The 144,179-nt window shown below is 42.1% G+C and overlaps 2 protein-coding genes and 3 pseudogenes across 6 annotated transcripts; 4 read left to right on the top strand and 1 right to left on the bottom strand.

Annotated features, from left to right (window-relative positions):
• The first annotated feature begins 31,632 nt into the window (after positions 1 to 31,632).
• Positions 31,633 to 54,444, top strand: LOC143643683 (signal-regulatory protein beta-1-like). 2 transcript variants are annotated; one of them, XM_077112271.1, is made up of 6 exons: positions 31,633 to 31,765; positions 37,010 to 37,381; positions 42,405 to 42,719; positions 43,285 to 43,614; positions 50,369 to 50,477; positions 52,640 to 54,444. In XM_077112271.1, the coding sequence occupies exons 1-5, from the start codon at positions 31,690 to 31,692 to the stop codon at positions 50,473 to 50,475; spliced, it is 1,200 nt and encodes a 399-aa protein (XP_076968386.1). In that variant the 5' UTR covers positions 31,633 to 31,689; the 3' UTR covers positions 50,476 to 50,477; positions 52,640 to 54,444. The 2 variants fall into 2 exon arrangements, with proteins under 2 accessions (XP_076968386.1, XP_076968384.1); XM_077112269.1 differs by having other exon boundaries at positions 51,145 to 54,444.
• Positions 54,445 to 56,065: 1,621 nt separating this feature from the next.
• On the top strand, positions 56,066 to 103,798 carry LOC143643700 (signal-regulatory protein beta-1-like). Of its 4 annotated transcripts, XM_077112278.1 has the most exons (5): positions 56,068 to 57,218; positions 74,623 to 74,772; positions 89,466 to 89,816; positions 102,763 to 103,077; positions 103,306 to 103,798. In XM_077112278.1, exons 3-5 carry the CDS (start codon positions 89,504 to 89,506, stop codon positions 103,605 to 103,607), a joined length of 930 nt encoding a protein of 309 aa, XP_076968393.1. In that variant the 5' UTR covers positions 56,068 to 57,218; positions 74,623 to 74,772; positions 89,466 to 89,503; the 3' UTR covers positions 103,608 to 103,798. The 4 variants fall into 4 exon arrangements, with proteins under 4 accessions (XP_076968395.1, XP_076968400.1, XP_076968393.1 ...); XM_077112280.1 differs by lacking the exon at positions 74,623 to 74,772 and having other exon boundaries at positions 56,066 to 57,218; positions 89,727 to 89,816; XM_077112274.1 differs by lacking the exon at positions 74,623 to 74,772 and having other exon boundaries at positions 56,070 to 57,218.
• Positions 91,233 to 93,248, top strand: LOC143678191 (oligosaccharyltransferase complex subunit OSTC pseudogene; annotated as a pseudogene).
• On the bottom strand, positions 99,583 to 100,302 carry LOC143683807 (rRNA-processing protein FCF1 homolog pseudogene; annotated as a pseudogene).
• A 23,731-nt stretch (positions 103,799 to 127,529) lies between the features above and the next one.
• Positions 127,530 to 134,636, top strand: LOC143680301 (tyrosine-protein phosphatase non-receptor type substrate 1-like; annotated as a pseudogene).
• The last annotated feature ends 9,543 nt before the right edge of the window (positions 134,637 to 144,179 follow it).

The following is a 144,179-nucleotide window of genomic DNA, read 5'->3' as shown; positions in this document are numbered from 1 at the left end:
TGGGGCAACATTAGTTTCTATAGCTTTTCACCCAAAGGCCCTGTGACACAGATGGGGGAGCTGGAATTCCACTATACTGTATCACATCGGAGAGGGCCTCAAAGCACAGAGTCTGGAGGCAGACAGGCTGGCTTCCATCCTGGCTGCACCACTTTACAAGGTGTGTGGTCATCAGCAAGCCACTTAACCTCTTAGGGCCTCAGTCTCCTTGTAAAATGGAAATAAAAGTAAGACCTACCCTGACAGGTTCCTTGTGAGTATTAGATGAATTATTCCTTATAAAGCACCTAGAACAGTGCTAGCAGCTGTTTTATATTGTTATCTGGCCCCAATCTTCCATGACAAACATCTTTGTTCTATTAATTTATTTGCTTTTTAAAACTTTAAATATTTATCTTCATTCAATAAATAATGAACATTCACTCTGTGCCAGATACTGTCCTAGGTGCTAGGGATACAGCAGTGAATAAAAGGAAGCATCTGTCCTCATGGGCGTTGTATTTTAATAATTCTCAAAATTATATTTCATGATATGAAATATGAAATATGAAATATTTCAAACATGCAGAAATGGATACACCAGACGCCCATGCGCCACCACTCAAATTGAACAGATACTCGCATTTAGCCATATTCACCTTACACTGATGTAGGCAAGAGAAAATGATTTCTTTCAAAATAAAGGTACGTGATGAGAAAGTGAGATGCTTTGCAGCTGGTTCCAGGAAAGAGAAAAGAGGGGGCGGACGGGGGCTAATCTCCGCAGCTCTTTCTCTCTGTTCCCCTGTCTAGCAACTTCCACCCCCAGGGTTCAGCACTTCTGTGGCCCACGGCCAGGTGCATCAGTGAGGGGCCTCAACTGCCCCGCGGACCTCTTCTACCCCTCGTCCCCGGGCCTCACCTGGATGGAGAAGGGGCGCACCATGCAGACTGCGGAGTCCCCCAGGTCAGGGGAACCCCAGATGGGACGTACTCTCTGGCGCACAGGTGGCAGGTTGAGGCCAGGCTGGACAGGAGTGTCTGCCTGCAGGCTGTTTCAGGATGAGCAGCCCCTGTTCTGCGCCCATGTCACCCTTTGGGCTCAGGTGTCCAGGCAGTGGAACGATGGGTGCAGCACCAGACCTCCGGGTGGCAGGTCCAGTGAGGACCAGGCAGGCCAAAACAGAGCACCTACCTGGGGTGAAGACAGGTGAAGGTGAAGGTGAAGGAAGAGAGTGCTGGTGACAGAACTCTCACCCCATCAGCCCTAAACTCCAACCCTCCTCCTCTGCTGCACCGCCAAGGAGCAGGCGTAGGACCTCCCTCCCCTCTTCCATGCACTCTTCCGGTTGGAAGTTCTCCGCCTTCACACTTGACTGCAGGAAACTTTGGACATAACACTGCTTGACATCAAAATCCCATTTAGTCGAGAATGGATGGGTTGGGGTTTCTGAAACTCAACTTTAAAGAGAGGTCAGAAAGCTTGACTTGCTTAACTGGGCAAGGGGATGGATGCAGGTCCTCAGACAGCAACCTCAGGACTCATGAGCTGCCACTCAGCTGACTCTTCTCCTCCTTTTTTCATCTTCTCTCTCTTCTCCTTCTTTCTCCTCTTTTTTCAACTCTCCCCCCTTCTCCTTCTTTTCCCCTCCCCCTCCTCTTTCTTCCCCTCCCCCCGCTTCCCCCCACTCTTCCCCTCCCCTTCCTTCCACTGCCCGCTCCTCCCCTCCCTTACCCTCCCCTCCCTCCCCTCTCCATTCTCTTCTCTCTCTACTTCTTGGTGGCCTCAGATGCCTTTGTCCACCAGGGGGAGCTGCCCACTGGCAGTTCAGACCCAGAGGAGCTCTTGATTTGTTTTGGTGTTTTGGAGAATGAATGACTCCTGGGTATAGGGGCGGGGGCGGGGAGCAGGCCCCAGTGAGCTAGGGATGAGGCACAGCATGGAACGGACAGCTGTCCAGACCACCTCAGCGGGGAAGGGCCATTCCTAAAGGTGTAATTGTCTGCACGCACGCATTATAGCACAAGCCACTGCCAGCAAAGGGGTGGGGATGCTGGGCTGGCAAAAACCCCACATCTTCCCAACAGGCGCTTCTACCCTGCATTTCACTTCTTCCTAGAAAATTGGCCATGCCTGCCTGCATTAAGACTTCCCAGGGGGAATGAGCCCACGCACATGAAATGTCCCCGTGTCCTCTTTGTATTCTCCAGTAGAGGTAAAAATGTTGGCCCAGCGGGATAACAGAGGTCTGGCTGAATACATCCATACTGGTCCTTTCTGAGCAGAAGCAAGATGCATTATTTCTTTATTGACTCACTCTGAGTTTTCTCCCTCTGTTATTTTCCTCCATCTGCATGCAGCGCACGGAGGCCTTTTGGCTAATACTAACCTCCTGAGAACATCACACCTTGAAAGCTTGTGTGTGCAGGGAGAAGGACAGACTTGCCTCTCCGCAGTCAGGCCCCTTCTATTTGGTGTCAACACACCTTTGCAACTCCATTCCCTGATCTGGCCCACGAAACCCTTCACTGTCTCCTCAGAAAGCTGAGTACAGAATATTATCATATGACCCTGCAATCCCGCTACCAGGTATATACCCAGAAGAATTGACAGCAGGGACTTGAACGAGTATTTTCACACCAGTGTTCACAGCAGCATCATCACAATTGCCAAAGGATGGAAGCAACCCAAGTGTCCCTTAACTGATGAATGGATAAACAAAACGTGGCATATATGCACAATGGAATATTATTCAGCCATAAAAAGGAATGAAGTTCTGGTGTATATGACAACATGAGGACATTATGTTGAGTGAAATAAGCCAGACACAAAAGGACAAATATTGTATGATCTCACTGATGAGCTAATTAGAATAAGAAAGCACATGAATTACAATCTAGAATAGAGTTTGCCAGGCATAGACCGGGATTAGAGAATGGAGAGTTGAGGCTTAATTTCTACAGAATTTCTATTTAGGTTTCTTGCAAATATTTGGGAATGGATGGTGGTGACGATAGTACATTGTTGTGAGTGTAACCAGCAGCACTGAGTTATATAGGTGAAAGTGGTTAAAACGAAAACTTTAGATTATATATGTTACCAAAATAAAAATTAAAAGATAGAACACAGGACTGTACAACAGTGAGCCTTATTGTAGACAATGGATAATAGTTAATAGTACCAGTGTAAGAATGTTCCTTAATGAATTAAAACAAATATATGACACTAATACAAGATATTAATAATAGGGTGGTATACAGGGAAATATATACCTAATGTAAGCTATGGAGCTAGTTAACCATATTATTTTAATAACCCTTCATCAATTGTATAAAAGTTAAAAAGTAACTTCTATTAAAAAAAGTACAATTATACACTGAGTAGATTGAAATATTAGTGGTCGATGAGAGGGAGGAGTAAGGGGTATGCTATGTATGAATTTTCTTCTTTTTTCTTTTTCATTTCTTTTGCTGGAGTGATGCAAATGTTCAAGAAAATGATCATGGTGATGAATACACAACTATGCGATGATATTGTGATCCATCGATTATACACCCTGAATGGAATGTCTATATGTCAAGAATGTTTGGATGTTAAGTTTTTACAATAAAAATATTAAAATTAAAAAAACAAAAAAAAGTACAACGATAAAACAAAAAAGTGCTATTATCGGTTATAACAAATGCTCCACACCAATTTAAGGTGTTGGTGGTGAGGTGGTGTCTGGGAATCCTGTATTTTATGTATGATTCTTCTGCGAACCCACAACTTCTCTAATGAAAAAAAAAATTTAAACCCTTCACCATCACCCCCACCCATTGTACATCCCCCCTCTGTGCCTCTGTTTGGCTTTAGCTGGCACCTACACAACACTTCCTGTGTCCTAGGCGTCATCTCAGGCCTTATCTGACCCTGTGACAGCTGGAAAGGAATGGAGGTGCCCAGGTACCAGTGGTGATTACTATGTGCCAGATATTCAACGCCAGTTGCTTCATTTAATTTTCCTGACTTTGAGAATTAAGATTCACCCCATTTCACAGATGAGGAAACCAAGGCTTAGAGAGTCCAGTTGCTCAGGCTCACCCAGCGCATAGTGGAAGGGTTTGGTGACCTAAAACCTACGCTTAGCTTTTCCTCTGGGCCCCCTGCTTTCACACGACCTGGCCAGTGAGCAGGAACGTGTTCTTCCCTTTTCAGGGACTGCTCATGGAGGGCAGGACTGGGTGATGGTCAGGGGCGCCGACCTGGGGGCCAGAGTGCCTGGCTGAGAACCCCGACTCGGCCACTGACCAGCTGTGGGCCTGGGACTCGTGATCTAGCCTGCTTCGGCCTCAGTGTTCTCAGCTGTGAAATGGAGACAGTAATAGCTCCAGTTCTCCTCAGGTGGCTGTGAGGACTCAGCGATGGAGGGAAGAGACTGAGAGCAGACTAAGCACAACACGGGTGTTTGCAGGGAGGTGTCGGTGGGAGTCTGCCATACAGACTGCCCTGGTTCCCTGGCCTCTGATGCCAGCTCAGGGTCTAACTTCTGTCGGAAGAACTTAGCCTTTAGGCCCTTTGGAAGTGGAAGCTTCGGGGCTTCGCAACAGCAGAACAGAGGGCAGGCATCCTCTCATGGGAGGCCTCTCTCTCCTCCACCTTGCGAGCCCCCCCCTTCAGCGATCTGAGCGGGGCACAAATATCCGAGTGATGCACACAGCCTCTGGATTCCCCATACATCAGGGTACAGTGACCTAGTTTAAAAGTGACCACAAGCTCCCAGAGCCCCCAGACCAGTGTCCACCTTTTCGGAGATGTCTGTAATGTGCGCAGCTGTGTGTCTGTGCCTCTGCTGGACAACAATCTGCTCTCTCTTGTTCTCTGTTGTCACTGGTATTAAAAGAAAACCACTGGCCTAGACTAGTTCCTGTGTGGTAAGGACGCTTTTCTCGCTGGGCTGGGTTAGTGCAAACTTGGGCTCGAGAACGGTGGACTTCTCTGACCCTCAGTTTCCTTATCTAAGAAATGACACATTCCTCATGTGCTTGTTACGAAGATTTCATGAAATAATGCCTGTTATAATCCTTGACACACTGCCTTACTCATGCTAACCAATCAAAAATGGCAATTATTGTTATTACTATTATTAATTATTATTATTATTATTTGCATCAACTTTCAGAACTCACTTTCCTCATCTGTAAAGTGGACATGAAATATTTACCTTCAGATATTTAATTTTAAAAAATCTCTTTAATAAATGAAAGTATTTAATTTTATTATTATTAATTTAAAGGGTTCGGAGAACTAAATTTTAGAGACCGTGATGTCTATAGATCATTACATATACCCAAGGATAGGCCTAATTTTTCTTCTGATTTTCCTGGGCTGGACCAATGCGGAGCTGTGAATTCAATAAGGACATAAAATATCATACCTACAAGGAATATTAGCGATCATCTCATTATTGATGATAAAATCCAGAAAAGGCAAGCAAGCATGTGGTCCAAGGATGCACAGCAGTTTAAAATTAATTCCTCAGATGTGGATTATACTTTAAAGTTTACACAATATCATCCTCTTCATTTTCTCTGGCACAAAATATTAGGGAAGGGCTGTGCTGGTCTCCTGCAAGCAAACACATCATGTTAAGTGGAGAAGAATACATTAATGTCTTGGATAAGCCCAGCACTTCACAGTCAGTAAAGCAGCTTCCTGTGAATTGACCCATCTGTGGGTGATGGAAGGAAACCGAGGTGGAGAGGAGAGCTTGTGAAGTTCGTGAGTGAGAGGCTTTGGCCGGAATTCAGGCTTTCGACTCTGCCACGTGCCGGCTGTGGGACCTCCTGCAAGTTACTTAATTTCTTTCAGCCTCAGTATCTTTTGCTCTCAAATAGGAAAATGCTAATTCAGGGGGTCTTCCTTATCTAAGTATTGATTGTGCAATTCCCCAGAGTTAGGGCAGTTGTGCAGAGAAGCAAAAGTCATTGGCAACACAAATGAACCGATTACTCGACCACCGCTTGGAACCCCTCCTGCTCTAAAAGAGGGGCTGGGATGACCTGCGTGGCATCTCACAGTCTTGGAGAGAGGCGGTAGACGTTGCGGGGGGCGGGGGTGGGTTGAGGTGGCGCGCGGGGCTCCAGCTAGGACCGCTGCGCTGCGATCGGGCGCGGGGGGGGGCGGTGGGGGAGCCACCAGTAGGCCGGGTGTGCCCTGATTGAAGTGTGGGAAACACCAGACGATGCTGTGCAAATAGAATCCAAATCTGTTGCAAAGCGAAATCACAAAATTCTTGCAACAGTTGTAGGATTTCAACATGTTGATGCAAATGATGTTGGGGAACTGCTGAGATTATGGCAAAGCCTTGGAGAAGCTAAAAAAGGGGGAAGAAGAGGAAAAAAACGTCCATAATGATAATGATACTTCAAAAAAAGGATGCTTGGAATAAAAGAGGCTTCTGTGAAAATTGATAGTCTCAAATTCAAATACTTTTCAAAAATAACCCTACGTTGATTGTGCTGTGGACATGAGTCTTAAAACAAAAGATTGCTTGGTATTATAGTATGAGTTTTGGGGAAAAAATTATGCCAACTTCTTTACACTCCCAACATTTCACTCCTTCATGTTCCTTCTAAGAATTAGTGCATAGCTTGGCTATATCTATAATCAATTTAAATGATAAGTAAAATAAAATTAGTTTTATAGTTTAATTTTTTTCAAGATGAAGTGTCAACCCATTCTTTTTGGACAAGTTTTATAGAAATTGGGGCCTGATTTTGCCCCAGATACCTTTTAATTGGATTTTTTTTTCTGATATCAACTAAGTAGCTTTCTGTGTTTACCTCATTTGGCTTTATGAACATTAGATGAGATAGCACATGTACAGTACTGCAAACACTACCATTCAATGCATGGAAAGAGTTATTATCAGCTGTGCCTAAGCCTCTGTCCTTCTGACACTGCCCCTGGACACTGAACAGCCAGGAGAACTCACTGTGGCTGAAGTGAACTCACCTGAGCCTTTCCATCCCTTTTTTAAGTCCTTGCCTCCTCCTCCTGGCAATTGGGGACCAACCCAATTGCCAGGTCTTCACTGTCCCTTCTCAGGCTCTTGTTCTTTGTTTAGTGTGAATTCCTGCCTGGGCATTGATAGGGAAAGAGTGAGGGTAGGTGGTGAGCTTCTGGGGAGAACGACTTGTCTTGGCTGTCAACAGCATCACTGATACAATTTTATAGGTCTGTGTGGGTTGGAAATGGCGAAAAGATATTTTGGCATCAGATGCCCTGAGTTCCTTCAAATTGCCCTACACAGACCCTCTCTTTCCTAGATCAGGAGCTGAAATCCATCTTAACTAGACTTACAAGAGCTGATCTGACCTTAGCGAATTTTACTATTTAAAAATCCTGGACATAGGCGCGACTTCTAGAGGCGTCCCCCGCGCGCAGCGAACTGGGCGCCCTAGCCCGAGGCGCAGGAGACTCCCGACCACGACCAGCATGCTGGGCCTTTCCCTCGCCCGTCCGGGCGGCCCCGGCCCCAGCACCGACCGCGCCCCCGCGCGCCCCCGCGCCGGTACCTTCCTCTTGATGCCTTAGTCTGGACATTTTCATGGCCTTAGAACTGTAAACTAATAAATCCCCATTGAAAAAACAACAACCCATTTCTGGTATTTTGCATTCCAGCAGCTTTAGCAAACTGAAAAATGTGTGCACCTTCTATAGGTAATAACATGTTTTACAGTAATGGAGAGGCAATAGTGAAAATACCTAAAAGGCTCATGCAATCACATAACTAATTCACTATAAGTCATCACTCTAGGAGATGGGGTTGAATAAGATACTAAGCCTACACTCAAGAGAATTTGCTTGAGAGACAGAGGCAAACATGTAATATGGTCAAACTTTTATAACAAGTACTTTAATAGTCAGATATAGAAGAAGCCATGGGAGCATGCTTGAAAGTTTTGTTACCCAACATTAATATCAGTCAGGAATTTCTTGTAGGAAGAGTATGGTAATTACAGAAGGTGACTTGTTCTAGACAGAGGATAAGGAAGTGAAGGAAAGAGGCAATAAGGAAGCACATCACAGCATAGCATTTGTCATCAGTTTGCAGTTTCTAGTGCATAAAACATGAAGTTAGTAGATAATGAAGTTGGATTTTTAATTCAATTTTATTGATATGTTCATGTGCTATATAATCATCCAAAGTATGCAATCAGAGGTCCCATCATATACTTGTGTACTTATCAACATAATCAATTTCAGAACATGTTCATTACTTGAAAGAAAATAAAAATAAAAAAAAAACACTCAAAACAAAAAAAATAAAAATAAAAATCCTGGACATAGAAGGGGTTTGCACAAGTTCTTGCTGTTGGTCATGGGACCAGATATCTGGATCTCCCAACCCTTGGTTTGGTATGAGAATTGAACTATACTCTTTTTTAAATAGGAATTCTACTGAAATATTTAATTTCTGTTATTACAAAATTCCCCATATTTCCCTCATTATAAATACGTTTGCCTACACAGCTGAAAATCTAGTTGAAAAAAATTCTAGAAGTCATTAGATCATCATTTCAGAAGACTGGAGTCATAAATGCTGATATCTTTGTATTTCGGGTGTCAGAATAACATAGTGGGCAAACAGGCTGTCTCTGGCATTGTTCCAGTTTTACCATTTGTGACCTTGAGCAAATTAACTTGACCTTTTCAAATCCAAGTTTCTTCCTATATAAAATTTTAGTCTCTTGGAATCATAGACCTAGAGTCTCTGCATCTTCAAATTGTAGAATTATCAAATCATAGAATGTGTCAACTGATTCGTGAGTTCTTAAATGGATATAAACTTTCACTTCTCTTGGGTAAATATTTAGGAGTGGAATTGATGGATCATATTATAAATAAACATTTAAGAAAGTGCCAAATTGACTTTAATTTGTCCATTTTTTTCTTAGTTCATGCTTTTTGTATCTTGTTTAAGAAAAATTTGTCTATCCTAAATCTGCAAAGATCTTCCTTCTTCTGTATTTTCTTCTAGCAATTTTTTTTTTTTTTTTTTGCATGGGCAGGCACCAGGAATCGAACCTGGATCTCTGGCATGGCAGGTGAGAACTCTGCCACTGAGCCACCATTGCCTGCCCTCTTCTAGTAGTTTTATAGCTTTTCCTTTTATTTAGGTCTGTGATCCATTTTGAGGTATTTTTATTATGATATTAGGTATAGTTCAATGTTCATTTATTTTTTATGGGTATCCTTTTTTTTTTTTCAGCACATTTTTTTTTTGGCAAAGACATTTTTTACCCCATTGAATCAACCTGGTAATCAAATGAAAATATATGCATGGGTCTATTCTTAGGCTCTCATATGTGTCTTATTGATCTATATGTTTCTCTATAGGTTAAAACCACGCTGTTTTCAAATCACATACTCCGACTTGTTTTTTTATAAATGGTTCGTCTATTCTAGGTCCGTTGCATATTCAGTAACATTTTACAACCCACTTGTCAATTTCCACATAGGGATTTAGATTGGGATTGCATTGATACTTTGACAATATGATTCATCTAACCCAAAATCATAGCATATTTCTTCCTTAATTTAGGTCTTTAGTTTCTCTCAGCAATATTTTATAGCGTTTAGTGTTTAAGCCTTGCTCATCTTTTGTTAGAATTATTATTGTTATTATTATTTTGCATGGGCAGGCATCAGAAATCGAGCCCGGGTCTGCCTGCTGAGCCACCGTGGCCCACCCAGAATTATTTTTAAGTAGGTCTTCTTTTTAGATGCTATTAAAATATTTTTAAAATTTAAAATTTCTTTTTCATTCCTTATATATAGAAATTTGATTTTGATTTGATGTTTTTCAAATGAAATACATTTGATTGTGCTATACTGATCTTACATACTGCAAAACTGAAAAAATTATGTTTTATTTCTAGTAACTGTTTTGTAGATTCTTTGGAATTCTCAATGTAGATAGTCATACTGTCTGTGAGCATAGAGACAGTTTAATTTCATACTTTCTAATCTTGCTTTTATTTTTTTTTTGTTATCCTACTGCAGTGGCTACAGCCTTCTGTATGATTGTGAATAGGAGTTATGAGTGCAGATATCCTTGTGCCTTATTATAGACCATCAGGGAAAAGCACTCAGTCTTCACTGTTAAGTATTATGTTAACTGTGGGTCTTTTTCTAAGATGTTATTATGTAATGAACTAGTAAAGAAGTTCATACCTTAGTATTTTACAAACTTGTGTATTAATATTAGGATAACTGCAGTTCATTATGATTGATTTCCTTTGTAATTATGTGTTTTAAACTTTTTAAAGTTTTCGTTTTGAAATAATTACAGATTCACAGGTAGTTTCAAAATAGTACAGAGAGGTCCTGTGTATAGCTTCACTCAATTTCCCCCAATCTCAAGTAAGTACGTCTACTATCAAAACCAAGAAATTGACATTGGTACAGCGTGTGTATGCACATCTATGTCACTTCCTCACACACGTGTGCTTGTGCAACCACCATCATAAGCAGGGTACAGAAAAACTCCGTCACGATCTCTCTTGCTACCTGTTTCAGTTTGCTAAAGCTGCCAGAATGCAATATACCAGAAGTGGGTTGGCTTTTACAATAGGGATTTATGAGCTTACAAGCGTACATTTCGAAAGCCATGAAAATGTCCAACTTTAGGTATCAAGAGGATAATACCCTCTCTGAAGAAGAGCTGCGGGCATCTGGGACATCCCTGTCACATGGGAAGGCACATGGCCGGCATCTGCTGGTCCCTCCCTTCCAGGTTCAGTGGCTTCTTCTCTACCTACTCCAGGGGCTTTTTCTCAGTGTGCTTCTCTTGGTTTCATCTCTCTGCGGCTGTTATATCTTTTAGCCTCTTGTAGAGGACTCCAGTAAAAGGATTAAGGCCCACCTTGAATGGGGCGGTCACATTTCAATTGAAATAACCTAACCAAAAGGTCTCACCTACAACAGGGCTGCACCCACAGGAAATGGATGAAAAGAACTTGGCCTTTTCTGGGGCTTCAAACCACCTCACTTACTCCTTTATAATGATGCCCTACCACCACCATGCCAAACCTCTGGCATGTGCTAGTCTGTTCTCCATCTCTATAATTCTGTCATTTTGAAAATGCAGTGTGAATCAAATCATACAGTACATGATATTTTAAGGTTGACCTTTTCACTCAACATGGTACCTTTGAGCTCCTTACAAGTTTTGCACATGTAAATAATTCATTCCTTTTTATTGCTGAGTAATATTTCATGTTATGTCTCTACCCCAGTCTAACTGTTCACTTAAATAGGACATTTTGTTTATTTCCAGTGTTTTGCGATTACCAAGAAAACTGCTATAAACAGTTGTGCACATGTTTTTGTATGGCATAAGTTTTCATTTCTCTGGGATAAATGCCTGTTAGTGTGGTCATTGGGTCAAATGATAAGTATATGTTTGATGGGGTATTTTGTTTATTTTTTTGAGAAACTGACAAACTATTTTCTGTAGTGGCTGTACCATTTTACAACTTCACCAGCAATGTATAAGAGCTCCAGTTACTCCACATCCTGGGCAGCATTTAATATCACTAGTATTTTTTTTATATAATAACTGTTCTAACAGGTATGCAGTAATATGCAGTTTTAATTTACATTTCACTAATGGCTAGTGATAAACATCTTTTCACATGCTTATTTGACATTTGTGTATCCTCCTTCATGAATTGTCTCTTTAAGTTTATTATTTTAGGGATTTCTTTTTACTATTAATTGGGAGTTTTTAATATATTCTAAATAGAAGTCCTTTGTCAGGTACGTGGTTTGCAAATATTTTCTCTCGGTCCATAGTTTGTCTTTTCATCCCTTAATTTGATCTTCTGGAGAGCAAGAGTTTTGATTTTGGTCAAGTACTATTTATGATCCACTTTGAGTTAATTTTTGCATAAGGTTAAGGTTCTTTTTTTGTTTGTTTGTTTATAGATATCCAATCGTTTGAACAGTTTTTGTTGAAAAGCCTTCCTACTTTGAGGAATTAATCCTTCCTCCACTAACTTGCTTTGTACCTTTGGAAAAAAAGCAATTGGTTTTACTTACGTGCAGCAATTTCTGAGTTCTCTCTTCTGTATATTTATCTATGTGTCTATCCTCTGCCAATACTATATAGTTTTGATTGCTGCATCTAGATAACTCTTAAAATTGGATATAGTGAGTCCTCCTATCTTATTCTTTTTTTTCAAAATTGTCTTTTTGCTATTCTAGTTCTCTCTCTCTCTCTCTTTTTTGTTCTGGCCATATAAACTTCAGAATAATCTTATATATATCTACAAAAATATGTCTAGGATTTGTATAGGAATCGTATTAAACCTAGATATCAATTTAGGTAGAACTGGCATCTTTTCTATGTTGAGTCATCCAACACATTAACACAAAATGCCTCTCCATTTATTTGGATCTTCTTTGATTTCTTTCATCAGTGTTTTGCAGCTTTAAACATACGAGTCCTCAGCCATATTTTGTCAAATTTATGCAAGTATTTCACTTTTTTATTTATTTTGTCTGAAAAAGTCTTTATTTCTCTTTCATTTTGAATTTCTATTCTACAGTATAGAATTGAGGGTTCATATATTTTTTCCTTTCAGTATCTTAGTTACTCCATTGTGTTCCGACTTGCACAATTTCTAATGAAAATTCTGCTATAATTCTCATCTTTCTCACTGTTTCGTAATGTGTCTTATGTCCCTCTGTCTTTAAGATTTTATCTTTGTTTTTGGATTTCAGAAATTCGCACATGACGGCTGGGTGTGTGGGTGCGGGTGTGTGCGCACGCGCGTATCCCGCTTGGTATTTCTGTGACCTTTGTGGGGTTTGGTGTCTTTATTTAATTTTATATTATTCTTGGCCATTGTTTCTACCAATTTTTCTTCTTTCCAATTTTCTCTCTCTTCCCCATCTGACATTGTATGTATTTAAGACCCTCTGATACTGTCCCATAGCTCTGAGATTTTTCAAACCGTTTTCTCTTTGTGCTTCAGTTTCTGTAATTCTTATTGATCTATTTTCAAGTTCATGATTGTTCCCATGGCTTTCTTGAGACTTTTGATGATTTCATCAAAGACATTATCTCTGTGACCGAGTTTTTCTTTTGTTTTCACTTGATGCTTTCTTTTATTTTCCACCTCTCTGCTGACATTCCCACCTTTCAATGCATACTGTCCACCTTTTACATTAGCACCTTTATCATATTAATTATAGTTATTTAAAACTTTCTAGTAATTCTAACATCTGAGTATGACTCTATTGATTGCTCTGTAGCTTGACAGTGTGTTGTTTTTCTTGCTTGTCTTGTAATTTTTGATAGAAAGCTGAACATACTGTGTAGGAGACTGGAGACTAATTTAAATAGTATGTATAGTTGGAAATGACACACCTCTTCTTTCGCAAGGCAAAGCTTGTCAAATGAATCAATGAATTATGAAATGAACTGTGCTTGGATATTGTTAATATTATATTTTCCCTCAATGCACCCAAGCTTCAAATCCCTCCAACGTTCCCTTGTGTGTAGGATGAATTGGTTTGCAGGGATTCTTCTTATTGTCTGTTTTGCCCTCTACTTAAGGTCTTGCCTTTGCATTTTTGCATTAGAGGGGGCCTCTCGGTGTGCTTTTGCCCCTCCCCGAGTAGTAGACCATTGGTTCCTTATTACTCATGCTTGTTAAGCCTGGTAGGGGTGGGGAGGGACACGAGGCTGTTTTCTGTCAGACTTGTGTGGTCTCAGTCTTAGAAAGGTATTGCAATCCTCAGTCTCAAGGGTGGGGTCTTCTCACTGATAAGTTCCTTCCTCTGGAAGTGAGGTATCTCTAGTGGTTTAGGCTCAGAACAGTTTCCTACCCCTTCGCCGATGGTATGAGTTTTTCTTCTGTCCCTTTCCTCCAGCTGTGATGGCTGTGCCCTTAGGACAAGCAGGTATGCAGGCCTTCTCAGCTGCTTAAAGCATTTGTTCCATATGGAAAATATGGATCTGGGTGGGGCCTTGCCTCTTTCTCTACAGTGGCTGTTGCTCACCTCCCTCAGCCCTGCACAATGAGGGAAGTTGTGCCCAGTGTCTTGTTAACCCATCTTTCTGATAATCAGATGAGGCTGTAGAGAAGAACCTGCAAGCAACTGTGAATTCCTGGGTTTGTGGATCTTAGGAATTCTAAAGTCTCATGTCAGCTTATATTGTTTAGCAATTTGGTAAGAATTTCAGTTGCCCTGCAACCTCATCTCTCTGATGGGCTCAAGAAAAGTTTTGGTTTTGTAGAGTACATGGCTTTTATTTTTTGTTGGCAGAGTGGAGGTGCTGCTCTTTCTGGCTTTCTCCATTCTAAGCAGAAGTGAAATTTTCTTGGATCTATTTTGGAGATGGAGCTCATAGGATTTGTTGATGTGTACAGGGAGAGAGAGTGAAATCATGAATATCTATGATATTTTTGGCCTGAGAGTTACTGGAATAAGTTGCCATCAAGTGAGTTCCGAAGGGCTGCACATGGAGCACATTTGCATGGGGAGAAAATGAGTTTATTTTTCAACATGTTGAGTTTGAGTTGACTTTTCAATACTTAAATAGAGATATTGAGTAGGCAGTTAGACACAAATCTGGAGTATGAGGGAAAGGCTCGGTCTTGAGATATAAATTTGGAGGCATTAGCATACTGAGTGATTGTTGATTAAGTGAGTTGTAACCGCCTAGAAGCTGTCATCCCTCCCAATTGGGGTTTTCCACCCCAACCTGGCACCTGTTGGGCCCTAACCACTCCCTTTTAACTTCAAGATCTTATTTTTTCCCTTGACCAAATAAACTAACTCAAACTGATTCTAACAGCATGTGAAGTTAAGTAAAATTTTGGCCTGGATTCAACTCAGCTCATCATAATAGCAAATTATCTGCCTCTGGGAAGGATTTAGACACCATTTTAAAAATATGTGATGTATATGAAGCATGTTTTAGCATGATTAGAAGCAAAACATGTGCAAGATAACCACTCCCTCATCCAGCCCTTTAGGCACATCACCTCTTCACCCACCAGAAAACCCTGTATGGTGCTGCTATGCTTGTGACTTAGGAAGAGAGATCTGAGACAAGTTCTCTGGTCTCCCATAAGGCTTGCCTTTGCTGAATAAACTCTTTCTCTTATCAAAAGCCTCCATGTCACTCCATTGACAGTGCATATCAGGGAATGCTTTGGTTTGCTAAAGCTGCTGGAAAACAATATACTAGAAATGAATTGGTTTTTATGAAGAGATTTATTAGATTACAAATTTACAGTCCTAAGGCCATGCATATGTCTAAATTAAGGCAACAACAAGATGACTCTTGGACTCTGAAGAAAGGACACCAGCATTTGGATAATCTCTGTCAACTGGGAAGGCACGTTACTGGCATCTGCGGGTCCTTGCTCCTGATTCATTGCTGACAACTTCTGATTCCAGTATCTTTCTCTCTCTAAGCGTCTGTGGGTCCTTTCTTAGTTTCTCCTTGGCAAACTCTGGCTTTCATCTCTTAGCTTAGCATCTCCTGAAGTGCTTTCTGTCTGCCTCTCCAAGCATCTGTGTGTTCTCCAAAACATCCCTCTCTGAAAAGACTCCAGTAAGTGGATTAAGACCCACCTTGAAATAGCTGGAGTCACATCTCCATGGAAACAACCTAATCTAAAGGTCCCACCCAACAATAAGGTCTGCCCCCACAAGATTGGATTAAAGGAACATGGCTTTTCTGGGATACATAACAGTTTGAAACCCGCACAGGAAATGTTATGTCATTTCCAAGCCATAACAGAGTAAAGAAAAAAAGTAGAGGACAAAAGTATTAGCTTAGCATTCTTCAATAGTAATAGGTTAGTGTGTTAGTTAGCTATTGCCTTGTAACAAACAAAGCCTCAGTTGCATGCAACATTAAAAAATTTTGCTCCATCATGCATCTTATCAGTTGGCTAGAATTCTACTGATCTAGCTGGGACTGGTTTGGTTTATCTCTAAGTTGCTTATAGATTCATGTTTATTTCATGCACCTCTAGTTCTCCTTGTATCATTGGCTTATGTTATATCCTCAATCTCTATTTGTGTTACATTCATCAGCATTCCTTTAACCAAAGCTGGTCATGCAGTTGAGCCCAGTAAAAATGAGACAGGGAGGTATACTTTCCTATGGAGTGATAGAGAGGGAGTAAATGCTTGCCAAAAAATAGGCTAGCTTAGTACAGTCTGTCCTCTTGTTCAGAAATGATCACAAATCACTCATGAAAAACATAAGCATTGAATTTGACAAGCTCATTAGGTACAATTTCTGCCTTGGAGATTATCACAGGAGATAGTTTTGCTAAATGCCTTGCCACTATATTCACAGCTTGCTGATTTTCTAGCTCAAATAGTAATTTATTTGCTGCCTATAACCTAGGTCCCAAAGCCACTGCCATATATTTTAGCTGTTTGTTTTGACAGTAACCCACTCCAAGGTACCAATTACTGTATTAGTGAGTTCTTGCTGCATAACAAACAATGACAAAAATTCCAATGGTTTACAATAATATGCATATATTTCTTGCTCACACATGCAGGTTGGTTAGGGTTTGATTGATTAGTCTGAGATCAGCTAGCTCTAGTTTTAAGCTGGGTCCAGGTCTGCTCCATATGTTCCTGTGTGTGTCCAGAATATATTCTTCTCATGGTGAAAGGCAGGAGCGCAGGAGGCCAAGCTCACACGTGCAAGCACATTTCAAAGCCTTGCTTGTGTCATGTCTGTTAACACTTCATTGACCAAAGAAAGACTCATGGCTGAGCTCAAATGTGACTCAGGGAGTGCTTTCAAACCTGAAATAGTTTACAGGTCTGCCCTAGATTTCAGTTCCCTCTTGCTTGGGACATTACATCCAGCTGGGGATGAGTAATTTTGCCAGAGCTACCCTAGTCTATCCTGAGCATGTGTGCATCAATTGTGCTTGAGCACAGCCTTCCAGAGCACTAGGGAAATGTGGAATCATAAGAACTCCCACATTAGCTGCCTCATTTCCTGATCTCTCTAATAAATGTCTGGCCTGTCTGCTTTTGTTCTACCTTCTCCAGCCAGGATCAAGACCTCAGGCTAGCTGCGGTCTGTTTGCCACTGAGATCACCATTGTTTCGTATCTCTACACCCCATACCCTTCTGATTAGAGTGGTGTTAAGTAGGGTCTGTGATAGCATTCTCAGTCTGAATGTTTAATCAAATTCAAGAAAACCTCTTGGGGCATTGAAAATTGCAACTCACTAAAAGATTCAAAAGCTGAATGCTTTGATGGATTAAATACTTCCAAGTGATATTGAAGCAAAATGTAGAGGGCTCATTTACATGAATATTTTAAATATTGTTGTTAGACATTTAGATTAATTTACATAATAGTCTTTCAAAGGCTCAAATATTTCTAAACTTTGATTGGTAATGGGAAACGCCAAGAGAAAGCACAGGAAACTTCTGCTTCTTGAAAGATGGAGTAAATGTATTTTACACTGTTCCTTTCACTCAGGACCACTAAAATCCCTGGTCATTATACGTAAAAAATAAAAAAAAACATAAGACTTTGAAAAGATGGAGAGAGAAAGACCTCCTAAAAAGGTCTCCCTACCATGCTCCCCTCCCCTTTCCAAATGACCCCCCTCCAAGCCACATCCTTATTTAACTAAACCCATTTTCTCTACCAGAAGGAGAGAGGAGGGCATTTCTTTGATTGTGGGCAAAGATTTACAAGAAACTCAGGGCCACACATTGGAATCTGTATCTAGGTTCAGCTTTGCCATTTTAGTTTATTTCTAGATGGACTTTTTGCAGGTGTCAGCCAGAGGCCAGGTTTGGTTTCACCTCCCAGAAAGACCCAGACTTCAAGACCCCTCCTTCTAAATATTAAACTTCCCCATCTGTTCTAGTTTGCTAGCTGCCGGAATGCAACACACCAGAGATGGATTGGCTTTTAATAAAAGGGGATTTATTTTGTTAGTTCTTCAGAGGAAAGGCAGCTAACTTTCAACTGAGGTTCTTTCGTACGTGGAAGGCACAGGATGGTCTCTGCTGGTCTTCTCTCCAGGCCCCTGGGTTCCAACAACTTTCCCCGGGGTGACTTCTTTCTGCATCTCCAAAGTCCGGGGCTGAGCTGCGAGTGCTGAGATGAGGAATGCCGAGCTGCTTAGCAGTACTACGTTGTGCTCTCTCATTTAAGCATCAGCCAATTAAGTCAAACGTCACTCATTGCAGCAGACACATCTCCCAGCTGACTGCAGATGTAATTAGCAACAAATGAGGTTCACGTACCATTGGCCTATGTCTGCAGCAACAAAACTAGGTATGCCCACCTGGCCAATTTGACAACCGAATCTAACCAACACACCATCCAAGCAACTTTTGATATTCTCACAAGCTGCAGGGACAACCAGTTCAATAGGCTGAGCCCTCAATCTTAGGTTTGCCTCTATGAAACTTATTCCTGAACGCATAGGCTAAGCTTACTTAAAATTAGCCTATAAGTCACCCCCAGAGAACCTCTTTGTTGCTCAGATGTGGCTTTCTCTCCAAGCCAACTCAGCAAGTGAACTCACTGCCCTTCCTGCTACATGGGTCATGACCCAGGGGTGTAAATCTCCCTGGCAATGCTGGACAGGACTCCTGGGATGAGCCAGGACCCAGCATCAAGGCACTGAGAAAGCCTTCTTGACCAAAAGGGGGAAGAGAGAAATGAGACATAATTAAATTTCAGTGGCTGAGAGATTTGAACAGAATTGAAAGGTTATCCTGGAGATTCTTCTCTTGCATTATATAGATATCCCTTTTTAGTTTATGGTGTATTGGAGTAGGTGGAGGGAAGTACCTGAAACTGTTGAGCTGTGTTCCAGTAGCCTTGATTCTTGAAGACAATTATAAACTATATAGCTTTTAAAGTGTGACCATGTGATTGTGAAAACCTTGTATACGATGCTCCTTTTGTCCAGGGTATGGACAGATGAGTAAAAAAATAAGGATGAAATAAATAATAGGGGAAGACAAAGGGTAAAAAAATTGAGTAGTTGGAAATACTAGTGGTCAATGAGAGGGAGGGTAAGGGGTATAGGATGTATGTTTTTTTTTTCTTTTTTTATTTCTTTTTTCTGGAGTAATGAAAATGTTTTTAAAATGATGATGGTGATTAATACACAACTATGTGATGCTATTGTGAGCCATTGATTGTATACTTTGGATGGACTATATGTGTGCGAAGATATAGCAATACTCTTTTTTTTTTTAAGAAAAAGAACTTCCTTCTGCTTTCTGTTGGGAGTGATAGGGTAAGGCCTCAAACTTCCCCAGGCTTTGGATTTCCGAAGCCCCAGACTCAGTCTTCAGCCATGTCCCCTCTTTCTTGAGGAATCTCGAATGAGGGAGGGCTAGGGGACCCCTGTGATGGGATTAGAGGCTCTGGGACAGAGAGCAGGCCTTGGGACAGTGGACCTCTAATACTGTACAAGGCGCTTTGGACCTGGGAATTCCAAACATTGACAACAGCCACTTTTCAGTTGTGCAAACATTATCTGATTCCTCTTTCACCATTGAGGGCTGTTGCAGTCTCAACGCTCTTCCCTCCCATACCTGTGCCCCTCTTCTGACATGCCTGAAGACCAGGCTTCTCCTCTCCCTGCAGAACAGAGTCTAGAGTTTCCCAATGACAGATATTAGGACAGAGCAGGTGCTGTTTATCCCTGTCTCCCAACCACCGGGTCTGCACCTGCCCCTGCCCCTGCCACAGAGACTGACAGTTGAGTGCAGCCTGCTCTACACAGGTACATTTCCTGTATACTTATCTAGGGGGCTCTCCCTCTTCCCCCACCATCCCAACCTCATCTGTACCTACAGATTTCCACTTAGGAGCATTTTCTCCCCTCCCATCTCGGTGTGACATAAGATTTGGAGCACATCTTTCTGAGGGTCTGTGGAGGAACATATTGGAATGCTCCTTCCCCTGTTCATAATAATTCCCCCAACAACTGCACTACACCCCCCTCCATGTTCTCATAATGACCCTGTCATTACAGGGTGACATGGTCAGGTTCATGTGTCAACTTGGCCAAGTGGTGGTACCTGTTTGTCTGGTTGGGCAAATGCTGACCTGTCTGTTGCAATGAGGACATTTCATAGAATTAGATCATGATCACGTCAGCTGCATCCACAGCTGATTCCATTTGTAATCAGCCAAAGGGGAGTGTCTTCTGCAATGAGTGATGATTAATCTAATCACCGGAAGCCTTTTAAGGAGGATATAGAAGAGACAGGCTCTTCCTGTTTCGGCTGGTGAGCCTCTCCTGTGGAGTTTCTCCAGACCCTCCATTGGAATCGTCAGCTTCACAGCCTACCCTGCAAATTTTGGACTCTGCATTCCTGCAGTCATGTGAGACACTTTTATAAATTTTATATTTGCAAATGTTCCTTGTTGATTCTGTTTCTCCAGAGAACCCTAACTAATACACAGGGCATGGGACCCTCTCTTTCCCCAGACACTGGCCAATGCATTCACACTGCATCATAAATCCTCTAGAGCACAGGATCTGTCCTTTAAAGCTGTTACCAAAACACCATCTAATAATAATAATATCTAACTCATTGGACAGCCAGCTATGTGCAAAACAATTTGCGTATTAATCCATTTTATGCTCATTACAATCATATGAGGTTGGTATGATTATTATCTCCATTTTACAGTCGAGGGCACTCAAGAAACAGAGAAGTTAAGCAAATTCTCTTAAGTCACACAGCTAGAAACTAGTAAAGGTGGAATTCAAACCTATATATCTCATTCCTAAACTTCAAGTTTAATTTTTACTCTTCTCTGTCACTGCCCCGTTCTAGTTTGATAGCTGCTGGATTGCAATATACCAGCAATGGAATGGCTTTTAAAAGGGAGAATTTAAGAAGTTGCTGTGTCCCAATTAAACCAAGTCTATAGAAATGTCCAACCTAAGGCATCCAGGGAAAGATACCTTGGTTCAAGAAGGCCAATGAAGTTCAGGGTCTCTCTCTCAAGTGAGAAGGCACATGGTGAACACAGTCAGGGTTTTTCTCTCATCTGGAAGGGCACATGGTGAACACAGCATCATCTGCTAGCTTTCCCTCCTGGCTTCCTTTCATGAAGCTTCCCGAGAGCCGTTTTCCTTCTTCATCTCCAAAGGTCACTGGCCGGTGGACTCTCTGCTTCTGATGGCTATGTCTTTCTGCTCTCTCAGAATCCCCCACATTCTCCAAAATGTTCCCACTTTTATAGGATTCCCGTAAACTAATCAAGACTCACCTGAATGGGTGGAGACATGTTGTCTCCTAATCCAGTTTAACAACCATCTTGACTGAGTCACATTTCCAAGGAGATGATCTAATTACAGTTTCAAACATACGGTATTGAATAGGGATTAGAAGAAACGGCTGCCTTTACAAAATGGGATTAGGATTAAAACATGGTTTTTCTAGGGTACATACATCCTTTCAAACCAGCACATCCTTTCAAACCAGTTAGATTCAGGTGTCAACTTGGCCAGGTGAAGGTGCCTAGATCTATTGCTGTGGACATGGGCCAATGGTACTGAACCTCATCTGTTGCTGATTACATCTGCAGTTGGCTAGGAGGCGTGCCTGCTGCAATGAATGATGTTTGATTTAATTGACTGGTGCTTAAATGAGAGAGTGCAATGTAGCACAGCCCAAGCAGCTCAGCATACCTCATCTCAGCACCCACAGTTCAGCCCAGGCCTTTGGAGATGCAGAAAGGAATCACTCCGGGGAAAGTTGTTGGAACCCAGGGGCCTGGAGAGAAGGCCAGCAGAGACCATCCTGTGCCTTCCCACGTAAGAAAGAACCTCAGTGGAAAATTAGCTGCCTTTCCTCTGAAGAACAAACAAAATAAATCGCCTTTTATTAAAAGCCAATCTTTCTCTGGTGTGTGCATTCCGGCAACCAGCAAACTAGAACAGCCCCCAATTCCATCCTCCTCCCAAGCCGTTCTCCAGGTACCAGCATCTTCTGTCACTAGTTAGGGGAAGAACGGCGTGGGGGAAGGAATTGTTTTTAGCTCATGTTTGCCTGGATCCTCGGGTTCCTGGTTCCCCCAAACATGCAATCTGTCTCTATTCTGCATCACATCAACCTAAATATGAAACTCAATTCCACATATGATGTCCACAAAACTTTTCCACTCAGATCAGCATCTCTGGGTTTAGCACATCTTTGTCAGGGTACTGGAGTTCACAGGGAGGTATCTGGCTGCTCGAAGCACAGATCCTGCCATCTTCCTCACTCCTCTCTCCCTGCCGTCCATCCTTCACCTCCTCCCACTCCATCTTTAGAATTCTCCCCATCGCCCACTATGAAATCAGCAGTTCAACCTTCCAATCTCTTATTCCAAAATTTCAGGTCTAAATCCACCAAATTGGTCTGTTTAAAAAAAAAAGTGGGGGGAGTCTGACCCCCCATTTTCAACAAAATCTGCCTTCTCAGGAGGTGCTCTGATCATAAGCACCAAGAACAAATATTTTATTTTCGTATTACCCTCGCTCTGCCTGGGCCCCACCAATCCCTTCCCTGATGGTGAAGAGTCGCGAAAACCATGGGAATGATCTGTACTACTGCACACCCCTACTTCTAGAGTTTGGGGCCCCCTTCTGTGTCTCTGTTCCCACCCCCTACTCCACTCCCATCTGATGTGAAGGTGAATGAGGTCTTGGAGACACTGCTCACCACCCCCATATCCAACACACACACACACACACACACACACACACACACACAGACACACATATCATGACTCCAGGTTTACTCTACCTACCGCCTGACTTTTTCTGACCCTTGCAGCTAAGTCTTTGTTTCCCACTGACTGGGATGTACTGTCAGCATTGGTGAAGGTGGCCTTGAAACACCTTCATCTCCTCAACTGGGGACCATGAAGCACATTAGGCTTTGTCCATTTTGCTCCCCCAAGTCCCAGGTGGCCTGGGTCTGGTTGGAACCATGCATCTCCTGGCCCCTGCCTCGTATGTACTGTACTGTGATTGTGCCAGGAAAAGGGCACTGGGTGGCCCCCCAATCCTTTGTGAGGCCAGACCCCACAGTGAGAAACAGTTTGAGTGTATCTGGTCTTTTTTGCCCCCAGACCCTGGGGTCCTTTGGGGTTAATCTTAGGCTGGTGGGAGGGGTCTTATTTAGACAGTCTCTTCTCCCAGTTCTTGCTGGTGGGGCCCTCCCTGGAGAGCTGTCACTCCTGCTGTAAACTCCAATTCCCTTACTTCTGAAGTGAGATCTCCTGCTGCTGAGGGCAGCCCTTCTTCTCGCCCAGCTTCGAAGGATCTGTATTCAACACAGTGAGATGCCTGGATCTCGCTCGGAGGCTTGCTTGGGCTCCACCCTTTTCACCCACCCTCACCCCCAATAGCAGGAGCATGGGCTGTCCCTGCCCCTTCTCCACTCTTTCGTCTCCTGGGATCTGGGCACCCAGCAGCATTAGGCAGTTCTGTGACCAACCCACTTTCTAAGGAGAGGTGCTCACCAGCCCCCAACTCAGCAGAAGTGGGGGTGGGGAGCAAGGAGGGGTTGGAGGAATGGCAGTGTGTGCTTTCCTGGAAATCAAGAACGATCCCCTTGAGAGTCTCCTCCAGAAAAGCCCCTTAATATCCGCATGGGGAATGGGTGTGGAGGGTGTGTCTTCTTTTCCTTGGATACTACACTCCTCATGGGCCAAATGTCCCTTTCTCATTATATTAACTGAGCAGTGAGTGATGGGAAAGCTGGGCCTTGGAACTGAACCCTCTTGGTCAGCCTGCTGGGGAAGAGGCCACCTCCAACAACTTGGAGCTCTCTGAATTCAATGCACATTTGACTTTAGTTTTGGTCCCCACTTCAATGATATGACAATGGGAAAAACTGCATTCAGCATACTTTATTAATCATATATTAAAATTTAACAAAAAAAATGAAATAGTAAGTACTGTTTTGTAATTGGCTTTTATTTTGGGAAAGCGATGTGTTATCACCTGTGGTCTAGGAATCTGAACCTGTGATGATCATTTGTAATGGTTAGACAACCTTCCATTGTGTGGATGGCCTCAATTTATTAAAGTAATATACTATTGTTGAACATTTATCTTGTTTCTAAGATTCTTTTCCTTTCCTATCAACACTAACTCTTCCCTATTGTGAGTGTTCTCAGACCTAAGTCCCTGCTCACTTGTCCCATAATTTCCTTAACACAAACCCATACAAATGAATTCCTAGGTCAAGGGGTATAATAACTATAAGACTTTTGACATATGTCACCAAACTGATTTTTTATATAGTTAGTACCAGCCACCACCCTTACCAGTACAGTGTAAGAGTACCTTTTCCTCACGTGTTAATTCTTCTCTTGATTGCAGGGAATAGAAGCTGACCATGGCAAAGTTAATCAGAATGAGAGCTTACAAACAGGAAATCGAGCAGCTCACATACACACTGCAAAGCTGGGGAACCCGGCTTGAATCTGAGTAGCCTGGGAGAAAGTCCATAATCGTGCCCTAGAAAATGGTTCTGCTAAGGAAGTTGCTCCTGCTCCTGCTGCCAAAGTGAGACAGATCTCACTGTCATTTGCTTATTGAGTTCTACTGCCCCCTTCAGACTGACCTGCGTACATCTGACTGAAAGGTACTGAATCACATGCTCAGGCCCTACCTTTAAGGGAGGCTTGGAAAGTAGGTATGACACTTTTGGCTCATACTGTGATAACTAGTGTTTCCTCTTTATAAGGATCATAAAATTGGGAATTTGCCAAACATAGAACAGGATTTATATAATAAGGGCACAAAACAAATATGTACAAATCACTTTGTATTATGGCAATTTAGGAGAAAATTAGACCAAATTTTTTTCCTTTCCATAATTCTATTTCTTCTTTTAGAACATGCTTGTTGAATTCCTTTTAAGGACTCAACCTTTCTGATTTCTACACCTGATCTCCCATAGGGCAATCACACTGTGGTTTGGGTACTATAGGGGTTACTGAATGAGTTAATGGGATCCCAGCTTGACCCAGGATTCAGGGCCCTCCTTTATACTTGGATTGGGAAAGAGACATGGGAGACAACTCTGTTTCTTTCAGGGCATCTGGTGTTGAGGAGTTCCTATTGCATTAGCCTGAAAACTCAGTCTGCAGCAGGTGGAGAGACAGCTAGAGGCGTACTAGGTTCAGTTTGACCCTAGCAGAAGTTCTCATGATTCCAGAGAGATTGGGAGTGGCTGACAATTGAGCTACAATTTCAGTTTATCCTCTGACTTCGTCCCACACTTCTCCCGCTACTTCTCTGCTTGAGCAATCCATGCTGGAGATACCCTAACGTTTAACAACACCAACTATTTTATTTGCATCAGTGACATTTCTCCCGTTGCCAAAACCCACTGTGGTGTGAGGTTTGGGAAACACTTCAGAAAATGTAAAACCAATGGAGTATCCAGATGTCTGTGAGTGGTGAGCATAGCTTGTGCCTCTTCAGACCCTTGGTTTCTGTTATATATTAATAATTTTATATTCATTCTTTGAACAACTATTATATGCCAGGAATGGTACCAGTTGCTGTAATACATTCTCTTGTGTTATCCTAAACAAAACTCTACAAGTGGAGTATTTTATAGATGAGAAAATGAAATCTCAGGGAAAGAAATAAAAAGAAAGAAACCTCTCTGGTCAAGGTTGCAAAGTCATTGACTGTTAAAAGTTGGATACTACCCAATATCTTTTGCCTCCAAATCCTTATTCTTTTTGAAAGTTTTAAACTGATTCTGACACTTAGATTCTCAATAATGCTGAAACTGGAGATTGAGCTAAATGAGAATAATGGACTACTTATCCAAATATCTACTCCTACTGGCATTTTACATTATTGCACGTAATCTTAATAATAGACCTTTGGCACTAGAATTCTTAACTTCATTGTACAGACCCTCAGAGTTCCTGGATGCATATTTGGACTAGATTTACCAAGAAATTTCAGGAATTGCTTCTTTGGTTCTTTGATCCATGAAGTAAGAGTTCTTTTGCTAGGAAAAAATCAAATATAATGCCCTGGGTCTACCTACCTCTTAGCAAAATAGTAAACCAAAAGCAATATTGCATTCCTAGGGAATTTCAAAGATTTATGCCATTTTCAAAAACTTGAAAGATGCAGATTTAGTGACTGCTATCAAGTCCATGTTTAACTTACTTATTTGACTTGTGTGGAAGACAAATATAACTTTAAGAGTGATGATGAATTTCTGTAATTTTAACCCAATGGTAATGCCTATTGCAGCTGCTGATATACTTGTGATCACCTTACCAGAGAAATTCAGTATATCCTCTGGCATCCAGAACTGTAGAGTAACAAATGCTGTTTTTCTTTAAGACAATTAGCAAAGACTACCCAAAGCAGTTTGCTTTCACTTGTCAGGGACAGCAGTACACCTACAACGTTTTACCTCAGGACTACACCAATACTTTCCATCATTATCTAGTCAGCAAGGGCATATTTTATTTTGTTATCACGTAAGGCATCATTCTGGTCTACTGCATTAATGATTGGGCTTGCTGGATAGAAAGAGGAAGTATTTTCAATTTCTGGTAAGACACATACAAGCCAGAGGGAAACAGACAAATTCCACGAAAATTCAGAAGCCTGCCATCCCTGGGAAGATTCTAGGATTCCAGATGTTTTAGGGAAGATTAAATATTACCTCAAGAAAGTAAGAAAAGATAGTGTATCTACAACAAGAAAAACAAAATACTTTTTTTTTTTTTTTAACACATTTGAATTCTGGAGTGAGCATTTGTTGCATTTGAGTGTGAAGTTTCAACTTTTAGTTCCTGCGTACCAAATAGCAATACCATTTATAATTTGGATCTAGAGAAAGGTAAATCCCTAAAAGAAGTCTAGGTATAAATATACTAGAAATGTCTGCAGTAAATAAGAATGCCTTTGGCAAGCCCAGATAGGACAAATACATTACAGTCAACTAGAGTTTTAAGTCAAAGACATATAATAAAGACATACCCTCTTCTGCAGTCTATTATGAAAGTATGCTTTGGGCTCAAATTTGGAAAAATCATTTTAAACTGGAACATGTTTTCAAGATTTATCCATGTTGTAGCTTACACCAGCATTCCATATCTCTTTATTGCCAAGTAGTATCCATTTCATGGATACCACATTTTGTTTATCCATTCCCAAGTTGATGAACATTTATATTCTTCCCAATTTTTGTCTAATGTGAATAACACTACTATGAACATTTTCATACAAATCTTTATGTAGAAATAAGTTTTCACTTATCTTGATTAAATAGCCAGGAGTGGGATGACCAAGTTGTAAGGTAAATTTATGTTTAACTTTTTAAGAAACTGCCAAACAATTTTCAAAGAGTCTGCACCAATTTACATTCTCAGCAACATTGTCTGAGGGTTCTCATTTTTCCATTCCCTTGCTAACACTTACTGTCAGTGTTTTATTAATAGCCATTCTCATGAGTTAGAAGTGGCATCTCATAGTAGTAATTTTCACTTGCATTTCCCTAATGACTAACGGCATTGGGCATCATTTCATGTGCTTATTGGACATTTATATATCCTCTTCAGTGACATATATATTCAAAATCATTTCTTAAAAATTAATTCACACACTATAAATTCACCTTCTTAAAGTGTATAACGCAGTGGTTTCTATCAAACATAAAATTGCGTAACCACCACTACTGTCTAATGCCAGAATATTTCCATCACCCTCCCCCACACAAAAATAAATCTCATACACGTTATCATTCACTGTGCTGGTGTGAAGCTGTTATGTGCCCCATAAAAGGCCAAGTTCTCTTCATCGAACCCTGTGAGGGCAGACCTATTGTTGGGTGGGACCTTATGATTAGGTTGTTTCCATGGAGATGTGATCCAGCCTATTCAAGGGGGGGGGGGGGCCTTAATCCCCTTGCTGGAGTTCTCTATGAGAGGCTAAAGAGCAAATGAAACTCAGAGAGCTCAGAGAAGCTAAGAGATGGAGAAAATGCCCCAGGAGAAGCAAGAAAGGTCCACAGGAGCTAAGAGAGCCGTATCGAAATCAGAACCAGGAGAGAAGGACCAGCAGATGTGGCCATGTGCCTTCCCATGTGACAGAGGGACCCTGGATGCCAGAAGACTTTCCTTAGAGAGTGTATCTTCCTCTCAATGACTTAATTTGTACATTTTCACTGCCTCAGAACTGTACATTTGTAACCTAATAAAACCCTATTGAAAAAGCCACCCATTTCTGGTATACCGCATTCCGGCAGCTTTAGCAAACCGAAACACTCACTTACTCTCCCCTATTCCTGACCCTGGCAACAAATAACCAACATTCATCTATTCTGGACATTTCATATAGATGGAATCATGCAATATGTGTCCTTTGCATCTCACCTTTTCCACTTTGTATAATGTTTTCAAGGTTCATCCATGTTGTAGCTAAATCAGTACTTCATTCTTTTTCATAACTGAATGATATTCTAGTATATGGATATATCACGTTTTGCTTAATGAATCATCATTTTATGGTCATTTGGTTTGTTTCCATTTTTGGCTATTATTAAGAACGTTGCTATGAACATTTGTATATAAGTATTTTTGTGTGTAGATATATGTTTTCAATTCTCTTGTGCTACCTAAGGATGGAATTGCTGCGTTATATGGCAATTTTATATTTAACTTTTTGAGGAACCTCAAACTATTTTCCAAAGTGGCTGTACTATTTTACATTCTTTAAAAAATGTATGAGTGTTGGGCAGGCCACAATGGTTCAGCAGGCAGAGTTCTCGCCTGCCATGCGGGAGACCTGGGTTCGATTACCAGTGCCAGCCCATGTTAAAAGAAAAAAAAAGTTTGAGTGTTTCAATTTCTCCATATCTTTGCCAATACATGTCATTGTCTCTTTTGATTATAGCCATCCTAGTGAGTGTGACATGGGTTTGGCTTTTGTTTGCCCTTCCTAAATGATATATGATGCTGAATATCTCATCATGTACTTATGGGTCATTTGTACATCATCTTTGGGGGAATGTCTATTCAAATCCTTGGTATATTTTTTAATTTGTGTAGTTATTTTTTAATTATTGAATTGGAAGAATTATTTATACATTCTGGATATTAGACCCTTATCATTTATATGACTTGCAAATATCTTCTCGCATTTTGTGAGTTGTCTTTTTTGCTTTTTTGATAGCATCTTTTGAAGAATCAAAGTTTTTAATTTTGATGAAGCCCAATTTATTTTTTCTTTAGTTGTTTGGGCTTTGGTGAAATATCTAAAAAACAATTGCCTGGCCAAAGGTCAAAAGAAAACAGCTTCATTTATAATAGCATCAAAAAGAATATACTATAATTCTTATGATTAGATTTAACAAAATAAGTGCAAAATTAGTGCTGAAAATACAAAACAATGTTGAAAAAAATTAAAGAATTCCTATGGAAAGCCTTTCATGTTCATGAATTAGTAAACCTAATAATGCTAACATGGCAACACTCCCCAAATTCAGCTATGGATTAAACATTATTCGTGTCAAAACCTCAGCAGCTTTCGTTATAGTTACTGGCAAACTGATGGAAATACAAGGTGACAGGACAAGCCAAGACAATCTTTAAAAAGTGCAAAATTGGAGGACTCGCACTTCCTGATGAAAGCTGTGTGGTACTGGCATAAAGATAGACATTTAAAACAATGGTATTGAATTGAGAGTCCAGAAATAAATCCAGGTATTTATGGTCAACTGGTTCTTGGCATGTGTGCCAAATAATCAATGGAGTAAAGAATCATGATTTCAATACCAGTTGTTCTGGCACTGTTTGTTGAAAAGATGATTATTTACAAGAATCAAAGGCACAACATTAGGGATACGTCGGTGACCTCTTCCTGTACACAAAGAATATAACCACAGTTTACTGATTATAAGTGATTATGAGTCTAGCATTCTGTATGAATTATTTTATGGTATCCCTGCAAGACCTCTATAAAGTGCATGCTATAACCTCCATTTGCAGATAATCAAACTGAAGCTCAGAGAAGTCAAGCGGTTTGCTGAAATTTGCTCAGTTCAGAATTGTAGAGGGAATAAAACATGTGTATTGCTGGTTCTGATAGCCACAGGAATCTAGAAATCAGGAATTCTCTAAGAACAAAACCCAGACAGAAAGTACTAAGACCAGGCAGAAGAGTGGTGATGGGGAACTTTCAGGAACAGCTGGGTCGGGATTCCAGTCTCTGTGTGGTTCCAAACCAGACATGGATGCTGCGTCTTCCTCTTCCACCTTCTGCCCCACCAGGGCCTGGATAGCCACATGCAGGGCTGCACAGTAAAGCATGCACACTTCACTGACGCCACAGCTAGAAGTTAACGCCTCGATGTATCCCATCAAACTGACACTGAAAAGTGTAAATCATGAGATAATCAAGAACTTCAGGTACAGTTGCTGTCACCTCCTTGGATTACAACGGGCAGATTTCAGAAAATCCCAGAGGGAACAACTGATCTTGGGGAGATGAAGGGAGTTCAGGGATACCATTTAGGTTGGGTCTAAGAGGTCCAGGTCGCCTAGAAAAAATCACCAGTGAGCAACTGACACCATGCAGTAGGGATTCATTCAAAATAAATTTTTGATTATCTTCTATTCATTTGGTACCAGGAAAACAATGATTACCTCTTGGGTTTCAGGCATGCTACATTCATGACCTCCTTTAATCTCCACTAAAATTTACTGCAAGGCTAGACATGTTATCCCCAATTTAAAGATGGCAAAACTGAGCCTAAGAAGGTCCGGTGAGTTGCACAACCCCTTAGCATGCCCTCCAGGTCTGGGCAGCCGACCTTCCTCTTTTCCCAGGTACCATCTGCACAAGTGGTGGAAATTGTTGTTTTGGAAAAGTGTTGAAATTGATGTCACTCCCCTTCCCCATAAATCTGACCCCATTTTTCCCTTTCTCCATATCCATGTCCCTTTCATGTCCTATAATTCCCACTTCACCCTACCGAGCAGATAAATGTTCAGCAAAATCAACTTCCTCTTCTGGAAAGAGTCAGGAAATTCTTATTGCTGGGTACACTGATATGCAAATTTTGAGGTCCACACAAAACTGAACATTTGGGCTAAGTTTTACCAGCTATAGAGATAAAGGATCGGAATTTGGAGTTATTTCAAGAGCAGATATGGTTTCACTCCAAGGTTGACTGGGTCCTGAAAAACGCTCCTCCTTCCTCCAGCTGAGGAGCTCTGGGTTGAGGCTGGCACAGAGCAAGGTCTCAAGCCGGCCACATCCTAACATTCTTCTTAGCCTGGGGCTCCCAAATGGGGACTCACAAGGAAGACCCCAAGATGGGGTGAGGGGCCATGTGGGGAGACCAGAGGCCTCGCGGCAGGGAGAGAACATCATTTCTGCGGAGCCTCTCTGAAAATTTAAATAGAGGAACTCCTCACCTTTAGCAACTTTGTCTTATTTCTATTTCACAATCCAGAAGCAGGAACTATATAGATCTAGAAATAGATTGCTATCTCATTCTCTTTCTTCCCATCACAGCCACTTCCTCTTCTACCGTGGGAGGTGGGGTTTCCCTTTTCTCTGGGGAGCAGAGTCCCAGCCCTCCCCAGCAAAGGCATTTGGACACAGCACATTCCGCAGCCTCCATGATGCCCATTTGTGCCTCCCGGCCTCACCTTCCTTGGCCTTCGCTGCTGCTGACTCTGCTGCTGGTACTCACAGGTGAGCCTTGTCTTAGGATAAATGCCCCCTCCCTGCCCCTCGGCCTTCCCCAGCTCCTGGACTTCCAGGGACTCTGTCCTGATGTGCCATCTAGGGCTGCCATGGAAGACTGAGGCTTGGGCATATCCGACAGCATAAACTCAGGGACATGAGCTTTTTCTCTCTGGATCCATGCCCTGCAACTGGTTGCCAGAGGCAGCCCATCACATCAGGTGATGCTTCATGCTACAGCCACCCCCATAATAATAATTTACACTTTAATAATAATTTTAGTTGACAGAAATGGTTTTCAGAGAGCTCATTATTTAAACCCTTGCGACTGCTGAGGCCCAGAGAGGTGAAGCAACCTGCCCATGACCACACAGGGAGAGCTCATGGAAAACCCCAAGGTGGTCTGATCTGAGCCTAGTGTTCCCTGATCACCACCCTCAGGATGCGATCCCTGGAATTGCGCCTGCTCCAGCTGGGCAGAGATACAGCGCTTCCTGGGGGCCACAGCCACGCCCCTGGCAAACTGTGGCTTGGCCTACCCTGCTGCTTCTCTCTGCTTCTCCCTCCGTTGTGATTGCGAGTCTCACCGCCTGTCATCCGCAGCCTCTTCCACTCTAAGAAGTTCTGCATTTCTTTGCTTCCAGGGTTTCACAGCCTCCCTGGTCTCTTAGACTTTCATGTGGAGATTTTATTCTCCCTATTATACAAGTCAGGTAGGTTTGGGGGCCATTCTCGCAGCAGCCTGGGAGAGCCCCTGCTCACAGCACTCCCCCGAGCCCAAGTCTTTTCTTGCTGCTATGGAACCAACCTCCCCATCTAGGGCTGGAACGACCCCTCCTAGCTCCCCAGCCCTGGTCCTACTGGGTTGCTGCAGGGGACTGAGCTTTTAAATTATTACCATTACACAAACACTGCACCAGACAGCATCAATGAGAGTTCTCCACGGAGCCTGCCGTAAGGCAGGTACAGTTCACGCCAATTGGGGGTATTAACTCATCTAATCCTCACTATATCCCTATGTGACAGCTGCTACCATTATCTCCAATATATAATGGGGAAACTGAGGCTGGCAGCATCACCTACCAATATCACCTACCTGAGTGATGAGTCGGGTTTCAAATCCAGACCAACAAGCCCTAGAACTCATTCTTTTAGTTACTTGGCTTCTCAGCAAAAGCTCATGCAGAAATACTAGGAAAATGAAAGGAAGGAAAGGGATGAAAAATCATCACCCATCACTTCAGCCAGAGATAACCAGAGCTAAAATTCTGCTGTATGTCCTCTAAAACTTTTATTTATGGTGTGTTTGATGCTTTCTAAGTACTAACTTTTTTTGTGGAGGTTTTAACAGGTATTTTAATTTTATTTGACACTCAACCTTGGTTACTAGCATGCCAGTTATGGATGTTCTCAGCACACCAGAACCTGCCCTGTAACAGGATATGCCCCTTAGGAAGCATGTGTACTAGCTAGGGTTCTCTAGAGAAGCAGAATCAACAGGAAATATCTGTTAATATAAAATTTATAAAAATGTCTCACACAACCATGGAGATGTAAGAGTCCAAGGTCTGTAGGGCAGGCTGTGAGCTGGCAGCTCCAATGAAGGTCCTCAATGAACTCTTAGGGGAGGCTGGCTAGCTGAAGCTGGAAGAGTGATTGTCTCTTCTGAATCCTCCTCAAAAGCCTTCTGGTGATTAGATTAAGCATCACTCATTGCAGAAGACACTCCCCTTACCTCATTGCAAATGCAATCAGCTGTGGATGCAGACAACATGGTCATGATTTAAGTCCATGAAATGTCCTCACAGCAACAGACAGGCCAGCAATTACCCGATCAGACAACCGGGCACCACTACCTGGCCAAATTGACACACGAACCTGATCATCACAGTGTGTTTGATTACAAATAGTGCTAGGTGGCTGGGTTTTACCTGCACATACTCTGCAAAGAGGAACCACAAATTCTCCATCTATTAGCTGAAAAATAGAAGCCACACCCACAATCAGGATTTACTTGTGGCACTTCAACAGAATGTTCCTCTGATTTATATTCCTGCCAACCAGAATCCATGCCTATTTCTTGGAAAACTTCAAGTAAGAGTTTTTGTATTTCTCTCTGTGTCTCCAGAAACTCTCTGATCACAGAGGCAGTGAAACAGAACTGGTAAGTCTTCCACCTGCAGTTAAATGATTGGCACAAAAGTGACTCAGGTCCTTTCAACTCATAACTTCCTGGTCAAACACAGTCACGTGACCCTAACGACCACCCATAATTCTTTCAGAGCACGTTTCTGAAGTCTGCTATTTCTTTGCTTATTTGCTCCCATAATTCTCTCTATTCAGAGGCAGGTTTCTCAACGCTATACGCTTTGGGGCCCTGCCTTTTTATCTTTTTCCTGGAGTCACTCTGACTGATCAAAAGGCTCTACTGAGGACCATAATCTTATCTGGGTCTTGCTCAGAAACACTTTCTCCACCTCAGGCTCTAACAGTTGGTAGAAGGACCTTGTCCTTGACTGGGATCCTGGCCTTGGAGCTGTGTTCTAATTGGTCTTACTAGTCTCCTCCCTGACCAGGGACTGACCTCATGCTTGCCCTCTCCTCAAACATCCCTTCCCTGGAAGCACGCAGAGCTTTACTGCTCTCATCGGAGTGCAGCCTACCCCGAGCACATCCAGTTTTGGGAAACAGCATGTACCAAAATGCTTTCCCTGCACTTGCACACAAGCCCCTGGAACTTAGCCACCTTCATTCCTCAACCTTATGTCATTTTTAAAGTGGCTGCCATCAGAGTGGGCAGATTCCAGTGGACTTCTTTTCATCTTGCTCTTCCCCCTTGAGGTATCTGCTGCTCTCTGTAAGTTCATCCAACAAATGCCTTTGGACTGATCACGCTGGCATTTAGGATCTCTTTCTTCTGAATTGCAACCCTGTGGAAGGGTGGATTGAGGCAGTTCCAGCTGTGTTTTTCCCTATTTCTTCTTCTGGGGGCAAACCCCACTGCTGGTTCAGCAGGACACAAAGATGTGAGTCAATGGCCAGCTCTGTTTCGTCTAATAATGGCTGGGGGGATAAGTAACAATTGCCTCTCTAACCTGAAATTCTGGATTTCTCAGTTTCATTTTATTCCTGCTTGCAAATCAGCCAGTTCTTTTCTGATTTTTTTGTGTTTTTTTTATAGTAACTTGTCAAATGCAGACTATAGTAACCAAAAACATAAACTAAAATTGTGTTTTCTAACATTTTCCTCTAGAGTTACAAGTACAGTAGATACATTTTCTGCCTAACATGTTATGAAAGGTGAGATTTTTACCAACCGTTTCATCTGCGCATAACTTAAATTGCCCTCCTTCCAGATTTCAGTAAATTTCCTTGCCACTCAGCCTGTAAGACAAAGACATGCTTCGAAGAGATGTGTGGTAGACAAGACAATGGTTCCCAAAGAGGTCCACATCCTAATCTCAGGAACCTGTGATTATGTTACCTTATGTGGAAAAGAGACATTGCAGATGAGATTAAATTAAATAACTTCATATGGGGAGATTATTCTGGATTATTAGGTTGGCCCTTACATATTAATAAGAGTCTTTATAAGAGAGAGACAAGAGGTAAAGAAGGAGATGTGAAAGCAAAAACAAGAGGTCATACTGATGGTACTGCAGGGAGGGGTCAAGAGCCACAGTAGGTGAGAGCCTCTAGAAGGTGGAACAGGCAAGGAACCATTCTCCCCTGAAGCTTCCAGAAGGAACGCAGTTTTGTCAACCCCTCGATTTTAGCCCCTTAAGACCTATTTCAGATCACTGACCACCAGAATTGTAAGATAATAAATTTCTGTCTTTTCAAGCCATTACATTTGTGTTAATTTGTTATAGCAGCAATAGGAAACTAATACTAGGTACTTATGGTATGGGGGAAAAACTCAGGGACTTAAAACAACAACATTGCATTTAAGCTTCACATTCACTGTGTTGGATATTGTGTTCATCACTGCCACTCAAGAATCTAGGCAGATAGATAAACTCTCATCTTGAACTTTGTGGATCTCTGTGGAAGAGGAGAGTTGATCTGCAGAGATTCTTACACCTGCCATTAAATGCACAGCCCAGAAGATACACCTATCACTTTTGCTCCCAACTCATCTGTCTAAAGCGGCCAAGTGGCCCCACTGAATGCAAAGTTTCAGAGAGTGTTCATACTTTACTATGTGGCCAGAAAGGGTAGTGCCAGAAATATTTCGTGAAAACCCTAATCATTAATACTTGATTACAACATTTCTTCTTCTATAACCAACACTATTTGATTATTCTTGTAATTAGAGCTTTGCACACTTGTTCCATAATCTCCTGAGAACGAACTCCTAAAATTGAATTGCTGATGTAAAGAGTATGCACAAAACTGATTTCTGATTTTGGAATGCTTTAATTCATCACCAACAAGAGTGAATGAGATGCTGTTGGCTGCAGGAAACAGAAGCTGATTGGCTGAGCTAAGCAGATAAACAGTTTGTTTACAGGACATGGACTAGCTCAGATGCACTGAGAGGTTGGAGAACCAGGCTTTCAGCTAGAGAGCCAGAGAGTGAGCCCAAAACATCAGTGTGTTTCAAGAGAAGGAAGCTCTCGTCTGGGCAGAGTCTGGAGAGAGAGAAAGAGCTGGATTGCTTCTGGTCCCCGGCTTCAGGCCTCATCAGCTCTAAAGGAAAAGGAAAAGGAGGAATGACTCTGCAGCAGGGCACGGGATCCAGGCTCCAGAGCCTTGCACACTACAGAGAAAGGGCTGTGGGTATGAACTCCGTGCCTCCCTCCAGGAGTAGCAGGGGAGAAGACCTGCAGGGTACTCAGTCTTAGAAGTCAATAGCAGGACAGGTGGTCACTGTGTTCTGTATCATGTCCCCTCAGCACCCCTGCAGCCTGCCACATGTGAAGGGGAAGCAGGCCAGGCTGGCAGTTCTTCAACAGGGTCCCGGCTTCCTGGTCAATTCAGAAGTAAATTCTGGACCCAGCTCACGTGGCTCTTCCAGAGACAGCTCAGGCCCTGCACTCAGGCTGGGTTCTGACCTGTGCTCTGCCATGCACCTTAACCTCTCTCAGCCTCAGTTTCCCCTGTTGTGAAGATTAAGTGAGATAATTCATGCAGCATTCTGAGCACAAGGCCAGCTCATGGAATGTAATCAGTAAATGAAAGTTGTTGATAAACACTCAAGAAAACACAGCAGACCAGGCAGGACGACTGACTGCTCTGTGTTCCCTCCAGGAACGGCAGGACAGGAGAGGAAGGAGGAGGACCTGCAGGTGACTCAGCCTGAGAAGTCAGTGTCGGTCAAAGTCGGGGAGTCAGTCACTCTACGCTGCACCGTGTCTTCTCTGCTCCCCGTGGGGCCCATCAAGTGGTTCAAGGGGAATGGGGAAGACCGGGAATTAATCTACGCATTCAGAGGAGGCGTAACAAACATTCCCCGAGTAACAAACATTACAGACACCGCAAAGGGAAGCAACCTGGAGTTTTCCATCCGCATCAGTAACATCAACCCGTCTGACAGGGGCACCTACTACTGTGTGAAGTTCAGGAAAGGGATCCTAGACACGGAGTTGAAGTCTGGCCCTGGCACGCGGGTGTCCGTGAGCGGTGAGTACGGCATGGGCTCCTCTGTGCCCAGGAGAGTGGCAGTACATCAGTAATAAAACCCTTTGTTCTTAAAGGAAAACTGAGTATCGGCTGCAGCGGTGGGCGCTTATACTCATGGTCTCGGTTCAGCCCCTTTTACAGGCCAGTAAGGTTGAGGCCCAGAGAGGTCATGCTGTTTGCTCAATACCCCAGGCTGATAAAAGGTAGAGAAGGGTCTAGAACCCTAATCTGCCAGACCCCAAGACCTGCCTTTTCCAATCTGGCCCCACCACTGATCCCACAGAAGAGGGGGACGAAGATTGAGTGATCCCAGTCCCAGGGACCCCTGCCACCTCCAGGGAGGGCCCCCTGCAGTGTCGGGTCTTCCTTTAATCTGCTGCAGTGGCATCAGGAAGGAGCTCAGCAGGCCAAAGCTCCTCTCCCTTGACATGTGTGTTCTCTCCCCTTGCAGTGAGGGGAAGCCCAGGCCAGGTTCAGGGAAGACGGCTGTGTCTTTATTTAGTCTCAGAAACTTCACACTGAGGAGAAATTCCTAAGAGACAAAGACTCCCTGTTTGAGTTTGGCTGGAGGAGGTGCTGAGCGCTCCTGCCGTGCGTCTGTGAGGAAATCCCTTGAGGGATGCGGGACAGACTCACCCACGCAGTCACTGGAGGCTCCAAGCAGGGTGGGGTCTTCTCAGAGTCCCTCACTCTAGAAAGGGATTGCCTGGGTGGGAGACTCAGGGGGCTCCAGTGGAGGCAGCAAAGAGTAGGTTCATTTGGGGGTCTCTGCCAGAGGCCCGGGATTCTCTTTCCACCTTCTAAGTCCTGGTATGTCAACATGTAAAGGACTTTAGCCTGTGTCCAGCCCAGCACCCCCTTAGAGACGGAGCGCCTGAGGCCAGGAGGCGACAGGGGCCTTGCCCACGGCCCCACGGCAAGTTATCGATGAAATTGGGACGGGAACACAGATAGGATTCCAGACCAGGCTCCTACTGCCCCAGCATGAGATGCTCTTTCCATCATAGAGTCAGAGCATAGCAGGTGCTGAATAAAAGCCCATCGAACTGAATGAACCCTTGAGCAGGAAGCCAGCAGATCCCCTCTTCCTCCTCTGTTTCCCAAAGGTGCAGAAGGCCTGGCCCTCTGACGTCTGTTGGTTAGTAGAAAGCCCCCCACAAACGTTAGTGCCTCATTCCACGTCGGTCATCATATATCAGTATATATGGAGATGCTGCTTTCTTTTTAACGGCTGCATAATATAGTATGGTATAGACAACCATAATTCTATATTATGGTGGATGTTTAAGCTGTTTTCCAATTTCCTGTTAGTGGATATTTAAGCTGTTTTCCATCTTAAGCTGTTAAAGCAATGATGCAGAGAATGACCTTTACTCGTGTCCTTCTACTCAACTGGAGAGCCCCCTGGAAGGACATTGCTGGGTCAAACAGGAGGTGCATTTTTATTTCTCTGGGTGTTTCCAAATTCCCCACCTGGATGCTATAGGAATCACATCTGCCCCAATCCCTGGACGTAGGCTGGGCAGAGGTCTTGATCCTGATTTTACAGATAGAACAGATGAAGAGACTGAAGATCTAGGTGGTATAGCCCTTTCCCTTATCTAAGCAATCATACCTAGTCAGTGGCTCATCACGGACTCCCGACAGCTAACTGCTAGCCCAGTGCTCACTCCTCTTTGTCATGCTCTCTCCAGGACGGAGGTGGCAGGGAGCAGGGAGTTGCCGTGTCACACCTTGTCCGGCACTGTCCATTAATGGATGGCAAACTCCGTATGCCCAATCTGCGAAGGCCAGGCCATGCTGTACCCCTTTTACAGATGAGGGCGCTGAGGCTCAGAGAAGGGCAGGGAGGAAAGCTGAGATTCCAATCCCAAAGAGCCTGACTCCGCCGCCCCTGCTTTCTGCATACCCTGCTCTGGCCCTCTCTTTTTAAAAAACCTTGCATTGTTCTGTTTTAAGGCAATAAGCAGTAAAAAAATCCCATGGGGAAGGAGTGACTAGATTTACATTCCCAGATCACAGAGATTCAGCCAACTTGTCGTGATATACTGACCCTTTCCTAAAAGCCCATCTGGGTACGAAGCCTTCCGAGGCTCTGCGCCCTGTTGGGGGGGGCCTCGCCTCACTGCGCAGCCGCCGTGGAAGAGCTGCGGGAAAGCAGGGGCGGGGCCTGGCGCCATCCCAGCAGGCACCGCGCACCCCGTAGTTCATGGCCGGGAAGACCTAGCCATGGTGACAGGAAGGCTATTCTAGAGGGTGCTGGGGTCCCGTGTGAACAAGAGTTTATATTCCACGTCCTCCCTTTATTCCTGCCACAGGCGACTAGGCCTGGGGGCTCAGCAGGGCGACATCTCCCTAGGCTTGGTTGAAGAACCTCACAGGACAGAGGAGGTGGGGCCACCCAGGAGAGGGCTCGGGGGGCTACAGGAGCCCCCGGGACCCCGTTCATCCGCCAGGCCTCATCTTCTCATCTGCAAATGGGGGTGAGCGCGGGCTCCTTTTAGGGGAGTTGAAAGGTTTCGCGTGTACAGCGCCACACGCGGCGTAGGTCCCGGGGAAAGCAGGTGACGGCTGAGCCTCGGCTTCCTCATCTGGAGAATGTGGATGAGCACAACCACCTTTCCAGTGAGTGGTGGTTATTGTCATCCCAAAGCTGTGGGGTCCTAGACAAGTCTGGACTTGCCAGGAATCCTGTTTCTCCCTGTGTGCAATGGTGCCAGTCATGGCTACTGTTCGGGGTTCTTTAAGAACTGGAGAGGTCGTGTATAGGGCCCTGGATTGTGGTTGGGTTGGGATTATCACTGGGTGTCAGTGAGTACAAGAGCACCCATTCTGGATTCGAATTTAAGCCGTGCACTTCCCAGCTGTGTGGCCTGAACAAGTCACTTCTACCCCTTGGGTCTCGGCATCCTCAGATGTTGATAACATGGACCTTCTGGAGAATAGCATTCGCAGGCGACAGCTCCTTGAGGGCCCAAGTGTGACATGGAAACTCCCTCCTACGGACACGCCTAGGGCTAGAACAGACTCCTGAGGAAGGGAGCCCAGACAAAGCACTGTTCAGATCCCAGCTTCACTGCTGGGGGACGTCTCTTCTTTCCCTATGTTTGCGTCTAAGCAGGCACCGGAATCCCAACAAATCCTCACTGTTCAGGCTTAGAACCCTCCCAGTCTCAGCACACCAAAATGTCACAGACGAAATCTGTTCCCTCCCTCCTTTCCAAATGATGCCAGCTTTCTGTAAATAGCTAATCTAGAGGGAAAAGCCTGTGACCTTGTTTGTGTTTTGAAAACCAATTTGCCAAACTTGTTTCCTAAGGGGATTATTTTAAAAAGAGGGAGAGAAGCATCATTTGGTGGTTTCTGCTGCTTTTTCATTTGGCTTTTTCGAGGTAGCTGCACAGAGCAGGATTTGAGACTTTTCTTGTTTATGCTTTTGTTTTGCCTTCTTATTGTCTGATGGATAAATATGGAGTTTAAGAACTAGTAGCAGCTAGATGATATAATAACAGATGTTATTAACATCTTAATATGATTGTTCTTTATTATATACCTACCGTATGCCAGGCTCTGTGGTTTACATCTGTCATCTCTAATCTCACTAGGTTGGTGTTTTATCCACTTTTTATAGAAGCAGACACAGGCTCAGAAAGAGAAAGAACAGAGATGCAAGAATAACCAGCCCTTAGGAAATGGGGAACTCCCCCATTTGCCTGCCATGTACCCTGGTTCAGCCTCATTCCTCTGAGCCTCATCCCATGAATGGGGACCACACTGGGACCCCCTCCCAGGACGTGTGGGAGGAACAAAGAGCCGGGGTGCAAGGGGGGAGCAGGCCAGTGTCAGGCAGCTAAGTAGTGCTCACTAAACGGTAATGGATTACGGCATCTCATCCTTTTGGGGATGCCTGGGCTTTTTCTGATTTTAGAACTTGACTCAGTCAAGTGATGCCTTCCTTATTATGCCCACAGAGGGTTTTTTGGGTGTTTGGAAGCCAGGTAAGTATTGACCTTGGCAAATGTTTGTAGTACTTGCTGGCTGGCAACTGCTACAGAACGTTTTGGGTAATAATTAGCCATTTGTAGACACCACAGAATCTTCTTTAGGGCCTGTCTGCAGGGAGAAGCTGCCCTCATTCTTCTGGTTCTCCGATTTGCTTGTGCTCCCAGGGCAAGGGATGGGTGTCTCTGTGCTTAGTCTGTTTGAAGAGTTTACCCATCTTTGGCCTTCTCAGCGCTCTGTGATCTCTATTTTCAACCCAAAACTGATCCCAAAGAAGACTCCAGATTCAGAAAAACGTTCCTTGCCCCTCCCTTTCAAGGTCAGGGCATGGAACAGATGAGGCCCCACTCGAATGTTAACATGTGGGAAGAATGAAAACTGGAGTAAATTGATGAGTTACTGAAGGGGAAGCTCTGGCTACAAATAAAGTGTGACTTCAAGGTAGATCTGTGCTTGTTTGTTTGTGTTTAACCTCTTCTGGTTTGACCCAAAGCAAAAGTGCTTGCATTGCCTCATTTCATCCTCTCTGTGACGCCTGGCAGAGGGTTTCCCCCAACCCCGTCCCATTTACAGATGAGCCAACTGGGATGTGACCTGGCCACATGGCTCCTGGATCACAGCAGAGCTGGGCCGGTCAGCTGGTTCCAGCCCACCTGCAGGTCTCGCTGTGCCCCTCCCCGTATGCATGCACTCCCCGAAATGCTTGCTCTGAAGTTGGTGAGGTATCCAGATGAGGCCAGCGAGAATAGTGAATATAGAGGGAACTAAGCAGTCTGTTCCTGGCAGATCTCCTGGGGCCAAGGAAGCCAAGTAGGCTTTGAACTCAGACCGGGAATTCCTCCTCTGTCCTGGTACTCTCTGAACCTTTGCTTCTTTCTCTGTATGATGGGCATAACGGTAGCCCCCTCCCAGCACTAGAGAAGGGTTCAGTATCCCAGAGAGGAAGATCCTTACCAGTACTGGTGCTTTGTTGCTGGTTGTCACCATCACGCTTACTGTTTATAAATGCTCCTTCTTATAGCCAAACCCTCTCTCCCCGTGGTCTCAAGCTCCCCAGAGAGGGCCACGTCTGGGCAGACCGTGACCTTCACCTGTGAGTCCCACGGCTTCTCCCCCAGGAATGTCAACCTGACATGGTTCAAAAATGGGAACGTGCTCCCAGCCGTCCAGACCACCGTGGTCCCATCGAACGACAGCGTCTCCTACAACATCTCCAGCAGAACCGTGGTGGAGCTGAGCTCAGGGGATGTCTGCTCCCAGGTCATCTGCGAGGTGGCCCACGACACCTTGCAGAGCCCTCTCCGTGGGACAGCCAACTTGTCTGAGTTCATCCAAGGTAGAGGTTCGCGCACCCAGCCCTGGCTGCACCCCAACATGGCTGCTCCCCAGGTTACGCTCCAATGCTTGATTTTCCTGGAGTCTTATTCCCACTTGTCCCTCCCAGGCCCCTGCACCAGTGAGGGCTGGGTGCTCAGCCCTGCACTTTCCCTTATGGTTACTTCAGTAGCAGCTGCAGGTTGACGCTTGCCATGTGCCAAGTGTCATGCTAGGTGGTTTCATTTATTTCATTGTCAGTGCCGTTTATTTTACGAACAGCAGCTGCAATTATTTAGTCCCTACCCTGTGCAGTCCCCATTTATTTTGCTATCTTTATTATACTCCTATTGCATGCTATTGATTTCACTCATTGTTACGCTGATAGGAGCTACCAGTCCTTAAGCATCTGCAGTGTGCCAGGCACCATGCTCAGTGATTTCACTCGTAGTGTTTGAGTGCCTTCTGCATGCCTGGCTCTGTCCTGGGTGATTCCCTGGCCATGGTGGTGAGAACTCACCATCATCGAGCCCCTCCCTTTGATCTGTCTGTTCCTACGATCAGAGCCTCTGCCTGTGCTGTTTCAGTTCCGCCTACCTTGAAGATGATGCCACACTTTCCGCCAGGGAACCAGGTGAACGTCACCTGCCAGGTGGAAAGATTCTACCCCAAGAAAGTACAGCTGACCTGGTTGGAGAATGGAAACATGTCCCGAACAGAAACAGCTCTGATCCCTGTAGAGAACAAGGATGGGACCTATAACCTGACAAGCTGGCTCCTGGTGAACTCGTCTGCCCACAGGGAGGACGTGGTGGTCACCTGCCAGGTGGAGCATGATGGACAGCCAGCAGTCAGCGCACAGCAGACCCTGGAGGGCTCTGCCCACCAGAAGGACCAGGACCCCAAAATACCGCCTGGTGAGGCCTCCGCTCCACCCCACCTGGCTGTATTTAAGTTGCATTTAAATTTTATCTTTGCTTATTAATGTTAAAGTAATAATCCATGCATTTTATAGAATAATCTAGACATCTATAAATATAAAGTGGGATTAAAAGGTGAGCAACCTTCCCCCAAATCCCACATCCCATGGGTTTCCCACAGCTGTAAAAATTGGTATATATTTGTTTTACATAAATATATGTTAAAGAAGGGAGAGAGGAAAGGGGAAGGGAGGGAGGCAGGGGGGGCCACCCTAATCATCATGTCTTGCCTCTTGTTTTCTTCACCTGACTATTGTTACATCACATCCCTCTTCCTCACTCTCTCTCTCTCTCTCCTCCCCTGGTCTTCCTGGCTTCCCTGGGCTGCCTGTCCCAGCATACCATCCAGCCATCTCACAGGGAAAGGGCAGAATTTAGGATGTTTTGTCTTGCCTCGAGTGTGATCAGTGCTGCAATGAATGTCCTTGGACATAATATATCTCTTGAACATGCAACTCTTTCCATGGGACAAATTCCAAAGCGGCATTTCTGAACCTATTTAAGCCAATAACACTGCCAGGTTGCCCTTTCAAAGGGCTGTACGTATTTACTCTCCTGGGAGAGACAAAGGGTGCCAGCGCATCCTTTTCTCAGCCCCTTCCAATCTGTTGTCAATGTATTTCTTTTCCGTCTTCCAAATGGCAGCACCTAGTTGGTGTTTCAGAGCCATTGTGGAAAGTTCCATTACCTCCTCACCATGGCTGATGCCTGGCACATGGCAGACACTTTGAAAGGATTCATTTTGAGGCCATTTCTTTCCTTAAAGTATCCTTCAAGGACAACAGGGAAGCTCTAAAGAAGCCTTGGTGGCTTCTTTCATTTTATTGATGCCCGGTTTTCATGGACAGAACAATGCACTGGAAGAGTGGATGTCTGGAATTCCGCTCTGGCTCTAACTTGCCATGTGATCCTGGACCAGGCTGTGCCCCTCTCTGGGCCTCTGTTTGCTCACTGGGGAGTTGAAGGAGATGAGCTAACAACCTCAGTCTCTGCTGCTATGGCCCATGGCTGTCTTGTTTAGTATTGGAGCTTCAGGCCTGGACACAGTAGGCACTCAGTAAATACTTTCAGAAAGGATGAAAGAGATAGTGGCTTGCTTGGTTGGTTAATTAGATAGGTTAGTTATATAGGTAGGTAGGTAGGTAGGTAGTTAATCCTCAGAACTATCTAGTGATGAAGGGATTATTATTGACCCCAATAACCGAAGAGGAAGTCAAAGGGTTAACACTTGCCCACTTTCCCACAACTAGTAAAGGGCATTGATCTGAGCCAACTTCCCATAGCTTACAGCGGGGCTCCTGATTAACCATGATGTTCTGGTCTTGGATCCCCTGCCAGCCAAGCCTCTGCTCTCCACTTCAAGTCTCCTGGGTTCAGAGCTCCTTTGTGAAGCCCTTCACCCATTGTTTGGCCTAGATCGGTGAACAGTCTATGAGCTCTGCAGAGTCTGGAGGCCAGTGGCACATCCTCCATTCCCTGCCTATCTCTTCTGTCCTCCACCCCCTCACACCTAGTTGCCAGTTATGAGTTTGGGTGGATTTGTGCTGCCATTGTGCCTGCTTTAAGGTGTTGACTCCAGATGAGAAGGAAGCTGGTTTTGTTCCTCAAGAGTGAAATATTTGTCCACATCCTGATTCCTCCATGACTGCAGCAACAAATATTTTCCTTCTAAGAAACTCAGCCTTGTTTTTATGCTGCCTGTGTATGATTCAACATTATTTGTATCCTTTTCATTATCCTTTTCCAGTCTAGCTAAAGGTTTGTCAACTTTATTGATCTTTTCAAAGAACCAATTTTTGGTTTCATTGACTGAATTGTTTTTCTATTCTCTATCTCTGCTGCCTTGTGTTTACTCCTTTATATTATTACTTCCTTCCTTCTGCTAGTTTTAAATTTAGTTTGCTCTTCCTTTTCTACTTGTTAAGGTGTAAAGTTAGGTTCTTGATTTGAGATCTTTCATAGGTCCTTTACATCTATACATTTCTCTCAGAGCACCACTTCTGCTGAATCCTGTAATTTTTGGTATGTTGTGTTTTTGTTTTATTCTCTGTTCATTTTTTGATGGTCTGTTTTCTCTTTGTTGCTCTGATTGGATAAATTCTGTTGACCTATCCTCAACTTCAGATTCCATTCTCTGTCATCTCCACCCTACTATTGAGCCCTTCCTCTTAGTTTTTCATTTCAGTCATTGTATTTTTCAGTTCTATAACTTTCATTTGAAATAACTTATTTGTTGAGACATTCTAATTTTTTCAAGAGAATTTATAATTGTTGAAGCATTTTTTATGATGGCTACTTTAAAATACTTGTCAGATAATTCCAGCATCTACTTCATGATGGTATTGGCATTTGTGGATTCTTTTCTCATTCAAGTTGTGATTCTCCTGTATCTTAGTATTTTGACTATTGTGTTTGAGAACTCTAGGTCCTTATTTAAATTTTCTATTTTAGCAGGCGGTCACCACATTTAGTTGTAGCATGCAGGTCCTGGTTTACTTTTGTGGGCTATGGCTCCATCAGCAACTTAATTTTCAGAGCCTTTGATGTGATATTTTGGTCTGCTTGGGTCTTGTGGTGCTGCTTTGGTTTCCACTAATCCCTACTGGTGCTGCTTGCAGGGGAAGTCCTATCCCCAGGGAAGGTTACCAGCAACCTCTAGGTAGGAGAAGGGATCATGCTACCTGTTTGGATGGAAGATGTTTCCTGAGAGGCCACTGTGCTGCTTTTTTGTGACAGGAACAATCCTTCCAGGGCTACCTGGCCACTGGTGTTTCTAAATTGGGCAGAAGAGTCTCCAGTCCGCAAGGACAGAGTGCTTCCCTTGCACCACTCAAGGTGAAACTTGATGTCATGGTCGGGTTCATGTGTCAAACTTGGCCAAGTGGTGGTACCTGTTTGTCAGGTTGGGCAAGTGCTGGCCTGTCTGTTGCAATGAGGACATTTCATAGAATTAAATCATGATCACATCAGCTGCATCCATAGCTGATTCCATTTGTAATCAGCCAAGGGGAGTGTCTTCTGCAATAAGTCATGCTCAGTCTAATCACTGGAAGCCTTTCAAGGAGGATTCAAAAGAGACGGGCTCTCTTCCTTCCTGTTTCGGCTGGAGAGCCTCTCCTGTGGAGTTCATCCAGACTCTCCATTGGAATTGTCAGCTTCACAGCCTGCCCTGTGGATTTTGGACTCTGCATTCCTATGGTCACATGAGACACTTTTATAAATTTTATATTTGAGTGTTCCCTGTTGATTCTGTTTCTCTAGAGAACCCTAACTCATACTTGCCAAGGAGCACTTCTTCCTTTCTCTCCTTTCCCAAAACCATGTACTTTGAAGAGTGTCCATTTAAATTGTACTTGTCTCTTTAATCACATCTATCCTTTTTAAATGTTCCTGCCCCTCTGTGTTAGTTTCCTATTGTGGCTGTAATAAATCACCATAAACTTAGTGACTTAATACAAACTTATGACCTTATATTTTGGGAGACCTGGAATCTAAAATGGGTCAGCTGGGCTGCATTCTTTCTGGGATTTTTAGGGATGAATCTGTTTCCTTGCTTTTTCCAGCTTTGAGAGCCTAGACACATAGTGTGGTTCATGGCCCCTCATCACTCCAATCTCTGCTTCTATCATCACATTTCTCTCCCTGCCTCTCCATTGGCTGTTTCACTTGTGATGTATTGGGCTCACACAGGTAATCTGGATTCTCTTCCCATCTCAAAATCCTTATCTTAATCCTATTTACATATCCCTATTGCCAAGTAAAGTAACATATTCACAGGTTTCAAGGATGAGGACATGGGCATCTTTGGTGGGCTGTTGTTCTGCCATAACTGCTTAAATGGTGCCAACCCTTTTATATCAGGAAAACTCTGAATCTGTAATCTGTGCTCTGATCTGCCAGATGCTTCTCCAGTATTTTCAGATTTAGAGTAGATTTAATCTTTGTGTTGTTTCCAAAGAACCTGTAGGCTTCTTTTCTAGCTGCCTCCTGTTTTTCATGGATGAGGATGGGATGACAGCCATGTAAGAACTGTGCACCAGGATTTAGTGATTTTGCTCTTTTTGCTCTCAATTACTCTGCAGCAATTTGGCATTATCTCTTCAAGCAATTCTCAGAGCTTGATTTTGTGTAGAATTTGCTTTTCCTTTTTTGTTTCTCTTTTAATTTGGGGAAGATATTTTTACAGCTAAGTAGCTATGCAACTGCCACCATTGCCCTCAGCAACCCAGAAGTTGATTGAAGATGTTTGAGTCCAGTGATCCTATCCCACATCTCAGGTCCCCATTACCCCCAACCAGGTCCATAGCTGAACCACTAAACTTGAGAATTCAGCCTCCTCTATATTTCTGCTACTCTTATAAATATGCCCTGGGTCCAAATCCTAAGCTTTCTCTTCTACCCTCTGTTTACAGATGATAAGAATGTACAACATTTCCAAGAAGTCCTCTAGCTTTCATTTTAGCTTTTAACTGGCAAGTAGTCACTCTTAGGTTTTTTCCTTTCTCCAAAGGATGATGCCCCGGCAATAGTCATCTAAGTCCATAGTCTTTATAATTACTATTTCCCAACTATTTTTTAAATGCCTGGTGCCAGGTTCTTCCCTTCCTCAGGCATACCATTCCAGGTCACTGCTGGCGAAAGTTTAAACAGTTGCTCCATGATGGCAAGCTAGAGCCTACCTGTGCTCCACTTACCATCAGTGATGGGTTCCTCTTCTATTTTTTTTTTTTTATTAATTAACGGAAAAAAAGAAATTAACCCAACATTTAGAAATCATACCATTCTACATATGCAATCAGTAATTCTTAACATCATCACATAGATGCATGATCATCGTTTCTTAGTACATTTGCATCGGTTTAGAAGAACTAGCAACACAACAAAAAAGATATAGAATGTTAATATAGAGAAAAAAAGTAAAAGTAATAATAGTAAAAAAAAAAACAAAAAAAAACAAAAACAAAACAAAACAAAAACCTATAGCTCAGATGCATCTTCATTCAGTGTTTTAACATGATTACTTTACAATTAGGTATTATTGTGCTATCCATTTTTTAGTTTTTGTATCTAGTCCTGTTGCACAGTCTGTATCCCTTCAGCTCCAATTACCCATTATCTCACCCTGTTTCTAACTCCTGCTGGACTCTGTTACCAGTGACATATTCCAAGTTTATTCTCGAATGTCGGTTCACATCAGTGGGACCATACAGTATTTGTCTTTTAGTTTTTGGCTAGACTCACTCAGCATAATGTTCTCTAGGTCCATCCATGTTATTACATGCTTCATAAGTTTATCCTGTCTTAAAGCTGCATAATATTCCATCGTATGTATGTACCACAGTTTGTTTAGCCACTCATCTGTTGATGACATGATGGGTTCCTCTTGCCACTTAGCTGATGAATGATCCTATTCCAAACTTGCAATTTAGAGTCTGCTTTCCTGACCACTCTCAGTACAAACTCTCATAAGTTCATTTCCCTGGGAATTAGACTCTGAAATGGCAATAGGAATACAGGAATCGTATTGTGTAATGCTGTCAGAATCAATGCAAAGCAGTGAAGGATGCAGGACTAGCAGAGGAAGAATTTGGACAGCAAGGGAGGTACAAGAAAAACTCAGAGAACCGTACAGCTAAGATGGTCTTTAGAGTTGTTTCAAATGGAGGGGAGGAAATGAACCTTTAAACCCCCAATTCAGCCTAAAGTTGGAATGCTCTGATCTGCCAGATGTTTTTCTGAAGGTGTGACCTTGGGCACTGCAACTCTCTTCAACCGAGAGACCATCCCAGAGGTTGGCTCACCGGAGAATGGTTGGTCATCAACACCCCAGCAGTCACAGATGATAAGGTCTCCACTCCTTCCTTAAGGTGGCACCAGCATCATTTTATCTTTAAAAAGAAATTTTTATATCTTGGAGTAATTTTAAAAGCAAAACTGCCCATTGTAAAAATGCAAAGAATCCAAAAGTGTATTTCCCCATATCCAACTTTCTGTATCCACCTAAAAGATTTCAGGTGACATGTGCCCTGGGGTCAAGGTATACTAGATTGTGTTTGAGGCCCTTTCCAAGCATGAGTGCCCATTTCCTTGACTTACCAGGGTATTTTCTAGCCAGCAGGTGTTATTAGGTCAGGCTGTTCTGAGACCCCCCTCAGCTCCTGAGAAGATGGAGGTAATCCTACCCCACACCTGGTGCTAGGCATGGCAGCCTTGAAGCTCCCACAGCGAAATATGTCCTTACTCCACCTGTAGGCCATTGGGATTCTCATTCCTATGACCCTGAGGGTCTCAAGGACCGTCCTAAAGGACAGCAGGAATGGACTTCCCAAGGTTTGGATCACACTAATCTTGAGACTCCCTATACTCTCTGATCCTCAGTTTCCTCATCAGAATAATAATACCTGCTCCAAAGAGTTGTGGATAACAAATAAGTAAATCAGGTGTCATAATTATGCACCACTGAGTACATGTTCTCTATGACTCTTCTATCAAGTAGGACTATCCTGACAGTCTGAGAAGGGGGTGAGTGATAATAAGGAGTCTCATTCTGGGCGCAGGACACAGGTTCAAAGGCTTCAGAGCATTGATGGGTTCAGATGGTCTCAGAAGGAGTAAGTGGAGGGCCCCAGGAATGAGGGGAATAGATTCCTACATGCCTCTTCTAATGGCTTCTCCTGCCCTTGATTTCCAGGCCCAGAGTCGTATGCTACACTTCTTGTAATTTTCCTGCTAGTCTACAAGGCGCTGCTGGTAGTAGGTGCCTCTGCCATCTATGTACACAGGAAGAAGAGGACCTGACTGTAAGTTGTAGGGGTGGCTGAGGCTTCAGGAGGGGAGGGCAGGCTAAGGTCTAGTCCTAGAAGGGGCAGGGTCAGCAGGAAGCTCCAACTCAGGGAGTTCCACATATCACCCATTGTCAGGGCCCATCAAGAGTGAAGAGAGGTGACACTTTCTCTCCACTCCCCTCAGGAGTCTCATGGAACCCTCTAAGAGACTCCCAGCCCCAGGAAGTATGCGGAGTCTTGCAGGAAGTGGGCCAGTCAAGGGTTTTCAAAGCGTATTCTCCGAGTCTAAGGGTTCTGAGACAGAAATGGGCAGAGCAGTGTGGAATCAGGGGCAATTGAGTATATGGATCCCTCACAGACCATCTCCAGATTGTTTGAACAGTAGATCTCCATGGGGAGGAGACTGAAGGAATCCACATTTTAAAGTAATGTTGAAAACCCTTGGATTGGCTGCTCTGAGGGATGATCCTGCTCTGACACTACGTGTGACCCAACAGAAGGGACTGGGGAAGGGGGATCAGAACTCGGGGTGAAAGGCTGAGATGGCAGTTGTCTTGTCTCAGGGTCTTCCCATCCACACGACAACATCCAGGAGAACAGCACTGGGGTATAGTAGGGACTCAGGAAACTTTTCCTGTATGACAAGCATATGATTAAATAAATATGGACATGTTTCCCACAGCTCCTTCCTTCCTTCCCTGCTACATGGGACCATCAATCTCTACCACCTCCTGCCTCCCTGAGGGGCTCAGCCTGAGAGAATGAGCCGACTGGCACACTCTGCTCCATGTACCTCCCCTCTCTGGATACATTCTCCTGTCGCTCCTTCTCACCATCCTTGATGCTCCAGAGCTGGGTCATGGTACTGGGCCTAGAAATTGACACACTGCACTTCCCCAGAATGTGAGAAACAAGTCTCCTAAGCATATCAAGATCTCTTACCCATCGGCTTGAACTTGGCCATTAGCCACATAATCATGTCCATGCTGTCAAGAGTTATTTTCGTCTTGTAGTTTTCCGCCTACCCTTGACTCCTCAGCCTTGCTGAAGTTCTCTGAATATAAATGAACACTGATCCTTGTTTAAAAATGAAAAAGTACTCTCCTCTCCCTCTTTGCCCAAGTGTTCAACTGCCTGAACCCCTCCTCTCCCTGTGATGGAAACACTAGTTCTTCTATCACACTGTATCATGCCCAAACCTGTTGTTCATGGTACAAATTCCATGACAAATTCCAAAAGCCTTGGCTCTTCTTTACTTGTCTCCTTCTCTTCTGCACCATGTTAAAATGTGCCTTCAAAATGCTTATATCCATTTGTAAATATTCTTGTATTCACTGGTAAATTTTTAACAAGTGACACTCTGAAAGGAATTTTTTAAAGCTTGATTTGCAGCATTTGCTCATTTCTTTAGTGTCAGTACTCCCAAAGTGGATAGATTTCAAGCAACCAACAGTTTAACAAGCGAGATTGCAAGACTCCTGAAAAATTAACAGTTGGCGCTCATGAGTTGGGACAATCTGGCTCCAACACACTACTGGGTTATATCCAGGAGCTGTGCACCTCTCACCTCCTCCACTACTCCTGGTCCTGGCCCTCATCATCTCCTCTTGGATCATTGCTAAAGCCTCCAAATGGCTCCCCTGTTTCATCCTTGGCACCTGAAGAAGCCACAGTGATTCTCTGGAAATATGAGTCAGATCATGTGACTCCTCTGCTCGTTCCCTGATGTTCTAGTTTGCTAGCTGCTGAAATGCAATATATCAGAAACGGAATGGTTTTTAAAAAGGGGAATTTAATAAGTTGCTTGTTTACAGTTCTAAGGCTGAGAAAATGTCCCAATTAAAACAAGCCTATAGAAATGTCCAATCTAAGGCATCCATCCAAGGAAAGATACCTTGGTTCTAGAAGGCCAATGAAGTTAAGGGTTTCTCTCTCAAGTAAGAAGGCACATAGCGAACACAGTCAGAGCTTCTCTCTTGGCTGGAAAGGTACATGGCGAACATAGCATCATCTGCTAACTTTCTCTCCTGGCTTCTGGTTTCGTGAAGCTCCCCGGGAGGCATTTTCCTTCTTCATCTCCAAAGGTTGCTGGCTGGTGGACTCTCTGCTTCATGGTGCTGCAGCATTCTCTGCTCTTTCTGAATCTCCCATTCTCCAAAATGTTTCCTCTTTTACAGGACTCCAGAAAACCAATCAAGACTCACCCAAATGGGCAGAGACATGTCGTCACCTAATCCAGTTTAACAACTACTCTTAACTAAATCACATCATCCAGGAAGATGATCTGATTACAGTTTCAAACATACAGTATTGAATAGGGATTATTCTACCTTTAGGAAATGGGATTTAGATTAAAACATGACTTTTCTAGGGGGCATACATCCTTTCAAACTAGCACACCTGATATGTCTGCATGACTTTCTCTCTGCTCAAATATCACTTTATTAAAGGTATTTCCCCCAAACCACCCTATATAAAATATTTATTTCCCCACAAAGAAAGATAGATGATAAAGATTGAGATGGTATAATCTAGGAATGTCTAGAGTGTATAATGATAGTGACTAAATGTACAAATTTAAAAAATGTTTTTGCATGAGAAAGAACAAAGGAATGTCATTACTGCAGGGTACTGAAAATAGATGGTAATTAATATTTTAAAATTTCAACTTATATGTGAGATTAAAGTAAAAAAATGTTTATTTGGTACAAAATTTATATTTTGACTAGTGCACCTCCTAATATAACTTATGTAGATGGTTGGTTGAGCAACATAAGTACATGGAAACTTTGGTAGGACATGAGATTTTGTTGGTTTGTCCAGAGTGATGCCCCAATGAATCCCAGAGTGATTTGATCAGTGATTGGAAAAGTATTTGCAAAGTCCCCTTTGGGGAATGGTGAGAACGGGGTAAAATTCAACCTCCCCAAGTTGAATTCTTGATATTCTCACAAGCAGTGGGGACAACCAAAGCTATAGGCTGAGCCCCCATTCTTGGGGTTTCTTCATAGGAAACTTAACCCCACAAAGGATAGGTCAAGCCTACTTAAAATTAAGCCTAAGAGTCACCCCTAAGAGAACCTCTTTTGTTGCTCAGATGTGGCCTCTCTCTCCAGCCAACACAACAAGGAAACTCACCACCCTCCCCCCTATCTACATGGGACATGACTCCCAGGGGTGTGGACCTTCCTGGCAATGTGGGATAGAAATCCTGGAATGAGCTAAGACTCAGCATCAAGGGATTGAGGAAAACTCTAGAATGAGCTGAGACCCAGGACCAATGAATTGAGAATACCTTCTCGACCAAAAGGGGGAAGGGTGAAATGAGACAAAGTGTTAATGGCTGAGAGACTCCAAACAGAGTTGAGAGGTTATCCTGGAGGTTATTCTTATGCATTAAACAGATATTACCTTGTATCCAAGATGTAATGGAGAGGCTGGAGGGAACTGCCTGACAATGTAGAGCTGTGTTCCAGTAGCCATGTTTCTTGAGGATGATTGTATAATGATATAGCTTTCACAATGTGACTGTGTGATTGTGAAAACCTTGTGTCTGAATGCTCCTTTTATCTACCTTGTCAACAGACGAGTAGAACGTATGGAATAAAAATAAATAATAGGGGGAACAAATGTTAAAATAAATTTAGTTTGAAATGCTAGTGATCAATGAAAGGGAGGGGTAAGGGGTATGATATGTATAATTTTTTTTCTGTTTTCATTTTATTTTTCTGTTGTCTTTTTATTTCTTTTTCTGAATTGATGCAAATGTTCTAAGAAATGATCATGATGATGAATATGCAACTATGTGATGATATTGTGAATTACTGATTATATATGTAGAACGGAATGAGCATATGTTAAGAATGTTTGTGGGGCGGGCCACGGTGGCTCAGCAGGCAAGGACGCTTGCCTGCCATGCCAGAGGACCTGGGTTCGATTCCCGGTGCCTGCCCATGTAAAAAAAAGAATGTTTGTGTTTCTTTCTTGTAATTTTTTAAATTAATTTTTTAAAAATTAAATTAATTTTAAAAATTAATTTTAGAAAAATGTTTATTTACCCTCTGACCCAATTCCAATTCCTTTTACCCCGATTCATCTGCTTCTCAGGGAACCTGTTCTAGTCTGCTAGCTGCCGGAATGCAATACACAAGAAACAGAATGGCTTTTAAAAAGGGGAATTTAATAAGTTGCTAGTTTACAGTTCTAAGGCCGAGAAAATGTCCCATTTAAAACAAGTCTGTAGAAATGTCCAACTTAAGGCATCCAGGGAAAGATCCTTGGTTCAAGAAGGCTGATGAAGGTCAGGGTGTCTCTCTCAAGTAAGAAGGCACATGGCAAACACAGTCAGTTTCTCTCTCATCTGGAAAGGCACATGGTGAACACGGTCAGGGTTCCTCTCTCATCTGGAAGAGCACATGGCGAACACGGAATCGTCTGCTAGGTTCTTCTCCTGGCTTCCTGTTTCATGAAGCTCCCCAGGAGACATTTTCCTTCTTCATCTCCAAAGATTGCTGGCTGGTGGACTCTGTTTCTTGTGGCTATGTTGTTCTGCTCTGTTCTCTTTGAATCACTTTCGTTCTCTAAAATGTTCTCTCTTTTATAGGATTCCAGAAACTTCTCAAGACCCACCCAAATGGGTGTAGACATGTCGTCAGCTAATCCAGTTTAACAACCACTCTTGACTAAATCACATCATCCAGGGAGATGATCTGATTACAGTTTCAAACATACAGTATTGAATAAGGCTTATTCTGCCTTTAAGAAAATGGATTTAGATTAAAACATGGCTTTTCTAAGGGATATACATCCTTTCAAACAAGCACAGAACCCAACCTGAAGAACAGAAAATGTGGGCATTCCTCTGGCTCTCAGGTCCAAGCCAGTCATGGAAGGATAAATGATTGTTTATATTACCTTAAGAGCATTAAGAATCCACAAAAGTGTTTAAGCAAAAGAGGGGTGTAGTCAGATCTGTGAAGTCAAAGTAGGAGAGATTACAGTGAGCAAAAGATGGGGAGGCTATGAATTTCATTTAGTAGGCTTTTCCCTTCATTCAGGCAAGAGATGATGATGGAGAAGGAGAAATAGATGGAGCCAAGAGATAATTAAGAGGCACAATTAACTGGGAACAGATATGAATGGATGAGCATGGAGAAGATGATCCCCTCCTGATTTGACCAATTGGATGGATAATGGGGCCATTACTGAACAGGGGTGGTGTGACAAGAGAATGTCTAAATATAGGTTATAAACACAGTTTTAGATATTGGTGGCATACAAATGAGGAAGTCAGGAAGGTCATACAATACACAAGTCTGGATGATATGCCCAAGATTACTCAGCTACAAGGAAGCAGATTCAGTATTTGAACCTACATCGTATCTGCTTCAAAGCTTGTGCTCTTGACCATGGTGCTGTTAGTAATCTCATCCTCCAAAGAGCTCAGAGTCCAATGGAAGTTACAGAAGATTCCTGGGGTTAGAATGATGGAGTCTAGAGGAAAGTCCCTGCCCAGTTACAATGTGGAATTCATCATTCTAGAGTACTGGGATAGGATGGTGACTTCACAAGGGAAGGGTTGCTTTGTCATCTCATAGAGCACGTTTGGTTCCTGCTGTGCTTTCTCCTCTTGTTCTAGCACCTCCCCTGTCCTTGTCATCCAGTTGGTCCCTGAGGAGGAGGCAGGGGTCAAAGGGGAGCAGTGGGGAAACAGCCAAGGCAGCCAGGGCCTGGTTATGGATCCTCCGGCATTAAAGGGTCACAGCCAAGTGTGGGCTGAGAGTCCCCAGACACATTCCTCCTGCTTGATTAGAGCCCATTCCAGAGGAGAAAGAGGAGGAGCCCACCATGCTGGCTCCTCCCTCTTTCAGGAGTGTTTCTCCTGCCCCACATTCCATTGTCCCCACAGCTGGCCCCAGACCCAGGCACAGACAGGAGAGGTACCTCTCACTCTCCTAGTTATGTTTTAGGGGTGTTGTTTTCTCTCCTGGAGAGTGGTCTTCTCACGGCCCTACCTTCCCTCATAGGTCCCCTCCATCTTCTAAAGCACAAATTATCTCTGTCTCTAAAAAGCTAATCTTTTTTCCTGCCAAACCCAGGAAGGAGAAAGGAGAGGCAGCTCCCTGTAGTGTATGAGGGATCCGCAGCTAAGATTCGGATCAAGGCTCGTTCTTTACCTCTGACACCTATAGAACGAAAGATCCCTTGTAGAGTCCAACTCTGTCCTCTAGAGGGTGGGGTAGAGACCCTGCCCTCCCCAGCTGTGTGGCTCACTGTGGTTCAGATTTTGAGCTCATGCAGAAGCTGATCCCACAAGGTTCCAGAAGCATTTGGCCCAGTGCTCTGGCCTTGTCTCTGGGATTCCTGGCAAGGACTGTGAAGTGGGGAGAAACCCTGAGATGGTGTGAGGCTCAGAGAGCAGTACAGGTCTGCAGGTGTCAAGTCCCTCAGCTCCGGGAACCCAGGACATCTCCCCCAGCAAGCCAGCAACTTCTCAGCTGTAGCAACTGTGTTGGTTCACTTTATAACCGCGGAGGAAAACTTGTCACAGTCCCATGGCCTTTCCTCTCATCACAATCCCCTTGTTCTGACATCATGGAGTCAGGGACTCCTCTCTCTTCAGGGCACAGAGGCTGGGGCTTCTCCAGGACAAACGTCCAGATAGTACAGTGGCTCAGGTCACCACAATGTCGGCCCCTGCCTCCCCGCCTTGCCCCCCTCTCCCTTCCCTGCTGCTTCTGCTCCTGAAACTCACAGGTGAGTGGGGACCAGAGGGTTGTGTGTGCTAGGGGGCACCCTCCACCTATGTAGTGTGTTCTCCCAACTTGTTCCCCCAGGATTCCTTTGGGGAGTGTTTTCTCTGCCTCATTCCAGAACAGGTAGAATTTAGAGAACTCAGACTGGGATGGCCTCCAGCTCATACTCTCCCAGTGGATACATCTGTGTCCCATCCCCTTTGTTCAAGTCAGAGGGCTGGGCACAGCAAGGCTCCATGCCTCCACTCCAGTTGTGACATTACATCAAAGGTCTTTGGGAATAGAGGATTGTTTTTTGTTTTGTTTTTTTTTAGTTTTGTTTAATTTAGTGCCATTACACAAATGCTACTCCCTATTCAATGTAGGAAAAAAATAAAATAATAAAGTAAGAAAATAATCCACAATGCCTCCACCCAGAGATAAGCACTGTTAAAATTTTGTTGAGGTTTGAGTGCTCACAGAATATTTGCCAGCAATGACCAGTAGAGTTCTCTCCAGATCACCAACAAGAGCCCACTGTGTCTGCCTCTACTTGCTGAAAAATCTCAACAGCCTATGGAGTCTCTTTCCTGAGGTCATGTGTTCAAGTTGTCCAGGTTTGAGTCCCCATTGCCGCTGCAGGGAGCTTGAGGGGTTCATACCAGGTAAAACAGGAAGGAAGACCTTATCTGAGAGTGAGGAAGGAGGAGGAAGACGCAGAGGTTTTGAGAGAGTAAAGGGTATGAAACACTCAGGCCCACCAGAGCATTTTGACAGATATTTAACAAAGAATTAACACCAATTTTTTTAAATTAAACTTAACAACGTACGAACACCAACATTCTTATCATATGATCATTCCATTCTTGATATAATCAATAACTCACATCATCATCACATAGTTGTATTTTTACCATCATGATCATTTCTTAGAACATTTGCATCAATTCAGAAAAAGAAATAAAATGAAAACAGAAAAAAATTCATACATACCATACCCCTTACCCCTCCCTTTCATTGATCACTAGTATTTCAATCTACTAAATTTATTTTAACATTTGTTTCCCGTATTATTTATTTATTTTTAATCCACGTGTTTTACTCATCTGTCAATAAGGTATATAAAAAGAGCATCAGACACAAGGTTTTCACAATCACATAGTCACATTGTGAAAGTTATATCATTATTCAATCATTTTCAAGAAACATGGTTACTGGAACACAGCCCTACAGTTTCTGGCAGTTCCCTCCAGCCTCTCCATTACACCTTAACTAAAAATGTGATATCTGTTTAATGCATAAGAATAACCTCCAGGATAACTTCTCGACTCTGTTTGGAATCTCTCAGCCATTAACACTTTATTTTGTCTCATTTCTCTCTTCCCCCTTTTGGTCAAGAAGATTTTCTCAATCCCATGATGCTGAGTCTCAGCTCATTCTAGGATTTCCGTCCCATGTTGCCAGGAAGGTCCACACCCCTGGGAGTCATGTCCCACGTAGAGATGGGGGGGAGGAGATTGAGTTTGCTTTTTATGTTGGCTGAGAGAGAGAGGCCACATCTGAGCAACAAAAGACGTTCTCTTGGGGGTGACTCTTAGGCCTAATTTTAAGTAGGCTTAGCCTTTCCTTTTCTGGGTTAAGTTTCACATGTACAAACCCCAAGATTGGGGGCTCAGCCTATTGTTTCGGTTGTCCCCACCGCTTGTGAGAATATCAGAAATTCTCCGCTTGGGGAAGTTGAATTTTCCCCCTTTCTCACCATTCTCTCAAGGGGACTTTGCAAATACATTTTTATTCACTGTTCAAATTACTCTGGGGTTTATCGGGGCATCACTCTGGGCAAACCTACAAAATCTCATGCCCTGACACTTCCTGGAAGATGGCGGCTTAGTAAGACGCGCGGATCTTAGTTTCTTCTCCAGGACACCTACTAGGGGAGTAGAAACGATACAGAAAGCGCCCAAAGCCACAACAGAGATAAAAAAGACAGCGTACCCCATCCTGGAACGGCTGGCTGGCTGAGAGAAGCAGCTCGGGTGAGATCGCCGAGGCGCGCGGGCCTTACCGGGCGGGGTGGCAAGCGGCCGGAGTTACTCCCTTCCCCCTTCCCGGGCCGGCTGGGAGAATTGGAGAGGCGGTCCCCTGAAACAAAGGCGGCTGGCGCCCACACCACGCGCAGCCCCCGGACCAACTGAGAGAATTGGATCGGAAACCCCCAGGCCGCGGAGAACGGTGACGGGTGGGGGAGGCCCCTTCCAAACCCTTGACTCCCGGGGAATGTGCACTCTCTCGGGCGGGCCGCTGCCGCTGGCGCCCTCCCGCCACGCTTGTTGCCCAGAGCCGACTAGGAAATTCGGACGGGCTCTTTCCCTGGCTGCGCCGACCAGCAACCCTCCCTGCGTTCGGACCCCGGTCCGGCTCAAGCCGCTTCGGCTAGCGAACCCCCAGGACGGCGAGAGTTTTCCAAAGTTTAAGGTCCCACAGCACCTTTTACTGGTGGGACCCGCAGACAAATGTGTGCCACGAGCGCCACCTACTGGGCAGGATAAGAAAAACAGAACCCAGAGATTTCACAGAAAAATCTTCCAAACTTTTGGATCCAATACCCAGGGAAATCTGTCTAAATGCGCAGACGCCAACAGAAGATAACGGATCATGCTCAAATAATTGAAAATATGGCCCAGTCAAAGGAACAAACCAATAGTTCAAATGAGATACAGGAGCTGAGACAACTAATGCTAAATATACGAACAGAAATGGAAAACCTCTTCAAAAACGAAATTGATAAATTGAGGGAGGACATGAAGAAGACATGGGCTGAACATAAAGAAGAAATAGAAAAACTGAAAAAGCAAATCACAGAACTTATGGAAGTGAAGGACAAAGTAGAAAAGATAGAAAAAACAATGGATACCTACAATGATAGATTCAAAGAGACAGAAGATAGAATTAGTGATTTGGAGGATGGAACATCTGAATTCCAAAAAGAAACAGAAACTATCGGGAAAAGAATGGAAAAATTTGAACAGGGTATCAGGGAACTCAAGGACAATATGAAGCGCACAAATATACGTGTTGTGGGTGTCCCAGAAGGAGAAGAGAAGGGAAAAGGAGGAGAAAAACTAATGGAAGAAATTTTCACTGAAAATTTCCCAACTCTTATGAAAGACCTAAAATTACAGATCCAAGAAGTGCAGCGCACCCCAAAGAGATTAGACCCAAATAGGCGTTCTCCAAGACACTTACTAGTTAGAATGTCAGAGGTCAAAGAGAAAGAGAGGATCTTGAAAGCAGCAAGAGAAAAACAATCCATCACATACAAGGGAAACCCAATAAGACTATGTGTAGATTTCTCAGCAGAAACCATGGAGGCTAGAAGACAGTGGGATGATATATTTAAATTACTAAAAGAGAAAAACTGCCAACCAAGACTCCTATATCCAGCAAAATTGTCCTTCAAAAATGAGGGAGAAATTAAAACATTCTCAGACAAAAAGTCACTGAGAGAATTTGTGACCAAGAGACCAGCTCTGCAAGAAATACTAAAGGGAGCACTAGAGTCAGAACCAAAAAGACAGAAGAGAGAGGTATGGAGAAGAGTGTAGAAAGAAGGAAAGTCAGATATGATATATATATAATACAAAAGGCAAAATGGCAGAGGAAAATATTATCCAAACAGTAATAACACTAAATGTTAATGGACTGAATTCCCCAATCAAAAGACATAGATTGGCAGAATGGATTAAAAAACAGGATCCTTCTATATGCTGTCTACAGGAAACACATCTTAGACCCAAAGATAAACATAGGTTGAAAGTGAAAGGTTGGGAAAAGATATTTCATGCAAATAACAGCCAGAAAATAGCAGGAGTGGCTATACTAATATCCAACAAGTTAGACTTCAAATGTAAAACAGTTAAAAGAGACAAAGAAGTACACTATATACTAATAAAAGGAACAATTAAACAAGAAGACATAACAATCATAAATATTTATGCACCGAACCAGAATGCCCCAAAATACATGAGGAATACACTGCAAACACTGAAAAGGGAAATAGACACAAATACCATAATAGTTGGAGACTTCAATTCCCCACTCTCATCAATGGACAGAACATCTAGACAGAGGATCAATAAAGAAATAGAGAATCTGAATATTACTATAAATGAGCTAGACTTAACAGACATTTATAGGACATTACATCCCACAACAGCAGGATACACCTTTTTCTCAAGTGCTCATGGATCATTCTCAAAGATAGACCATATGCTGGGTCACAAAGCAAGTCTTAACAAATTTAAAAAGATTGAAATCATACACAACACTTTCTCGGATCATAAAGGAATGAAGTTGGAAATCAATAATAGGCAGAATGCCAGAAAATTCACAAATACCTGGAGGCTCAACAACACACTCTTAAACAACGAGTGGGTCAAAGAAGAAATTGCAAGAGAAATTAGTAAATACCTCGAGGCAAATGAAAATGAAAACACAACATATCAAAACTTATGGGATGCAGCAAAGGCAGTGCTAAGAGGGAAATTTATTGCCCTAAATGCCTATATCAGAAAAGAAGAAAAGGCAAAAATGCAGGAATTAACTGTTCAATTGGAAGAACTGGAGAAAGAACAGCAAACTAATCCCAAAGCAAGCAAAAGGAAAGAAATAACAAAGATCAGAGCAGAAATAAATGAAATTGAAAATATGAAAACAGTAGAGAAAATCAATAAGACCAGAAGTTGGTTCTATGAGAAAATCAATAAGATTGATGGGCCCCTATCAAGATTGACAAAAAGAAGAAGAGAGAGGATGCAAATAAATAAGATCAGAAATGGAAGAGGAGACATAACTACTGACCTCACAGAAATAAAGGAGGTAATAACAGGATACTATGAACAACTTTACGCTAATAAATACAACAATTTAGAGGAAATGGACGGGTTCCTGGAAAGACATGAACAACCAACTTTGACTCAAGAAGACATAGATGACCTCAACAAACCAATCACAAGTAAAGAAATTGAATTAGTCATTCAAAAGCTTCCTAAAAAGAAAAGTCCAGGACCAGATGGCTTCACTTGTGAATTCTACCAAACGTTCCAGAAAGAATTAGTACCAATTCTCTTCAAACTCTTCAAAAAAATCGAAGTGGAGGGAAAACTACCTAATTCATTCTATGAAGCCAACATCACCCTCATACCAAAACCAGGCAAAGATATTACAAAAAAAGAAAACTACAGACCAATCTCTCTAATGAATACAGATGCAAAAATCCTCAATAAAATTCTAGCAAATCGTATCCAACAGCACATTAAAAGAATTATACATCATGACCAAGTAGGATTCATCCCAGGTATGCAAGGATGGTTCAACATAAGAAAATCAATTAATGTAATACACCATATCAACAAATCAAAGCAGAAAAATCACATGATCATCTCAATTGATGCAGAGAAGGCATTCGACAAGATTCAACATCCTTTCCTGTTGAAAACACTTCAAAAGATAGGAATACAAGGGAACTTCCTTAAAATGATAGAGGGAATATATGAAAAACCCACAGCTAATATCATCCTCAATGGGGAAAAATTGAAAACTTTCCCCCTAAGATCAGGAACAAGACAAGGATGTCCACTATCACCACTATTATTCAACATTGTGTTGGAGGTTCTAGCCAGAGCAATTAGACAAGAAAAAGAAATACAAGGCATCAAAATTGGAAAGGAAGAAGTAAAACTATCACTGTTTGCAGACGATATGATACTATACGTCGAAAACCCGGAAAAATCCACAACAAAACTACTAGAGCTAATAAATGAGTACAGCAAAGTAGCAGGTTACAAGATCAACATTCAAAAATCTGTAGCATTTCTATACACTAGCAATGAACAAGCGGAGGGGGAAATCAAGAAACGAATCCCATTTACAATTGCAACTAAAAGAATAAAATACCTAGGAATAAATTTAACTAAAGAGACAAAAAACCTATATAAAGAAAACTACAAAAAACTGTTAAAAGAAATCACAGAAGACCTAAATAGATGGAAGGGCATACCGTGTTCATGGATTGGAAGACTAAATATAGTTAAGATGTCAATCCTACCTAAATTGATTTACAGATTCAATGCAATACCAATCAAAATCCCAACAACTTATTTTTCAGAAATAGAAAAACCAATAAGCAAATTTATCTGGAAGGGCAGGGTGCCCCGAATTGCTAAAAACATCTTGAGGAAAAAAAACGAAGCTGGAGGTCTCGCGCTGCCTGACTTTAAGGCATATTATGAAGCCACAGTGGTCAAAACAGCATGGTATTGGCATAAAGATAGATATATCGACCAATGGAATCGAATAGAGTGCTCAGATATAGACCCTCTCATCTATGGACATTTGATCTTTGATAAGGCAGTCAAGCCAACTCACCTGGGACAGAGCAGTCTCTTCAATAAATGGTGCCTAGAGAACTGGATATCCATATGCAAAAGAATGAAAGAAGACCCATCTCTCACACCCTATACAAAAGTTAACTCAAAATGGATCAAAGATCTAAACATTAGGTCTAAGACCATAAAACAGTTAGAGGAAAATGTTGGGAAATATCTTATGGATCTTACAACTGGAGGCGGTTTTATGGACCTTAAACCTAAAGCAAGAGCACTGAAGAAGGAAATAAATAAATGGGAACTCCTCAAAATTAAACACTTTTGTGCATCAAAGAACTTCATCAAGAAAGTAGAAAGACAGCCTTCACAATGGGAGACAATATTTGGAAATGATATATCAGATAAAGGTCTAGTATCCAGAATTTATAAAGAGATTGTTCATCTCAACAACAAAAAGACAGCCAACCCAATTACAAAATGGGAAAAAGACTTGAACAGACACCTCTCAGAAGAGGAAATACGGATGGCCAAGAGGCACATGAAGAGATGCTCAATGTCCCTGGCCATTAGAGAAATGCAAATCAAAACCACAATGAGATATCATCTCACACCCACCAGAATGGCCATTATCAACAAAACAGAAAATGACAAGTGCTGGAGAGGATGCGGAGAAAGAGGCACACTTATCCACTGTTGGTGGGAATGTCAAAGGGTGCAACCACTGTGGAAGGCAGTTTGGCGGTTCCTCAAAAAGCTGAATATAGAATTGCCATACGACCCAGCAATACCATTGCTAGGTATCTACTCAAAGGACTTAAGGGCAAAGACACAAACGGACATTTGCACACCAATGTTTATAGCAGCATTATTTACAATTGCAAAGAGATGGAAACAGCCAAAATCTCCATCAACAGAAGAGTGGCTAAACAAACTGTGGTATATACATACGATGGAATATTATGCAGCTTTAAGACAAGATAAACTTATGAACCATGTAATAACATGGATGGACCTAGAGAATATTATGCTGAGTGAATCCAGCCAAAAACTAAAGGACAAATACTGTATGGTCCCACTGATGTGAACGGACATTCGAGAATAAACTTGAAATATGTCATTGGTAACAGAGTTCAGCAGGAGTTAGAAACAGGGTAAGACAATGGATAATTGAAGCTGAAGGGATACAGACTGTGCAACAGGACTAGATACAAAAACTCAAAAATGGACAGCACAATAATACCTAATTGTAAAGTAATCATGTTAAAACACTGAATGAAGCTGCATCTGAGCTATAGGTTTTTGTTTTGTTTTGATTTTACTATTATTACTTTTATTTTTCTCTCTATATTAACATTCTATATCTTTTTTGGTTATGTTGCTAGTTCTTCTAAACCAATGCAAATGTACTAAGAAATGATGATCATGCATCTATGTGATGATGTTAAGAATTAATGATTGCATATGTAGAATGGTATGATCTGTAAATGTTGGGTTAATTTCTTTTTTTCCGTTAATTAAAAAAAAAAAAAAAGAGAAGGGATAATTGGAGCTGAAGGGATACAGACTGTACAACGGGACTGGATATAAAAACTCAGAAATGGACAGCACAATACTACCCAATTGTAATGCAATTATGTTAAAACACTGAATGAAGCTGCATGTGAGGTATAGGTTTTTTGTTTTTGTTTTTTTTTCTTTCTATTATTGTTTTAATTCTTATTCTGTTGTCTTTTTATTTCTTTTTCTAAATCGATGCAAATGTACTAAGAAATGATGAATATGCAACTATGTGATGTTATTAAGAATTACTGATTGTACATGTAGATTGGAATGATTTCTAATTGTTTTGTTAATTCTTTTTTTAATTAATAAAAAAAAAAATCTCATGCCCTACTCAAGGTTCCGTGTACTATGGTGTTCAATTAAGCTGTCCCCATAAGTTACATTAGGAAATGCATTAGTTAAAATATAAATTTTGTATCAAATACACATTTTTGCTTTAGTCTCACACATAAGTTAAAGTTTTAAAATATTAATTACCATCTATTTTCAACACCCTGCAGTAATGACATTCCTTTGTTTTTCCTCATGCAAAAACATTTTAAAAATTGTACAGTTAGTCGCTATCATTATACACTCTAGGCATTCCTAGATTATATCATGTCAGTCTTTATTGTCTATCTTTCCTTCTGATTTCATTTGTGCCCCAAGGCCTCTTCCCTCTATCATTCTCACATTCAGCTTCATTCAGTGTACTAACATTATTGTATCACGGTTAGGTAGCATTGTGCTATTCATTTTTTAATTTTTATAATCAGCCTTCTTGCACAATCTATATTCCTTCATCTCCAATTACCCAATATCTACCCTATTTCTATCTCCTGATGGTCTCTGTTAACAACTAAATTCTCCAAGTTTATTCACTAATGTCAGTTCATATCAGTGAGGCCATACAATATTTGTCTTTTTGATTCTGGCTAATCTCACTCAGCATAATGTCCTCAAGTTCCATCCATGTTGTTACATACTTCATAACTTTATTCTGTCTTACAGCTGCATAATATTCCATCACATGTATATACCACAGCTTGTTTAGCCACTCATCTCTTGATGGACATTTGGGCTGTTTCCATCTTTTGGCAATCATAAATAATGCTGCTATAAACATTGGTGTGCAAATGACCATTTGTGTCCTTGCCCTCATGTCCTCTGAGTAGATACCTAGCAATGGTATTGCTGGATCATATGGCAATTCTATACTTAGCTTCCTGAGGAACTGCCAAACTGCCTTCCACAGTGGTTGTACCATTTGACATTCCCACCAACAGTGGATAAGTGTGCCTCTTTGTCCACATCCTCTCCAGCACTTGTCGTTTTCTGTTTTATTGATAATGGCCATTCTGGTGGGTGTGAGATATCTCATTGTGGTTTTGATTTGCATTACCCTAGTAGCCAGGGAAATTGAGCATCTTTTCATGTGCCTTTTGGCCATTTGTAGTTCCTCTTCTGAGAAGTGTCTGTTCATGTCCTTTGCCCATTTCGTGATTGGTTTGTCTGTCTTTTTGTTGTTGAGTTGAACAATCTCTTTATATATTCTGGATACTAGACCTTTATCTGATATATCATTTTCAAATATTGTCTCCCATTGTGTAGGCTGTCTTTTTACTTTCTTGACGAAGTTCTTTGATTCATAAAAGTGTCTAATTTTGAGGAGTTCCCATTTATTTATTTATTTATTCAATGCTCATGCTTTGGATGTAAGGTCTAGGAAACCACATCCTATTATAAGATTTATAAGACATTTCCTTCTAACAGTTTTATGGTCTTATATATAATATTTAGGTCTTTGATCTATTTTGAATTAATTTTTGCATAGGGTATGAGATATGGATCCTCTTTCATTCTTTTGCATCTGGATGTCCAGTTCTCTAGGCACCATTTATTGAAGAGACTGTTCTGTCCCAGGTGAATTGGCTTGACTGCCTTATCAAAGATTAATTGTCCATAGATGAGAGAGTCTATATCTGAACACTCTATTCAATTCCATTGTTCAGTATATCTATCTTTATGCAAGTATCATGCTGTTTTGAGCACTGTAGCTTTGTAATATGACTTAAAGTCAGGTAGCATGAGAACTCGGACTTCATTTTTCTTTCTCAGGATATTTTTAGCTATTCGGGGTACCCTGCTCTTCCAGAAATTTGGTTATTGGTTTTTCTATTTCTGAAAAGTAAGTTTTGGGGATTTTAATTGGTATTGCATTGAATCTGTAAATCAATTTAGGTAGAATTGACATCTTAACTATATTTAGTCTTCCAATCCATGAACACGGTATGCCCTTCCATTTATTTAGTTCTTCTATGATTTCCTTTAACAATTTCTTGTAGTTTTCTTTGTATAGGTCTTTTGTCTCTTTAGGTAAATTTATTCCTAAATATTTTATTCTTTTGGTTGCAGTTGTAAATGGATTTTTTTTCTTGATTTTCCCCTCAGATTGTTCATTACTAGTATATAGAAACACTACAGATTTTTGAGTGTTGATCTTGGAACCTGCCACTTTGCTGTACCCATTTATTAGCTCTAGTAGTTTTGCTGAGGGTTTTTTGGGGTTTTTGACATATAGTATCTGTGGTAGTTAGATTCAGGTGTCGACTTGGTCAGGTGAAGATGCCTAGTTCTACTGCTGTGGACTGATTACATCTGCAGTTGGCTAGGAGATGTGCCTGCTGCAATGAATGATGTTTGATTTAATTGGCTGGTGCTTAAATGAGAGAGCTCAACCTAGCACAGCCAAAGCAGCTCAGCATACCTCATCTTAGCACTTGCAGCTCAGCCTAAGCCTTTGGAGATGCAGAAAGGAATCACCCCAGGGAAAGTTGTTGGAACCCTTGTTGGAACCCAGAGGCCTGGAGAGAAGTCCAGCAGAGATTGCCCTGTGCCTTCCCACATAAGAAAGAACCTCAGTTGAAAATTAGCTGCCTTTCCTCTGAAGAACTATATGTTAACTAAATAAATCCCCTTTTATTGAAAGCCAATCCATTCAATACAGCAGCTAACAAACAAGAACAGATTTGGTACTGAGAGTGGGGTGCTGCTGCAGCTGGTAAATACCAAACATATTGGAAAGGCTTTTTAAATGGATAAGGGGAAGATTTTAGAGGAATTGTGAGGAGCTAGATAGAGAAGGCCTAGAAATGCTTTGAAGAGACTTTTGGTAGAAATGTGGACCCTAAAGCTACCCATGATGAAACTCTAGACAGAAACGAGGCATGCATTATTGCAAACTGGAAGGAAGGCAATCCTTGTTTTAACATAGCAGATAATCTGGCAAAATTGACTAGTGGCTTTGGCTGGAAGTCAGATTTTAAAAGCCATGAAATTGGATATGGAGCAGAAGAGATTTCCAAATTAAATGTGGAAAGTGCAATCTGATTTCTCCTCACAGGTTATAGTGAAATGCGACAAGAAAGAGATAAGCTGAGAACTGAACTCTTGGGTACAAAGAAACTAGAAACTGATATTCTGGAAAATTCTGGGCTTCCAGGAAGGAAGACCCCAGAGAATAGTGCCCCACATGAGGTCTTGACAAAATGTGAAGCCAGTCAGTCATTTCAGAGAAAGCTAGGATTGGACATGGAGTTATACAGGAAGGATCTGTGGAAACTCCTTATGTATGATGGGCATGATCCAAGGCTACTGCATAGAAAGCCAACAAGAGCGTTGTGGGATCTATATAAAGAGGTCATTGCAGGTCAGGACTGAGAGGGACAGAGATGGGACACTTTGGAGGAAAAATAACTTCAGAGGCAAAACCATGGAGGCTGAGTCTGAAGTCAAGAAGCCTCAGGCCAGGACAGCGGACCCACCCAAGCCTGTGGAGAGGGTGAGTTTGTCCCAAAGGCAGAGGATGGGCCTTCCACCTCATTGCAATGGAAAAGTCATGCCACCTCAGGCCTTGGAGAGGGTGAAGCATATTCCTTGGGATTTGGGGAGCATCTGGCTGCCACCACATGGAGGGGTTGAGCCCTGCCCCAGAGATGGCAGAGAGCCCAAGTGCAGCCCTGATGCTTGGAAAGGGTGGAGCTGAGAAAAAGGTGGTCTCCCCAATGTCTGTCAAGGTTGTATTCAGAGAGAGGCAAACTGCTGCATAGGCCCTTGGAAAGGGTGGGACTGCCACCTACAGAAGCCCCAAAGGTAAATGATGCTCAGACTTTGAAATCTAATGGACTTTGACCTGTGGGTTTTCAAAACTTATTGGGTCCGGTGACCCCTGTGTTCTTTCCTTCCTATGAAAATGTATATATGTGTCCTATGACTATTCCTAATTTGCATATTGGCCCCAGATAACTTGTTTTGAGATTCATAGGTCCACAGCCAGAAGAGAATTTTTTTTCACTTTAATATTGTTTAAGGTGATACGTGTAGTTGCCAGGTTGACAAGGAGTGGACATGTGGAAGTTAGATTCAGGTGTCAACTTGAAGGTTGCCTAGTTCTATTGCTGTGGCCATAAGCCTATGGCATGTGAATCTCATTTGTTGCTGATTGCATCTGCAGTCAGTTAGGAGGTGTGCCTGCTGCAAAGAATGATGTTTGATTTAATTGGCTGGTGCTTAAATGAGAGAGCTCAACTGAGCACAGCCAAAGCAGCTCAGTATACCTCATCTCAGCACTTGCAGCTCAGTCTAGGCCTTTGGAGATGCAGAAAGGAATCACCCAGGGGATAGTTGTTGGAACCCAGAGGCGTGGAGAGAAGGCCAGCAGAGATTGCTCTGTGCCTTCCCACATAAGAAAGAACCTCAGTTGAAAGTTAGCTGCCTTTCCTCTGAAGAACTATATATTAACTAAATAAATCCTCTTTTATTGAAAGCCAATCCATCTCTGGTGTGTTGCATTCCAGAAGCTAGCAAACTAGAACAGTATTTTATTATATCATCTGCAGATAGTGAGAGTTTTACTTCTTCCTTTCCAATTTTGATGCCTTGTATTCCTTTTTCTTTCTTTCTTTCTTTCTTTCTTTCTTTCTTTCTTTCTTTCTTTCTTTCTTTCTTTCTTTCTTTCTGTCTGTCTGTCTGTCTGTCTTTTTTGGTCTAATTGCTCTGGCTAGAACTTCCAACACAATGTTGAATAATAATGGTGATAGTGGACATCCTTGTCTTGTTCCTGATCTTAGGGGGAAAGTTTTCAGTTCTTCCCCATTGAGAATGATGTTAGCTGTGGGTTTTTCTTATATTTCCTTTATCATGTTGAGGAAGTTCCCTTCTATTCCTATCCTTTGAAGTGTTTTCAACAAAAAAGGATGTCGAATTTTGTCAAATGCCTTTTCTACATCAATCGAGATGACCATGTGGGTTTTTCTGATTTGATTTGTTGATATGGTGTATTACATTAATTGATTTTCTTATGTTGAACCATCCTTACATACTTGGGATGAATCCTACTTGGTCATGGTGTATAATTCTTTTATTGTGGTGCTGTATTCAATTTGCAAGAATTTTATTGAGGATTTTTGCATCTATATTCACTAGAGAGGTTGGTCTGTAGTTTTCTTTTCTTGTAATATCTTTGTCTGGCTTTGGTATGAGGGTGATGTTGGCTTCATAGAATGAGTTAGGTAGCCATCCCTCCTCTTCAATTTTTTTGAAGAGTTTGAGCAGGATTGGTACTAATTCTTTCTAGAATGTTTGGTAGAATTCACATGTGAAGCCATCTGGTCCTAGAGTTTTCTTTTGGGGGAGCTTCTTAATGACTGATTCAATTTCTTTACTTGTGATTGGTTTGTTGAGGTCATCTATTTCTTCTCGAGTCAGTGTTGGTTGTTCATGCCTTTCTAGGAAGTTGTCCATTTCATCTACATTGTCTAGTTTATTAACATAAAGTTGTTCATAGGATCTTCTCATTACCTCCTCTATTTCTGTGGGGTCAGTGGTTATGTCTCCTCTTCCATTTCTGACTTTATTTATTTGCATCTCTTCTTTTTGTCAACCTCACTAAGGGTCCATCAGTCTTATTGATTTTCTCATAGAACCAACTTCTGGTTTTGTTGATTTCCTTGATTATTTTCATGTTCTAAATTTCATTTATTTCTGCTCTAATCTTCATTATTTCTTTCCTTTTGCTTGCTTTGGGGTTAGTTTGCTGTTCTTTCTCTAGTTCTTCCAAGTGGACAGTTAATTCCTCGATTTTTGCTCTTTCTTCTTTTTGATGTAGGCATTTAGGGCAATAAATTTCCCTCTTAGCACTGCCTTTGCTGCATCCCATAAATTTTGATATGTTGTGTTTTCATTTTCATTTGTCTTGAAATATTTACTGATTTCTCTTGTAATTTCTTCCTTGACCCACTGGTTGTTTAAGAGTGTGTTGTTTAGCCTCCACATATTTGTGAATTTTCTGGCACTCTGCCTATTATTGATTTCCAACTTCATTCCTTTATGACCTGACAAAGTGTTTTGTGTGATTTCAATCAAAATTTATTGAGACTTGCTTTGTGACCCAGCATATGGTCTATCCTTGAGAATGATCCATGAGCACTTGAGAAAAAGGTGTATCCTGCTGTTATGGGGTGTAATGTTCTATAAATGTCTGTTAAGTCTAGCTCATTTATTGTATTATTCAAATTCTGTTTCTTTATTGATCATCTGTCTAGATGTTCTGTTCATTGATGAGAGTGCAGAATTGAAGTCTCCAACTATTATGGTAGATTTGTCTATTTCTTTTTCCAGTGTTTTCAGTGTTTGCCTCATGTATTCTGAAGCACTCTGGCCAAGTACATAAATATTTATAATTATGTCTTCTTGTTGAATTGTTCCTTTTATTAATACACAGTGTCTTTCTTTGTCTCTTTCAACTGTTTTACACTTGAAGTCTAATTTGTTGGATATTAGTATAGCTACTCCTGCTCTTTTCTGGTTGTTATTTGCATAAAATATATTTTCCCAACCTTTCACTTTCAATCTATGTTAATCCTTAGCTCTAAGATGCATTTCCTGTAGACAGCATGTAGATGGATCCTGTTTTTTAATCCATTCTGCCAGTCTATGTCTTTTGATTGGGGAGTTTAATCCATTAGCATTTAATGTTATTGTTGTACAGGCAGTACTTTCTTCTACTATTTTGACTTTTGGATTTTACATAACATATCTAATTTTTCTTCTTTTTACCTTTACCAATAGTCTTCATTTCTACACCCTTCTCTATACCCCTCTCTCCTGTCTTTTCCTGTCTGTTCTAGTTTGCTAGCTGCTGGAATGCAATATACCAGGAACAGAATGGCTTTTTAAAAGGGGAATTTAATAAGCTGCTAGTTTACAGTTCTAAGGCCGAGAAAATGTCCCAATTAAAACAAGTCTATAGAAATGTCCAATCTAAGGCATCCAGGGAAGATACCTTGGTTCAAGAAGGCCAATGAAGTTCAGGGTTTCTCTTTCAAGTGGAAGGGCACGTGGTGAGCACAGTCAGAGTTTCTCTCTTACCTGGAAAGACACATGGTGAACACGATCAGGGTTCCTCTCTCATCTGGAAGGACACATGGCGAACATGGCATCATCTGCTAGCTTCTTCTCTCCTGGCTTCTGATTTCATGAAGTTCCCCAGGAGATGTTTTCCTTCTTCATCTCCAAAAGTCGCTAGCTCATGGACTCTCTGCTTCGTGGTGCTGCAGCATTCTCTGCTCTCTCCAAATCTCTTTCATTCTCCAAAATGTTTCCTCTTTTATAGGATTCCAGAAACTGATCAAGATATGCCAAAATGGGTGGCGACATGTCATCACCTAATCCAGCTTAACAATCATTCTTGATTAAATCACTTCTCCAGGGAGATGATCTGATTACAGTTGCAAACATACAGTATTAAATAGGGATTATTCTGCTTTTATGAAATGGTATTTAGATTAAAACATGGCTTTTGTAGGAGACATACATCCTTTCAAACCTGCACACTGTCTCTAGTGCTCCCTTTAGTATTTCTTGCAGAGCCAATCTCTTGGTCACAAGTTCTCTCAGTGATTTTTTTGTCTGAAAATGTTTTAATTTCCCCCTCCTCTTTGAAGGATAATTTTACTGGATATAGAATTCTTGGTTGGCAGTTTTTCTCTTTTAGTAACTTAAATATATCATCTCACTGTCTTCTCGCCTCCATGGTTTCTGCTGAGAAATCTATACATGGTCTTATTGGGCTTCCCTTGTATGTGATGGATTGCTTTTCTCTTGCTGCTTTCAATTTTCTCTCTTTCTCTTTCACATCTGACATTCTGATTAGTAAGTGTCTTGGAGTATGTCTGTTTGGATCTATTCTGTTTGGGGTACACTGCAGTTCTTGGATCTGTAATTTTAAGTCTGTCATAAGAGTTGGGAAATCTCAGTGATAATTTCCTCCATTAGTTTTTCTCCTCCTTTTCCCTTCTCCTCTCCTTCTGAGACACCCACAACATGTATATTCATGTACTTCATGTTGTCATTCAATTCCCTGTGTCCCTGTTCATATTTTTCCATTTTTCCCTATATTTTCTTTTGATTGTTGGATTTCAGATGTCCCATCCTCCAGTTCACTAATCCTATCTTCTGCCTCTTGAAACTTAACATTGTAGGTTTCCATTGTTTTTTTTTTTATCTCTTCTACTATGTCTTTCATTCCCATAAGTTCTGTAATTTGTTTTTTGTTCTTCTTTTTGTTCATTTTTGTTCTTCTTTTTGTTCATTCCTTGCCTTCTTTATATACTCCCTCAATTCTTTGATTTGATTTTTTGATCAGGCTTTCCATATCTGCTTGAACATTCTGAATTAATTGTTTCAACTCCTGTATCTCATTTGAATTGCTAGTTTGTTCCTTTGACTGGGCCATATCTTCAATTTTCCTAGTATGATTCATTATTTTTTGCTGGTGTCTAGGCATTTAATTACCTTAATTATTTTATTCTGTAGATTGTTTTCACTTTTTTTTTTTACCTAGGATTTTCTTGCTGGATGACTTTGTTGTCTATCTGTTCTTTGACATTCAGATCAGCTTATTCTAAACCTCTAGCTTAGGTTTTGTTTAACAGATCAAATTTTTTTAGTTCTTGTTTTCTTGTTTCTTGCCCTGCCTGTATGGTGCCTTTTTTTTTTCTCCCTCCTTAGGAGGGTCTGCTTAGGTATTATAGACCCCAGTCAGATTCTCCCAGACCAAACTGGCCTCCTCTCAGGAGGAAAGAGTCACCTGCATCAGTTTTCCTTGAGGGTGAGACCCAGCAGATTGAAGGGCTTTCCTATGAAGCCTCCGGACCCTGTGTTTTTCCTCTCCTGCCCAGTATGTGGTGCTTTTCTGCTTGTGGGTCCCACCAGCATAAGGTGATGTGGTACCTTTAACTTCAGCAGACTCTCCCTGCTCATGGCATGGTTGAGACAGAGGAGAGGTTGTAGGCTGGTTTTAATTGCTTCAGTTTTCCAGACCCTGGGGTATGAATTCCTTGAGGGAGGAATTCCACCTGAGCTGGGCCCCACCCCTCTCCTGGGGAAGGCTTAGGCTCCAGACAAACTCTCAAACAAGATTAATTCTGCTCTTACCAGGGGCAGTTGGAACCTGAGAAGCCTTGCAGCTATATCTAAAGAGTAGTCAAGCTGTAGAAACACAGCCACAAAAAAGAAAAAGAAAAATCCTCTTCAGAGCAGGACCCCTGATCCTCGTTCCTTGGGTTTGCCAATCAAGAGCTTAAGTTGGTATGTTTCTTTGTGTATCTCCAGGTCCTATGTGTCCCCTCCTCTCCTTCAGGGCCCAGACTCTTCAAGTATTTGTTTTGTCTGATCCAAAAAACCTCTGTTTTGTTTTTGTTTTTCCTTTTTCCATCAGCCCTGCCCCTTTTGTGCTGGGGTGAAAAACAGCAACCTCCACTTTTACTCGAGGCTCAGCAGAGTTGGGGGCCTATTTTTAGTAGTCAGAATTTGTAAATTAATTCCACTTTGGAGCTCGGTTGTGCTCAGCCTCTGCTGCTGGTAAAGTCTCTTTCCTTTTCCTTCTGGGAAGCAGACCGTGGGGGAGGGGCGCCAGCCACTGGCTACTGTTGTTTGGGGAACTCACAGTTCTGGGTGAGCTCACAGCTGGTCCAGCTTGTCCAGACTGGGGTATGCAATGTGTCCAGTCACTGATGTGGCCCCAGCAGTTGTTCTGTACTGTTCCTGGCTATTTACTAGCTGCTCTGGAGGACGAACTAAATCCCACACCTTGCTAAGCTGCCATCTTGGCCTCTCCTCAGAATGAACACCAATTTTACACAATTTCTTCCAGAAAATAGAAAAGGAGGTAACACTTCCCAACTCATTTTTATGAGGCTAGTATTACCTTGATAGCAAACCAGACAAAGGCTGTACAAAAAAAGAAAACTATAGACCAAAATCTCTCATGAACTGAGATGCAAAACACCTTAACAAAATATTAGCAACTTGAACACAGAAATATATCTATATCCTGACTAGATGGAATTTATTTTGTGTTTGTATGGCTGTTTTAACATTTAAAAATCAAGTTTTATATGTCACCATATCAAGAGATGAAAGAAGAAACATCATACAGTTTATCAATTGATGTAGAAAAAGCATTTGGCAAAATCAAACACCCACTCATGATAAAAATTATTAGCAAACTAGGAATAGAAGGAGACTTCTTCAACTTGATTAACAATATCTACCAAAACCTCGCAGCTTACATTATACTTAATGGTGAAAGACTGAATGCTTTCTTCCTAAATTGGAAACAAGGTGTTCTAGTTTGCTAGCTGCCAGTATGCAATATACCAGAAATGGAATGGCCTCTAAAAAGGGGGATTTAATGAGTTGCTAGTTTGAAGTTCTAAGGTCGAGAAAATGTCCCAATTAAAACAAGTCTATAGAAATGTCCAATCAAAGGCATCCATCCAGGGAAAGATACCTTGGTTCTAGAAGGCCGATGAAGTTCAGGGTTTCTCTCTCAGCTGGAAAGGCATATGGTGAACATGGCGTCATCTGCCAACTTCTTCTCCTGGCTTCCTGTTTCATGAAGCTCCCTGGGAGGCATTTTTCTTCTTCATCTCCAAAGGTTGCTGGCTTGTGGACTCTCTGCTTCGTGGTGCTGCAGCATTCTCTGCTCTCTCTGAATCTCCTTCATTCTCCAAAATGGTTCTTCTTTACAGGACTCCATAAACTTATCAAGGCCCACCCAAATGATTAAATCTCATCTCCAAGGAGGTGATCTGATTACAGTTTCAAGCATACAGTATTGAATAGGGATGATTCTGCCTTTATGAAATAGGATTTATATTAGAACATGGCTTTTCTAGAGGACACACATCCTCTGTTGTATACCCCAGAAAAGCCAAGTTCTTTAACCATGATTCAGTATTGCTGGGTGAGATCTTTTGATTAAGTTGTTTCCACGGAAATGTCACCCACCCAAATGTGGGTGGGACCTTTTGATTAGGTGGTTTCCATGGAGATGGTCTCCACCAATTAAAGGTGGGGTTGCTTACTGGAGTCCTTTAAGAGGAAAGCATTTTGGAAAAAGCTTTAGAGCTCACACAGCCAGAAACCTTTGGAAATGCAGAAAGAAAGTGCCCCGAGAAAGCCATAAGAAGAAGCTGGGAAAGAAAGTTAGCAGACATTGTCATGTGTCTTCCCAGCTGACAGAGGTGTTCTGGACCCATTGGCCTTTCTTGAAACAAGGTATCTCTACCTGGATGCCATAGTTTGGACATTTTTATAGTCTTGGAACTGTAAACTTGCAACTTAATAAATTCCACTGTTAAAAGCCATTCCATTTCTGGCAGCATTCTGGCAGCTTTAGCAAACCAAAGTACAAGGCAAGGATGTCTGCTCTCACTACTTTTAGTCAACATGGTACTAGAAGCTGTGGCTATTGCAATAAGACAAGAAAAAGAAATAAAAGTCATACAAATTGGAAAGGAAGAAATACAACTGTTCCTATTTACAGATGACATGACTATCTACATAGGAAATCCCAAGCAATCTAGTCGAATAACCCCTAGAGCAAATAATAAGTGAATTCAGCAATGTGACAGGAAAGGATACAACATAGAAATCAATTGCATTTCTATATACTAAAAAAAGCATATATGGGATGGGCCACAGTGGCTCAGTGGTAGAGTTCTCACCTGCCATGCCAGAGACCCAGGTTCGATTCCTGGTGCCTGCTCATGTTAAAAAAATATATATATGAAAACCAAAATTTAAAACAAAATACTATTTACAATCACTCCAAAAACATGAAATACTTAGGTATAAATCTAATAAAACATATATATGATTTATTTTCTGCAAATTACAAAATATTGATGAAAGGAAACAAAACAAATAAATGCAGAGATATACTATGAGTCAAAATACTAAAGATGCCCCCAAACAGATCTGTTGGTTTAATGCAATTCCTATCAAAATGCTCACAAGATTTTTTTCAGACATTAACTATCTGATTCCACAATTTATGTGGAAAATTACAGGCCCTAGAATACCTAAAAAAAATCTTCATGGAGAATAATAAACTGGGAGGAATCATTCTACCTGTTTTTGTTTGCTAAAGCTGCTGGAATGCAACACACCCAAAATGGATTGGCTCTTAATAAGGGGATTTATTTAGTTACAAATTTACAATTCCTCAGAATTGTTTCATCTGAGTTTCTCTGTCACATGGGAAAGCACATGGCAGCATCTTCTGGCCTTCTCTCCTGGATTCTCGGTTCCAGTGGCTTTTCCCATGGTGTGTCCTTTCTGTACCTCCAAACGTCTGGGTCTGAGTTGTACTGATCTCTTTTCTGACCTCTCTCTTTTAAGCCTCAAGCTAACTAAATTAAATGTCACATCATTGTGGAAGGCACTCTCCTTAGCCAACCACAGGTGTAATCAACCATAGATGAATTTCACATACTGATGATTTAAGTCCACAACAGTAGAACAATAGGGCGCCATAATCCTGGCCAAGTTGATACCTGAGCCTAACTACTACACTACCCAATATGAAAGCCTACTTTATAGCTGCAGTAGTAAAGACAGTGTGGCTTTGGCAGAGGGATAGACACATAGCTCAACAGTACAGAACAGAGAACCTGGAAATAAATCTGCACAAATATGCCCAACTGATTTTTGATAAAAGTGAAAAACAATAAATGGAAGGATAGACTGCACAACAAATGGTGCCTGAGCAACTGGGCGTCCATAAGCACAAATATGAACTCTGACCTAATACATACATTTTATATAGATTTACATCTTTATAGATTTAAATGTAAACTTATAAAAACAGTAGGAGAAAATATTTGGGTTCTAGGGCTAGGCAAAGTGTCTTGAGACTTCAAACCAAAAACATGATCCATCAAATGAAAAACTGATAAATTGGACATCATCAAAATGTAAAACTTCCACTCAGAAACATCGCATGGAGAGAATGAAAAGACAAGCTACAGACCAAGAGAAAATATTTGCAAACCACATATCTAACAAATAATTTACATCTAGGCTGTAAAAAGAACTTTCAAAACTCAGCAATAAAACAACAATCTAATTAGAAAATTACCAAAACCTATGAACAAACATTTCAGCAAAGATGGTACACAGATGGCAAATAAGCACATGAAAAGATGTCCAACATCACTACCCATTAGCAAAATGCAAATGAAGACTACATTGAGACATCGCTACATGCCTATCAGAATGGCTAAAATAAAAAAATAATAACACCAAGTGAGCTGCTAATGAGGACCTGGAGAAACTGTATGACTCATATGTTTTGGCTTGGTAAAGCTGCTGGAATGCAACATACCAGAAATGGGTTGGCTTTTATGATGGGGATTTATTAACTTATAATTTACAGTTCTTAAGGCTTGAAAATGTCCAACTCAAGGCAGCAAGAGAATGATACCTGGACTCTGAAGACGAGCTGCCAGAACACCTCTGTCACATGGGAAAACACATGGCTGGCATCTGCTGGTCCTTCTTTCCAAGGTTTTGTTGCTTTCAGCTTCTGGCTTCAGTGGCTTCCTCTGTTTCCTTTGGGTTCTCTCTTAGGTTCTCAAGGCTTTTCTCTACATTTTAAACTCTTATAAAGGACTCCAGTAAGAGGAATAAGACCACCCTGGGGCACTCCTCAGCTGAAATAACTTAATCAAAAGTGCCTCCCACCCACAATAGGTCTACACTCACAGTGGGTAGATTAAAAGAACATGATCTTTGGGTGGTGCGATGGCGGCTCAGCAGCAGAATTCTCGCCTACCGCGCCGGAGACCCAGGTTCGATTCCCGGTGCCTGCCCATGTGAAAAAAAAAAGCAAAAAATCCCATGATTTTTTTTCTGGGGTACAAGTTTTCAAACCTTCATACTTATATATTATTGGTGGAAATGTAAAATAGTACAGCCACTCTGGAAAACAATTTGGCAAGTTTCTTTAAGAACTCAGTGTGCACCTATCCTTCACACAGCAACTGTACCTATGGACATCTATCCCAGAAAAATGAAAACCTGTGTTTACACAGACCATGGAAGCTTTATTCATAATAGCCAAAACCAGAAATGACCCAGATACCTTTCAGCAGTTGAGTGGTTAAAAAAACTGTGGTACATCCATACCATGGACTATTACTCAGCAATACAAAAGAACAGCCTGTTCATATATATAACAACGTGTATGGATCACCAAATAATTATACTGAGTGAAAAAACTCAATTGCAAAGGCTATATATCCTTAAGAGTTCATTTATATAACACCCTTGAAATGGCAAAATTATAGAAATCATAATTTCTGTAATTATCAGTGATTGCTAGGGGTTATGGACAGAGGAGAGGGGAATGTAGACGTGGTTATAAAATGGCAACATGCAGGATACCTGTGATTGTAGAACTTTTTCTGATGTTAACTATAGTAGTGGATGCATGAACCCACATGTATGATGAAACTGCATAGAACTAAGTGCACACACACAAACACAACACAAATGGAAATTAGTTTAAGTAAAACTGGGGAAATGGGAGCATGATCAGTGGATTGCATCCTGATTGTGATACTGTAGTGTAGTTTTTGAGGCAAACCAGGCAAAAGGTTCGCATGATCTCTCTGTATTATTCCTTACAACTGTATGTGAATCCACTCTCCATCAAGAGAGGAGTAAAAACAGAATTAGCTTAGTATAGACACCAAAAGGAGGATTTTATAGTCTTTATAAATCAAATATACTAGCATACAATTCTGCTGAAAAGTAAGTGGTTAAAATAGAGTTGAATGCTTTCACCTGGAAAAAATAAAAGACAGGCATTCAACTCCAGAGCCCTCTGCTCTAAGGCCCACAAACAGGACATCAAAGGGAAAAGTCCTATGGAAGGTTAGAAAGCTGTAGCCTTTTGCAGTTTGTGTCTCCCAAGGTCATAGCTTAATATAGCAGGTACTTCACACAAGGCTTTTTGCATGGGAAATGAAGTATGCAACACTGAAGAGGTGGATGAACAAGTGAAATTTGCTTATTGCTTTTGAGCAAATCTATCAATGTATTTTATGAGCTGATGGTGGATAAATACTACATATGAGCAGAGCAGAAACCGAAAGTCCAGTGTCTTGTCCCATTTGCAGCAGGTCACACTTGGGGTTGCAAGTGGAAAAATTAATATGTCTATCAGTGCCTAAATCATCTACAGGGTCAGAATCTGAGTACCTTCTCACTCTTACTTGTATTAATCATGCATATTACCTCAGTTATGTTTTAGTGACAAATAAATCCCAAATCTTAGTGGCTTAAAACAATAAAGATATATTTCTAAAAAAAACCAGATCAGTCCTCTTTGAATATGAAAGAGTTAATGGACCAGGTGTTCCCTTAGAAGTGAGTTGCACAATTGAGAAGACATTTGCTGATGCTACAGCTCTTGTTGAAAGATTGAGAAATTATACATGGCAGCCAAATTTTTTACTGAGCAAACCAAGACTCTTGCGAAGTGAGATGAAGCAGTATAGGAGAAAATTCACAAGTTCAATGAAGTTGCAAGATGCTAAACATAGTCCATGTTCTAGTTTGCTAGCTGCAGGAATGCAATATAACAGAAATGGAATGGCTTTTTAAAAGTGGGATTTAATAAGTTGCAAGTTTACAGCTCTAAGGCCATGAAAATGTCCCAATTAAAGCAAGTCTATAAAAACATCCAAATTAAGGCACCAACAATAAATTGGTTGAGTGAAGAGTCAAGAAAGGCCGATGATGTTCAGGGTCTCAACTGGAAAGGCACATGGTGAACATGGCGGCATCTAGCTTCCTCTCCAGGTTTCTTCATCTCCAAAGGTCCACTGGCTGGTGGACTCTGTCATTCTCTAGGCATTCTGGCAGCTCTCTCTGATCTCAAGCCTTTCCCCAAATGTTTCCTCTTTTAAAGGTTTCTGGTAAAGTAATCAAGACACACCTGGAATGGGTGGAGTCATGTCTCCATTTAATCAAGTTTAATATCCACAATTAGGTGAGTCACATCTCCATGGAGATAACCTAATCAAGTTTCCAACATATAGTACTGAATAGGGATTTGAAGAAACAGTTGCTCTCATAAGAATGATTAAGATTAAAACGTTTTTTTTTAGGGTACATAAATCCTTTTCAAACCAGCACAGTCCACAATAGTTATGGACATCTGGTATGAAAATAGACAAATCAGAGACTTTTAACAAGAAAATAGAAAGTGTTATATACCTCTGGAAAAACATCAACCTCCATGGACTTTATAATAAGCAAGTCCTAAGAACAAATATTTAGGTTGCCAATGGCTACCAAAAATTATTTGGGTATAAAATGAGTAGCATCATGAGATTGACATGGTACATACATAGTGAACAAGTCCAAAGGATTCTTCCTTGTTGCATTTTAGAGCATCCCTTGAAGCATCTCAACATGGACAACACTGAGGAAAGCTATCAAAATGGATGAACAAATACGGTTTCAAGGATCAAGAATTAATTTTCAACTTAAGGAACGATGAAGCATAAGAATGGACATCTTTGTCAACATTAGTGACTCACCAATCTGAGCCTGAGAATGAGCTGAAGAGTATCTGGGTTTATGAGTGTCTTTCACACAGGCCCAAAGGTCACTTGAACTGGTCTACTAAATCATAGGAGGAACAGAAAAATCACAACCTTGATCAAACCTTTAATTCATCTTTTATATTATGTACTTTTGACCAGCAAAAATTTTTTATGTGATGGTAACAAAAATGCATAGTCAGTGATCATTGACTTTATTTCTATTAAAAGATAATTGAAAAGGGGAACTTAGGCCATTATTAATTGGTGAACAAATAAGCTCTCATGCAGTCTGAGCTGGCAGCCATGCAACTGGCTTTAAGATGTTAACTGGTGTTTTAGTTTCCTGGACTGCTCAAGTAAATGCCATGAAATGGGCTGGGTTAAACAATGGGAATGTATCTGTTGGTGGTTTTGAAGCTAAATGAAAGTCCAAATCAAGGTGCCATCAAGACGATGCTTACTTCCCAAAGACCAGCTGCCAGTGATCCTTGGCTCCTCTCTCACATGGCAAGGTGCATGGTGGTGTCTCCTGTTCTCTCGTCTTCCACAGTCTATTGATGTTCAGCTTCTGACTGCTCCCTCTGTGGTTTTCTCTTTCAGACTGTCTGAATTTCACTCCACTGACAACCCAGAATAGGTTTAAGACCCATCCCAGTTGGATTGGGCCATATCTTAACTGAAGTAACTTCATCAAAAGGTCTTACTTACAATGGGTTCACACCCACAGGAATGGATTAGATGTTCTTCTGGAGTACATACAGCTTCAACCACACACTTGGGTAAACTTGAATACTCCCAATAAGTGGTTGGAAACTATTTATAAAGTATCCATTTCAAAACTAAAATGTTTCCATGGTTTTATGAATTTAGATAAAATCTAAATTTTATCCTCCCTGTTTGGTGTCAAAGTTAACTAAGCACTTAGTGATTACCTATTTTTTTCATGATTTGAATTTATGTCAAAGGAAAGTCAGCTTTAAAGGAAGCAGGAATGTTTTATATGCACCATAATCAAAAGAAGTGATTTCAACTGATTTGCCATAATTAATACTTGGCTTACAGTTGTCTATAAATTGCTTAAAATGGAGACGTATAAAATGTCATCTTAGGAATTCTTGATTTACTTTAAAATGACTGTACTTGATCTATATTAAATCCTTAAAGATCAACCAGAGAAGAGAAAAAAAGCCATCTTCATTATTGAATTAAAGCCACAGTTAAGGGTGGGCAATGGTGGCTCAGTGGCAGAGTTCTTGCCTGCCATGTTGGAGATCCGAGTTCAATTCCAGGAACCTGCCCATGCAAACAAAAACATAACATAATTATGTGCCTAGCTTGCAGTATAAAATTTTACAACATTGGTAGAAGTATTGCTTTCATTTCCTCTGGTTTCTAGAAGGCGTTATTCTTTTTTGTAAGTTACTTAAGTTATAACAACAGTGACAAGTAAATTATAATTTCAGATTTTTTTTCTGGATTTAATTTTGGGCTCCCTTTGGACCTCATAACTTGATAAGGTTTTCTACAACCTTTTAGTAGAAAGGCAGAAAATCCACTGATTTAGGAATATTAATTCTTTCTTTTGCTTTCCACAAAATATCACTACATGGCATACATTTTTAAAAAGATCATCAAATTATGAAGTGTTCTTTAACATAATTTTAAATTTAAAATTTTTCTCATTTTCTTATTTTGTGCTAATTAAGGAATGGTGTCAAATAAGTTTATATATATTACATATACATATTCATGTATGTATATGAATAATGAAGAAGGAGTATCTCTAAATTGGCACAAATAGAAAATTCTACCTTCGAGTATAGCATTTATTGGAGAAATGTACTTCACATGGCAATATATTTTTATGCATAATTTCATATGTTGCTAAAATTCAAAATCTACTTTTCAGTTTTGAATTTTTCCATCTCAAGTTTGAGGATGGGGAGAATATGGTTGCTTGAAAAGGGGAAAGGCCAACAGCTCAAACAATAATAGACTTTTTCTCATTTATAGACCTTCATTAGTACATAATGAGTAAGTAAGAAAACAAACTTTTATTTTTAACTTTTCTATTAATTTGGGTAAAGTATTCCTTAATTTGATGCTACATTCATTCAAATAAGTATTTTACATTAAGTAAAACTTTAAGAAGGAAAATAGGCCATGCAGCTGAGATTTTGTATGAGGTGTCTCCTCCTACCTCCAAGTGTGGCCCCTCCCACTGAAGAAATAAATCACGTGTGGGTTTTATTTCCCACGGACCCTGCTGGGTCCATCCCTCTATGCAGGTTCTCTGCCTCCAGGAAGGAGGGGCGTGAGGGTATCTACTGTGACTATCATGCCCAAACCCCAACTTCTATTTGCTGATCCGTGGTGAAGTTTGCCCCGCATATCCTGTATCTCCTGAACAAAGGAGAGGTCATTTTACCCTCTGGAGCTCAGGCTGCCTGAATCTCAGCTTAGTTCTCCTACCCTCTCATTATGGACCTGTGTGTGATTGAGGCCCAGAAGCCAGGATTTGACTGGGACCCCCCATTCCCCACCCTGGGAGTCAATGAGTGGACGTGATCTCCTACCATGGCCCTAGAGAGCGTCTGGGAAATCTTCAGATCAAAAATGCAGTCCAGTGTTTCAGCCCCAGAGTGCGCTGAGTTCTATCCACAGTAACTCCAGTTTCCCCTGAGCTGGGTTGTTCTCTGACACAACCTCTCTTACCTGCACTCTGAATTAACTTCCATAAATACAAGGAGAACGCCAGTTCTATCTGGAAAGCTGGGCTTCCGCAGTCATGTTTCAAATCCAGTCATCTTCCCTGTCGTCCACCCCACCCATGGGATAATCATGAGCCCCGTTGAAGCAGTGAGGCTGCTTCGCTCCCACCCACTCTTGGCTTGGTCAGGTCCCTGCTGCCCTTTTCTGAATACCCCAGCAAAGCTTGCCTGCAAGTTTAGTGGTTTGCCCACTTTTAGAGAAGAATGAATCATAATTTTTAACTCAGTCGTGGTTGTTATTTGTTAGCCCCCAAAAATAAATGAAGGAAATATTCTCTCTCCACAAACCCTATACTCCCTAAATCTTGGCCTCCTCTCTCCCTGGCCTCCCCTATGTTAGGTGCTTCTGAACCTTTTTTTTTTTTTTTTTAACTCGAGGAGTCTTTTTAGATGTTTCTTCCTAATCATCTCCCATGAAGTTTGTTTTTTTTTCCTCCCATGAAGTTTTAATACCTCAGATATACAATATATCTGCTTATAAATTATATATATATGTATGTTTAAACATGATAAAACAATAGGTACAAAACTTGCTTTGTTTATTCCATGAGGGCTAAAAATGACTTAATAGAATTTTTAAGTACATTTAAAAATTTGAAGCCATGACCATTTCCCTGAACATTATATCCTTACTTATTGAGTGTGGTGAACAGGGACAGTGCTGGTTTGAAAGTATTGTGTACCTCCAGAAAAGCTATGTCCTTTATTCTTGAGTCAATATTGTTGGGTGGGTTCTTTTTTATTAAGTTGTTTCCGTAGAGATGTGACCCACCCAATTGTGGGTGGGAACTTTTGATTGGGTGGTTTCCATGGAAATGTATCTCCATCCATTTAAGGTGAGTCTTAATCTGCTTCTGGAGTCCTTTAAGAGGGAAAAAGCTTCAGAGCTGACAGAAACAGAGGTCTTTTGAGATGCAGATAGAAAATGCCCCCAGGGAAGCTATTTGAAGCCAAAAGCCAAAGGACCAGCAGACACCAGTCATGCACCTTCCCAGTTGCAGAAGTGTTCTGGGCCCATTCGCCTTCCTTGAGTCAAGGTATCTTTCCCTGGATGCCTTAGTTTGGACATATTTATGGCCTTAGAACTGCAAACTTGTAACTTAATAAATTCTCCCTTTTAAAAGCCTTTCCATTTCTGGTATATAGCATTCCAGCAGTATTAGAAAATCAATAAAGATTTTAGTACCAGAGAAGTGGGGTGCTGCAGTCTGCAAATGTCAAACATGTTGGATCAACTTTTTAAATGCATAAGAAGATTCTGGAAGAGTTGTGAGGCTCTTCATAGAGAAGGCCTAGAATGCTTTGAAAAGACTGTTGGTAGAAATATGGACTCTAAAGATACTTTCAATGAGGTTTTAGACAGAAATAATGCATGTGTTATTGCAAACTGGAAGAAATGTGACCCGTGTTCTAAAGTGGGAGAGAATTTAGGCAAATTGAGTACTGCTGTTGGATGGAAGTTAGAATTTAAATATAACAATCTGGGATACTTAGCTGAGGAAATTTTCAAACTAAATGGAAAATACAGCCTAGATGCTCCTTGCAGCTTATAGTAAAATGTGATAGGAAACAGAATTTGATGGTCTGGAAAATTCTGGGCTTCCAGAAAGTGAGAACCCAGTAAATAGGGCCCCACATGAAGATTTAATCAAATGTGGAAGGAGTCAGCCATTACAAGACAAGTGAGAACTGGAGATGGAGTTACCAGAAAGATTTGTGGAAAGTCCTATTGTCTGATGGTTATGATCCTTGCATACTGCATAGAAAATCAACAAGAGTGTTGAGGGATCTGTATAAATGGAACAACTGCCAGTATGGACTAAAAGGAACTAATTTGAAGGAAAAATTACTTCAGAGGAAGAATTATAGAGGCTGAAGTCTGGAACCAGGAAATCTTGGACCAGGTAAGCGGACCTACCCATACATGTGGAGAGGGTGAATTTGCCCTGGAAGCCTTCTGCTTCATTGTTCAGGAAGAGTTTTGCTGCCCCAGGCCTCAGAGGGGTGGACCACATCCCCCAAGGATTGAGGGACACCTGCTAGCTGTCACCCCACTGTTCTGAAAGGGTTGAGCATGTGCCCTGGAGATGGCAGAGACTCCAGGTGCCACCAAGATGCTTGGAGAGGGTAGAGCCAAGGGAAAGGTGGTTACCCCAATGTGTCCCAGTGATGCAACCATCACCCAAGTGTTTGGAGAGAACAGAGCCACTGCATAGGCCCTTGGAAAGGATGAGATTACTGTTTTCTAAAGCCCCAAGGATAAATAACTCTCAGACTTTGAAATCCAATGGTGTTTTTTCCTGTAGGTTTTTGGAACTCTTTGTATCCAGTGACCCATGTTCCTTTGGATTTCTCCCTATGGCAATGGGAACATGTATCCTACAACTGTCCCAAGAAAACTTGTTCTGCCTTTCACAGTTCCATAAGCAGAGGAGAAGTTTTGCCTTAGAAAGACCATGCTTGTAACTGACTTTAATGTGATTTTGTACTATTTTTGGCTTTGTATTGTATTTGTATTGTTACTGAAATGGTTTAAGGTTTTGTGATATTGAAATGGAGTGAATCTATTTTGAATATGGAAAGAACATGTCATTTTGGGGTTGACAGGGTAGAATGTGCTGATTTGAAAGTTTGTGTGCCCCAAAAAGCCATGTTTTAAAATCCTGGTTTAATATTATGGAGTGGGATCTTTTTTATTAAGTTGTTTCCATGGAGACATGACCCACCCAATTGTGGGTGAGACCTTTTGATTAGGTGCTTTCCATGGAAATGTATCCCCACCTATTTAAGGTGAGGTTCTTACTAGAGTTCTTCAAGAGGGGGTCATTTTGGAAAAAGCTTCAGAGCCGACACAGAGTGATATATTTGGAGATGCAGAAAGAAAATACCCCGGGGAAGCTTTTTGAAAGGAGAAGCCCGGAGAGAAAGCTAGCAGATGTCACCATGTGCCTTCCCAGCTCACAGAGAAGCCTTAAACATCACAAGCCCTTTCTTGAGTCAAGATATCTTCCCCTGGATGCCTTAGTTTATACATTTTATGGCCTTAGGACTGTAAGTTTGTAACTTAATAAGTTCCCTTTATAGAAACCAACCCATTTCTGGCATATTGCATTCTGGCAGCTTTGACAAATTAAAACAGGTGGCTTTCCATGGAGATGTATCTCTGCCCATTCAAGATGGGTCTTAATCTGCCTACTGGAGTCCCTTAAGAGGGAAGCACTTTTGGAAAAAACTTCAGAGCTGACAGAGACAGAGACCTTTGGAAATGTAGAAAGAAAATGCCAGTGGGGAAGTTGTTTGAAACCAGAAGCCAAAGGACCAGCAGATGCCAGCCACATGCCTTCCCAGCTGGCAGATGTTTTCTGTACCCATTGGCCTTTCTTGAGTCAAGGTATCTTTATCTGGATGCCTTAGATTGGACATTTTTATAGCCTTAGAACTGTAACCTAGTTAAGTTAATAAATCCCCTTTTTAAAAGCCATTCCATTTCTGGTATCTTGCAGTTGGCAGAATTAGCAAACTAAAACAGAGCTCAAGGTGGCCCCCAATGATCCTTGCCTTCTTGTGCCACACCCTTAGATAGTCCTGTATACTTGAGTATAGGCAGAACCTATGGCTTGGTCTTAACCAATGGGAGGTCACTCCCTTGACTATGTTAGGGTATGTAAGACTTTCTCACTCGAGGTACACTTGCTTTCCTGCTGGCCTTGAAAAAATGAGCAGCCATGATGTGAACTGCCCATGGAGAGACACCTGGTGAGCAATGGCAGGCAGCCCTGCAGAGCTGAAGGCCTCAATCCTACCACAAGAAAAACTTAATTCTACCATCAACTTGGGTGAGCATAGAAAGAACCCTTCCCTAGTTGAACTTACAGACAGGAATGCAGCCCAACTGACCCTTTGATTGCAGCCTGGGGTGACCCCAAAGCAGAAAAACCAAGTAAGCTGTGTTCGGACTCCTGATTCAGAGAGACTATGAGAGAGTAAATATGTGTTGTTTTAGGCCATTAAGTTTGTGGTTATTAGTTACATGGCAATACAAAGCTAATACACTAAATATCAGGAGGAAACCTTCCATGGTTTTGTAGGACTGCTCCAGCGTACATTTTGTGAATGTTCCATGAACACAAGGTGAATGTTGCTTGCATGATATCCAAGAAAATATAGCAAGAACAATTAAATACTAATGAAAAATATTTTGTTGGGTAGGTAATATCTAAGATATTTTCACACCCTAAGAACCAATTTTCACACCTTTGAGGAAATATACCACTTGTTGAGAATGAATGCCTTCATATTTATTTTGGGGGAGTTGCATGAGTGGGCTTTTTAGTGTGATGGAAGAGCTAGTAAGGAAAGGGAGCTGCCTCCATCTGCAGCTCATTCTCTGAACTCAGTATGGGTGTAACACATTGTCTTTAGCTTGAGGCCTTAGCCCTAATTCTGGGACAAATGGGAACATGAAAAATTCTATTTCACATTTTTTATTTTAATAAAAATTCACTTATCCATTTAAAATGTATTTATTTCATGCCTATTATGCCCCAGGCCATCCTCAAATCCTGAATCAGAAGGAAGGTGCCATTCTCCCATCTTTTCTTTCCAGGGTCTATAGAAGAGAAGTTCCATGTGCAACAACCTGTGATGTCACAGACCGTATCAACTGGGGACACAATCACCTTGAGTTGCACTGTAACAGATTCACTCCAGAGTGGACCCGTCTTGTGGTTCAAGGGGACTGGGCCAAACCGGAAATTAATCTATAATTTCAAAGAAGGTCTCTTTCCCAGAGTAGAAGAAATTGGCGATACCACCAACGTTGACAACACAGACTTTTCCATTCGCATCAGTGAAGTCTCTCTTGCAGACGCTGGCACCTACTACTGCGTGAAATTCAAAGACGAGGACCCTGAATCGGTGTTTGAGTCAGGTCGGGGTACTCGTGTATCTGTGACTAGTGAGTATGACTCCTCCATCCTCTGGTAGGTGATAGGATCTCAGGAATAATGTCCTCAATTCATTGAACAACTGCTCTATGCCAAATATTACTGAAGGTAATATATATATATATATGATTTATTTCTTATCCCAACAACCTGTGAGTTAGTTACTTTACAGGAGGGGAAATGGAGACTCAAAAAGGTTAATGGAGTAATGAGGGACATTTTGACTTCCCACCATTCACCCCATGCCAGATGACAAGATTAAATCTAGGGGCGGGCCGCGGTGGCTCAGCGGGCAAAGTGCTTGCCTGCTATGCCGGAGGACCTCGGTTCGATTCCCGGCCCCAGCCCATGTAACGAAAACGGAGAAACAAAATACAATAAAACAAGAAAATGTTTAAAAGATGTTTCCCTTTCTTCCTCTCTTCCTTCCTTCTATCCTTCCTTCCTTCTCTCTGTCTTTCCTTTAAAAAAAAAAAAAAAAAAAAAAAAAAAAAAAAAAAAAAAAAAAAAAAGATTAAATCTATTCTGGTAACTCCATTCACGCTGCCAGTACCTAACTCAAATGTGCGACTGGCTTAAGCTAACTTGTGTCCGTATGACAAAAGAACAGTCTTGCAGAGGGCTCTGGGCAACTGAAGCAACTATCTCTCTTGATGGCTAGGAACACTGTTCTAGTTTGCTAGCTGCCAGAATGCAATATACCAGAAACAGAAGGGCTTTTAAAAAGGGGAATTTAATAAGTTTCTAATTTACAGTTCCAAGACTGAGAAATTGTCCCAATTAAAACAAGTTTATAGAAATGTCCAATCAAAGGCATCCATCCAGGGAGAGATTCCTTGGTTCAGGAAGGTCGATGAAGTTCAGGGTTTCTCTCTCAAGTGAGAAGGCACATGGCAAACACAGTCAGGGCGTCTGTCTCAGCTGGAAGGACACATGGCAAACACGGTGTCATCTGCTAGCTTTCTCTCCTGGCTTCTGGTTTCATGAAGCTCCCTGAGAGGCGTTTTCCTTCTTCATCTCCAAAGGTCACTGGCTCGTGGACTCTCTACTTTGTGGTACTGTTCTCTCTGAATCTCCCATTCTCCAAAACGTTTCCTCTTTTATAAGACTTCAATAAACCAATCAAGACCCACCCAAATGGGTGGAGACATATCGTCACCTAATCCAGCTTAACAACCACTATTGACTAAATCACATCATCCAGGGAGATGATCTGATTTGAGTTTCAAACATACAGTATTGATAGGGATTATTCTACCTTTATGAAATGGGATTTTGATTAAAACATGGCTTTACTAGGGAGCATACATCCTTTTAAACCAGCACAAACACATATCATGAAACCCCAGGGGCTCCAAGCAGACATCTCGTAACTACGAGATGAAGGGAACTACATTAAAAAGTCTCTGCTCTAAATGCCTGTAGAGATGGGAAGAAGGTGGGTCTCCAACAGCATTGCTAGGCCATACTGTTGTTTAAACCAGTTTGCCTAAAGTTGATAGTGTTCCAAGGCATACCAGATGACAAAGACCCCACAGCCACACAGCAGTGAAAGGCAAGAATAAGTTAATTTTTTTTTCTGTTCCCAAAGACTTACTTTTTACTTAGTGTTTCACTATTTGTCAAGACCCAGAGTATGAGAGAGAGCTTCTGACTCCTACCCTCTGCGAATCAGGCCCAGGGGAGCATTTGGACTAGACTTTTCTGTGTCATGTGCTCAGTATTTCATTTTCTCATTGTTTCCAGGGAGAGGAGGTACTATGATAGAGAGCCCACCAACCCAAAGGAATAAATGCTAAGCAAACTGAAAACAACCTATGTGGACTACAAGTTTCAAACCCTTCATTCAACAGATAAGGAAATTGAGATCTGGCTTGCCTAAGTTACACAGGCCATTGATCCTAGAACCCAGGTCTCCTTTTCCCAGAATTCATTGGGGTTATGACTTTATCTCCTTCCTAAAGAGAAGATGATAATTTAGATGGCAGGTTTGAGAGTGAAGATGATTTAGGGGGAAGGTATTTTGAATAGGTTCAATTTCTCTATCAAATGCCAAATACTCAGCCTCAGAAATACATGCTATTTCTGCATCATAAATAAAACACATAATGTATGTTTTCGATGTTAAGCTATGTATTCATTTCCTGTGGCTGCTGTAAAAATGTACCCTAAAACTGGGAGCCAAAAACAACAGAAATAGACCTATATGAGCAGTTATATATTTATATACTTGTTCTACTTTCTTACCAACTTCTTTAAAAAATATTAAGTTCTATAAACTAATAATCATAACAATGCATTTTTGAGTTTGTAATATTTATAGGTGTAATATATATAGCATTAATAACACGAAATGGGAGGAAGAGAGCTATATAGGAATAATGTTTCTGTATCTCACTGGAATTAAGTTAATATAAAGCTGGAACTGATTCTGATAAGATCTGTATGGTACACTCTAGAGCAACCGCTAAGGAAGTAATTCATAGAAAAGCACGTGGAACTGGAGACCGAGAGCTGCCACCTACTTGGAGACCTCGTACTGACTCCCATTCTTTGTGCATGAAAGTCCCAGCCCGTAGTTGAAGAAGCCGCCCTGGGTGCACATGTGGGTGTGGTGTCTTCCTCATCACCAGGGGAATGATTTTGGATGTTATTGTTGAACCTCCAAGTGTTGGCTGTGTGAGTGATGAGCATGGGCATCGGAGGCCAGTGGCTTTCCTGGGCTACTGAGTAATTGGACAACACGCTATGGAAAGACCTGCATTCAGCTTCCTCTTTACAATGAGAGGTTTGGGATTCATACTCCTGGACCAATCCAAACATTCAAAAACTCTATAGGCTTCTTCTTATATTCGCTGTACTCACTAGATTCATCTGTGACCTCTTGAGTTTTCTCATGGCTAGAGTATTCATGAGAATGAGACAGTCAGGCTATCTAATGGGTTAGAGTGCCTTGTGAGAAGAAATCAATGAATACCGGATTTATTCCTGTTAATGAAGTCTGAAAGGCTGTAGCAGTCCTCTAATATGAAATATGGAAAAGGATGAAAAGCAGTTGAAGAAGCATCCAGTGAAAACATAGGAAGCTTATTCAAGCTTGGACTAGAATTTCTTCTTTGCAATTACAGATAGACAATCTTATCATGGTAATTTTTCCTGCTGACCTAGGCTGGCATACCAACAAGGTTAAATGGGATTTTCTTCCCTGTTTTTTATTTCTAGAAGGAAATATATTCCATTTCTACAACTATGAATAAAGTGATTTTTTTATAACCTTAACATTTTTTGGAGATAGCATTTCTGATTTTCAGAAATCAAAGTAAAATTGGGAAGTGAGATCCTACGACCTGAGAATTCTGGATAGCTATCAGCTTTACTATGGTATTTTGCCTTTAAACAGAGTATATGATAGTACATTATTTCAGATATGTGCTTAAGACTGTTTCACGAACAATAAGATGTATGAAAGAAGCAGAAATATTTTTTCTAATTAAAAGTACACTGAGAAATATCAATAAATGAATTAGAATGCTACAACAGAATATATTCACTCTTGCAAAAGAAAGCAGCAAAGAGCAAAAGAGGAACAAAAAGGAAATGGTACATATAGAAAACAAAAGGTAAAATTGCAGGCATAAATACAGCTATATCAATGATAATATTAGCTAGAATGAATTAAACAATCCAATCTAAGGGCAGAGATCATCAGACAACTAAAAAAAAAAAAGATTCAACTATATGCTGTCTCAGGAGACACACTTTACAAAGAGATTGAAAGTAAAAGGAAGCACAAGATTATCATGCAAACAGGACCACAAGAGAGTTAAAGTGGCTGTACCAAAATCAGACAAAACAGATTTCAAAACAAAAAAAGTTACTAAAGATAAAAAGGGACATTTTATAATGATAAAAATCTCAATCCATCAGGAAGATAAACTAATTATAAATAAATTTGCACCTAACAACAGATTATCAAAATACATGAAGCAAAACCTGACAGAAATGAAGGAAGAAATAATTCAAAAATAGTAGTTGGATTCTCACCCACCATGCTGGAGACCCAGGTTCGATTCCTGGTGCGTGCCTATACAAAAAAAAAAAAATTATACATATACATATATATATATATATATATATATATATATATATATATAAAATAGTAGTTGGAGACTTCTATACATCACTTTCAATAATGGGTAAAGCAAGTCGGCTGGCTGCCATCTGTAGGATACACAGTGGTCCACATCCCTAGTACAGGTTCCCAGTGTCTGGTCTTGGAAGGAGCAGGGCACCTAATGTGTACATTTAGCATATATGTATGTCTGTTCCAACCTGTCTGGTAGCTACCTGCAAGAATGTCTCAAGGCATTCATTTGTATCACCCAACCTGGAACTCACTCAGAGTGAAGCAGTATAAAGTAGCATGGAACTGAGCAAGAGGTAAAAGATTGTGGATATACACAAAAAGCACTTGGGGCATGGGACGAAAAGCTAGGGAGGGTTTTTTGAGGGGAAATTAGGACATCCAGGAGCATTCATGCATAATGAAGAATTGTGAAAGCCACATTCATATCCAGGGCAAGACTCATGCTCAGAAAAGACTTGAGAAGACCCTAAACATTCACCTTAGGCTGATCTATAGGCTCAGTATAAGCTGAGCTAAGAATAGAAGGAAAGACTCAACACAGAGACAGTTTGCAAAGACTAGGAGAAATTTTTTAATTTGCTTCTTCTAAGATCCTGGCATTCAATGAAATCTCTCTTGAAACACTAGCAAAATTCAAACTAAAGGAGCAGAGACTTCATTGATCACTTCAAAAAATAGTCTGGAAAATCACTAAACAAATCAACAGAGCCCTTAATGATAGAAAAAACAATCAGCAAACCCTGGAGAAGGGAGAAAATCTGATTGCCAGAGTTAACACATTATAATGGTTAAATGCCCTTATTTCAACCAAAAAGCATAAAGCCTACAAAAAAAAAAAGAAAAGATGGCCCAAAGAAACAATATAAAGTTATAGAAACCATCCCAAAGGAAGCCCCCAAAATTAGAACTACAAATCAAAGACATTAAGTCAATTCTCCTAAGTAAGATTAATTAACTAAAAGAAAACATAGACAAAGAACAAAATGAAATCAGGAAATTGATAAATGAACAAAAGAAGACTTCAATAAAGAGATAGAAATCTAAAAAGGAAACAAGAAGACATTCTGGAGCTGAAAATTTCAGTAACGAATAAAAAATTCTCCAGAGAGGAATACAAGCAGATTTGAACAGGCAGAAGAAAGAATCACCAAACTTGAAGATAGGACAATTAAAATTATATGCTCCGAGGAGCAGAAAGAAAAAGGAATGAAGAAAAGTGAAACAATCTTAAAAAACCTTTAGGACACCATGAAGCATACCAACGAACACATTATGGGAGTCGAGAAGGAGAAGAGGGGAAAAAAGGCAGAAAGAATATTTGATTAAATAATGGCTGAAAGCTTCCCAAATTGATGAAAGACATGAATATACATGTCCAAGAATCTCAGTGAATTCCAAACAGGATGGACTTAAGTGATCCACACTGAGACACATTATAGTCAAACTGCCCAATCCCAAAGACAGAGAATTCTAAAAGCAGAAAGATACAACCCATCACATACAAAAAAGCCTAAATAAGATTAAGTTCCGATTTCTCATGAAATACCATGGAGACTGGAAGGCAGTGCAAAGACATATTTACAGTGCTGAAAGAATAAAACTGTCAACCAAAAATTCTATATCCAGAAAAACTGTCCTTCAAAAATAAGGGAGAAATCAAAACATTCCCAGATAAGCAAAAGCTGAGAAAATTTTGTCACTAGACAAGGGCAACTGTGATGGGATTTTCCACATTAAAAGGATCTGAAATGTTTTTGCTCAATGAGCTTGGAATAAAGTTCAAATTCAATTCATTAACATACACATACAAAATAAAAAAGTTAGAAATAAACAAAAGACCAATAAATTTTTTTTAATCAATTCATTTAAAAAGTTGGTTCTTTAAAATGATCAATAAAATTGACAAACCTTTAGTTAGATTGTTGTTGAGGACTAAATCATGTCCATCACAAAAGACATGCTCAGATCCCAACCCTTGGTCCCGTGAGATCTCCTGATGACATTACTTCAATTAAAGTGTGGCCTAACTGCATCAGGTTGGGTTTTAATCCAGATTACTGGAGTCCTTTATAATCAGAGTGAAATTTAGGCAGAGAGAAAAAGAAAGCCATGGGGAGTAACCAGAAGCTGGGAGTTGATGGAACCTGGAAGAGAAAGAAGATGACACCGTGTGCATTACCATACGATGGAAAAGCCAAAGAACCTCCAAAAAATTGCCAGCCAGTCAGAAAATACCAACCTCAGGAAGAAGCAAGCCTTCTAGCCTTTGAAACCATGAACCAATAAATTTCTGTTATTAAGCCAACCCATTGTATGGTATTTATTTTAGCAGCTAGGAAATAAAAAACACCTGTGAAAGAAAAAAAGAATATGCAAATAACTAAAATCAGAAATGAAAGTAGGGACATGATTACTGATATCACAGAAATAAGGATTATAAGAGAATACTATGAACAATTGGAAGACTTGATATTGTTAATATCTCACAACCCAATGATCTATGGATTCAACACAATCCCTTGCAAAATTCCATTACCCCCTATTTTTTTTTTTGCAGAAATGGACAAACCATCTTAAAATTTACATGGAATTTCAAGGGGTCCCAAATAACCAAAACAATCTTGAAAAGGAATAACAACATTGGAAGATTCATACTTCCTGATTTCAAAACTTACAAATCTAAACAGTGTGGTGCTAGTACAAGGACAGATGTTTAGACCAATGCAACAGAATTGTATAGACCAGTGCAACAGAACTGAGAGTCCAGAGTCCATTTATGGCCAATTTATTTTCAACAACTGTGATAAGTACATAAAATGGGGGTAAATAGTATCTTCAATAAATGATGTTGGCTAAATTGGATATCCACAATCAAAAGAATGAAGTTGGACCTCAGCCTTACATCATATACAAAAATGAAGTCAAAACGAGTCAAGGACCTAAACATAAGAGGTAAAACAATAAAATTCTTAGAAGAAAATGCAACTGTAAATCTTCATGACTGGATTTGGCAATGATTTCTTAGATGTAACACCAAAGGTATGAGCAACAAAAGAAGAAGGAGATTAATAGGATTTTATCAAGATTTAAGGTTTTTGTGCATCAAAGGACATTTCCAAGAAAGTGAAAAGGCAACATACAGAATTGGAGAAAATAGCTGCAAATCATACATTTGGTAAGGGTTTAATAGCCAGAATATATAAAGAACACTTACAATTCAACAATAAAAAGACAAACAAAAAAAATGGACAAAGGACTTGAATAGGCATTTTTGCAAAGAAGATATACAAATTGCCAATAAGCACATGAAACAATATACACCACCACTAGTCATTAGAGAAATGCAAGTCAAAACCACAATGAGATACCACTTCACACCTACTGGGATGGCTATTATTTTACAAACAGAAAATGCCAAGTGTTGGCAAAGATGCAAACAAATTGGAACTCTTGTACATTATTGGTAGAAATGTAAAGAGGTGCAGCCTCTATAGTAAATGGTTTGGTGATTCCTTAATAAATCAAACATAAAATTACCATATGACCCAACCATTGCACTTCTAAGTAAATACCAAAAAGAATAAAAAATAGGTACTCAAACAGATACTTATACATCAATGTTCATTGCAGTATTATTCACAACAGTTGATGGATATTCAATTAATGGATAACAAAATGAGGTATACCAATGCAATACATTATTTTTCAGCTGTAAAAAGGAATGAAATTCTGATACATACGACAACATGGATGAGGCTCGAAAAACGTCATACTGAGAGTGAAAGAAGCCAAACACAAAAGCGCAAATGTTGTATGGTCCCACTTATATGAAATATCCTGAACAGGCAAATTCATAGAGACAGAAAGTCTATTAGAAGTTACAAGGGGCCAGAAGGATTGGGAAATAGGGAATTATTGTTTAATGGTACAGTTTTCTCATTTGGAGTAATAACCAAGTTTTGGTAATGGTGGTGGTCTGGTAGCATGACAGGGTAAATGGAATGAATACTACTGAATTGTACACTTAAAATGGTTAAAATGGGAAATTTTGTTTATTATATCTATTACCACAAAACAAGTAAAAATCAATGCCAAAAACATAATCGGAAAATCCCCATGGTTTAGAAATTTAGGAAATAATCTAAATAACCCATGTATCTAACAAGAAATTACAATAGAAATTAGAAAATATTTTGAACTGATTAATAATTAAAATGCATCAAACTTGTGACATGCAGCTACAGGCATGCTTAGGGTGAATTTATAGGCTTAAATGCTTCTATGAGAAAAGAAAAAAGACTGAAAATCAATGATCTAAGCATTCATCTCAAGAATTTGTCAGCAGTGAAGTTTTCATTTTAATGCAGTCAAGTTTGCCAGTATTTTCCTTTATACTTAAAGCTTTTAAGCTTGTTTAAGAAACATTTCCCTACTCTCCAAATCCTGAAGCTATGCCCTTATATATTCTTATTAAAGCTTTATAGTTTTGCCTTTCGCACTTGGTATATAACCTGCATGCTAATACTGTGAGACAGAAGCCCGATTTTATTTTTTCCATATGCATTGTGCCACCCTCATTTATTGGGAAAAAAATCTGCCCTTTCCCCCACTGCTCTGTAATGCAACTTTTCAAAAATTTACAAATTCCAAAAATTTAGACTTGTATGTAAGTTAGTCTAGATTTAGAGATCTTTAATCTGTTTTATGTTCTCCCTGTTCATTCCTCACTAAAACCAAACTCTAATGATAACTACAGTTCTATAATAACTTCTCATACCTGTAGCGCAAATCATTCCACCTTGTGCTTGTTAAAAAGTGCTTTGGCTGTGCTTGACCTTTTTTATTTCCATGAAATATTCACACACACACACATAACTGTTGTAATTTTGATTGGAATTGCATAGAACTCTAAGTATCAACTGGGAATAATTGAAAGGTATATATATATGTAAACATATATTTATATCGTTACAATATTGTCTTTATCAATGAACATGGTATATCTTTTCATTCCTCTAGGTCCTCTATGAGGTCTTTCAATAAAGTTGTATTGGTTTTCCTACTGATATGACATATCTCTTTTTAGATTGATCGTCTATGTACTTGATATTTTGATAGCTATAAATTATATTTAAAAAACCATTTTCTAATGTTTGCTACAGTGAATTTTGAGTATTGATATTTGTATTTAACAAGTCTCTTATTAATATTAAAATTTTGTCTGTATATTCTTTTAGACTTTTCAATGTACAATTATTTCATACAGTATTAATAATAGTTCAGTATAGTCCATCCTAATCTTTACACCTTTTTTTATCTGAACAATCATTCGAGCATCTGATTTATAAAAAAAAAAGCAACAAACCTTTAAGTGATATAAAACATTTCTAAAACAGCATCAAAAAGTGAGTGCAGGCGGGCCGCGGTGGCTCAGCGGGCAAAGTGCTTGCCTGCTATGCCGGAGGACCTCGGTTCGATTCCCGGCCCCAGCCCATGTAACAAAAAACGGAAAAACAAAATACAATAAAACAAGAAAATGTTTAAAGATGTTTCCCTTTCTTCCTTCCTTCCTTCCTTCTATCCTTCCTTCCTTCTCTCTGTCTTTCCTTTAAAAAAAAAAAAAAAAAAAAAAAAAGTGAGTGCATTTAATAACACTCAATTAGCTCATAACAGTATGTTAATGAACTAGTAGTATAAAAGAAATTCAGTTGAAGGAAGGCAGAGAAACTGTCTTGTAAGGACTAGAATCGAGGGGCTCCATAATCATCTGGCATCCGTTCGATGTTGTACCTATGGTTAGTACATGATAGGCACTCCGGGAATCTTTCGGATTCTTTGTTTAAGGTCCTGGTCAACTGTGGCCACAATATAACACTTGTGCTGAGTTACTCTCTGTACTAAGCAGTCATCTGCATAGGTTCCTTTGTGTGTGCATGGCAGCCGTTCAAATCTTGGATCCTTAGCGATCCTTAGAGCCACTCGATACTTCTGTCCCAATTTCTCAATTTCAGCCATTACACAGTCAGTTATACAAGGGATACACTTGGCATACAAACAGTCCATCATTGACTGCACTAAATCCAGTTTGGCTTTAATGGAAAAGTTGATAAAGTTGGTATCGACCGGGATGTGGTAAGGCGGGCCCAGCTGTGTATTATACTGGAAGAATAAGCAGGAAGGGTGTTGGGGCACTTCTCTTTCCTTGAGTGCGCTGGGATCTTTCTTTTCTTTCTTTTTAGGTTTTAATCTGTCCTTTTCTTTAAGCCTCTGATCTCTGAGACTAAGCATTCGCTTCATGGTCGCATACTTTCTTGTTTTCTTCTGCTTCCCCATGTTCAAGCCACACTCTCGTTCTTCATCTTTACACTTTTTAAAGCTACTTCATGGCCTAGTAAGAAATCTAGAATTTCTTAGTCAATGTTGAATCAAAATTGTCATAGCAAGCAAGATTGTCTTGTCCTAGTTTCAAAGCCATCAGTGGTTCACCATTGAGTATAATGTTTACTGCATTTTAAAAATTAGATCAAACCATATGATTTTGCCAATATTCTAGCATTTTGGATAAAACAAAAATAGCAGTTGCATATGATTCAACATAATAGATTATCTTTATGAGATTAAGTAATTCACTTCTACTCCCAGTTTTCAAAGAATTTTTAAACATGAATACATGTTGGGATTTTAATGCTTTTTCTACATCTACTGAAATGATCCTAAGATTTCTAGAATTCTTTAGAAATTAAATGTGATGACTTATATTATTTGGTTTTCTAATATTAATTCAACTTTCCATTCCTGGAATAAAACCTACTTGGTGATGGTGTATTATTTGGTTTGATAAAATTTTTCTTGGGATTTTTGCATCTATATTAATTAGTAAGAATGATTTCCTTTTCCATATTATATGGTGAAGTTTTGTTACAGATGTTGTGCTCAAAAATATATGAGTTAGGAAGTGTCCCCTTGCATTGGTCAGGGCTCCCCAGAGAAACAGAGCCAACATACGTATGAGATTTATTTTTTTTAATTGGCTCATGCAACTGTATGGGCTGGCAAGTCCAAATTTCATAGGGCAAGCCAAAATCTGTAGGGCAGGGAAATTCCAATAAGAGTGACACTCAAGCTTTGAGTCTGGATTTCTTAAGAGGCTGAAAATTCCAGTAGAGTTGATGTTGAAGTCTTAAGGCTGAAATTCATAGAGGAGATGAAAAACTGGAAACTCAGAGAAAAGTAGAGGGTGTACTCTTGAGGCAGAATTCCTTCTCTCTGGACCCTCAGTTCTTAGCTGAGACCTCCAACTGACTGAGAGCGCACTCACATTATCAAAAGTAAGCTCCCATCTACAAAACACCTTCATGGCACCATCCAGGCCAGTGTTTGATCAAACAAGTAGGACCATAATCCAGCCAAACTGATACATATAATTAGCCATCACAATCCTCTTTTTCCAATCTCTGAAAATTTTTTTGTAAGAATAAATTATATTTATTACTTGAATGATTGGCAGATCTTGACAATGAAGCCATCTAGAACTAAAGTTTTCGTTATAGGAAGAATGTTCACATAACTGCTTCACTTTTTTTTTTTTTTAACAGTTTTAGGACTGCTCCTACTTTCTATTTCTTCTTGAATCCGTTTTGATGTTATCTTTTTTCTAGGTGGCTTTCCATTTCTTCTAAACTTTACATTTTATATTGGCAAAGTTCTATAGTAAGGCCCACTCTTCATTTTTCCCTCTCCCCCATTTCTCTAATAATTCTCACCAGAGGATTATGAATTTTTCAAAGAATCAACTCTCTCTTTCGTGCTTGTTTTCTGTCTCATTAACTTCTACTCTTATATTTATTATGTCCTTTCTTCTCCCCATTTATCACTTGCTTTAAACTTATGGTGTTTCTCATCATAAAGACTTTTTTTTTTAACTCTATTATAATCAGCTATAAAATCTTCAAAGTCCACTTTACAAATCTCCGTGAATTGTGTTTTTAGGCTCCTATCTTAAAGCTCTTTCCCAACCTAAAGTAATAAAGATTTCTTTTACTTTTTCTTCTAATAGTTTTATCAATTTTCAGATTTAAGAAATCAGTCTGTTTGGAATTTATTTCTATATCCAAATAAGATGTAGCCATCAATTTTTCAAATTTTCCCTCTAAAAAAATAACTGTGCCCAATACCATATGCTGACTGGTCCATTTTTTCCACTGATCCCCAAATTCCCATGCATACATGGGTTTTTCTGTTCTGTTCGTCTTTTAGTCAACAGGTTCCTTTGGATTCTCTATGTAAGTTTACATTCCAATTTATTCATCACTTTTTCTTGTTTCAGAATCTCAGGTACATTATTAAATAGATAGTGAGAGCAAGTTTCCTGTCATTGCTGATTCTAAAGGGTATTCAAATAAAGTTTCACATTAAGGATGATACGTTATTGTGTGCTTTTGGTGAATAAATATCAGGTTAAGAAAATTCCCAAATATCACTTGCTGTCTAAACCTTCTTAATTGAGAACGGGTAGCAGGAGTCATCAAAACCCAGAGTCAGAAAATCTTGTGGCTCCTGAGAGAAGCACTGTGGTCTGAGAAAAGAAGTGAGGAAATCATAAGCTAGGAGTCCAGAGAAACCCGTGCTCCAGTCCTGGTCCTGCTAATTGCTAGTTAGGCTCCTCAGCTCTGCTGCCCTCCATTCCCTTATCTGTGAAACCGTCATTGTCATACTCAACCACAGCGTTGTCAGAATTAAAATTACGTCAAGCGTATAGAATATCATCTGGATCACAAACACTAATCATTGATTAATGTTCCTTCTTGTAGTTCAGCCCTCTCTGCCGGTGATAGTAGGCCCCTTGGAGAGGGCCCTAGTTGGGCAGACTGTGAATTTCAGTTGCTTGTCCTTCGGCTTCTTTCCCAAAAACATCACCCTGAAGTGGCTCAAAGATGGGAAGGAGATCCCATCCCTGCAGACTACTGTGGTCCGGTTGCAGAACAGCAGCACCTACCAGGCCTCCAGTACCACCGAGGTGCTGCTTTCCCCGAGAGACTTCCACTCACAGGTTACCTGCAAAGTGAACCACTCGAGCTTACCCCACCCTCTTCACGTGGCTACGGATTTGTCAGACAACATCCTGGGTAGGTGACACCCACCCTGGAAGGGCTTTACCTGGCTTCAGAGTCCAGTTCTCCTCAACTTTGCTTCAGGGCATGCGCCTCCTTACAACCCAAATACTCAGGGGGCCTGCCAGCTGTGGAGCCCCTATCGTGTGCTAGATCAGGGCTAAATAGATGGCCACAGAATAAATAAGAAAGGGGGATCTGATAGTTCCACGTCATCTGAGTCTTTGTTCTGTGCTGTTGCAGTGCCACCTACCATGGCTGTTTTTCAACAGCCCATCTCAGAGGACCAGACAAATGTCACCTGCGAGGTCAAGGACTTCTACCCTGAGGGCTTGCGGCTGACCTGGCTGAAAAATGGAAAGGTCTCCCGGAGGGATGAGGCCCTGACCCCCACCAGGAGCAGAGACGGGCTGTACAGTGTGCAGAGCTCAGCCCTGGTGAACAGAACCGGTCAACGGGGAGAGTCTGTGCTCACCTGCCAGGTGGAGCAAGATGGGCGGCGGAACGCCACTGTGAAGATGACAGTCTTGGTCTCTGCTCGTTAGGACAAGCGTCCGATGTAACAGATGGCAAGTCCTCCATGACTTATTTAAGGAGGCACAGCCATCCTTCCTTAAAACTTTCCTTTCAAACTTAAGAAATTTTAACCTGTAAAACAAAACCTGCCCACACGTGCATAACTCAAAACAATCCAAACAATCCAAAATTGTATAAACAAATATCCATTCGAAATTAAGTGGTTGTTAGAAGTCAAGTACACCCATTCCAGCCCCCCCCGTGGGAACTCGTATTTATGGATCGTTGCATATCTTTGTAAGATCTCATCTAGCCACAAAGTGGATTCTGTATGCAAGATCGGTGGGGACACTGGGTAATGTTGGCGACTCCTGCCAAGCCAGGAAGTCCATAATTCCTTGAATGACTCCTTAACAGTTTTTTTTTGCCAGGTTGTGTGTGTGTGTGTGTAAATGAGGTCCAGCCCAGCAGTGTGAGCTGTGTGTGAGTGTTCCCTGGGCTCTGAGAGGGGCACAGAGCACCAAGACCAGTGTCAACGATGGGCCCCAGGGTTGTCAGACGGGGAAAGTGGGGGCCCTGGAGGATGGACTCCTACGTGCCCTCTATGGCTCTCCTTGCCCCCTTCTCTTTGTGTCTCTCGCCGCAGGCCCCAAGGAGCTGCTGGTGACAGAGGTCTCAGCCCTCCGTTCTTGGAAGCAGAGAGCCAGCCTGGAAGGAGAGGGAAGGGGCAGACCTCGAGGGGGCAGGACAAGGTGATGGTCACTGCCTGGCCTGGGAGCAGGGGAAGGTTAGGGGAAGGATGGGGGAAAGGTGGAGGAAGGGACCAGTCCAAGAAGGACCCACAAGGCCACCTGGTACCAAGGTTCATCTGAAAGTAAGAAAGGGACACACAACTTCCCAGGAAGATTCCTGAAATCCTCTAAGAAGCTCCAGCTCAGATGTTTGCAAACATCTGAGGAAAGGGTTTGCAAAAGATGTCTGTGGGGCAGCAGAGGGGCTAAGGACCGAGGGAGGGAGCTGTTTGATCTCCCAGGGTTGGATGGCAAGTTGCCACCCATTCCCAGGCTGACGCAGGTACTGCACAGGTAAGCACTCAGAGAGTGGACGGACATACATGCTTCCTCACAGCCACGGCTTCCCTGCACCGAGGGACCTTTGGTCTCTGCTGCCCCCTCCCTTCCTGAGGAATTAGCCATGGGGAAGCTCCACAGGTTGCCCGTCTCCGGCCACCTGCCTCCCACGCTACCCCCCACCCCACAGAGCCCCTGGGGCAGGGTCTCAGGACAGAGGCCCCAGCAGCCCAATAGGAGACCTGGGGCTCATCCTACCTGCCTTGGAAACTTGGAAAGGAGAGCAAGGGGGCATGAATCTCCCCTCATGTCTAAGTTCTGGTGAGTTCTACCCCCTTTCCTCATGGCTCCAATTCCAGCTCCTCCAGCTCAAAAGATCTCTTTTTTCAATCCTTATTAGGAAAGAGTCATTTTTATAGCATCTTACATTCTTCTCAACCTTGCTTTTAAGGCATGCATGCTCTAACATGTTCTATTGGTTTTGTACTGCTGCATAACAAATTACCCCCACATTTAGCAGCTTTCAAACAACAGATATCTTCTCCCCACATCTCTGCATCAGATGTGGCCTCGCTGGGTCCTCTGGGGCTCTCACAGGCTGCAGAGCAGGCATCGGCTGGGGCTGCAGTCAACTCGAGGCTCGGCTCCAGGAGGCTGTCCCTCCAACCTGACTTGGGGACTGCTGGCAGCCTCAGGTCCCTGCTTACGTGGCAACCACATTGGCTCACTGCCACGTGGGCTCACGACATGGCAGCTGACTTCCCTCAGAGTCAGCAAGAGAGGGAGAGAGGGTGAGTGAGACACCATGTTGTCTTTTTCTAACCTAATCTCAGAAGCGACAGCCCATCGCTTTGGCTGTATTCTCTTAGCTCGGAGTCCCCAGGTCCCGCTCGCACTCATGGAGACATTGCCCGAAGGTGTGGATTCCAGGGGTGCTGGGGATCATGGGGAGCCGTCTTAAAGACTGCCTACTGCAAACACCCCGAACCTTGGAGTCATCCTTGATCCCCTTTTCCTGCACTCCCACATCCAATCCATCATCAGATCTTGTCACCCCTATTTTCAGAACAGACCCAGGCCCCGGCCACTTCTCACCACCTGCACCGCAGGCACCTTGGTGTGTGACACAGCTGTGGCTCAGCTGGATGACCGCACGGTCCCTGATGCCCGTCTCCCTGCTTCTGCTCTCACATCCCTCGGGCAGCCGGAGACGCCCGCCCAGTGGCTTCCTATCCCAGAGTAAAACCAACCTGTGATCGCCCACACAGCCTTACAGCTCTGCCCCCACCTCTCTGGCTTCATCCCACTCCCCCAGGAGGCTCCCAGATGTCTGCACAGCTCACTTCACGTCTTTCAAGTCTCCTCGTGGGTTAGGCGAACACAACGTAATCAAATATATGATCACCAGTCATGATAAGATAATTAAGTTTTAACAAGGAGGAGAAGGTGGAGGGCATCGCAAGCACAGGATGAGATGGGGGGCCGTGAGGAGCGTGAGGTCCATCAGCATGGCCGAGACCACGCAGGAGCGAGAGGACAGGAACGGAGGCTGCCAAAGCATTTGGGGCCAGAGCGGTTGGGAACATGAGAATTGTTTATTTCACCTTACGAGCAGCTGTAAGCCACTAAAAGAGAGAGACAGGATCAGGTTTCTCTTTTAAAAGAATCCCTCTGGCTGGAGTATGAAGGAAAGACTGAGCTAGGGAAAGAATGGATGAGGGAACTAGATAGGATGTCAAGCCAGAGAAGATAGTGGAGAAAGAGATGCCAGAGGATTTAAGGCACGTTTAGGTGAAGATACGGGGGGATGACAGGAGGGTTATCAAAGCTGACACCAAGGCTTTCTGGCCTAAGCAGCTGTGGGGGTGACAAGCACCGAGATGGGGGAACACTGGAAGGTGAACATAAGCATGGTTTGGAGATGTCAAGTAGACTTTAGGATGTGTAACGATGACTTGTCCCCATCATCCAGCTCTCAGGTGCATCCAGGATGTCACCCTCGGTGTTTCTGGCCCCAAAGCCTGTGCCCTAACCGTCAGGTTCAGTGGTCCCTGCCATCAAGGGCACTGTACTGGTTAACATTGTCATATACCCCAGAGACGCCGTGTCCTTCTTCTAATCCAGGCTTGTGGAGCAGACCTACTGTGGGTGGGACCTTTGGATTAGGTTGTTAACATGGAGATTCAATCATCCTAGGAAAGGAGAGCTCCCAGATGATCCCAGTCCACTCCAGGTGGGTCTTAATCTACTTCCTGGAGTCCTTTAAAAGGGAGACACTTTTGGAGAAAGCATAGATGCTTGGAGAGCCGACACAGAGGGCAGAGAGATGAAAGCAAGTGGCAGGCGTTTGGAGATGCAGAGAGAGGGTGCCCCAGGAGGTGTCGGGACCGCAGGAGCTGAGAGGGGACAGCAGACATCGTCATGTGCATTCCCAAGTGACAGCGGAACCGGGATACCAACCGCCTTTCCTCCGAGAAGGTGCCTTTTGTTGGTGCCTTAATCTGGATATCTTTACTGCCTTAGAATTGTAACTTATAATTTAATAAATACCCTTATATGAGCCAATCCATTTTTGGTATATTGCATTCTGGCCGCACTGAGTCCATGAAGGAGGTAGGATCTAGCGAGTGGGGAAGTAGAATTTAGTGGTTACATTGCTTCATAACAGAATCCCCCAAAACTTAAAGGAAAAAAAACAACCATTTTTATTAGGAGCAGTGACACTGGGAGTCAGGGATTCAGACAGGGCACAACTGTGTGGCTTGTCTTTGCCTTGTGACGTCTGGAATCTCAGTTAGGGATATTCGGCTGCCAGGGGCTGGAAGCTTCTTCTTTTCAATGATGATTGATGCTGGCTATTGGCCAGCACCTTAGCTGGGCTGTCACCTGGATCCTCTACTGTGTTCTGGCCGTGTGGCCTCTGGGTGAGCAATTTGGGCTTCCTCAAAGGCAGCGGCTAGATTTCAAAACTGAGCATCCCAAGAGAGCAAAGGAGAATTACAAGGAGTTTTTAGGGTCTAGCCTCAGAAGTCACACAGCACCGCTTCTGCTAGAGCTACAAGCCTGCCCAGGTTCAGGGGGAGGGAACATGTACCCTCTCCTCCACGGGACGCGCAGCGAAGAGCAGGTGGGATAGGAGGTATCGTTGCAGTCAGCTCGGGAAAATACAACATGACATCATTCAAAACAGAGACTGGGGCTCCACTGATGGATGCTAGAGGAAACCTTCTGGACGATTCCTTATCAAGAGCCCTGAATGGCACTTCCCTCAGAGCAAGACAGAAAAATCCAGAAATAACAAGGTTTCAAGGGAAGAGGGAGATTCGTCATGTCACACAGCAATCAAATCCTATGTCTGACTTCCCCTTTGCTTCTGTCCCTTCTCATCACTAAGACTCAGCCAACAAGGAAGGATGCAGGGATTGGGAGCAGTGGAGGAACTTGAGTCACGGAAGGCAGTGCCTGGGACCGGGTGCAGAGAAGTGAAGAGCTCACAGCTGAGAGGGTCTAGACACAATCTTGTGGGCTGGTCACTGCTGCTCAGGGGTGAAACGAGGAGGCGCGTTCGTGGTGTGGGAATTTCTCCTGGGTCTCCATTTCCTTCTCCCCAGAGCTGGCCCCAGACCCCAGGGAGATGGGAGAGTAAACCTTCCTCTTCCCAACTGTGCTTCATCCCTGTGGGATGATACCCCAAGGCTCTCTCCCTGCCTCCAAGCTTCCTCCACCCCCTAAGACGGAAATGGCAACCACTTCCAAAGAACAACTCCTTACTCACCAAAAGCCATTTGCCCTGCAAGAAGGAGAAACGGGGGTTCCTTGCACTCTGACCAGGGAGTGACAACAAAGCCAAGCCCCCCACCACCACCACCACCACCACATCACTCATTGCCTCCAGCTCTTTTTCACCACTGACACCTCTCAGGGAGAATAAGGCCCATTCCCTGGAGGCTCTAGCAAAATGCAGCGCTGGCCCCACAGACTCTCTTCCTGACACCAGCCGTGCCACTCCTTTGAGCCCAGAGGTTTAACTGTCACCAAGGCCCAGCACACCTCCACTATGACAAGGTTCTAGGGCAGAGCCTTCACCCAGCACATGTCCCCAGGCTTCTGGGGAAGGAAGGGCCACCAGCCCCCTTGAGATGGTGTGAAGGACCCAGGAGTCAGAGGCTCAGCATGAGAGGGGTCTGCCGGGGCCTCTCCAAGCGTCTCAGAGCTCTCAGATCAGTGATTCTTGTCATTCCCATTTCACAACCGAGAAGCAGGAATTGTTGCAATCCCACAGCTCTTTCCTCTTCTCACAGCCACTTCCTCCTACATTACGGGAGACAGTGCTTCACTTCTCTCCACAGAGCACAGTCTGGGGTCTCCCCACGACAACTCGAGGACAGAGTAGGCTCCAGGGGCCTCCATGATGCCTGTCCCTTCCTCCCAGCCCCGCTGGCCTCTGATCTCTTTGCTTCTGCTTCTGCTGCTGGGATTCACAGCAGCAGAGTGTGGCTGAGTGTGGCTGCCTTCAGGTACCACTGTGCAGGAAGGCTTTCCTGGCTTGGCAGTGGTACCATTTCCCCTTTGGGACACAAGAAAATCCTGCCAGCATTCTTATTGCTTGGAGAGGTCTTTTCCTCTCCCACCGAGGTCCAGGCAGAACTTGTCCTATCCAGAGAGTCTCAATGACAGGGGCTCCCCGTCCCTCCTCACACCCCCTACCCCTGACACCCTCTGAAGACCCATGGCCTCCTGGGGTTGACTTGCAGGGCCTGGTGCCATCCGAGGGAAGAGGTGGGGGCAGCATCTGACCCCTCAGCCCTGCTGAAGATCCAGGCGGCAGGGCTGCCTTAATTAAAAAACATATACACGTCTGTATGAGTGTGTGTATCACAAGTATTACACATGCAGTGTAGGACTAGTAGGAAAAAAATGGGTAGATTATGCTTTTTAAAACTATTTAGTCACCCAGACTCCCAGCATCCCAGGATCATGTTCTTAATGTAGGAGACTCCCCTGATCCTCCCATTCCCTTCTCCAGAGCTGGTTCCAGACCTGGGGCAGGCAGGAGAAGGATCCCCCACCTTCCTCCCAGCCATGCTGACATCCCAGTCAAGGGGCCATCTGGTTTAGTGGATGGAAGCACAGAGAACTTTTTCACTATCTTATTAACCCAGCCTGCCGGGTTCAAATCCAAGTTTCATCTCTTATACATTGTTTGACTGTGAAGTTATTGATCTTCCCTGTGCCTATATTTTCTTGTCTCTAAAATGGACATAAATAATAATGCATTTTTAATAGGATGGTGGTGAAAATTAAGCTAGTTAGCTTCATATATTTGAGAGTCTAGGATAACGTATGGCCCACAGCAGCTTGCATGTGGGTTTTGGCTGTTATCTCTTTCCAGGGTAGCGTAAGTACCAACGTGAACACATAAAAAAGGTCCTTGTGAGTGCGGGCATGACAGAGTACTCGCTCTGTGTCCTTGACTAGCCTGTGTCTTCATTTCAAATCTTACAGCTTCCAAAGGGGGAAAAAAGAACAAGAAATCATAGTGGGTAAAAGTACAGACTCCAGGGCCAAGTGGTCTGGGTTAGACCTCGGGTTCTGCCATTTGCAAGCTGTGTGATCTAAAGTGAGTTTCTTTTTTAAAAAAATATTTGTATGGACACATCTTCACACACACTATACATGGTATGCAATCAATGGTTCACAATCTCATCACATAGTTGTGTATTCATCACCATGATCATTTTTAGGACATTAGCATCACTTCCCTTTTGGTCAAGAAGGCTTTCTTAATCCCTTGATGCCAGGTCCCAGCTGGGAATTTCGTCCCACATTTTCAGGAAGATTTACACCCCTGGGAGTCATGTCCCATGTAGGGGAAAGGGCAGTGAGTTTACCTGCCAAGTTGGCTTAGAAAGAGAGGCCACATCTGAATACTTATGAGCAAAAGAGGTTCTCTGGGGGTGACTCTTAGGCCTAATTTTATGTAGGCTTAGCTTATCCTTTGCAGGAATAAGTTTCACAGGGGTAAACCCCAAGATCAAGGGTTCAGCCTATTGAACTAGTTGTCCCCACTGCTTGTGAGAATAACAGAAATTCTCCAAATGGGGAGGTTGAATATTTCTTCCTTTCTCCCCAGTCTCCCAGGGGGAACTTTGCTAATACTTCCTTATTCACTGCCCAAGTTACTCTGGGATATATCAGGGCATCACACTAACCTGGGCAAACCAACAAAATCTCACATCCTATTCAAGATTCCTTTTACTTACGGTGTTCAACTAAACTGACCGTGCAAGTTAAATTAGGTAATGCACTACCCAAAATATAAATTGTGCACCAAAGAATATCTCTCCCTTTGGTCTCACACAGAGGTTGAAGTTTTTAAAGACGGGCAATATCATCCTTTACCCTGTATTCTAATTTACCTTCATTCATATCTCTAGTCAAAGTCTGATCCCTTTTTCAACTTTTTAAACAGTTCCTGTTTGGGGTACTGCTGACTCTCATAGCTTCAGAGCTCTAATTCTGAGTCTCAGGGGTTGCATAAATACCCAAAGTTTCTGAGAAGAACCAGGTGTACACAGACAACTCGAGTATCTCGGAATTTAGAAATAAGAGTTACAGCTCCTGAATAGATGTGACTGCTCTTAGAGCTTACAATCCAGGACCCTTTACAATAGGCCCAAATCTGATAACCCATGCTCTCGACTTCAGTTCACTGAGTTCTTATAATATAGTTAGTCCATATGATTGAGGCAGAATAATATTTGTCTTTTTTGTTCCTGACATTTCACTCAACATACGGTCTTTAAGGTTCATACACCTAGTAGCGTGCCTTACAACTTCATTCCTTTTTGTGGCCAGCTCAGTAGTCAGTTGCATGTTTACACCACAGCTCCCCCTTCCTTTCCTCAGTCTTTGTACCCTTAGGCCACCTCCATCCATTGTGAATCATGAGCACTGCCGCCATAAACACCAGTGTGCAAATGTCCATTCTTGTCCCCACACTCATTTCCTCCAGGTATCTACTGAGCAAAGGGGTTGCAGGATCATATGGCAACCCCACTTCTAGCCTCCTGTGGAGCCACCACACTGCCCTCCAAGGGGCGGCACCTCTCATTTTCCTCCTGGCAGTGAATAGGTACATCTCTTTCTCTGCATTTTCTCTAGCACTTGTTTCTCTCTGTTCATCTCTAAACAGTTTTATTCACACATCATGCAATCCAACCTAAGTAAATAGACATGCCTTCACCCTACATAAGTTGCTTAACTTCTCTTTGAGTCAATTTCCTCATCTGTTACATAAGGATGATAAAAGGATAATAAGTACCGACCTTGGAGAACTGTTGGGAGGATTATAAATGTAAATGAGTTTGTAAATGTAAAACACATTGAAGAGTGTTTGTTCCATAATAATTATTATATTAGTACATATTACCAGCACTTAGGATATTAAAGCCAATTCGTCTTTAAAACCTAATTCTAAAAGGCAGGATTTTATAATTATGGAGCCAGAAAATTATATGAATCACATTTTTTTAATGTAGAATAAGTAACCCTATCTTTCTTAATTTTTTACCTTGATTTCTATGAGGAATTCTTGATTTTGAAAAGTCAAAAATGTCCTGTGTGTTCTTGGGTTTACACATGGCACAACCGTGACTGAAGACAGAGCCTGCCTGTTTCCACCAACTTGAAGAAAAACTTCATAATTCATGGGGTATGTGGTAGAGTACTCAGAAGAGTGCTGCCTCAGTAGAGGTGAAAAAAATTAGCCCTAAATTAAATGAGGCTGTGGCCTTGCCTAACAAAGCTTAAATGCAAGGCATGAAAACATTAAACTGTTTCCAAGTAACTTATCCATATCCCAAAACAAAGCTTAAGAATATTTACAGGAATTCAAAATACCCATCATCCAATAAAGTAAAATTCACAATGTCTGTCATCCAGTAAAAAATTATCAGGGGACTTCCAGGTCAAGATGGCGGCTTACAACGTGTGTGTTTTAGTTTGTCCTCCAGAACAACTACTAAATAACCAGAAACAGTACAGAACAGCCCCAGGGACCACGTCAGTGACCAGACACACAGTGTACCCCAGTCTGGACCAGCTGGACCAGCTGCGAGCACCTCCCAGAACTGTGAGCTCCCAAAGCTGCGGTGGCCAGCGCTCCTCCCCCATAGGCCGCTTCCCAGAGGGGAAAGGAAAGGACTTTACCAGCAGCAGGGACTGGGCACAATCAAACACCAATTGTGGAAATAATTAACAAATTCTGACTACCAAAAATAGGCCCCCAGCTTAGGTGAACCTGATCAAAGTGGAGGTTGCTCATTTTTGCCCCGGCACCAAGGGGGCAGGACTGACAGAAAAAGGGGAAAAAAAAAAAGAAGGAAACAGAGGGTTTTGTGGCTGTGTATCTACAAAGGCTTGACTGCCTCTGGATATAGCAGCAGGACTTTTCAGGCTGCAACTTCCCCAGGCATAGGCAGAAGTGAGCTCTTTTGGGGTCTTGTCTGGAGCCTGTGCCTTCCCCAGGGGAGGGGTGAAGCCCAACTCAGGTGTAATCCCTCCATCAAGGAATTCAGGCCCCTGGCTTGGTAATTTGAAGCCATTAAAACCAGACTACAACCTCTCCTCTGTCTCCACCACGCCCCCAGCAGGGAGAGACTGCCAAAGTTAAAGGTACCGCATCATCTTATGCTGGTGGGACCTGCAGTCACACAAGCGCCACACACAGGGCAGGATAAGAAAAACAGAGTCCAGAGACTTCACAGGAAAGTCTTTCAACCTGCTGGGTCCCACCCTCGGGGAAAACCGACGCAGATGACTCTTTCCTCCTGATAGGAGGCCAGTTTGGTCTGGGAAAATCTGGCTGGGATCTATAATATTTAAGTAGACCCTCCTAAGTGTGTGTAGGGGGGGAAGGCACCACACAAGCAGGGCAAGAAACAAGAAAACAAGAACTGAAAAATTCTCCTCTGTTAAACAAAACTTAAGCTAAAGGTCCAGATAAAGCTGAACGGAATGTCAAAGAACAGATAGACAACAAATTCATCCAGCAAGAACACCCTAGATAAAAAAAGTGAAAGCAATCTCCAGAATAAACTAATTAAGGTAATTAAATGCCTAGATGCCAGAAAAAAATAACAAATCACACTAGGAAATTTGAAGATATGGCCCAGTCAAAGGAACAAACCAACAATTCAAATGACATACAGGAGCTGAAACAATTAATTCAGAATGTACGAACAGACATGGAAAACCTCATCAAAAACCAAATCAACTAATTGAGGGAGGATATAAAGAAGGCAAGGAAAGAACAAAAAGAAGAAACTGAAAGTCTGAAAAAACAAATCACAGAACCTATGGGAATGAAAGACAGAGTAGAAGAGATGAAAAAAACAATGGAAACCTACAATGGTAGATTTTGAGAGACAGAACATAGGATTTCAAAACCGGAGGACAGAACATCTGAAATCCGACAAGAAACAGAAACTATGGGGAAAAAAATGGAAAAATATGAGCAGGGACTCAGGGAATTGAAAGACAATATGAAGCACACGAATATACGTGTTGTGGGTGTCCCAGAAGGAGAAGAGAAGGGAAAAGGAGGAGAAAAACTAATGGAGGAAATTATCACTGAAAATTTCCCAACTCTTATGAAAGACTTAAAATTACAGATCCAAGAAGTGCAGCGTACCCCAAAGCGAATAGATCCAAATAGACATACTCCAAGACATTTAATAATCAGAATGTCAGAGGTCAAAGAGAAAGAGAGGATCTTGAAAGCAGCAAGAGAAAAGTAATCCATCACATACAAGGGAAGCCCAATAAGACTATGCACAGATCTCTCGGCAGAAACCATGGAGGCAAGAAGACAGTGGGATGATATATTAAAATTATTAAAAGAGAAAAACTTCCAACCAAGAATTCTATATCCAGCAAAACTGTCCTTCAAAAATGAGGGAGAAATTAAAACATTTTCAGACAAAAAAATCACTGAGAGAATTTGTGACCAAGAGACCAGCTCTGCAAGAAATACTAAAGGGAACACTAGAGACAGATATGAAGACAGAAGAGAGAGGTGTACAGAAGAGTGTAGAAAGGAAGTCTACAAGTAAAGGTAAAAAGAAGGAAAATTAGATATGACATATAAAATCCAGAAGGCAAAATAGTAGAAGAAAGTACTACCCATGCAGTAATATAACACTGAATGTTAATGGATTAAACTCTCCAATCAAAAGACATAGTCTGGCAGAATGGATTAAAAAACAGGACCCATCTATATGCTCTCTCTACTCAAAGGACACGAGGCCAAGGACACAAATGGACATTTACACACCAATGTTTATAGCAGCATTATTAACAATTACCAAGAGATGGAAACAGCCAAAATGTCCATCAACAGACAGCTGGCTAAACAAACTGTGACATTTACATAAGATGGAATATTATGCAGCTGTAAGACAGAATAAAGTTATGAAGTATGTAACAACATGCATGGACCTTAAGGACATTATGCTGAGTGTGATTAGCCAGAAACAAAAGGACAAATACTGTATGTTCTCACTGATATGAAATGAAATTAGTGAATAAACTTGGAATATTTCCTTGGTAACAGAGACCATCAGGAGATAGAAATAGGGTGAGATATTGGGTAATTGGAGCTGAAGGGATACGGACTGTGCAACAGGACTGAATATAAAAACTCAGAAATGGACAGCACAATACTACCTAACTGTAATGTAATTATGTTAAAACACTGAATGAAGCTGCATGTGAGAATGACAGAGGGAGGAGGGCTGGGGACATAAATGAAATCAGAAAGAAAGATAGATGGTAAAGATCGAGATGGTATAATCTAGGAATGCCTAGAGTGTATAATAATAGTGAAATGTACAATGTACAAATTTTAAAAATGTTTTTGCATGAGGAAGAACAAAGGAATGTCATTATTGCAGGGTGCTGAAAATAGATGATAATTAATACTTTAAAATGTCACCTTATGTGTGAGACTAAAGCAAAAAATGTTTATTTGTTACAAAATTTATATTTTGACTAGAGCATTTCCTAATATAACTAATGTAGATAGTTTGATTGAACGTCATAAGTACTTGGAATCTCAGGTAGGACATGAGATTTTGTTTGCTTGTTCAGAGTGGTGCCCTGATGAATCCCAGAGTGATTTGATCAGTGAGTGGAAAAGTATCTGCAAAGCCCCCTTAGGGGAATGGTGAGAGTGGGGAGAAATTCAACTTCCCCAAGTTGAATTCTTGATATTCTCACAAAGAGTGTGGACAACCAAAGCTATAGGCTGAGCCCCCAGTCTTGGGGTTTGTTCATATGAAACTTAACCCCACAAAGGATAGGTCAAGTCTACTTAAAATTTAGGCCTAAGAGTCACCCCCAAGAGAGCCTCTTTTGTTGCTCAGATGTGGCCTCTCTCTCCAGCCAACATGACAAGCAGTCTCGCCATCCTCCCCCTCTCTGCATGGGTCATGACTCCCAGGGGTGTGGACCTTCCTGGCAACGTGGGACAGAGATCCTGGAATGAGCTGAGACTCAGCATCAAGGGACTGAGAAACACCCTAGAATGAGCTGAGAATTAACATCAAGGGATTGAGAGAACCTTCTTGACCAAAGGGGGAACAGTGAAATGAGACTTAAGTGTCAATGGCTGAGAGATTCCAAAGAGAGTTGAGAGGTATCATGGAGGTTATTCTTATGCATTAAGTAGATATCACCTTGTTGTTCAAGATGTAATGGAGAGGCTGGAGGGAACTGCCTGAAAATGTAGAGCTGTGTTCCAGTAGCCATGTTTCTTGATGATGATTGAACAATGATACAGCTTTCACAATGAGACTCTGTGAATGTGAAAACCTTGTGTCTGATGCTCCTTTTAGCTACTATATCAACAGAAGAGTAGAACATATGGAATAAAGATGAATAATAGTGGGAACAAATGTTAAAATAAATTTAGTTTGAAATGCTAGTGGTAAATGAAAGCGAGGGGTAAGGGGTATGGTATGTATAATCTTTTTTTTTTAATCATTTTATTTCTTTTTCTGTTGTCTTTTTATTTCTTTTTTTAAATTGATGCAAATGTTCTAAGAAATGATGAATATGCAACTATGTGATGATATTAAGAATTACTGATTGTATATGTAGAATGGAATGATATCTTAATGTTTTGTTTGTTAATTTTTTTAATTAATAAAAAAAGTTAAAAAAATTATCAGGTATGCAAGCAAAGAAGCAGGGAAATATTATTTATACTGAGAAAAATAAATCATTTGAAACCTAATCAGAGTTAGCGTACAAGAACATTAGATTTATTTAAGTATTTTCCATATTTTCAAGAAGCTAAAGGAAAGATTTAACATATGAAGTAGAGGCAGGGGAAAGATATAAAAGATCTATATTGAACTTCTAGAGATGAAAATGACAATCTAAGATAAAAAGATCAACTCCATGGAACTAATGGCAGATAAAACATTAAATATGTATATTAATGAATTTGAAGACATAACAATATAAACTATCCAAAATGACACACACATGAGACAAAAGACAAAAAAACCCCAAAAAACAGAGTATCAGTAAATTGTGGGAAAACATCCTGTAGCCTAATAAACATTTTTTGGAGATCCTAAGGGAGGGGGGAGCAGAAAGAGTATTTGAAGAAATAATTGCTTAATATATTCCAAACATGAGGAAAACTATAAGTCCACATATACAATAATCTCAGCACAACCCAGGCACAAGAAACATGAAGAAAATGACATCAAGTTGCATCATAGTCAAATTGCATAAAACCATTAATAAAGAGAAGATCTTAAAAGCAGCCAAAGGAAAAAGAAACATTGCATACTGTTAAGATAAAACATTAGGCAAGGTATTACTTACATGAGTTCATTTGAGCAGTTTATGATTCATGAATCAGGCAGCATGCAAACCACGTGTGGAAAGGAGCTCCACCAGCCAGGGGAGAAAATCTGTGGAAAAGTGTCTGATAAAGGGCAAATGCAGAAGCAAATGAGAAAATGTTCTGATTGTCTAACAGCTCAGTTACTGTTTTACATATGGAGGGGTGTCATGAAGTGGGATACTTATCCATTCTGGTAAACTCTCCTACTGGACCAAAACTGGCTTATTACCAGATGATGCTTATCCGCCGTTCTGTAGGGTGCATGCCATTGTTTCATTATCTTAGAAAGTCCCTGCCGCTCAAACAGTTTGTCTTCTGGAAAAGTCTTTCTCAGAAAGAGATTCCTCCCTGCAATGCCCAATTCAGATTGTCATTTAATTTTATTTAATACAAAAGAACAAAGATAAACATGACAGCGGATTTCTCATGGAAAATTATACAAATCAGAAGATTTTAAGGGAACTTCTTCAAAAACAAAAGAATAATTTAAAAATCCACCTAGAGTTCTTTACCTAACAAAAATCTCTTTCAAAAATAAAAACTTCATCAAATGCACCAAAGCTGAAAGAATTCATCAGTAGCACATCTGCACTACAAGGAATATTCAAAGATGTCTTTCAGGCAAAAATAAAATGACACCAGATTGAATTAAGCACACCAGAAATGGTAATGATATATGATGACCTTTTTCATAGTATTTGAATCTATTTAAAGCTAAAAGACTGTTCAAACCACATACAATAAAAATATAGATCAGGGTTTATAACAGGCAGAGAAGTAAAATGTACAACAATAGCACAAAGACCAGGAAGAGAGACATGAAAATGTCTTATTGTAAAGTTTTTATACTATATGTGAAGTGGTATATTATCACTTGAAGATAGACAAAGCTAATAATGTATACTATTAATCATTAGTTTAAAACAACCAATAAAATAACATAATAAAGAGTATGAGCCAATAAACTGAAAAAGAAAATAAGGATCATAAAAAACAACCCAAAAGAAGACAGAAACAAGAAACAAAGGAAAGAAGGGATAGCAAGATGGTAGATTTAAATCTACCCATATACATAATTACATTAAATATAAATGGCTTAACATGCTAATCAAAAGAAAATTTCAGATTTAATCTTAAAAAACAGGACCCACCCATTTCTGCTCCCTGCAGAAAATCCCCTTTAAAAATAATGGCACACATAGATTAAAAAGTAAAAGATGGAAAAATTCATGCCACCATAACTATTTTTATCTCCTTCTTTCTATGTCTATTTATTTATTTATTTTATTTTTGTAAATAATCATTCACCCCTCCCCCTTTCCTCCCTTATTTACCTCCTGCCCTGGTAATCGAATCTACTTTCTCTCTCTGCAAATTTGCTATCGCTAGTCATCTCTTATAAATGATATTGCACAATTTTTGCCCTTACGTATTATGTTTATTTCACTTAGCATAATATTTTCATGGTTCTTCTATTTTGCAACATATCCTAACTTCATTTTTCTTATGGTTGAATAATAATCCATTGTGTGAATATACCCCATTTTCTTTATCCATTCATTTGTTGATGGGCGCTTGGGTTGTTTCCAGCTTTGGGCAGTTGTGATTAAAATGCTGCTGTAAACGGTATACATATACCTGTTTGAGACTCTGTTTTCACTCTTTTTGGGTTTCTATCTTGAAGCAGTGTTGCCAGGTCAGACGTTAATTGTAATATTTAACTTTTTGAGGAAACGTCATTTATTTTATAGAGCGGCTGCACTATTTTATATTCCCACCAACAATGCATGAGGGTTCCAATTTGTCAGCATTCTCTCCAATGCTTGTTATTTTCCATTTTTAAAAAATAATAGCTATTATTATTTAAAATAATATGAAGTGGTATCTCATTGCGGTTTTAACTTACACTTCCCTAATGGCCAATGATGTTGGAATCTTTTCATGCATTTATTGTCCATTTGCATATCTTCTATGGACAAATGTCTGTTACAGTCCTTTGCGTGTTTTTAATTGGGTTGTTTGTCTTTTTATTATTGCATTTTAAAAGTTCTTCATATATTCTGGATATTAAACCCTTATCAAATATATGGTTTGAAACTATTTTCTCCCAGTTTGTAGGCCACCTTTTCACTTTCTTATTGAAAAAAATGCATAAAAGTTTTTAAACTTGATGACTTCAAATGTATCTATTATTTCTTTTGATGTTCATGCCTTTTATGCCATTTCTAAGGATCCATTGCTGAATCCCAGGTCATGAAATTTTGGCTCTATGTAATATTCTAAGGGTTTTATAATTTTAGTGCTTATATTTAGGTCCTTGATCCATTTTGAGGTGATTTTTGTGTATGGCTTGTCATGGTCAGGTTCATGTGTCAACTTGGCCAAGTGGTGGTACTTGTTTGTCTGGTTGGGCAAGTGCTGTCCTGTCTGTTGCAATGAGAACATTTCATAAAATTAAATATGATCACGTCAGCTGCATCCACAGCTGATTTCATTTGTAATCAGCCAAGGAGAGTGTCTTCTACAATGAGTGATGCTCAATCTAATCACTGGAAGCCTTTTAAGGAGGATTCAGAAGAGACAGGCTCTTCCTGCTTTGGCTGGCAAGCCTCTCCTGTGGAGTTCATCCAGACCCTCCATTGGAATTGTCGGCTTCACAGCCTGCCCTGCGGATTTTGGACTCTGCATTCCCACAGTTATGTGAGACACTTTTATAAAGTTTATATTTGTGAGTGTTTCCCATTGATTCTGTTTCTCTAGAGAACCCTAACTAATACATGGTTCTAACACTAACTTTTTTAAAAGCTTGAGTGCTTATATTAATATCAAAGTAGATTTAGAATAAATAATTCACCAGGGACAAAAGGTCATGTCATAATGATAAAGTGGTCAATTAATCAAGATGTTTATGCAGGTAATAAAATTTCAAAATACATGACACAAAACCTCAAAGAACTGCAAAGAGAAACAGTCAAATCTACAATTTATGGTTTGAGATTTCAGCACCCCTTTCTCAATAATTGGTAGAACAAATATGCAGAAAATCAATAAGGATTTAGAAGACTAGAACAACACTCTAAACAAACTTGAGCTAACTGGCAATTTATAGAATACTCTACCCAGAAAAACAGAATTTTTATTCTTTTCAAGTGCACATGGAATATTTATCAAGGCAGATAATACTCTTGGCCATAAAATTAAGTCTCAGTAAATTTAAAATAAGTCAAGCCATACAAAGTGTGTTCTTTGACCACAATAGATTTAAATTAATAATTAATAACAAAAAGATCTCTAGAAAACACTAAAATATATTTAAACTAAATAACACACTTCCAAATAACATTGAGCAAAAAGAAAAATATGACATGTCAAAATTTATGGGATGCAGCTCCACTAGTAGTTGGGAGAAATTAACAACGTTAAGTGCCTCTATTAGGATGGAAGAAAGGTTTCAATCCAGTGGCCTTAAAAACTAGAAAAGAATGGGTGAAACCCAAAGTAAACAGAAGAAAGAAAATAATAAACAATTGAGCAGAAATCAAATAGAAAACTATAGAGAAAACCAATGAAACCAAAAGCTGGTTCCTTGAGAAGCTCAACTACATTGATAAATCACTAGCCAGAGTGATAACGGAAAGAAAAGAAAATATATAAATTGCCGATATTAAGAATGAGAGACATAACATCATTATAGATTCCACAGATATTAAAAGGATTATAAAGGAATTTTATGAAAAACTTTTTACAGATAAATTCAACAATTTAGATTAAATGGTCAAATTTCTTGGAAGGCAAATTCCTACCACAGTTCACTCAAAAGGAAACAAATAGCCTGATTATCCTTATATCTTTAAAGACATTGGGTCTGTCATTAGAAAGCTTCTCACAAAGAAAATTCCAGGCACAGATGACTTTACTGCAGAATTCTACCCAACATTTAAAAAAAAAGAAATTCTACGAATTCTACTCAAACTGTTCCAGAGAATTGAAGAGGAGGGAATTTTTGCAACTTAATATAAGAGGCCACCATTAGCCTGATGACAAAACCAGAGTAAGATATTAAAAGGAAAGAAAGCTACAGACCATTAGCCTTCACGAACAGAGAATTATTATAAAGCCACAGTCATTGCATAGTGTGGTATTAGCATCAAGGTAGACAAACAGAGAAATGGAACAAAATAGAGATTCCAGAAATGGATCCATATATGATCATTACACATATATGATAATTTGATTTTTGAGTAAGGTGGCAAGGCAACTCAGTGGTGAAAGGAGAGTCTTTTCAATAAATGGTGTTTGGTCAATTGGATTGTTCGTAGGTAGACAGAGCAACAGAACAGAACAGCAAATCCAGAAATGACCTACTTCCCCCACCCTACACCAAAATGAATTCCCAATGAATTAGAAATTTAAATGTAAACTGTGAAACCATGCAAGTACTAGAGCCAAACATGTATGAAATCTTGTAAAATCTGCAAGTGGGGAAAAACTTTCCAACTTTAATTCAAAATGCAGAAGCAATAAGAGAAAAGCAGATCATTTTTATTACATTGTGTGCTGGTTTGAAAGGAAGTATGCCCCCTAAGAAAAGCCATGTTTTAATCTAAATCCCATTTCATAAAGGTAGAATAATCCCTATTCAATACTGTATGTTTGCAACTGTAATCAGACCTCTCCCTGGATGATGTGCTTTAGTCAAGAGCGGTTGTTAAACGGGATTAGGTGATGACATGTCTCCACCCATTTGGGTGGATCTTGATTGGTTTACTGGAGTCCTACAAAAGAGGAAACATTTTGGAGAAAGAGATTCAGGGAGAGCAGAGAATGTTGCAGCACTACGAAGCAGAATCCACCAGCCGGCAACCTTTGGAGATGAAGAGGGAAAATGCCTCCCAGGGAGCTTCATGAATCAGGAAACCAGGAGAAGAAGCTAGCAGATGATGCCATGTTCGCCATGTGCCCTTCCAGATGAGAGAGAAACTCTGACCATGTTTGCCATGTGCCCTTCCACTTGAGAGAGAAACCCTGAACTTCATTGGCCTTCTTGAACCAAGGTATCTTTCCCCAGATGCCTTAAATTGGACATTTCGATAGACTTGTTTTGATTGCGACATTTTCTCAGCCTTAGAACTGTAAACTAGCAACTCATTAAATTCCCCTTTTTAAAAACCATTCCATTTCTGGTATATTGCATTCTGGCAGCTAGCAAACTAGAACACATTGTATATAAAAAACCTTGTGCATGGATGTGCGTATGTATATTTTGCAACTAAAAACATAGACAAAGAATTACCCACATAATATATAAACAGCTTCTAACATTTTAGAATGAAAGGATGAACAATCTTTTAGAAATATGTGCACTAGATATGGAAAGATAATTTACAGAAAGTGAAATAGGAATGCTTGCTAACCATAAAACGATGCTCCAACACCAGGGGTAAATAATGAGGGGAGGGACAAGAGTTAAGGAGAGGTTTAGATTTCCTGTTTGTTGAGGGTGTGTTTATTGGTTATCTTTCTCTTGGGAACAATGAAATGATCTAAAATTGAGAGTGTTGATGGACCGTGGTTTTTGGACATTATACGTGATGTCTAATGAATGCAGGTGGCTGAAGGATGCATTGATTGAGACAAACGATGGTGTTTATATATGACAAAAAGGAACATTGTGCTGCTACAAAAAGGAACAAAGTCGTGAGGCATGCAACAATGTGAATGAACATGTGGGACATTCGGTGAGGCAAATAAGCTAGAAAACAAAAGAGCAATTATTGTATGGTCTCATTTAAAAAAATGCTTATAAGAAAACAGGGGCGTAGATTGTAAGCTCTTGTAGTAGTCACATTTTGTCCCAAGTGGTAATTATTATTTCTGGATTTTTAGAGGCTGATTTATATATGTATAACCTGGTATTCAGAGATAAGAAGGTGATTAGGTTAGGATTAAGGTAATTCCGAACACAGGAGTAAGGAAGACATTGTCTATATTTCAAAACCTCATCTACTCTTTGATAACAAAGGGAGAAAGGTTTATTTAGTCCAGAACCTAAATTTTCTGTAGCAAATAATCTAACTCAACCTGTCTAGATAGCTCATTTAAACAACTGAAACACAGGGAGCCCAGAATAAGAATGAGGGCCTTTAATTCTCTATAGCTTAATGTAATGCCTGGATATATCCCAGAAGATATTAAGCAGATAATCAAAAAGTATTGGCATAGTTCCTTGAGAGATGAAAGAAAAAATATGGAACTATTAAACTTTACCACCAGGGAATCCCCCGATACTGTGTCAAACATTAGGGTCACCCAAATCAATAGGCCATGCCCTTAATCTTGAGGCTTGCTCTTGTGAAGCTTATGTATGTAGCGGAGAAGCTTAGTCTACCTACAGGCATGCCTAAGAGTTACTTCTGGAGGACCTCTGTTGTTGCTCAGATGTGGCCTCACTCTCTCTAAGCCATCATTGCCCTCTGCCTTATATAGAACATGACATCCTAGGGCAAAAGTGCCCCTGGTGACATGGGGGATGACTCCCAAGGATGGGTCTGGCCCTGGCATTGTGGGATGAACGGTGCTGTCCTGACCAAAAGGAGGAAAAGAAGTGTAATAAATAAGGTATCAGTGGCTGTGAGAGTTCACAGAGTTGAAAGGCTACTCTGGAGGTTGCTCTTATGCAAACTTCAGTTGGACATTGCTACCTATCCTGGCTTGCTAGGCCCCAGGCGAAACCCTTCTGGCTGATCCTGGAGAACACCTAGGATAATATGTGGGATTCTGCAAGGGTTCTAGGCACTAGGGTGCCTTTCCAGAGGCCTACGGGTGGGGCCAGATGGGTCCTGGGGCCTGGAGGAGCTGGCCTTCCCAGGGCATCAGCTGGTTCCATCACCTACCTATTGTTATCAGCAGCCATTTAACATGAGGGGGGTGGGATGGGCATGGCCCAGATGCCCCTAGGGGGTGGAGTTGTACAGAGAGGGTGAGGTTGGCAGATGAGTGTGACTGCTGAATCATTGCATTGATGTCTCTTTTGGTTTCCGGTATCTTGGAGCAGCTAGAGGTGAAGGTCTGGAGTTGTGGAATTATGGCCCATGCTGAGCTCCAGGGTCTTTTCTAGGCCGACTGTTGCGTTGTGCCTTGAAGTCTGTAACTTTTTTGTATATATGTTGCTTTCACGGAAGGAAGAGAAAAGTGATGATTTCAAACATTCCTTCTGGCCTCCAATGGTTTGAAGCTGTTGCGGGCTGGGGGATCTGAGATGATGGCGTGGTGGGAAGTGCTTTGAAAGCTGTTGCTTTTTTCTTTCTTTGTTTTGTATATATGTTGTATTGCACAGTGGAAAAAGTTTTTTTTTTTTAAAAAAAACGATGCTCCACCTCCCTTATATTGAGAAAAACGCAAATTAAAATTACACTGGGACACGATTTCTCACCTATCTGCTTGGCCAAAAATTCAAACATTTGGCAATACACTCTGTAGGGAGGCCATAGGGAAACAGACATGCTTATATTTTGCCGGTGGGAATGAAAACCACATAACTCATAAGTTGGCAATACCTGGCAGAATTACTTATTCATTTACCCTATGGCCCAACAATACCACTTGTTGGCATTTATCCCAAAGATACACTGTTAGGTCGGGGGAACGGGGAGGGGCACTGCAACTGGAGCTGTGGAGGCTGTGTCACCCCTCCCAACATGACTTCTGGAACTAATGAACCGCCCCTTCCAGAAGTCACCTGACCCCCATCCTTAAAAGCTGTCTGCACTGAAGCCCGCATGCGCACTCACCTCCCTCCATCTTGGGTTTGGTGGGCTCTGCCCGGGAGTGCAGAAATACCCCCCCCCACACACACTTTAAATTTCCTGGTGTACTTTTCTTCTTTCTCACCCTTTCCCCCCCTAAACCTTTTATCTGGTGCCGGAAACCCGGGAGAGGAGCATGGGTGCCACCTGCCTGGCCAGAGGCGCCCCGGCTTCCTCTCTCCTCCTTCCTCCACATGGCCAGCAACAGTGGATCCTTCGGCCTGCCGCTACATCCACCACAGATTGGGTAAGTCCCTCCCTTCCTAGCCCTGCTGCCTGGTCTCATCGTTCCAAGAGCCTGTCCATTAATTACTCTTTGAAAATCGTGAATTCACGTCAGGTTCTCTTCCGAGGGCTGAGGTGAACGGGGACGCCCGCAAGCCTCACACCCTTTCCCGGGACTCGAAAAGCCGTGGGGATGCCCCGCTTCTCGTTTCCCTCCCGAATTCAGGTCCAGGACCTGAAAGGGCCTCAAACCAGGGTGAGACGTCCCCTGGGGTGACGAGCCCCCGCTCGTAAGAGCTCCGAGGACTCTCTCAAGGCATTGGGACGCCGACACCCCCTGGGCCAGTCTTTTCTCCTGTGAGACCCAGCAGTATGGGCAGCAGGTCCTCTCTCATGGGCCTGAGGATGCGACTTCCAATTTTAATATCCTTACGAACCTCCGCAACTTTTGCCAGAGGAACGACAAATGGGCTGAAATTCCTTATGTCCAAGCTTTTTTCCTTCTGTGCTCCTGCCTTTGTATCCTCCTCTCCCTGGCTCTACCCTCCCCTCCCTCCAGCGGCGCCCCAGCCACCATCTTGCCTTTCCCTCCCCCCTTCTGCTTCGGTGACATCTCAGTCGCCATCTTCTCCTTCTCTTCCTCCTTCTGTTCCAGTGACGTCCCAGCCGCCATCTTGCCCTCCTCTCTCCCCTTCTACGCAGGCGGCACTCCCGCCGCCATCTTGCCTTTCTCTTCCTCCTTCTCCACTGGCGGCGCTCCAGCTGCCATCTTACCCCCCTCTTCCTCCCCCCGCTCCATCAGCATTCCAGCCGCCATCTTATCCTCCCCTTCCATCTCCATCCAGTCCCCCACTGTCCTCAACAGCCTTGCCCTCCTCTCCTATAAGCTCTCATACCCACTCAGAGAACTCTTTACTGTCCACTATGGGAAGTTGCGGGACCTGAGGGGTTAGTTCGAGTACACACCCCTTTCTCCCTAGCTGACCTCTCTAATATTGAAGAACAGTTGGGCTCCTTCTCCAATGATCCAACTAGCTATACTAAAGATTTCCAGTATCTAGCTAATGCCTATGACCTCACCTGGCATGACATTCATGTAATCTGCTCTTCTTCCCTCACTAGCGATGAAATGGACTGCATTTTCAATGCAGCCAGGGCCCATGCTAACCAGGTGCGTATAACCGACCACACCATGCTGGTAGGAGCCGAGGCAGTGCCAGACCAGGAGCCAGGGTGGGAATATCAGGTTGACACTCCAGCAGGGAGGAACGGGCAGACTAGATGGGACAAAATGCTTACATGCTTCATAACCGGCATGCAGAAAACTTCACATAAAGTAGTAAACTTCCATAAGCTAAGGGAAATTACCCAGGGTCCTGATGAAAACCCAGCTGCTTTTCTATACCGGCTCACAGAAGCCTTCTCCCAATATACCCGCCTAGACCCTGACTCGGAGGCTGGTAAAACTGTTTTAGCCACACACTCTATATCCCAATTGGCTCCAGATATAAGGTGTAAACTTAGAAAAATTGAGGATGGTCCTCAGGCCCCTATCCATGACCTGGTAAACATGGCCTTTAAAATTTTTAATACTTGTGATGAACTGGAGAGGGCAGAAAAGGAATCCTAGGACTGCTGAAAGGTGAATTTACAAACCCAATCCCTGATTGCGGCTCTGCGGCTCACTTCAATGGAGAAGAAGCCGGCTACAACTAATCCACCACCAAGAAAGTGCTTCCAATGTGGCCTCAACGGACACTGGTCCCGCCAGTGCCCCAATCCTCAACCGCCCAAGGGACCATGCCCTCTCTATGATACAAAGGGACATTGGAAAAGTGACTGCTCCTCGGTGCCTGGCTGTGGAGGGGCCGTCCTTCCAACCCCTAACCCACTGCTAGCAGTCCTGGGCCTGGCCACTGACGACTGACGATGCCCGGCCTCAACGACCCCAATCACCCTTGTCGAGCCCAGGGTAACAATCAAGGTAACAGGCAAGTCCACCTCCTTTTCAGTGGACACAGGGGCTACCTTTTCTGTCCTCCCCTCTTACTCAGGTCAACTCCTTCCTTCCCAGGTCATGGTTATGGGCATAGATGGCCATCCTTCACACCCCTTAACTACTGGACCGCTAACATGTTTAATAGAATTATACATTCTTTCTTAGTAATGCCTTCTTGTCCCAGCCCACTAATGGGGCAAGATCTTCTTGCCAAATTAGGAGCCTCACTACACTGGATAAAAAACCCTCAAACAAAACTTCATAGCAAGTGCCAGACTAACGTCACTATCCACAACACCACCCATGCCCCCAAAGGACAATATTTCTGGTGTACTGGAACTCTTACCAAGTGCCTTAATTCCACTGCCCTGGGACCATGCTTCCTGGTAACTGTCGTTCCTCAATTGACTCTCTATGGGGAGTCTGAACTAACTTGGCTACTGCCCTCTCCTCACTCAAAAAGGGCTGCTTTCCTTCCTATCCTAGTAGGCATCAGCCTAACTGCTTCAGTCGCAGCCTCAGCCACAGCGGGAGGGGCACTGGGACATGGTATTTTAACCTCTCAAAACTTCAGAACTCAACTACAGGTAGCCCTGGAATCAACATCAGAATTCCTCTCCTCTCTACAACACCAACTCACCTCACTAGCCCAGGTAGCTCTTCAAAATTGACAGCCCTTAGACCTGCTGACAGCCGAAAAAGGAGGAACGTGCATATTCCTCCAAGAGGGACGCTGCTATTACATCAACAAGTCGGGTCTGGTGCAACAAAATATTCAAACGCTAAACAAACTAAGTGACGATCTCTACTACAGAAAACAAGGAACCAACTCTGCCTTAAGTTGGTTTTCTTCTCCTCTGGTGACATGGCTCCTCCCGCTACTAGGACCAGTTATCCTAATCTGTCTCTTTTTCCTCCTAGCTCTCTGCCTCCTCAACTTCCTTCAGGGACGCATGAAGGAACTATCCTGGGTAGCAGTCAACCAGATGCTCCTGCATCATTATCATCACCTGCCTCCTCACCAGATTCCTACAGCCAGCCTCCCCACTCCCCTAGCCATGACGGTTCTGGCCTATAAACCTACATTGCCCCATTACAGCAGGAAGTAGCCAGAAATATCTCGGCGTCCTATTATCACAAAAAGGCTGGAATGTTAGGTTGGGGGAACGGGGAAGGGCACTGCAACTGGAGCTGTGGAGGCTGTGTCACCCCTCCCAACATGACTTCCGGAACTAATGAACCACCCCTTCCAGACGTCACCTGACCTCTATCCTTAAAAGCTGCCCGTACCGAAGCCCGCATGCTCACTCACCTCCCACCATCTTGGGTTTGGTGAGCTCTGCCCGGAAGCGCAGAAATAACCCCCCCAACTTTAAATTTCCTGGTCTACCTTTCTTCTTTCTCACCCTTTTGCCTCCTAAACCTTTCACTAACTTAATTGCTAAATGACTTACGATCAAGCTGAGCAGCTAAATAAGTCATGGTACACAAAGGGCTACTCAGCAGCAGTAAAAGGAAATTGAAAAAGAACCCACCACACTTCAGAGGCCTCTTCAGAGTGGCCACAGGATATGGTCAAACAAGAAAAGCAGTATTAGAAGGGTGTGGAGGGCACACTGCCCTTTTTGCCGAGGAAAGCGGGAAATGCAAACACACACTATTTGCTTATATTTAAAGAAACAGAGGAATAAACCAAAATCTAATTTTTTAATTACCTATAAAGGGAGGGAGGGAATAGGATGAAGGGCACAGAGAGGGAAACTAAACTCTGAATGTACTTTATTTTTGTTTTTTTTTAACTTTGGAAACATATGAATGCTTTAAATAATTAATAAACATTTAAATTTTTTTAAAAAGCAGTTCCTAATAGTCTAAATAAAATACTAAATCTAAAATGGAATAAACCAACTAACCATTTAACCAGACAAAGAAAAATTATTTCAAGGGACTTGAAAGCATAGGGTTTCAGCTTGGGTTCTCCCGGAAGCACACTCTGAGATAAGGCTTTGAGTGCAAGGAGCCACAGCAGGGGAGTGGGGAAGGGAGACAGTTAGCAAAGGAGCTTGATGCAGTTGGGAAACCATGGGAAATGGCACAGAACTTAAGTCTCAGAGTTATGTATCCCTCCTCAGAGGACAGGGGTTTGGGGTGCTTATATCCTGACTCCCCCTCAGTCACGGAGAGCTGCTCCCAGAGGGCTTTACGGTCCCAGCATGTCAGGTGTCCTTGTGCACAGGCCACCTTCCACAGCTCTGAAGACAACTTTTAGGCAAAAACATGACATTTATGAGACAAGTAGGGGAATTTGAATTGACAAATATTAGATGATATGCAGGACCTGCTTTTAAGTTTTTAAGTATGATAATGGTATTTAGATTATGTTTTTAAAATAGAGTTCTTATGCATGCTGAAATAGTTTTGAATGAAATTATAGTGTTTAGTATTTGCTTTAAACTAGTTGAAAGGATGATAGGGGTACAGATGAAAAAATCTGGGCTATTTGTTGATAATTTTGAAGTGCTGTGATGAGCACTTTCTCTATATTTTTATATATGTTTACAAATTACTGTAATTAAAGTCCTTTTTAAAGTTTAAGTCTGTATGCTCTCTTGCAAAGGGAGTACCCTGTCAGGTATGCATGTAGCCTAAATTGAAATCCATTTTAATATTTAAAGTTTCAAACATACTAAAAGGAGTTATATCCATTGGGCAGAAATTTGGAGGATGAATTTGTCATAGAAAACTAAACAAATGAAAATAAAGAGGCCATTATAAATTCCCGGGAAAACAAAAAGCTGTGCAAGAAAGTAAATGAAATAATGATATATTACCTGGCTAAGTTATGAACAAGCTCATTTGGTCATGATAACATAAATGCTGAAAACCAATCTAATAGTAATGTGTGGTGTGTCTATGACGGGGGGTGTAAGGAAGGGAGGTGAGGGTGGTGGGCAGAGGGAGACGTGAGAGAGCCAGACCATCGTCTTCCAGAGCAGTAGGTCTAGTGTATGAAACTGGAAAGTCAATAAATAACAGTATAAACACACTGTTTAGAAACATGGAGGGAAATACCCAAAGAATCAGGTAAAATAGTTAAAATGTGGTTGGCCTATAATTCTTGCAGGGGGACGAAGCCAGGGGACTCCTGATTTTCATGATATGCTTTATAGAGCACTGTGGTAGTTAGATTCAGTTGTCAACTTGGCCAGGTGAGCATACCTAGTTTTGTTGCTGTGGATATAAGCCAATGGTATGTGAACCTCATCTGTTGTCATTACATCTGCAGTCGGCGAGGAGGTGTGCCTGCTGCAATGAGTGACGTTTGACTTAATTGGCTGGTGCTTAAATGAGAGAGCGCAATGTAGCACAGCCTAAGCAGCTCGGCATTCCTCATCTCAGCACTCGCAGCTCAGCCCAGGCCTTTGGAGATGCAGAAAGAAGTCACCCCGGGGAAAGTTGTTGGAACCCAGGGGCCTGGAGAGAAGACCAGCAGAGACCATCCTGTGCCTTCCACGTATGAAAGAACCTCAGTGTAAGGTTAACTGCCCTTCCTCTGAAGAACCAACAAAATAAATCCCCTTTTACTAAAAGCCAATCCGTCTCTGGTGTGTTGCATTCCGGCAGCTAGCAAACTAAAACAAGCCTGTTGATTTTGAAACAATGTACTTTGATTTTAAGAGAAAGACAAAGATTGAGAGAAAGAAAGGAAGGAAGGGGAGGAGGGAGGAAGGAACAAGGAAATGGATTTGTATTTTAGCAAGATCACAAAGGTGTGGTTTCATGGTGTGAGATGGAAATAAAAATTTGGAAGAGAAAACTGGAGGTGACAGTGTGGGGTGGGTAATTGAGCAGGCTGCACCATGAGGGCAGATGTTACACTAGAGAATGACTTGTCATCTTCATTTCTCTCTCTCTCTCCCCCTTTCTCTCTCATCCCTGTCACTCTCTGACTCTGTCTGTCTGTCTCTCTCCACCCGAGCCTTGATCAAAACCAAGCCCTCTCTTCTGAAGGTGTTTGGACCCTCCCACTGGGCCAGCCCAGGCCAAATAGTGCATCTCACCTGCATGTCCACAGGCTTCTTTCCCAGAAACATAAACTGAAATGGCTTGAAAACGACCTGGACCTTCCCTCCGTGCAGACCCTAATCCTCCTGGCTGGGGAGGCTTCCCCCGACCCTGTCGAGAGCACCACGCTGGTGACTCTTGCCCTCTTCTCACTCTGCTCCCGGGTCACCTGCGAAGTGGCTCACAGGAACTTGCAGAGCCCCCGCGTGGGGACGTGAACATCTCTCAGTTCCTCCGAGGTAAAGGCCCCTCCCCTGTAGCCCATCCCAGGGCCAACCCTCGTGACCGTGCAGGTTCTGTGCTTGGGCACTTTGGCTGCATCCTGCTCTTTGCTCCCTACCAAAGTCCAGTGAGGTATAAGGATCCGTATTTCCCACATCATGCCACAACCGGTCCTTCCCTTTCAGATCCGGCTCCATCAGTGTATTTGGGAGTTCATTCATTCATTCACTCATTCAACGCAAGTTTATTGAGCATCTGCTGTGTGGCGGCATTGCTTTAGGTGCTGGGGATTCCATGTTAAACAGACGGGAACTTGTTCGGCCACCACTAGTTCGCAGTCATGTGGGAAAACAGACCTCAAACAAGAATATAGACAAACAGCGAAATCATGATGAATCTCAGTGTTTGCTATACGGGGACAGAACAGAGAGCAGGGTTAGATGAAAACAGGAGAAACCTGATCGACTTAGGAAAGGCCTTTTGGAAGAAGTGATGTTTGAGCCAATACATGAAAGATGCAAAGGAGTCAGCCAAGCAAGGCAGGCAAGGCTACAGAGACCCTTTCTCATTCTGACCTCATGAGCACAAAGCCCCTGATTCATTTCCCTGGAAGACAGCCCAGGCTGCCATGTTGAATTAAGCTTTGCGGAAATATGGAAGGAGAAGCAAAGGAAATCACTCATTGCTACCAAAGTCCATCCATCCTAGCCTTCACAGGGGCTTTCTCTAGGGGTCTGCACTCTCCCTCATCCCCTGCCGACCTCAGCATGGGAGAGTTCCACTTACCTCCTACAGATGGGTGAATTCCCTCCAAGAGCCCAGAGCCCAGCTCTCCTTCATTCCAGCTTTAGCCAGAGAAAACCAGAAATTGCCCATTATAACACCATCATTTCTATAGCAACCCCCCTAGGATCCAGGGGAGCAGAAATTGATCCTCCACTGATGGGAAGGAGTAAGGTTGTGGGAGAACATGTAGGACTGGCTGTGGCCATTTTTTTGAAAATACAATCTACCATCTAGTTAACTTGCATTCATCTTTCATATTTCTGCCCAAAGGACACTTCTACCAGAAACACTTCCCTAACATGCTCCCCCGCCCCAAGACCAGGTCAGGTGCCCTGCTGTAGGTTCTCAGTGTCCCTTTAGGGGTCTCATGACTTTGTTTACTCTCCATCCTGTCCACCAGTGGGGGCGCTCCATGGGGCAGGACCCATGTCTGTCTTGGTTCCTGCTGAATCCCATGAACCCAGCACTGTGCCTAGAAAGGAGTGGATGCTCCTTGAGCATATTTTGGTCAAAGGAGGGAACTAACAAAGGAAGGGCTGTTGTTTCAGTTGTGCCCATGGTGAGTGTATCAGCACACTCTGTCCTGGGCCTGCAGGTGGCCATCTTTGTCTGCCATGTGCGAAGTTTTCACCCCAAACGCACTAATATCTTCTGGCTGGAGAGGAACCAAGGCTCCAAGATCTGTAAGGACCATGCTTTCACCAAGCACCAAGATGACACATTCAGCCAAGACTGCCACCTCCTGGTCAGCACTCCAGAGCAGGTGGACAAGAGGCATTTTACCTGCTAAGTGTGGCACAATGCCCAGGCACTGGTCCAGGCCAGTGGGCAGCTGAACGAGTTTAGAGAAGATGAAGCAAAGCAAGTTTGGGAAAGTAGTGGTGAAATCACCAAGCAGTTAAAGGCTCAGAATTGGAGTCAGACTGGGTTGGTTCAGTTGCTGACACTGCCAGGCTGATGGTGTGATTCTGGGAAAGTCACTTCACCTTTCTGAGACTCAATGTCTTCATCTATAAAGTGGGACAGCAATTATAGCAACCTCCTGCGAGTGCTATGCCTCAGATACCAAACAGTATTAAGCATTGCTATTATCACACAACCGAGTCCTGGCAATGCACCCACTTTGCCAGCTACTCCTTGGAATAACTGAGTTAATTTGAATATCTTTTCCAATTTCCCCTCTCCCCAAAAAAGCCATTCATTTCAATGATTACTGAGCACTGACTAGATAATTTACCTGTGTGCTTTCATTTGAATCAAAAACTTTCTAAAGTGGGTGTGAGGATGTCGAAACTGAAGCTCAGAGAGGTGAGATGACTTCCTCCAAGACCAAGGGCAGTCTTGGCACCTGAACTGCGGGTGGAGCTGAGCCTGCCTGGGGGCTGAGTGATGGCAGGCCTTCCATTGGCAGGTGCCAGAATGTGGAGCTCCCGCTATGGGGCCCTCCTCCTTGGATGGAAGTTCTTTCTCCTGACTGATTTTTTGTCTGCATTCTCAAGAGGAACCTCTCTTCCAGGTAAGAGTGGACCTCAGATAGGAGTTGGGCTCCCAGGGGTGGCATTTTGGGCTGATAGGGGATCCCAGAGAGGGGGCTCCCATTTCTCCTCTACCTTGGTAGGCTGTTGAATCAAGAAAGTCCCTGAAGGTTGAACTCCAGTCCTTCCTCTCCACCTCTCATGGTTCCAGGCTGAGGATCCCTGAAGATACAGACTCCCTTTGTCTGAGCAAGGCGAGTATTAAGGGAGAGAGAGAATGAGGGAGTAAAGCGTGGTGAGAAGATCCTTTTGGTGGTCTCTGAGGAGAAGCTTCCAGCTTCCTCTGCAGGTCGCAGGCACTGCAATGCCCTCCATGATGACACAGGACCTTCGGTCCCCTCCCGTCTTGCTCGGGACTGGCCGAGGAGGGGACCTGACACGATGCCTGGAGCTGCAACCCCAGCTTCTCCTGCCCCATCAGCCTTCTGAGACCTGTCCAGCCCTAGCCATTCCTTCCATCTCCCAATCCTCACTTCCTGTAGCCCCCAGAGGGGTTGAAAGCCTGGACCAGGCAAGTCAGCAGTGAGAGGTGGGCTCAGGCACCCTTCCCAAGAACTAAGCTCCTGTGGGGATTCTGGACACTGAGGCCAACACCCTGACCCAGGAACCCAGCAAAGGCAGGATGAGCTCCAATGCAGAGGGAAACACACACCTGAAAGTCTGAGAGCCCCTTCCTGTTTCTTCAAGGAAAACCCAAAATGAAGCATCCAAGCTCTGCCAGGAAACCTTTCCAGGCCCACCATTAAAATGAGATTTAAGGAAACACTTAAGACCAATAAACTTTGGAGGAGTCATCCAACCACATTAGTGATCTGGGAAGGCCAAATTGACACCACACTGAGGTGCCATCTTGTCCCTATTAAAATGGCAAAAATAAAACAGCAACCAATACTCTCCTTCGTTGCTGGTGGGGACGTAAATTGGCAAGGCTGCTTTGGAAAACAGTTTGGGAATTTTTTGTTGCGTTGAACATTCACAAACCCTATAATCTGGCATTCCCACTCTTGGGTTACAAGCAAGAAAAACTCCTGCACATCTGCCCCAGATGTTAGGTACAAAAAATATGCATGATAGCAGTGTTTGAAAATTAGCAAAACCTGAAAACGATTCCACTGCCCATCTAGGGGTAAGTAATTGCGGCGTGGTCACACAATGGAATCTTAAAACAGCAGTGAAAATGATCAAGTATCGCAACATACAATAATATGGGTAAATCTTAGCTATAAAATACCAGAGGGTGCTAACACACACCTCCTCAAATTTCATACTGCATGCTATTCTTTTTATAAAGCTAAAGACAGCTAACATTAAGTAATTTTTAGAAATACTTATAAATATGATAAAGCCATATTTTTGAAAAAGGAACAAACAACCCAAGAGTCAGGATAGTAGTTACCTTGGGGGATGGGGTAGAGGGAGGAAAGGTGGGGAGACAAGGCAAGCGAGGTACTCAGGGAATGAATTTCAAGGGGACACTCACTCTCGGGGTCAAGCAAGGGCAGTGTCAGCATGTGTAGGACATCTCCTCCTTCACTTTTGTGCTATAGGTGCCTCTTTACCTCACCCTAGTCCATACCGAGCCTCAGAGTCTCCAAGTCCCATCACTTCTGTCCTCTCTTGGTCACCTGCATGGTTACTGTCCTATGTCCTATCCTCATGGGCACTTACCTAGATGGTGCCCACGGCCTCCTCACAAGGACATCTTTCTTGCCTCTGGACATGTCTAATCTACCCACCGCACAGATATCAGAACAGTCTTGTAAAAACATTTGCTCAAAAGCTTTTGTTCCTGGCTCCCCAAATCACACCTCAAAAGGATATAGAGGCTGTCCCAGGTGCCCCATATCTTGAAGGCAGAAGGAAAACGAAGCAGCCAGAAAAGTCCCTCCTTGGGCATGAAAGATTTCTCAACCGCTTAACGCAAGCCAGCCCAGAGCTTCCATACAAGCAATCACTCATTGCAAAGGAAGCTGTGCTTTCATTTATTCCACAAATATAACGAATGCACACTACATACAAAGCACTGTGTTAGAACCCCAAGGAGATCCTGGTGAACACTGATTGGCAAAGGTGATCCCTACACTTTGGGGCTTGCAGTCTCATGAAGACAGACAGAAAGGGGGGGGAGAGAAGGAGGGAAAGAGATAGGGAGGGAGGAAGAATAGAAAATTGTGATGAGTGGCCTGAAGAAAATAAAAGAGCACATACTAACGGGGGTTGCAATAAGAGAGAGCTCCACGGGGGTCAAGGAGCTAAGTAAGGTGCTGGCCAGAAAGAATGGTAGAGGAGGACTCTCTCCAAAGGAGACCTTTGTGCTGCTATCTGAAAGTTGCAGAGCCTGGGGAAACAGGTTCTTGTGAGAGGGAACCTCTTGCGCCAACACTGAAGCAGAGAGAATTTGGAATATCTAAGAAAGAGGAAGGAGGCGGGTGGGACTGGAGGGTGTGAGTAATGGAAGAAAAAAAAGTAACGGATTTTACTCTAAGAAGAATGGGAAGAAAGTTTTAAATCACAGAGTAAATCACAAGATCTGATTTCCATTTTTAGACATCACTGTGACTCCTGTGCAGTCAGGAGATCAGGGGAAAGAAGATAACCCCGAAACTCAGATGTGAGGTCCCTGCAGGAAACCAGGAGGCAGTAGTGGCAACTTCTGCTTAAGGCGATGCCAGGGGAAATGGAGAGAAATTGACTAGTGGGAGGTATATTTATAGATGGACAGGACGACTTGCTTAGAGACTGAATTTAAAGGTAATGGAGAGGGAGGAATTGGGGGTGGCTTCACAGCGAGGTTGCGAGATGGATATGGTGGGATCATTTATGGAGACAGGGAAGACAGGTGGAAGAATAGGTGTGGGGGCGGGAATTAAGAGTTCAATTTTGAGCATACTAAATATAATGTTTGTTCATCATCCAAACGGAGATGTTGAGTAGGCAGATGGGCATACATGCCTGGAGTTCAGGAGAGAGGTCTGAGCTAGAGAGATATATTTGGAGCCATTAGGCCTGCGAGGCTGGTTGCTAGGGCAGCCAATCAACAGAGCTGGAATACCCAGAGTTTCCTTTTCCTTCCCACTTGCCCCACCCTCTCCCCCAAAGCCCTTGGATACAAAGCGGTCTCTAGGTTCTGGAACAAAGGGGTACTTAGGTAAGTATGGATTGGAAGGAGAGGCAGAAAGAGAAAACGCTTCCATTTGTCAGGACGGTGTGATTACAGATACACTTTTCCTTTTCCTTTTCATATCTATTGCTAGTCATTGGCATATTTCTTCAACAAATCATTTTTGAAATAATTAAATATGGTCTAAATACCGAAAAAAAAAAAAAAAGAAAGAAAGAAAGAAAAAATCTGATCACTGCAAGGGTTGGGAATGTGCTTTTTGCTCCCTGTCAGCCTGGGCTCTCCTGTTAATTCTCAGCAGCCCCACTGGAGACCTGGACAAAGCCCTGTAAAGAGAGTGACAGATAACAAAAAACATTCACAAATGGGCAGTGAGACATCTGAGAGACGCTGCAGCTTTGGCATCAAGATCAGCCTGAGCTGGAAGGAAAACCTCTTGGTGCCATCTAGTCTAAGCCTTCTGCCCAACCCCAGATTACAGATGGAGGAATTGTGTCCTGGAGTGATCAGGCGATATGATCAAGAGGGAAAAATGCAATTCTCAGGCTGCCATTCCAGGTGTTCAAAAAGTATTAAGCAAAAAATGTTTCCATAATTGAACATAAATTTTATTTTAAGTACCCTTACCGCAGACTTAATCTTGGCCAATTCAGCACATGCTCCATCAAATCAGTGGTAACCTGTGACTTCCATCCGTGCAGGTATCTGTTGAAATGTGCTCCCTGTGCTCCCTGTGTGCCCACACAGGTGGTCGCAGCAGGGCTTCTCCTCATCCAGTGGCTTTCAGCTCCATCCTCAAGTTTCTTAAGCACACTGGAAATCTTGGCTACTTTGGGACCCCAGGAAACTCTGCAGGGTGGTCTCGGGCCCTCACTGATTGGGTAGACCACGCAGCCAGTTCTGCCCTTTGCGGTCAGGCCAGGCTGGGGGCAGGAACATCACAAATGTCATGAGGAAGGAAGCCGTCCAAAGTTGACCTGGGATTTGGAGGATCAAGCCACAGTGTCGATTCCCTCGAGCTCCCCTCCCTCTCCCACTCATCAGGCTAGTCCCAGCAGGTAACAGGGGCGGGCAGAAGGGTGAGGAAGGAGGGACCGGCTTTGTAGAAGCCCTGATTTTTCCCAATTTTTCCATCTGACATCTGGATCTCAGCTTTTGAGACTCAAAGATGCATTTGTTCCCTGTTTCTGCGGTAACAGCCTCCCTTGAGGCGAATGCATTACATTTATCTGCTGCCTAATTTGGTCACAATGAAACACATAACAGTGAGGGGAAGGCATTGGTGAAAACTGGGCTGCAGAGCTCTGCAGTGACATGAGCAGGCACGTTTTATAAGAACATGTGAGAAGCCTCTCCACTCTAAGATTGAGCACACCCCAACTCTCCGAATATACTGGAAGCCGTTGAATTGTGCACTTTATATGGGTGAATTGTATGGCATGTGAACTAGATCTTAACAAAGCTATAAAAAATATGTAGAAATGATAACAATGTGGGGATATTGTATAGTTATATGATTTTTGTTTTTTAATAAAAACTAATTCGACTTTTAAGGGGAAAAATCTAATGCAGCCACCACACAAAACACCAATTCCTTATTGCCTTATTTCTACAAATTTCCAACACTCCTAATGGAATGTAGGAAGAGGGGAATAAAGAATGAGCGTCATGAAAAACATTTGGAACCATCATTTTTCCTGACAGAATCTGTCTCAGACTGGGCAAGATGAAGCAAAAAGGCTTCTAGTGGGCAAGGGCAGACAGGGGTTGTAGTACTGGTTCTCAGAACGCAGAGCTCTGAATCTCCTGCCTAGCTTCTGTGATGTTTTAATAAAGATAGTATTGGATTCATCCATATAGAAGGTCTATTTCCAAATTCAGGATCTGTGCACCAGGACAGACAGGGAGCGGACCTTCCTTTCTCAGAAGCTTTCCAGCAAATTTCCCTTCACATTTGATTGGTCGGAATCGCAACACGTGCCCCATCTTCAGCCAATAACTCATCCAAGCCCTGGCTGAGGGTGGGGCTTCCGTAATGCGCTTGGACTAGTGAAAATCCATCTCCTGGGGCTGCGGAAGGGCTCGTGTTCTTCTTAAACCCCTTTGCCGGACAGTATACGGGTTCTGCTAGGAAGGCAGAAGAGGTGTGTGGTTGAGGAGATGCCCAACCAAGCATGTCTTCCGCTGACTGGGTGGTGAATTCAGTGAGCCTTGGAAAGCTGCACTCTTCCAAAATGCGATACTCCAGACGTGTCAGAACCTGCGAGTGGTTATCAGATGGTTGTCAGAGAAGAGGTGGGCTCCAGAAACCAGAGCTTTGGGAGCCTCACTGGACATCCCCAAGGAAAAGCCTGACACACAGAGCCGGCCACCTTCAAATGAACCAGTCAGGCCTGGGCAAGGAGCAATGGCCGTAGAAACCCATAGACACTGAGGACTAGGGTTCATCCTATTGTTACGGGAAGACATTAGGCCCAGTGCCCTTAGACAACCCAAGCGTGGACTGGGGAGCCATGGAAAACAGCTGCTACTAACAGTCTTTCCATCCTTAGGGAGGATAAGTGTTCTGGATTTATGAGAGCTGGAAAAAAATTTTGTGACATACTTATCAATTACAAAGGAAAAAAATAGTAACTTTACGGTGGAAATGCCTGGCAGACACCACCTTAACCAAGCACAGTGAGCATCGCCTGTAATGGGACAAATAAAAAATCCTGTGCTTCCTAATTGGATGCAATGAGAACAACGTAGCTTCTCTTCTGGATATCTCTGCCCGACATGCAAAACCTAAATCTACTCAGGAGGAAATGTCAGAAAAATCCAAAATGTGGGACATTCTACAAAATAACTGGTGTATAAATTTCAAAAGTGTCAGAGTCATAACATAAAGAGGAACTGTTCCATTTTGGAGAAAACTAAAGAGACATAATGAGGAAGGGCAACTCGAAACTTTCTGTAGATGACATTGTTGAGACAGTTGGCAAAACTTTTAAGTGAGTCTGAAGATAAGATTGTACTAACGTATCACATCAATGTTAATATCGTGATTTTGACGGTTGTATTGTGGTCATATAGGGTAATGTCCGTATTTGTAGGAAATACACACTAAAATATGTGCAAGTGATAAGGCAACCTCTCGGCAATTTATTCACAAGTGGTCCTGGAAAAAAGTTGTACTATATCTGAGAATTTCTATAAGATTGAGATTGTTTCAAATTTTTAAAAAGCAAAGGTACATTTATTTCTCATACTTCTGGTGTCATGGAATAATTTTTAATCTGTTGCAAAATAAAAACAGCTAGTGTGTACCAAGAGCTCACTCTGTGCCAGACGCTGTTCGGAGCGCTTTTCATGTATGAACTTGTTTATCTTCACAACAATCAGATGAGGGATAGCCTATAATTATCCTCATTTTGCAAGTGAGGAAACTGGCGCAAAAGAGAAATTCACTGACTTGCCGAGTTCACACAGCTGGTGAGACGCTGGCTGGGATTTGAACCCAGGCAGTGTGGTTCAGAGTCCCTTGCCCTTAACCAACAACACACTCCTTCCGTGTCCTTGTCCAGTCCAATGGTCTTATGTGCCATCAATCACCCAAAGACTCCTGACTTTATATCTCACCCTTGAATCTAATATCTGACTGCCTACTCAGTTTCTCCACTTGGAAGCCCAATAACGTCTAAAACTCAACGAACCCTTAACTCCAAATGATCTTCCCCTAAAAACCTGCTCCACCCACTTACTTTTCCATTTCAGTTGATGAAAACTCCACCGTTTAACTGTCCACGCCACAAACCTAGGAGATATAAGTTCTCAACCAACGTCCCTTCTACCAGAAAGCTGTGTTAACTCAGCCTTAGTATATGTCCACAATCTGAGCGCCCTTCATGCTGCCTCCCTCACCGCCAGCCTCTCTTTCCAGGACTGCTGCAGTTAGCACCTCCCCGGGCTGGCCTCCCTGCTCCCTTACCTCCCTCATCCATTCCCAGCGGAGGGATTCTTTTTAAAACCAAAGTCAGGTCCTATCCTTCTCTGCTCAAAACCCAGCAATAGCAGCTCATCTCAAGGACAGTAAAAGCGAAGTCCTCTCCTTGGCTTAGGGGCCCCTCACCGACGGCTCACCTCCTCCCCTTCTTCTAACTATGTTTTTTCACAATAGGCCTTATCACTTTCCAACATACGATATCATTTGCTTATTTGTTTTAGTTCTTTTTTAATATGTATCACCTGCCCCCCACACAGAGGAAGGTGAGCTCCACAAGGGCAGCGAGTTTTGTCTGTTTTCTTCACTGATATGTCCTGAGCCCTGAAAACACAGCCTGGCACATCGTGGGAGCTCACTATTTGTTGAGTGAATGAATGACTGCACCAAACAATCTCTCAGGTTGCAGTGAGAGACGGAATGAAGAGGAGGATGAACGGAAGGCAGGAGGCAGAAGAGGAGGGAGGGAGAATCCCAAAGCTTAGGATATCCAAAGTTTAGGATTGTTGAAAATCCTCTTGTCCTGCTGGCTGTAAGAGCTGACCACATGATCGGTGGCTAGAACACTCGAGGTTTCTAGAAGATCACAATATTTAAGGAAACCATTCGTTTGGGAAGACAGTAGTAAGTACAGATTAGCAAAGAGGGGAATGTCTTTCATTTCCATGGTCACCAAGTCCTCTGATGACAGGACATTATCAGGCTGTCATCAGGTTTGAGCAAGGGAAATGCAGAACCAGCAGCTCTTTACTTCATCTCCTCAGAAGGGTGGAGCTGAAATCCCTTCCTCTTCTCTCTGTCCCACCCATTTCTTCTTAGAAAAAATTTTCTTTCAGCTGCACTCAGCCCTCCTGCACTGATGCCTCTGGCCACTTCTGCTGCTGTCCCTAATCATGAGTCCTTCCTGTGAGTGGGATCTGCACCCTGTGGCAGACCAGGGTGCTGGGGGCTGAACCCAGAGCCACAACATGTTGCAGAGTAAGACAAAAAGGAGAGAGGGAGCATTTACACAGGACCACACCTTTCCCAGTTTTATCCAGATCAAGTGTCCCAACCCTCCTGAAAACACTCCCCTATGTTCCTAACCCTGCACCCATTTATTGGAAGTGCTGGACTCCGTCGGTTTCAAAAGAAAGCTACTTCCTCCTTCCTCACCACTGCTCTTTTCAGTAAGCTCTGCCAAACCTTCCTTCCTGGGCCCTGGATTAAATCCCTAGGAGACCCCCATGGCTGTTATTTGTTTGATTGTTTTAATTAGAGAAGTAAATTTACAGAAAAAAAATATGCAGAAAATAGTTTCTATATACCCTCCTCACACAGTTTCCCCTATGATTAACACTTTGCATTAGCGTGGTAATTTGTTAACATTTGATAGGGCAATAAGACTCAGAAAGATTGCACGACTTGCCCATACTCATGCCACCTCATAAGGGCAAGGCCAGGATTTGAACCCAGACCCATCTGGTCCAGAAGCAGGATTCTTTTTCCCATAAGAGCTGCCTCACCATGACGCCTCTTCTCCCCCTCCCTCCCTCCCTCCCCCCAGCCCCCTCTCTCTCAGCATTTAGGACCTTCCCACAGTCCGCTGATAAAAAGATGACCTCTCAATATTCAATAACCATAAAAGTGATGTGTACAGGGAAGTGTCAGAAGGAGGCCTAAAACCATTTAGTCTGGCTGGCCGGGCTCAGCAATGGACAAAAAGAAATATTTGGAATACAGATGTTCTGGGAGCTTCAAGAATGGGAGGAGCCTGACAGATCATTGCCCGGCAAGCAGCCCAGCCAGCATCACATCAGGCACAAGTGAACTGCTTCCTGGCTGATAGGAGACCTAAGGTTGAGCCCAGCCTTGACCCAGGGGATACAGGCAGGGTCATCGAGAAAAGCCCAACTTTGGAGGTACCGGGCCACACAGAACCTGCAGTGGAGGATAGAGCCAAGTAGCAAGATGCACCCAGCCCCAACTTCCAAGTCCTGGACAAGAGAATCATTGTCACTATTTAACCGTTAGAATGACTAAGCCTAAAAAGTGTGACAATCCCACGTGGAGCCACCGGAACTTGCCTACACCGCTCGTGAGAAGGTGACACGATCCAACCACTCTGGAAAACAGTTCGGCAGTTTCTTATAAAGTCAAACATACACTTATTCCATTATACAGATGTTCCACTCCCAGGTGACGACCCAAGAGAGATGAGAACAGATGTGTGCAAGGTGGGACACAGCAGCTTGATCTGCAACAGCCACAAACCGAAAACAGCCCAAATGCCCATCAATGGGAGAGCAGGTAAGTAAATCATAATCTACCCATAAAATGACATTTTTTTCAACAATGAAAAAGAATGAACTTAGACTGTGTGGCATCCTTACCATGGAATATAACTCAGCAATAAAAGAGAACAAATGATCAATACATGCAACAAACGGTATGATCCCAAGGACAATATACTGAGTAAAAAAACACAATCTCAGAAATTCACATGTTGTGTGAATTCCATTTATATAGCGTTCTTGACATTATAAAATTAGAGAGATGGAAAACAGATTCGTGGTGGCCTGGGGTTAGGGCTAGTGTCCAGAAGAGGGTCAGGGTGACGATAAAAGTGTAGCACAAGGGAGATCTTTGTGATAAGTTGATTCTGTAACTTGATTGTGGTGGTGGTTACATAAAACCACATGTGATAAAAGAGTGCAAAACTATACACATATTGGACCAATGCTGGTTTCCTGGGGGAAACTGGGAAAGAGGTAAATAGGACCTCCTTGTGCTGTTTTTGCAACTTTCTATGAATCTACAATTATTTTGAAAGTTAAAAAGATATTTAAGACAGAAAAAATGAAAACAATGAATAGATAGAAAAGATATA

This window comes from Tamandua tetradactyla, chromosome 1, assembly GCF_023851605.1.
Source record: "Tamandua tetradactyla isolate mTamTet1 chromosome 1, mTamTet1.pri, whole genome shotgun sequence".
NCBI classification, from domain to species: Eukaryota; Metazoa; Chordata; class Mammalia; order Pilosa; family Myrmecophagidae; genus Tamandua; species Tamandua tetradactyla.
This window is presented reverse-complemented; position numbering and strand designations above follow the sequence as displayed.

Bases quoted from the DNA above. Each gene is read 5' to 3' on its own strand.
- LOC143643683 (XM_077112271.1), top strand. From the start codon at position 31,690: ATGATGCCCATTTGTGCCTCCCGGCCTCACCTTCCTTGGCCTTCGCTG. The intron at 37,382-42,404 runs GTGAGTACGGCA...TCCTTCTTATAG, and splicing joins CACGCGGGTGTCCGTGAGCG to CCAAACCCTCTCTCCCCGTG. The intron at 43,615-50,368 runs GTGAGGCCTCCG...CTTGATTTCCAG, and splicing joins GGACCCCAAAATACCGCCTG to GCCCAGAGTCGTATGCTACA.
- LOC143643700 (XM_077112274.1), top strand. From the start codon at position 57,149: ATGTCGGCCCCTGCCTCCCCGCCTTGCCCCCCTCTCCCTTCCCTGCTG. The intron at 57,219-89,465 runs GTGAGTGGGGAC...TTTTCTTTCCAG, and splicing joins TCTGCTCCTGAAACTCACAG to GGTCTATAGAAGAGAAGTTC. The intron at 89,817-102,762 runs GTGAGTATGACT...TCCTTCTTGTAG, and splicing joins TACTCGTGTATCTGTGACTA to TTCAGCCCTCTCTGCCGGTG.